Below are 144,179 nucleotides of genomic sequence, written 5' to 3'. Positions count from 1 at the left end.
TGAGACAATGGTTTATAATTAATCAAAACCCAAGAATTTATGATTATAGTCATAAATGCACCAATAATTCATCATTTATTCATTTTAATTATCAAGAAAAAATCTTGAGTTTTACATGCTTACAAGCAAGTTTGACTAGTCAGGCTAGTCAAAAATTTTGTTTTCTTTCTTTCCTTTTCCCAATTCAATTTTATTTCCTTCTAAATATTTTGACCCCATCCTAGAAGAATCTAGGATGACACATCCCCCCCCCCCTCCCCCTTGGGAGGCCTTCTCACTTGTTTTGGCAAGTTTTAATTCGCTTTCTTAAAGTTGATTTTTTATAACTTTTAAAACCTTTGTATTTTTTAAATCTTAAATCTTTCACTTATATATATATATATATATATATATATATATATTAACAAAAGAGTGTCACATAGGATGGGATGGCCCGCCTATGGATTCCTAATCTCTTATTCAATTTAATTGATTTATATTTTTTATTTCAATAAATTTTTTTAATTAATTAAATTTAATATTTTGGATTTCATTTCTTTCAAAGTTAGAATTTAAATTTAAATGGAATGACTCTAAATGCAATTCAAATTATTTCCAAATATATGTGAGTTTCTCTAAACCAAAAATCGGCTAGCTTAAAATATATATATATTTTCTAACATTCTAATTTTTTTGCAATGTGTTTAGAAAATAATTTCCACTAGGGTTGACTGGACCCCTTGGCGTTTTGGAAACATTATATGTATTTTTTTTAAGACTTATTCTAACACATGGTCTACAGTATATTATTTGGTACATATTATCATTTTCACTTTATCACATATAAAGACATTTACAAAAAATTATGAAAACTTTTCAAAAAATCATGGACATCACAAAAGAGATCATTAGGCTACATGGAGTACCGGTCTCAATCATCTCTGATCGTGACCCTCGTTTCAACTCTCAGTTCTGAGTACACTTGCAACAAGCCCAGGGTAGGAAGTTAAAATTTAGTATGGCTTTTCATCCCAAACCAACAAAAAATATGAACGAACAATATTGACTCTCGAGAACATGCTTTGAGAATGTATGATAGAGTGGAAGAGCGATTGGGATGCACATGAGATACTAGCCGAGTTCGCATACAATAACGACTATCACGCTAGCATCAAAATGGCTCTGTATGAAGCGTTGTATGGGAGACCCTGTCGATTACCTGTCTATTGGGACGAAGTTGGCGAATGAACGATGGATTCACCAATGATATTACAACACTATACTCAACAAATCCAAATGACACTAGAAAGACTATGGACCACTTAGAGTCGACAAAAGAGCTATGCCGATTAACGACATAGAGAATTCACTTTCTCGGTCAAAGATCAGGTGTTTATCAAGGTGTCCCCATTCCATTTCAAAAAGAAAGGAAAGATGAGATTCATCAGACCATTTGAAATCCCAAATCAGATTAGTGAGATGGCCTACCATGTAACACTACCTATTCAGTACACGCAAATTCATGTGTTTCACATATCCATTTAAGAAAATACATTCATGATATGTCGTACTCATGAGGATGTGGACATTCGGGAAGACCTAACTATTAAAGAAAGATCGACAGAGATCATGGACCGACAAGAACAAATATTGAGGACGAAAACCATTCCTCTAGTCAAAGTTCGATGACAACATCATGGGATTGAGGGATATACTTGGGAATCTGAATCCAACATAAAGAAAAAATAGCTTGACATTTTCGAACAGTCCTAGCCATTGTAATTTTGAAGATAAAATTCTTTTAAGAGTGGTAGGATGTAATATCCCTGAATTTTCTGTAATAATATATGAAGCATTCTATGTATATTCATCATTTAAACCTAAGAAAATAAAACAAAGGAATTTCTATGAGCCAACTAGGCTTAGGATACGTATACGAACCTTCTTTGTGATTTTTATCAAAAAATGTTTGAAGGACTATACTGAGCTCATTAAGTGAAATGAGAAATTTTTAATAAACCAAACCACTTAGTCTCAATGAGACAAAGCTTATGACCAATTTTGGTTTTTTCTAAAATTATATCAGTAGGCCCCTAAAATCAAGCCCCATAAAAGAATTGTGAGCCCCATATAAAATATTCAACAAAAGCAACTAGTGGGTCTCACGGTGACACAAATGTCATTTTATTGCTTCTTCCCTAAGTCTTGGATGGATAAGCCATAAGTCACATCACTTTTACTATTTGGATTTAGATTTGGATCAGATCCAATCAATACCCATACCTAAGGCCTATATTTTTGCCTATAAATAAAGGTGAATCCCCATGGAAAAGCACATTTGCTTTTGGGTTCCTCCCTTTCTCTCCTCTCTCTCTTGGTTCTAGCCTAGGTCAAGCCTACTTGACTTAGACCAAGCCTACTTGAGGTGAGCTTGAGCCTGCCTAGCCTAGATTGAGACTACTTAGGTTAAACTTGACCTAGCCAGGTTAGCTTTCTTTGTCCTTTATCTCTCTCTTGCTTGGGTCAAGCCCACTTGACCTAGATTCAAGCCCACTTGAGGTGAGCTTGAACCTACCTAGCCTACTTAGGTCAAACCCACTTGACCTAAACTGAGTCCACTCGAGGTGAGATCAAACCCACTTGACTTAGACTGTTGGAGTGAACTCGAACTGGTTTGATCGAAAAAGCTTCTTCTCTTTCTTTGCTCTCTTCTCAATTAGAACAAGCAGAAGGAGGTTTGCCTTGCCTTTCCATTTCATGTTTCTTTCAGTTTAGAGATCGTTGAAGGCTTGCCACACCAACTACAACCTTTCACATCACTTAGAATTGTCAAAAGGTATAAAAAATACATACAATGATGGCGGTTTCGCATTTTTAATATGCATATTTATATTTGTCAAAATAATATATTATTATGCATACATGCGACCTTTTTGAGCCTTTTCATGTGAAGAAAACATGCTCTTAGGTGGCAGAGTGCTAATACCACCTGCATCGACTTGCATATTGCTATGCCCTTGTTGTGCTCAATATCGTACGCAAACCCAAACCTAGTCATCGATGTATTCCTCTAGGACATTGAGAGTGCTTGTGCCGGTGTCCCTTGGTGTACCCTTGTGATTGTGATTCGATACTTGTACCTATATCTATATAGTTATTTTTTTCTTTATTTATTTAGCCAGGCGGGCGGTTACGCCTTTAGGCCACATACTTACACAATTTATTTAGCCTGATGCACTTTTGCGCCTAGGTCATATGCTTGCACAATTTATTTAGCGTGGCACGTTGTTCGTGCCTAGGCCACTTGCTTATGAAATTTTTTTAGCCTAGCACGTTGTTCACTCATATGCCATGTATTTGTGCATTTATTTGAGCATGTACGCATTTTTGTACATCACTATGCTTTTAGGTAATACTTGTTTGTTATGTGCATAGAAAATTAGATTTCATGTATGGGATTTATGTCATGCTTATATGCATAGAAAATCAGATTTTATGAATGTGATTTGTATCATACTTATGTCCATAGAAAATCAAATTTAAGGTATGTGATTTGTGTTATGCTTATGTGCACATAAAATCAGATTTCATGTATGGGATTTATGTCATGCTTATATGCACAAAAAATTAAACTTGATGTATGTAATTTATGTTATACTTATGCGCATAGAAAATCTGATTTAATGTATATTTTGTGTGATATTTATGTGTACAGAAAATCAGATTTGATGCATATGTTAATGCTATGATTATATACATAGAGAATATGTTTTAATATCATGCTTGTGATGAATTGATATTGTCATGATATTGAAATATGTTCATGTTGTTAAGCATAATGTTTATATACAACATTATATATTGAGATGCATCATGATGTTGGTATGCAACATGGTATTATAAATTGATATATAGTGTTATAAGTCATGAGATGCATGTATGCACTTGTGATACTCATGAATGAGTTTAGGGTTCAAGGAACCAATGTGGTGCTATAATGCACATATATATGTGTGGCAGGTGATTATACTATATTTAAGGCATGAAAAAACATGCATGTACATAGTATCACTCTTGAACGAGCAAGAGGTTGGTGAGAACTCATAGGGTGTTGAAAGTGTACCAAGTTATATGCACACATAATTTTGTTGGTCATCATCTTCACAAGAGAGATGCTCAATTGGTTTAAAGGTACCAGAGCATAATGAATAGGTTGGGATTATGTTGGGCCTAATAAAATATGTAACTATTATGAATTGGTAGTATGGTGCTCATTCAATAAATGACAATGTTAAAAGTTACTTTGAAGAAGTACTTAGGTTATTGAGCCTTAAAATGCCTAATAGTATCAGGCATATGTAATGAAATATATTAAACTTTTTTAATAAAGAAGACCTAGTAACTCATTCATTTTTAGGCTTACCTTGGGGAGGATAGGTAGTACAACTTCTATGTAACCACATTAAAATTTTGTGAAAGCAAGGCATCTCACCTAGTCTCCTATCATCGGGAGGTTAGACTATCAATGAGTTATAGGTGGTAGGTCCCATGATTGTTGCAGTAGTATAGGATGCATCCTAATTGTTATTTGTCTTTGCAAGGTTTCTTCTCAGTTACAGACCGCTCGCTTTGGATTATTGATTCAATTAATCACTTGAGAATTTAAAATATATAGCATAATGAATAGCCCTTGTGGTCTCTTTTTTCTCGATGTTTGTTCCACGAGTACCTAATGAAATTATGTAATAAAGAGAAATAAAGACCTTATATTTGATCACATTTACTTTAAGTTAAACACATATTAAAAACATAACCTAAGAATTATTTGATGTTGCATGACATTAAATGGCAATATAAAATTGTTGAGAAAGTCATTTATGAGATTATGATGGGCTTTGGTTAAAACTTTTATAGCATATTTATGTTTTGAACTTTGATGTTGAAAGCATTCAATTGATAGTTGTATATCATGGTTGTGTTAATTGGCAATTTGATGCATTGTGCTTATTATGATGAAATGCATATGTCATGAATGAATGAGGATTTTTATGTATGCTTAGTCCTATACAACATGCAATGTTATGGTCCCTACTAGACTCATGAGTTTGACACCTTATATATCAAACATTCAAGTGATGAGTAGTTGTACTGAAAGTGGTGGCGGGATGTGATGGCGATATGAAGAATCAAACTTTGTTTTATGATCCCAGGTTCTTGACTTAGATTTTTACTAAGTCATTGAGATTGTTTATTTTAATTAATGTATTAGGACTATTACATTTTTATTTGAAGTTAGATAGTATGCTTGCTTAAATGAATAGTTTGAAATATGGTTTATGAAATAGTTGAAATATGGTTTATGGACCATATGATATACTGTATGTTTTGAATTCAAGCTCATTAATTGGAATCAAATTACGAAATTGGATGTGGACCCAAGTCCAAGGGATTTGAATCCAGACTCATGTTGTTTTCATTTACCTATAACCTACCCAAGATTTATAACCAATTGTTAACAAGAAATGTTTTCATTGTATTCCGGTTTCTCGATAAAAATGTACTTGTCTTTGGTTGTTTCTTTCACGAACTTGGTTCTAGGGGCTATTAAATGCTGGCACTTACACACAAGCTAACACCCTAAAGCTTAGTTCAATTAGAGTAATATCATAGATAGGGTTTTTGACGTTGGTTGTCTCTTTCTCGAACTAGGTTCTATAAGGCTATTAAACACTAGCGCTTGCGCATAAGCTGACTGCTTAGAATTTAGTCCATTAGAAAAATGCCATAAATAGGCTTATGTTATTAGTTGTCTCTTTTTCGAACTTAGTTCTAATGAACTAATATACACTAGTGCTTGTGCACAAGTGAACCCCTAGTGCTCGGTCTGATTAAAGTGTTGTCATCGATAAGGTCTCACATTAATTGCCTTAAAAAATTTACTAATTTTTTTATTAAATTTTTTTAGCATTACACAACCCCAACCACCATCACAATAATTGAATGTTTATTCATAATCAACTCTAACCCCATTACCTCAAGACAAAACCATCAAATATTAAATAAAAGATAAAAAACAACACAAATCATCTACAATAGCAATATATATATATATGAAAAAAACTTAAACATAATAAATCCTAAACAAAAAATCTAATGTCAAATATTAAGTAAAATAGAGGCATACATAAATCATCCATGACAACAACAAAACATAAATACTATAAGATCATACTATATATATATATATATATAGAGAGAGAGAGAGAGAAATTTAAGAATACAAGAAAATTATATATATAACTCACTTTTCGACCTAATTGAAAGACAGAGAAGTTGACTAAAAGGATACTACAAGATGATTTTATAAGAATCATCGCAAAAAGGGAGAGGAAAAATGGTTAGGGTTGTAGAAATAAAATGATAAGGGTTCTAACAAGAAACAAATAAAAAAATTTAAAAGAAAATACCTCAGAGACTTTATATATGAATTATCAAGCATGCAAAAGTACAAACATTCACAACAAAAATTTACAAATGTAGACATTTGTGAACGTACGTCAAGTTGGGCATGACTCCCAACTCATGACATGATACTTACAATACAACAGGCACTTTTTGGTAAGATACACGTCCGAAGTTGGCAGCCCTTGATTTTAAATTGTAGCATTTGCTTGCCGCGGAAAGCTGGGGCTCTCCGTGGAAACTCACAGTTTTTCCCACACAAAAAAGGAGCCGGATTTTGCTGATTTGGGTTTCGGATGGCAAAAAGATCATACCAGATTCACCTTTTTACATGTAATTGGATTTGGATATCCATCAAATTTGGATATTCGTCAGATTCGGTAGCAAAATATCAAAACCATATTGGCTTCTGATTGTAATAGAATATGGTTTCAGCTTACCAAATCTGACTAAACAAAGTGGGATTCGGGCAGATATCGAATAAAATCTGACCCATTAACATCCCTAGGTCTATGGGTCGGGCTTTTGCGTGCATGGAATTATGCACAACGTGCACACATGTTCTCTCGCCATGCGTAGCTGTGTTTCTCAATCAGTAGGATTAACAGGATCGATGCTTTGCAGAGAATGCAACCTTCAGCTAGCATCAACTCCATTGATCTTCATCTCCAGGCTTGTCCGAGTTGGAACCCTTCTTCGGTTCCGGAGCATTTTCTCGTCCATGCATCAAACTCTTTGCAAGTTCTTCATCCTTGTGAACTTTATCTGCATGCATATGCTTGGGGTTATCTGCAAAGAACTGTGGGAGAGCGGTTTAACCTCACCAATATTTTCCATATCCAGTGTTTGCTACTCTGCCATGTTACCAAACAACCAGGTCCAACTGGCCATCAATTCACCCAGAGAACTGCTGCTGCTGCTGCTGTTTTTTTTTTATCAAACCTTCCGTGCCTTGATTTTTATGTTGAAAATGGCTTCGTGCAACTCCAAGCGATTCCGTGAAATCCTCCTTGAGCAACATAAACTAGCTGCTCTAGGGTCCACACCTTTCCAACAATACAATGAAGTCAACTGACAAACTGCACTGCTATTACACATTCTAGTGGTTTTTGAAGCAGCTGTCCTGACTCCTAATTTGGTTCCTTCCTTTTGAGTGTACTTGACCTGAAAAATTCCACGTCCTGACAAGCTTTGTCACCGTTCTATCTCCACTGATAGACATCTGAGGACACCAAAACAACGTAGTTTTAGAACATTAATCCTTAGGTAAGTCCCAAGTCCGGTTCATTCCCATAGTTGAGACTTGAGAGTGACAAATTGATTACAATAAATTGATATGAAACCTAACTGTTTAGAGAGAGAGAGAGAGAGAGAGAGAGAGGTTAGTATTTTAGGTAGCAGTTGGCAACTAGCATAATTCAAGAATGAAGCTCTGTTTTGGAGATTTTTTAAAAATGCACCTAAACTTCGCTATGGTTAAAAAAACTAAACCATTTTCGCATTAAATTAGTAATAATTAAGGGTGTCAAAGTGTCAAACCTGGTTCAAAGCCAGGTACATCTGATTCTGAATCTGACTTTGAGACGTTGGTATCAAGTCCAGACCTCGGTCTGTTCAGACCCACCATAAGAAAACCATACACGGGTTCTGTAAAAATTACATGAACCAGACCTAGTAAAACAATATCTTTATATCCTGGTATGAAATTTCACAACAATACCTTGCTCCCATATATCAATTGGAACCTTTTGGGTATGACCAGGATCCTAATTAGACCTCTTTATTTATCATTAAGCCCTGATTCTATCAAGTTTAGTCGGGATTTGATCCGGTCAAACCCAACCCACTTACACCCTTAGGTGCTGCTTCCCCCAAAACCTGGTTTGGTGGCTATTTGAATGCCACCAACGAGGTTTTGGTAAATATAGTTTATGGGTAAAACTGGATCTTCAATCCAGTTTTGCAAAACTCTGCTTTTCCAAAAGAGGGGGAGGGGGCTGTTCTCCACTCCCTACCCTCATTATGTTCGGTCATTTCTGGTCCATCACTGGTTGAACTCGTACCGCCTAATGAGGGTAGTACCACTCGCCCATTATCCTGTCAATGATCAGCCAGAAACCAGTTTTTTTTTTCAATTTCTTTTCATGGTTGGCCAGTCATTTCTATGATAATGGCTGGTTGGAAAATAGCCGACCATGCCAAAATGCTGACCAACCATGACCTCGCCCTTAGAGGGTGATACCAGCTCAAACAAATTTTCAGTCGATATCTAGCTGAAAAAAATTGTTCTTGGTGGCCAAAATCCTGGTTATCAGGTTTTTGGTCATTCAAACAGTTTTCAGAAAGCTAGTTTTCGGCAACCTAGTTTGCCAAAATTCAGGTTTTCCTCTCATCCATAGAGGGCTTTTTATTGATAATTTAAAATGTCCTTTATAAATTTATTAATCAAAAAATGATGGAACTGTACTGCAAAATAACGTGTTTTTTGAAATGCCACACAATTTTTGAAATCCACCCCCATGTCTAAATTGGCAAATATCGATGAATCATAAAAAAAAGTGATCAAAAATTATTGCCAAAGAAAGCACATTGGAGATCACAAAAAACCCTAATTTATGCAAAAATAACCGAGGTGCAGACATTCAGCTTTTAAAATCGAAGGGTAGTATTTAATAAAATCCGCAAACAATAAGGAATTTTGCATTGTATTTGTCTCCAATATTTGCGATATTTTAGGTCAGCAAATTTGCGTGTAAAGAGTATATTGGCAATGACTTATTTGCAAAGTTAGTACCTTAGCCAACTTCACAAAAATTTGCAAAATTTGTAGCATGTTATATACGCAAATCACACATATTCATAGATCACTTTGAAGATTAGTTAATGAAGGGAGGTTCGCACGATATATCACAAATGTCATACTATATATATGAATTTAGTACCTTATTTGCAATGATCATTTCGGAGTGCAATCTTCATAAAAATTCATAATATATTATATGTGTGGATCACCACATATTTGCGAATAGGGGTGTCAACGGGGCGGGTTTGGTTCGGACCTAGGTAGAACTAGACTTGGACCAGATTTTTGGATATGGTATCAGGTCCGAACATGGGTCTAATCGGGTCCACTATAAGAAAAATCATATCTGAACCCGATAAGAACTACATGAACCAAACTCAAACCATACCAGATAAAAACATATTGTTTATCATTTTTACATTGAAAAATGTGGGTCTTAATCGAAACTCGGGTCGTGTTTGGGTCTGGTATAAAATTTCACAAACTATACCTGAGTACATGTATTTATCAAACCTTCGGGTCAAAACCCGAGTCTTAAATGGGTCTTCTTATTTATCACCATACCCAGACCCTATAGGGTTTAGTTTGGGTTGGATTTGAATAAACTAGGTACATTGACACCCCTATTTGTGGATCTCCTTAAGGATCAGTCACTGAAAGAAAGTTTGCACGATATCATACTATATATGCAAAGTTACGCAGGTTTCAGCTACGTGAAGTTCACAAATTTGGTTATTAGAACTTTGTGAGGTCCACAAAAAAACATGTGAATCTACATTTGTAAGAGTTTGTAATACCAAGAGAGTGTACCAATATATTGCACAAACCTCAAGTGGTTCGCTCGTGTGAAGGGTCAAAAGGCCCTAAAGAAGATGGGCATTTATGAATTTAGACATGTGGCAGATTTTAAAATTATGTAGCATTTTAAAAAATGTGTTATTTTTGCATTACAGTATGGTTATTTTTCATTTTTTAATTACATCCCTATTCTCTCTAAAGTTGGATATAACTTATCTGTAAGTTGAACCAATTTGTTGTGGCACGAGGACAATAATCAACAAATTTACAAGAAGAAAAAACAATAAAAATCAAAACTTAAAGAAAGACGTAAATCAATAAGCACTTAATTTATCAGCCTCTTAAACCCAACTTGACTTCCAAGATGAAGAGTATGATCCAATTGGTAAAAGGTAAAGAAATAACGGAAAATGATTGTATTGTATGAAAAAAATGATGTGTTTTAAAAAATACCTCACAATTTACCAAATCTATTTAATGGACAATATCGTAGGCTCCCAATTTTTCTTGATGCTTTTACCCCTCGCAGGTGCAAATTTTTTATTTTAACACGTCATGATGCCAAAATAATACACCCATGAAACTTGTCAAAAAAAACGCATCTGAGGTTGTAATTTTTCAAAAAATATTGTGAAATTTCAAACAATTTGTGAAACTCGTGACGAGTTTCATGCTATCACCTGCGAAAATCGTAAAATTTATGAAAGTTCAATAATTATCAAATTGCAGACAAGTATCACATGAAGTATTGTGAAATTTCAAAATATTTGCGATATTTGCATCGCACTTGTATTCTGAAATTCTTTTTTCTTACGAAATTTCATCCCATATAAATGTGTTTAGGTTTTTTTTATTGGTATTTAGAAAGAGCGGTAACCACAATCTTACTCCCTCTAAAACCCCAACCCTTCCGACGATTCCTGTGAAAGTTGTTTGCTCCACCTTGTCCAAGGTTGCAGTATCATTCCCCACTTCTGTGATTAGTTATTAAGGTCGCAATATCTTTTTTTCTTGTTTACCGTTTAGGGTTTTGATCTTTAGAGATTTTCATATGTAGTTACTTATTTTTGTTTGTTACTTGTCAATATTTAGTGGTTTCGTCAATACTTATCTTTGTTTAATTAAGGTTAGGGTTGACTATGTAAAAGTATTCAATTAGTTAGATGTGGTTGGAGTCGACTATGGACAAGCATTGAATAAGGGTTGGTTGTAGGGGTAATGTGGGTTGTTGGTTTTTAGAGTAGTTAGCTGAGTGATACGTTGTGTGGTTGGTATAAGCAATTATGATGGCAGTTGAAAATGGTATTTGTAAATTACTATAGTACTGAGCAATCCCTTTTGAAGATCTATAATGGTTTTTAAAAATAGTAGTTATAAAAAATTATAGCATTAATATCTCATAAAGCTGGATATATGAAGAGTTAATAGTCTTTAAATATAAGTGCACTCCAAAATTAGATGGTGAAGATATATGGATACATCTCTTATCTTGGACGACGATGATGTATAATTAATGTTATATAGAGACGCTAAATAAATTGATAATGTTTGCGAAGTTAAATATGAAGTTTGAGGATGCATAGTTAAACATAAGTGACAATCTAAAGTGATGTACAAGAATAGAATGATAAAAATCTTGTAGGTAAATGTGCATCTATCTCAGCAACCAGCTATTGAGCTCACTCTTCCCAATAGTTAATGATAAGAGGATCATTGCAACAATGTAAAACCACTTGGATAAATCAGTGCCAGTGATCTTCATCACAAGATATATGACACCCAGTCTTCCAATACAAATAACAAATCTAGGTAAAGGTTGATGGTCTTTTTAATTTATGTTTGAACTTTAGGTGTTTTTTTGTTAATCTTGAAAGTTGAGAATGCAAAAATAGTGAATTTTTTGAAGCAAAGAGTCATAGATACGATGAGTTTTGATTTACTTTGTGCAATTGATCAGTCATGTAGGGCTATCAACGATGATAAGCATAGTGCAGAATCACGCGATAGCAATGATTCAAAGTATACCATATCGATTGAATCAGACTTACAAATGAGAAAATCAAATTAGTGATGATTTGGAACAAGTACTAGTGGGTGAGAACAATACACTAATGATATTTGGGAAGTCAAACCCTTGGTTCTCAATGAGTGAAATTTCATTCAATGAAGAACAATTGAAAATAATTAATGCAAAGGCTTCTCAATTGTATGATAAGTTGCACAATGAAAAGCTTACCAATTGCAAACAGTTCTAGTGGCTATCAACAGAGTCAAACGATAGCGAAATTGCTTCTAGCAAAAAGTTTATTGATCTTGAGCAGTGTCACAAGTTTTTCAAGAAATTGTGTGATTAGGAATAACTTTAAAACAAAATTTGTAAAGAATTAACTACAGTAACAAAGTCACTCTTGTATGTATGAAAAAGAACCCATGGACTACGGTAAATTGCTCCTGAAAGATCTACTTTACAAAGATGTGTTGAGCAATGTTCTTTAAAGTGAAGAGGTATCAAAGCGAGCATACATGTGGTGCATCAGTGGATAACCTTATTGTGTAAAGTGTCTTAAAGTGGATTTTACGTGTTATTCACGGACGCTTGCATGATAACTCAAAGATGACTCTAAGAGAAATCATGAACAACCTCAACCGTGATGTAAGTGTAAAGGTTTCTTACAAACAAGCATGATGTGAACGTAAATTGACTAGAATGATGTTACATGGTTCATTTAAAGAGTCCTTTATAATGATTTTCACTTATTTGTCATCATTTGATAACGACTAACCCATGGATCGGTAGTGTTCATTACGACTGATATAGACAGTAAATTTAAGTACATGTTCATATCCTTTTGATCATGCATTGATGGGTTTGTCAAAGAATGTCTTTCACTTCTTATAGTAGATGACACCTTCCTAAAAGAAAAATACATGAGTATTTTGTTATTTGCATACACTATTGATGCTTTCAGTGATATATTTTTTGTAGCATTTAGAGTGGTGGATAAGAAGTTGAATACATCATAGAAATGGTTTTAGGGGTATTTGAAAAATCAAATAGATATCTACGATGATGATAAGTTTAAGGTTAAACAATAGCTGACAATGATCTCAAATAGACACAAAGGGCTTCTAATTGTTGTCCATCGCGCATAACTGTCATTATGAATATTGCATGAAGCACATAACTGAAAACTTTTCAAAGAAATTTAGTATACCACTTAGTACATACTGGTAAAGTGTCATCAAAACACCCACGAGAAGACAATGTTATTTTTATATCTCAAAGATTCGTGAGCAAAGTGAAAAAGCATATAATATGTTGATGATAAGATAAAACCGATACATTGGGCTAACATTCATTTTTTCGCTAAAAATACAGGTGATTAATCTCTAATATAGAAATATGCTTTAATTTGTGAATTCTTTCCATACGTGACAAGCCCTTACTCCCACTTATTGAGAATCTTCGTCTAATGATGAAACTTTACAAAAAAAATACTAACGAGAAAAAAAATGACTAACACTATGGTGTCTAAAGTAATTATAAAGATTAAAGAGTGTCTGTAACCGAAAGCACACTACCATTTGATCTTGAGAGTACGAAATGATCTTATAAAGAGTTAGCAGTTATACTTGTGACCATGTCATCGCATAAATATTGCATGTAGGCAATCTTCCGGATAATTGTTATGATAAGTTCTATACAATTGAATCGTATTGAGCTCAATATGATATTTATTTATTTCATCTGATATAGTATCCGATGTCGCACCTCCGACCCTTATTCTTGTCTTACCATCAACACCAATTAAAAAGCAAGGTGACTTAAAGTGAAGAAACGATAAACAAAACACAAGGAAATGGTGTCATAAAAGTATAGTTATATCACAAGCATTACCACAGCAAGCGCAAACACGATTTGAAAGTAATGTGTAAGTATTCAATGCATTTTGAAAGTAGTCTCTGATGTTTACATAATATTTTTTGAATTAAATGTTCCTTTTGTTCAAGTATTCATTCACATTCGACAGAATTTGGTAAATTGCAAAACATTTTTAAAAATGCATCATTTTTGTCATTTTTCAAAAAAGTAATATATTTGCACTAACCCCAAGGTAGGTTAATAGTTAGCAACTACAATTAATTTTAGATAGTGTGCTTCTAATCTACGTGAACAGAACCTAGCTCCTTTCCAAGTTTTTTTATGGATATTAGGTGTATTTCTATATTATACGAAAAAAAATGGTTTCTAAGAATTAAATTACCTAGGCCCCGTTTGGGAACTAGTAGCTATGATGTGAGTTTATGAATTTATAAAAAACTTGGTCAAACTACCTTGGAGGTACTCTTTGGATAGTAGCAGTTGGGATAAGAATTCATGCATTTGAAACAGGAAGCGAGGCAATCTCCCCTTAGTATTTGTACGAAATCCAGGATTTGGTAACTACCAAGTGGCAGCTGCCCAATCCAGGATTTGCCATCTGCCACTTTTCCAAAGTGCATGAACTCCCGACTACCAGTTTCCAAACAGAGCATAAAACATTTATTGTTTTATCACCTAGGAATTTTGAAAGTGAAGAACTGACCACCTAACTCCACAAAATTTAAGCTTAAATTACAAAAAGCAACGTGCAACTTATGAGCCATTTACTCAAAATCTCCGACAGCTAGGCAGCTTTTCGGAGATCATTCATAAATTAAAATGGGCAGAAAAGCATGTTATGATTAGGATCTTAACAAAAAAAATCTACAGCTGGAAAGAAATTTCAGCAATCCCATGCAAACATCAGCTATCTAGCCCATCACTAAAAGAGACTCTATTCCATGCGGAAAGTAGGATTAACGATCAATCGAGGAAATGTGTAAAAACAGCAAAAGAATTTAGATAATATGTACAGAGAGAAGAGATATACCAAGCAAGGAGCCTGCTTTACAAGAACATCAGTAAAAGAAGGAAAGCAACAAGACGATCTACCTGAACCTTACCCCTTTCCCCTGTACAAAAAATACATTACCATTTGACCTAAAGCTTCGTGTCTGTACATATTCAAGAAACTAACTGAGCTTCCCAGCCATGTTTGAGCAGCAACGCATAATACCACAGATATGCAGCATTCTTTATCTACACGATGACCGTACTTGCAAGGTATTCACAGCCTATGTACGCAGAGAGCAGATGAAGAATTCACAGATAGAAGTCATGAAAGATGGAATGACCCCTGTCCTTCGGTTATGGCATATAACATTCTCTCCCTTGTTCTCTCCTAAGAACCATTGAAGAAAAATCATTCAAATTCCTGAAGGAGAGGGTTGTAGGAAGAAGCACTAACAGGGAGAAGAAAGATGTAACCTTTGAAGAGTAAGGAGGAAGCTTCAGATAATTTGCACACGTCATTACACTAGGCAAGTCCCAATCCGCATTGCCACCAGAATTCTACATAAAAACATTGATTAAAGGCACTCACAAAACAAGAACATATACACATGCATGCGTGCACACACACACACATTAGTTGAATGGCAGACCTTACGGACAATTGTTAGTTTTGGGCTTAGCGCTGCCAAACCTCCAGGAGGGAGTCGCGGTGCACCAGTCACAAAGCGCAAGAAAGCACTTCTTTGATCATGTCCAAACTCTCGAATGATCTCAAGTAGCTTGAAAAAATCATAAAGCCTCATTAAGATAATGTAGTTTGACTTTAAACCGGAATTAAATGTCAAGTTGACAGAGACCCACATTGATGACAGGACGACTGCTGGATGTGTAGCCATGATCAAACTTGACATGATCGAGGAAGGTCTCAGACTGCAAGAAAGAATGCCAGTCATTTCTTGGAGTTGATGAAAAAGCCAGAAGGATATACTCAATAGGTCAGTAAGTAGGTTCTAACTCACCACCCAAGCATCGCGTTCCCCACAAAGCAAGCGATCAAGCTCATCCTCGGTAAAAATCTGAAGATGTTGAATTGGGAAAACCTGCCAAAAGGAATTGCTGCTGCTCAGGAGCACTTAAATCCATGATTACGACAGCACAGTAAATAGCAACATCTAAATAAGAAAATTTTGTTATCTTGGTAATAGCAAACATCTGACTAAGAAAAATTTTCACAACATTCTTAAAAAACAACCTGAAAGTTATGGAAAATGAATTATGATTCTGGAATGCTGAATGACAGGAAAATATGTCAAAAGTTTAGGCATCATGTAGGAAGAAATTGTCCTAGCAATAATCCAAAACAGAAACAAACCTGACCTCACTCCAGTCTCAACCAAACAAGTAGTCAAACTAGATCTAATCAAGTCCAACCAATCTGAACCAACAGACCCAACTAAACTCGGACAGAATCGAGAACTTAACCCCGACTGTACGCAACTCAACCCGATCCACTGCACCCCCAATCTAAGCCTGACCAACACAAGAAGATCTCCACAGGCCAGACCTGCCCTTACCCTACATAATTAGCCCCAAGCATAACCTTATGCATAGACACAGCCCACCCTGAAGTTCTGCTGACCTAAATCAGGCTGCTGCTTTTTGTCCCAAGACTGGAAACTGCTTGTAAGTGCAAGAACAAACTCAATAATGTGACTCCCGCCCATGGTATTTCGGATTATCAATTGAAATTACAGATCATCAAGTGCCTATAAGCAGGCATGTTTAATCAGAATATTTTCTTAATCACATGTGATTCCATTTTCTTAAGATTGCACCTACCTATATATGTTTCACCTCTAGCCTCTCCTCACTCTCGTCTCATTGCATACTGCCAACCCGCATTTAGCCTTATTAAGTCAAAGCCTCAACGCATGTGCTGAGTCTTAAATGAAAACCATAATCTTGAGATTTGCATCAAGTTAGCTGCCCCAAATATCAATATGCATCAATGAATTGTACACGGTTTAAGGTTGAGATACCTTGGTATTTTGAGAAAGAGAGTATATGATGTCATCAAAATGTTTGAAATCTAGAAAAAGAATCAACAAAAAAGCCTAATTCGAAAGTGGAAGAAAAGAAAAAGGCTAGTCTTCAAAAGCATCAAGGAATGTTCATGTCAATAAAAGCATCACAACTGGTTGGTAGGAATTTCAAGTAATGTAATTAGTTTTTGTTTTGAGCTGCCTAGGTTTTCTTCATTAGTACCGACTTCTTGCCTCTTCCCTAGTTTGATTAACCTGAACTATATTGTCCTTAAATAATGCATGCCTTAATGCAAACAAGCAAGCTCATGGTTGACATGTTGATGCATCTTGATCAACCAAACTACATCATGACCTGAAGGAGGACAATACAACAAACTTTTGGGGTTTAGTTTGTAAAGTTTAAATATTCTTAAAAAATGTGAGGCACAATAATAATATATACAAAGTTTGAGGCTGCTAGAACCTCCCCCACTACATCATTCACAGAAATCATACTGAACTCAAAACTTGTGCTAATAAACAGGAATAATATTCATCAAATGATCAATTAAATGCAACTGTTTGATTATGAAAAAGAATAAAACATGAAAACAAGTGTAAATAATTATCAATAATAACCAAATACTTATAAATGAATTGTAAACAAAACCATAATTTATAATTTGTATCATTAGAAATGCCAGCACCTGACCCAATGGTTATACCCTATGTCACATGGATACACGGACACATGAACGGGAAAAATCATTGATACACCTGGTATGATATGATAATTTTCAAGACACAAGGACATGGCTGTACAGACATAGATGTATGTATATGTGTGTGTGTTGTATAAGACAAAAATTCTAAATCACTATAATTAAGAACATCAAATAATGAAACTAAGTTGAAACTGAAATGTAAAGTAATTGATGTCAAATTTAAAAAAAAAAAACTCAAGTGAATATAAAATAATAAAATCAGATGATAAAAGGAAATAGATGAGGTTTATGACTGTGTGAAACTAGTTTGATCATGTCTATGAGTGTCATGGAGTGTCCAAGTGTTGTGTCGTTACACACGACATGCATGTTAAGTGAAGTTACTGGCTATGAAGACAGGAAAGAGAAAGACCTGATTAAATCCTGATTTAAAAGCCTCCACCTGCCTTGTAATCCCGCTCTTGAGTGTTGCATCTACAACAAGTGAAACATACTCCTCCAAGCTATCAAGATCTACCTGCACAGTTTCACTTATAATAAGACCACCACTGCAGAACAAATACGAGCAGAAAAGAACATCAGACATATTACCAGCTCATGTTCTGGTCCTGCTTTAAGGACATAATCAGAGTATCCTGGCAAAGTAAAATCAAGATATAGATCCTCAATTCTGGAGTCCTGAAATTGGAGATTAGATGTCTCCTCTTGGTTTCCTCCAACAGACTCTATAAATTTCTTCCCACCAACAAGAGTCTGAAACTCTTCCAGAGCTCTTCCCAGATCAGGATCAAACGATTTTACGTCATATAGGTCAAGATCCTGAAAGAAATACAGAAAGTCAGCCGCATGACCTCAATATAAAACGCATGGTTCAAAATCACGACATTGATAACCTGGCCAAGAATAAGTTTGAAGAATGCTTTTGAAAATGGAAGATCCAGCATCCGCCCATCTTCAAGTGCCTTTGCTACCACCTGTCCTAGAAGGAGAAACTTTTTTCCCACTTCACAAAACTCCATACTTTTTGACGCATTCAATGACCAAGGGCGAGGAAATAACCCAAGCGGAGAGGATATCAGACCCTCAACTTGAAAGCTTTCCATATTTACTGGATGTGTGGAGTTGCAACTGGTTCCTCTCCACATTCCTAGACTGGCTTTCTGAAATTCATGACTGACTAGGATATAGAACTCCATTGTTGGACCAAGGCCAGTACCAACTTCACCAACATACTCTACTTCAAGGATAGCTTTATCTCGAGCACGCATATCCATCATCTGCAGAGCAGAATCCAATATATGGTCTCGGTGGACTTGGAACTTTTTCCTTGGAACACTACCAGCATATGATCTCTCATTTGAAATGTTAGCATTATTAGAACTCATCTGATGCAATGAACTTCTATTGGTGCTTCTTGATAAACCTGACACACACAGCTGAAAATACTTCCTTCTTGCTTCAAAAGAAAACAAGAATGGGCATGCTGTCACCAGCTGGCTACACCAAGAAGGAAGACAACCATTATGTATTGCCAAAGGATCTTGCATCTGCTGCTCCAGCTTTTCTGTTAGCTTGCTGCTGACAAACTCATTTTGTGGAATGGCAGGAAAAATAACTTTTAAAGCATCAAAAGTTTCAAATTTTCCTTCCGAGAAGGACTTGGTTCTCTCACTTAACATCAAATGGAATGAAAACCTGTTCAGACTTTCTATTGCTTTGAGAAGCAGCAATACATCATACATGGAGTCTGATATACCAAAGTTAGCAGGAAATTCTGTTGTCAATATACTGAAGAAAGAAGGAAGATATGCTAAAGGAATCCCTGTTTGCTTCCAACTTGCAGATGAATGGATGCATTTGTGTTCAGAGTACCTCTCTACAGGTTGTAAGGCACTTTTAAATGAAACTTGAAATACTTCACTCCAAAACCTTGTGCTGATGATTGGACCATTATCTGCTATCAACTGTTCCAGAATTGCTTGATATAGTGTCATTGATCGATCAAGAAGCTTCCCTTGAAAGTAAAAGTCCAGCTTTAAAGGCACATAGTCCTCAGATATGGTAGAATGTCTGATATCTGATGCATAATTTTCATTGGTAGATGCATATTCCGAAATAGTTCCTGCCACAACATATGAGATGCTCCCCGTAAATCAACAAATCAATGAACAAAAAAAAAATCCTATAAAACTGACACAGGATCATGTGTACCACAATTTCCAGACAATATATGCAGAACACTATTACCAGATACATTTCCTACTTTTGTGCTTCCTTCCTCCAATGAAACCGATGTCTCTTTGGTTGCATAACCCTATGAGTACAAAGAAAAACAGAAGAGGAAACCATAAAAAGTGGTCACCTATACAAAAAAAATCACAAGGATATAAACCAAATACAATATTGATAAGTTTTCAGAAACAATTTTGTGAAAGGAGCAAAATCTCCTAGCTTACTCATGTTTTTCTTTTCTCAGTCAAACAATGAATCCATAGTCTTCTTTTCGTTTCAAACTAAACACATTCCCGCCGGAATAGAATCAATTCTCCGCCAAAATTTTATCATGTGAAGCCATCACATGCAGGACAAGAGTCCCATCCTGCCAAAATGGGATTCGAGTCCCTTGCATCCCATTTTGGCAGGAGAATAGAATCACACCCATATTATTCAAGACATACTTGTCCTGGGCAATAGCGTGCAGGACGAGTTCTCAAGAATACTAGGACAATCCTTAAGTCACATTTCTGCATCTAAGGCGATGCATGTCAATTAACATGCTAAAAGCATATCAGAGAATGGATGCCAACCTGAGACACTAATAAATCTGAAGAGACATTAGAGCAATTTTCTGTTGTTGTTGCATGACTTTCTTGTGAGGCAGTCACATACTGATGAACGGATTCTGGATGGAGTTCACTTTTTCCAACTAAAGGCCGCAAGTAATCCTCAATCATATCCAAGGAAGTAAACAACTCAACAGTTAGAACATTGGATGAGAAGTCACAGAGAGATTTATCATCCATATCTTTCACAAAGCGTACTTTGAGACATGGGTTGGACGTATATTGTCCTGATGGAATATTAGCATAAGCATTTCTTGACTTTGGTGGGTCAATATGGATAACAGGAAGATTCTCAAGTGTAGACAATGCACCCAACAATTTGTCGACAAGAATTGCCAAAGGCATATCTTTCCAGTGTCCACCAGTAGATGTTAAAACAAGCTGAGAAAATAACAGAAACCTCTTTTCAACATTCTCAAAACAATTCAGCCAGCTATGATCAACTATCCTCTCTTTCAGATTTTTTCCGCAGCCTAAGTAATAAGCCAAAGACCTAACTATTCCACTCTCAATAAACTCAAAGGTGGATAAGGGCTCCCCCTGTTTCAGTTCAATCATTATTCTACTTAATATACCATATAGATAGAGCTCAAGATTAGTCGTATTCTTGTCCCTGTCAGCATCCTCAGTTAATTTTGTACAGAGGGCTTTCATATTTTGAAGTGTTTCTGTTAGTCCAGATCCAGAATTTTGCACTTCCAAGGGAAAGTAGGTATCTTTAATGTGTTTGGCTAGGGTTTGGACCATTTCCTTATTAACTTTACAATTCCCCACTTCTGATGATTGAAGAGCATGACTTGTGCTGGAACATAAGCATTTTTTATCATCCTTAGAGACTATTTTTTTATTTGAGCTTGCACTTTTCTGAGTACTGGATTTTTTAACCATGTTCTTGTCATTTGAGCAGTCATCTGGCAAAAGAAGCGCATAAACTGCAGCTACAACACCTTCCTTCACAAACAATTTGGTATAAACATTGGGAAGCTTTTGCATGAGATTATCAACTATCTGCAGGGCAGGGATCAGCACATGATGATCCTTTAGATCAATAACACCTGTCAAGAAGCTACAGTAAAACCCCATAAACTTTTGTAAGTTTTTGCTATAAACTTCATTCTGCCGGCAATAAAGTAGTAAGGTCTTCCTTTTACCTAGAAATATTTTTGTTAATAAGCATCTCCTCGAGCATATCAGATGTGCTATGATGCACCAATTTATTCATTACACGAAGGCAGCCATAGCAAAGAGACAAATTTGCACCAGAACCAACCACCTTAGCCAACAGAAACATAAACATAACTCAGTACATAAAAGAAAACAGCAAGAGAACTACAAATATAAACTTCTTGGTCAAAGATCAAACTGAAAAAAGAACCAACATGGATCAAGACAGGAAGAATATCCATTCCATACTGAAGTAGAAGTCCAGGTTGATCCTTTAATTTTTTTTCCTTGCAAGATAATATCTGAGGCTTACTAGTTTCACCTTCCAGAGCGGGAAGCAGCTCATTTAACAAATTTAAAACAGCACGTATCTGCAAATGGGAAAAGCAATATAGAACAACAGTCTTAGAAGCCCAAACCTTTAAAATATTCTTTCAAGCTTCAAAAATGGTAGTATCCAAAGATAAGTTGAAGCATCAACATTTTAACATGAACACCAATAGGCATACTTCACACTGCCAGTGAATATCTAATAGAAACTCAAACAAAAATATCTAACATAGCCACAATGTATAAAACTTTTGATGTAACATTACTATATTGATAAATTAGCACTGCTAGTTCATTGAGGAATCGGTTCATAATGTTACATTCACTGACACTTAAAGATGGATGGACCATTACTGTATTGATAAATTAGCATTGACAGTTCATCGAGGCATTGGTTGATAATGTTACATTACTGACACTTCAAAGATGGCGATCAAAGGAATTTTAAGAATAAGAATTTCTAGCTTGATATCCAAACAAACTTTCTGTGAGTTGAAATTGAGGATGTGCCAAATATAACGAAGGGATATTTCCCTATGGAAAATGCAAAAAATAGGGGAAAGAGACATTAATAAGTTAAAAAATCAGAAAGCTCTGTTCAAAACCCAAGTTGAAAAACATATAGAAAAGATCTTGACAAAATTAAGCACGTTATGAACAACATGCATAGTATTTCAATTTTCTGTACCTGATCGGTATATACATCACCAGCAAGAGAATATGCCATACCACATGAAAATTTACAAGTGTTCAGAAGGTCTCTGAGAGTAGAAATAATGTTCATGTCCAGAAGAGTCTGCACTGCAACAGCTGAGCCATGGCCAACTGTCGAAAGCATCTCAATGAGACCCTAGATGTCCACAACAAAATACATGTTAAAATAATCACAGAGAACAGATTTCTTAAATATAGTATGAATTTCCTTATCAATGGTAAAATAAACAGAAATCACATTAATTAGTACCAACATACAGTGAAAGCCTGTTGGTTGAGTGCCATTTGACTGTTGATGGATATAACATGTGCCGCTTGCTGTAGTAAGCCATGCATGCATAGTTCATCCAACATATCATTGGCACAGCTAAAACATTGTATGATATTTGCCAAGCAGGTAATAACACTTTCTACAATCTGCAAAAAGCATAGGAAGAATTTATAGAAACATTTATTGAGAGCAAACACCAGCTCACACAAAAAAAGGCAAGGAAAATAAAAAGAGGGAGAAAGATGTACAATTTGAAAAGGAAACACAGAGCGAGGAAATTTTAGGAAAGAAACCAGCCACCACAATGGTGAGTAGCAGGTTGAGAATTGAGAGGCCTCCAAGCACTGTAGTATGCTGGGTGCAAATTGTCCCGACATAGAATCCAATATGCTTAGCCATGAGTTGGGTCATTACCCACATAGAGATCCCAGAAACTATTAATCAAATATCCAAGGCTACATCCACAACTATCACATAGCAACCTTGAAGATCTATGCACAAAGATGTAGAAGGAAAAGAGGGGCAAAAGGTACCTTCTGATCCTCATGCTGAAGCAGGTTGCACAACATGGGAACAGCACCGCTGATACTTGGAAAGCTATCAGATGGCAATTTTCTGCATATGTTTGCAACTGTAGAAAGGGCAAGCCTCTGATACATGACGCAAAAAAGTGAATTTCATCATCCAATTATCACAGGATTAATTACGTGAATCATGCAGGGAGAAAAGAAATAGAGCATCATTTCCATATTTTTAGGAATGGATTCGTGACATAACCAAAAAAAGACTTTCTTGATTTTCTTCCATCAACTAAGTACTAAGTGGAAACAGAGGTGAGGAAGGTTAATCATAACAATTCCCAACCAGTGTGAGACAACTGTAGAGAAAATGAATTTACAGGAACTAAGCTCAGAATTCAATGCAGGTACCTTGTAATATTTGTCACACTCTTCACTTAGCATGTGTATCAAAAGTCGACATGACATCTCACTCCCACACACCAGGACACTTCATGGACACAGTCAAACCAATGTCAAACACAGTAAACATTCGTTAACTTTATCTATCTCTTTTTATGACCTTGATTGCTTGTTTTGCATCACTTGCATTTTTTTCTTTTAAAATTTGCCATCAATTACATTACATTTCATTTTCAACTTAGTTATATCAGTTGATGTTTTTAATTATAGTGATTTAGAATTGTTGTTCAAGAGTTTGCAGTGGAGATGATATTCATGTTTTACTCCTTTAGGTTACATATACACACACACACCTCTATGTGCATGTATGTGTCCCTATATCACATAGGTAAGGCACGAAAGCTGTGACACAACAATTTCTAAAAATGTGGGTATGTGTGAGTGTGAGTGTGAGTGTGAGTGTGTATAGAGAGAGAGAGAGATGGGTGTATCGCCGAACACCCATTTTGTTTGACCTTTGGTCGAACAAATGAGTGTCGCTGATCACGCACGCGATCAGCAGAACAAAAAAAATTGTGCAAAAACACCCTTTAGCGGCGGTCACAACTGCCGCTAAGGTTATTTTCTGCCATGGTCTTAGTGGCGGTCAGAAACCTGTGCTAAATGGCCTTTTTTCCACCAGATTAACGTGCAGTGTGCGTTCAACGTTACCTCCCTTCTTGTGTGTGTGTGTACATATGTATATAGAAAAAGTGGTAGCTGCGCAACCTAAAGTGGTAGTTGTGCAACCCTTGGGTGTGCAGCTACGAGTTGAATGCTGTTGAGCGTCCATCGCGCAAGTGGTGGATGCTCAGAGTCTTTTCCCCGCAAAAACGTTGTTCAGCATCAAAATCGCGCAAAAAAGGACCTTTAGCGGTGGTTTTCGACCGCCGCTAAAGGTCCCAGCAGAAACTGGGACCTTTGTGTTGCACTCAAGTTGAGCTCCTATTGATTGTGCACCTACACATCACTATATATATATATACGAATTGGGTTATGATCCAAACTCTATAAAAGGGGAAAGGGGGGGGGGGTCACAAGACAACCTCCCCCCTCCCTTTTTCCATCTCATTCTTAATGAAAAAGAAGAGAAGAGAGGGGGCAGGCGCTCTGTGTGTGTAGTGCCGAGGAAAGAGTTACCTGGAGCAACTAACTGTTGGGTCTGAGTCTAGATTGACTTGGAAAACCGTATCAACATGGGTACAAGGGGCCTGATCACATCCCCATGTGCCATAACCGTTCCCTGTCTTCTAATGTTTGAGAACTTCTGTGTACCAAGTGTATCTGTATCATGTCCCCTCCCTAAATCTGTATCTATGTGGCAAAGCTTGTAATACATTTTGACCCCAAAAAAAAGTTGAAGAAAAGAAGCCCTAGTTTTGCCTAGTAATGCAACCAAAAAATCTACCATCTTTTATTGTGGACATGTCCTTTCTTCAGGAATAGCTTTGAAAGTGGGGGCCTATAATTATTGATCCTTCCAGTGTGGGCCAAGCGCATGAAATGGCAGCGTATTTTGGTACTCATGGAGAATGCCAATGTGGTGGTCTAGTAGGAGAGAAATCATGTATAACAGGTAATAAGACAGCTCAGCCAATCACCCAAATATTCAAATAGGTATCTATAATTCTGTACATGTGTGGAGCATAAATGGCCAAATAACCATTTGGATTGGTTTAGGGACTGGAAATTGGGCAGAATCAGGGATCAGGATGATTTTTAAGTAGTAAATCCATCACAAATTTTATTCTTATTGTACCTACAATCTAGTTGGAATATGATGATGCAAGTTTGTTTTTACTCATCTAACCTCATAGATGTGTCCAACATAGTCCATTTAGTGGGAATTGACCCTTGAATCGTGTTTTTTTCAACGAAGAAACATGTTTGAGTCAGGAAAAATCAATGCACTCATAGCTGACGATTTTGAATCGCCAGAAAACATGTATACAGGTTGGATTCCGGTGATCCAAAAGCCAGTCCCCACTAAAAAAACACGTAGATCACATCTACATTGTTAGATGTGGCAAAACAAATAAAAAATTAAAAATTCAGGGTTTGCTAAGTTGATTGTATTATAAACAACTGCAGCAATATATATATATATAGTCACTAGAATATTAGAACTGAAATATGAGAACTAGAAATATGAGCATTTTCAACACTTTTTTTGCAAATCCAACCATGCAGAGCCCGAGATCATGTTTCCTTAGGGACAGGAGCGAAGGGCGTTCGGCATGGTGAATTTGCTAGGAATCAACCGTTGGATCGTGTATTGTCGATGAAAAAATAAGATTTTTAGATGCTTGAATACTTATGAAGATTATGAACCATTGATTTTAAAGCCTTAAAAAATCTTGTTTAGGCATCATAATCGGATGATTCAAGAATTGATCCTTATAAAACCAAACACGTAGATCACATCTGTACGGTTAAATTTAAGAGAAAAGAGCAAAAAAAACTATGAAAATCACAGTTCACACAGTAGCTCTCTCTCTCTCTCTCTCTCTCTCTCTCTCTCTCTCTCTCTCTCTCTCTCTATATATATATATATATATATATATATATATATATATATACATATGGTGATACTGTACCACAACAGCTTATGGTGGTACACACTTGATTTACATAGATCAAAGCACGAAACACAAAATCAAACAGTGAGATCTTTTTTAGGATTTCTATTTAATATTTTCATGTGTTAAAGTAGACTCAAATATGATGTTTTATACTATTTTTAAACCACCTTTATTCTCATGAATTATGAGTCAATTTTTACCGTCTCAAAAATGAAATCTTATGGTGTATAGGACATGATAAAACCTTCTAATATAGTAAATAAACCATGCTAAACATATCTGTATGGTTAGATTTACCATTTTAAGGCTAGATCTGTACAAACAAGAGTGTGTCCAACTGTATGGTATCATGGTACAAAACTAGTATATATTTTCCCTATATATATACATATATATATATAGAGAGAGAGAGAGGGGGGGGGGATGAGTAATTAGAACAGTTTATATCCTAAACAGTCCTAAACGCTTCTAAAAACATTGTTCCACATATTTTTTGCTTAATCCTAACCTGTAGATGCATTCATCCATTGCTTATTCATTAAAAAACATGCTTTGGATTGAATCAATTCGATGAGAAATCTTGATTTTTATTTCACCAAGTATTGGTACAATATGAGCCATTGATTTTCGATCGCTCTAAATACGCATTTAAGTTAACACAAAAAATTTGCCTAAACTAATACATGTTTTCTACTAAGCAAGTTATAAAGAATACATCTAGGATCAAGCAAAGACCCTTTGAAGCCATTTAGGATGGTTTAGGGGATAAGACTGTTGAGGAGCTCTCTCTCTCTCTCTCTCTCTCTCTCTCTCTCTCTCTCTCTCTCTCTCTCTATATATATATATATATATATATATATACACACACACACACAAGAGAATTCACAAACATGAAAATGTGCTAGGGTAGTCCGTTTTTAAATGCCTATCGAATCAACAAGTTAAAAATCTGGAACCATGGGAATGATTTGGGAAGAATAATTATCATTGCATATACAATCCTGATATCGGATCGGGAGCTGATAACCAAAATGCACCATCAGAACGAGGAGCGACGCTGTTGTAGCCTCCATTCAGTCCGTTGAGACCTCGATATCCTTGTCGGTGATCTCTCTCTGCAGATCCTTGGGATCCTTGCCGTCAACAGCACATCCCACAGAGATGCAGGTGCCGAGGATCTCCTTGATGGTGTTGGTGAAGTCCTTGGCCATGGACCTCGTTTTCTCTTCTGCTAGAGAGTAGTTTCTTGAGATGTATGCAATGTGGTTGGTGGTGCAAAAAAATGAGTGAGCATTGAACTATTCTAACCTTGTATCTTTGTTCTCCTTTTTTACATTTTAGTTCACACAGACATTTTGTTGTATTTGTTTTCCTTGCTAAATTCCTCTCTCTCCCTATTTTTTGATGAAAAATGGGGAAACGAGACCGTGGAACGAATCAAATGCTTGAAAAGGCAAAACAGCTCATGAAGGATTTCATTGCAAAGGTTTGCATTGTTTACTTTAATCTGTGATTTTTTTATAGGTCCAAATATTGTAAGTATCGTACGATACGTATCGTAACTATGACCTAACTCGATACGATACACACTCGTATCGCAATACGAGTATATCATATTTGTATCGGTTGTATCATGTGATACATCCCTGTATTGTAAGATACGTAGTGTATCGTTCAATACGTGTCTGGCGCACTTTAAAATGACCGAAACTCGATTTTTTAAATTTTGGGTTTTAAAGACCTTCTTAAGGCCGATTCTCTTATTTGTAGAGAGGCCTTTAGAGGAAAACCGATGTATCCTAAGAGGCGTGAGAGCGATTTGAGGACTATTTTGTGCAAAAGGAAGAGGCTTTTTGCAGATGTTACGAACCCTTTTCTACTTTGGGTCCGACCAACCAAATCCGTTCCAGCCAGGACCCGCCCAGTTGAGACTGTGCAGGGAGAGTTTCCCTTTCTCCTAGGACTACCAGAGAAACTGCCCAGCCTGGAGTCCTACCCAGGCTAGGACTCTAGTGAGATGCCCTCCCTATAGTCCTCTTTAGGGTGGGAACTGTGTGTATTTTTACTTTTTTCTCTTATAAATATATAAAAAGATATACCTAGCTTAAGTATTTTTTAATGAAGTTTATTCAAAAGTTTTTCTAAGCTTCGTTCTTGGTTCTTATTCTTGTTCTTTGATGGAACGTATTTCTCCCTCACCTCTCTTCCACGTTCGCCATCAACTGAGAGGGAACGCCTTTTCTCCCTCCCTTGTCGTCGACCCCCCATCCACCTCACGCTTCCCTGTGTAGTCGACCAAGATAAACGACTCTCTCTCTCTCCGCCCAACGTTGCACGCCCCTCCTACTCGTGGAGCACATCTCTCATGAGTCGTACCTCACGTCCAACTCGTCGGAATCTATATAACTGTCCTCCGTGAGAGTTCGGGTTCTAACAAAAAATTTCTCACATAAGAGTGTATTTTCATCCTTTTTCACTCAAGGGAGTAAGCTAAGGTAACAAATCTGTATTTTTTGTTTCCCATTAGATTTTTTGGGAGGAAGATGAAATCAAATGATCCAGTATGGCAATGGGACACTCAAGTATTGAATGAAAACCGATTGAAAATCGAGTTTGTTTCGGGTGATATCTCTTGATTAAAGCATCATATAGTCGAGACACCTCACAATGTTGCCCCTTGCATGTCAAGAGATTTGTCGGATGCCGTGAAATGGCAATGTCATCAATTATTAATTGGTCTGAAAGAAAAAATACAAGAAAAAGAGATGAGTAAGGCAAAAATGGAGTATGCGCAGTCCTGGGAGGATGTGCATGATGAAAATGAGTTCCCTACTTCTGATCCTACAACCCCTAGCATAACATCAGGAGAAGAAGAAGATGATGATGATAATGATTGAGGTTATGTTTTCAAAAAAAACTTAGTTATTTAACACTTAAGTGTTCATAGAATTGGTTATTTAATATTTTGCATTACATTGTTCTTGTGAGATATGCATGCAATATTATCTATATTACTTGATGTTTGATGATGTCTTATGCAGCTCATAGAGACACAACTGCTTCATATGTAATTTTATTGTTGTATTTTGTGCAATTCATCGTTGTTTCATGTGTTATAATTTTTTTTAGAATTTTTGTTAGTTTTTTCTAATTTTTCTTGACTTTTTGAAAATTTTGGAAAAAATTTATTTAAAAATTATGATTTTTTACAATTCGTATCAAACTTTGGGCCCAACCGACACCAGATACTGATACACTACTTACAACCTTGGGTCCAAGGATCCTTTATTATATTTCTTTGAACCTATTGCACATTATAATTTCCTATTTCCCCCTCCCCCTTTTTTCAAGTTTGCAGCTGTTAGTTTCTTTATTTGCTAAATTGCTTGAGTTGATATAGCTACACAACAGTTTACGTTCCAAATATGCAGAACATTATGTGATCAATCTAATTTATGCTGATTTTTACAATAAACTTAAGGTCCAATCTTTCAAACAAAGTCCCTTGAAGAAATAGAACTGTGCATTTAAAGAAATGAAGTAGCAGGTATATGGTTCATACTCATTATGCAAGTTCATAATGGTGTAAACAATAAACATAGTGCATGGCTTGTAAAAAATATTTACTATTACAATTAGAATCCAATATTACAATAATTGTATTTTTTTGCATTTTCTTTCCCGTGCAAATGCATGGGTTTTGTACTAGTATATATATATATATATATATATATATATATATATATATATATATATATATATATAGAAAGAGAGAGAGAAACCAAAAACACAATGTGTGCACCTGCACAACTATGTAACTCTAAATACTTCCTGTAATACTCCAACTGTCTCATGAATTGGTTATATGCATAGAGAGCATGGGTAAGTCAAACTGTGCAACTAGAAATAGCCGCAAAATCATTATCAAAGGTATCACACGAACACCTTTTTTTCTTTGCCAATGTGGCACCAGTATTGATTACAAGGGTTGTATGATTATTCAAAGCAGATGTTTATCAAAAGCACACGTTTATTAGATATTCATGGTCAACAAAATAAACTGAAATGTATGACATGGTTACAGAATGGAATTCTTAAACAGTACAATGTCAGAATTACACATTATAAATGTGCTGTACAACTGTGATAAATGATAATGCCTGAACAGTAGTGGGAAAAGTCGATATATATGAGGACATCAAAAGCACATGTTTATTAGAGCTTCATGGTGGATAAAATAAACTGAAATGTATGACATGATAATAACATGGAACACTTAAATAGCAGAATATCGGAATTACATAATTTATAAATGTGTCGTACAACTGTGATAACGATAATACCTGAACAGTAGTGGGGAAAAAGTCAATATACATGAGAGCGGCCATGATTGCACCATTATGAAGGCAAACAACTGGGTGATCACGAGATACCTTTTCCAGTGCTTGCAAACACTGCCAAAATAGAAAAGACTAAGTAATTACTAACAAGTTGTGGACACATGTAAACATCATCCATCTTACAAACACATAATTCTTGTAGAAACAAAAGATTTCAAATAATTTATGTGGATGGCAATAAAATTCTATGCACCAACCTGCTCTGCCACGTCGATGTATTCAATCGCTGTTAATCGTGCACAGAGTGTGGGAACAGTATCATGCCGAGTGATAAATGAAGCAGGCAGCTGCATGATATTACATATGTGGGTGAATGCCCTGATAGCCAAAAGCATGATTTCTGGGCTGTCATGCTTAGCCAAGCTAATGAGAATAGGAACCAATGATTCAAGGGAGGAAAAGCTAACAGAATCTTCTGTGCATAATGATAGAACATCACACAGCTCAGTGAGGATTGCAAGCTGACTGTCAAAAGAAGAGTCAGGCTTCAAGCTGGAAAATATCTTCTTCAAATGTCCTTTCTTGGGACCGAAAAGTAAAGAGCCATTAGGATCATAACGATGTGAATCCTGGTAATCTCTAGCAGTAGATGTAGCATTTCCAATAAGATCATCAGAGAGGATTTTTGCAGCAGCATCCGCTAAGTTTGACTGTTCACCAGACAAATCCTTCTCAACCATTTCACCTTGAGATGACTCCTCTTCTCTGTCTTGTTCTGAGAGAGAACTGGAGGGTTCCATATCAAGCTCTAAGTGTTCAGATCCAGAATTTGTCGACACAATCTGTGTTGGATGAAGCAAATTTGAAGAATCAGATTTATACTCTGAAGTAGAACAAACTCGTTTATCTGCAGGCAACACATCAACCACCTCTTCACGATGATGATTCCGTTTTTCCATGCACACAGACAATTTTGGATCTGATGACCTGTGAGAGGTGTAATTCAAGAGAGTTATATCTTTTAGAAAACTGAAGGGCATTTTAAATTTTGACAAATCCCATAGTTTCACTTCTACAAAGCTAAACCAAAGTTAGCAAGCATACAAACTTTTGTGAATTAGAAAACTCAACTAATGATAAAGAGCTCCAATTTAAATAAGATAGCTACAAGCATGAAAAGGTGCATAAAATATCTGGACAGCATTAACAACCTACTGTGGCATAGTCAACACACACACCTACATGTCTTATGCACACTTATTTGTTTTCTTTGAAAATATCATGATATGTTATGTGTAAAAGAAGATATCAGCGATATCTTGAAAATATAGGCAATGCAAACGTGCAAAACAAATTGCTTTTTCTTTATTTATGGAAGTAAACATGATTTTGTTCATATTACTTAATTTTTCTTACATTTTGTTAAATTTTTTAGATTCTCCTATATCATTTTGAAACAAATAAAATACTTTCCCCATTTTCTATAATCAAATTCATTTCAAATATTTGTTAAAAAACCACAAACATCCAAAGATATTGTTTGCCAAAATATTTCATGTCTGATTCTCTGTAGGGCAGGCACATCCAAGAGACGGAGCGAGCTCAATCTGACGGAGCGAGCGATCACTCTGCAATGAATGTGCCACCCGTGCCAGGAATGAATACCTATCCCCTACCTGAATCAAACCCGTGTCTTCGACATGAAAAGAGGATTGCGTGTGTGTGTGCGTGTGCGAGTGTATTCTGTATGCATGTTATATGCATACAGCAAATGCACACATTCACATATGGAAAACATGTCTTCCACTCCCCCCACACGCAGCAAAACGCGAGCGAGTAAATGGAAGGGCCAAATATCAAGGAGAGAACGTAACTTTGGCGTCGCATGATCTAAACAACAAATTAAATCAAGTTTCCGTTGCCTATATAGCATTCGGAATCATCAAATTAAATCTATTTAAAGTTGCGACAAGGTGCCACAGTACAGATGAGGCAAGGCGTAGGCCTGAAAGAACTCACCGGCAGCCTTGCGAACGAAACATTAACACACCAAAGCATAGAGAAAACAACTTAGGAACACGAGTCAAAATGACCTTTTAAGATTTAACGCACACACAACAAAAGGCTTTGAATTTCGCGTAACCTTCGATCAAGCCTCCAGCGTCAGCACATATTCGCAGCAATACGATAAGATTGGAAAGCAAATGCAAAGAAAAACCATCTTATGAGAGCCACAAACTATCAAAAGGTACAAACTTTTTGTGCTGATCATGATCGATTTCTTCACACAAACAAGCACAAAATCATGATCAAGTGTCCACTCCCAAGGAATATGAAAAGAACAAAAGTTCATGATTGGCCACAAATTCAATCGTGACGAAACGCAATCAAAACTCACTACGAGAAGCACACAAGCTCATCAAAGGCAGAGCGACAAGCCGTACCACTACTAACAAACTCAAAGCAAAACTCTTTAAGTTTACTCTCATAAAAAAACCAGATAAAGCAAAGCAAAGCATTAACCGAAGCGGAAAGATGAACGAAAACCGCTTCTGCACAATCGGCCGAAGACTTCACATAAATCAGACAGACTTACCATCTTTATACCGCCAAAAAGAAGGAACAAAGAACACAACTCACCGGTGACCTACTCGGTACCCCCGCCGGCCGCCGGAAGCTTGCCGAATTCGTGACAGGATTTAAGAGCCCGAAGAGAGAGAGAAAGAGAGAAAGAGAGAGAGAGAGAGAGAGGCGGTGGGGAAGTACCTGAAGAAGAGCAAATGATGAGTTGTTTAATTTAATGGCAAAATTGAAAAGGAAAGAAGCCGTTCCCCACTCAACCTTCTCTTTGATAATTATCAAAAACGAAAAAGGAGACTAGATTTGCCACAAATATCGGGCGATATGTTCAAAAGGCGTTATAAACTCAAAAAGGGGCGATTTTTTCATAATAACTTCTCTTTTTTTAGTGCTGTTTATATTTTATATTCTTCCTTGTAGCTTTATACATGCCTTCATAATGTTTTAATCCTTTTAATTATATACCAACTTTTTCTCAGAATTTTTATAAAAAAAAAAATCAAAATCTTTTTTTTTTGTGGACGGGATTTTCCAAGAACGAGATTTGTGACATTTCAAAACAAGAATCTATCTGCCCTTTGTAACTGTCTCACACCATTACATGATCATTACAAGTGCAAACAATATTTTATTATTTTTAACAAATTTTAACGGTTTTTAATCATTTTTAATAATAAATATGATGTTATATATTACAATATACAAATTTTATACCAATTAAATATTTAAAAAAATCAAAGTCTTTGTGCAATATATTTGAAAATTCTCGTGAGCCTTCGTCTCAAACTTATAGTATATTTCCGTATCTTTGTTGGCATCGGTTGGAAAGGGTGGACAAGATACAACAACAAATGCTGCTCTAGGCCCAGGTTCGAATCCCTCTGCCACATCGGGCTTAAGAGTAGGAATGGCAGTGGACCGAGGAAAAATGGGCCCTGCCCCGCCTCGCCCCCGTTTGGACCGGGGATGGAGGACATGAAATGGGGATGGAGGTTAAAATCCAAACCCGTGCGGGGATAGAGGTCTGGATTTTGAGACAGGGCATGGTGGAGACCTTGTCCCCCGCCCCCTCCCCGGTCCACTGCCATCCCTACTTAAGAGATATCTGGTAGGGGTCTGCCTAGCCCCATCTCGCCTTTAAAAAAAAAAAAAACTGCTGTAGCGAAACTGATTGCAAAAGAAAGTAAATCATAAATCATCCTAGAAGAGGGACTAGCATATCGGGTTAGATATCTTGGCCGCCCGATTATACCTGTTCAAGTTCGGCCTAGGCTCGATAGATACTAACTCAGCTGGTTGGGTTACGCTTTGTTCCAATTTCTAAACAAATCAATTGTTCACTTGTGTAGGCTCCATCGTTGGACAATTAAGATGTGCATGTGTATTAATCAATTATTTCTTATATTTAATAAACAAAATCTACCAAAATAAGGCCATTGTTCAATAGAGATTATGGTTGCTTTGTGAAGTTATTTTTGAGCAATATATGGATCAATATAAATATAAAGCAAGTGTTAGGCTTATCTAAGATAGACGTGTAGTAAAAATGCTTGAGCTTTGTTAATTAATTACAAGAGGAGTGTGTATAGTCGTAACATGTACGCAATAAAACCAGTGATCAATCACTTAAACAACAAGATCCACCTTAATGAAAAGCCTTGCTAATTAATGACGAGGAGGTCTTAATTAATTAAAAAATAATTGATAATTCCCATATGGAGACGCATCTTTTGCTTGGGTTTTCAAAGGCAATCCTTCTCTTTCAAAGATATTTTATAAGATATAAACAGATATAAAATTTGTGAAACAAGTGCATGCCCCACGCTCCACATTAATTGTTTAATCAAACTTTCAAATGTACACCAAAACATTCCCTTTAATTAATATGACACCAAAACTCTTATTGTTTCCAGTTTCCCACCTCCTAAAGGATGCTTGCCATCAAACTTACCCTTAATTATTGGTTGAAAAGAAGACAAATATGACCTTGCAAATAACTAACAAACTTAACATAATTGTTAACACCCTTCTCCGCTGTTAGCAAATGCAACTAGGGTGGCAAAACCTGACCCGACCCGCCAACCCGCCTCTTAGGCGGGTTCGGGTTGGGCTTAAGCCAACCCGTTTAATAAACGGGTCGACCCGCCTAACCCATTTATTAAACGGGTTGGGGGTATGCCAACCCGCCAACCCGGCTGACCCGTTTAATAAACGGGTTAGGCGGGCGGGTCAACCAGTCTGCCAACCCGACCCACCAACCCGACCCGCCAACCCGTTTTTCCGACCCAACCCAATTATTAAACGGGTTGGCGGGTCATGTCGGGTTACCCGTTTATTAAATGGGTCGGGTTAGTGTTTGCCACAGCCGTCCCGTTTAATAAACGGGTCAGGTTCGGGTTGAGGTATGCTGACACGCCAACCCGCCAACCCGACCCGATTGCCACCCCTAAATGCAACAAACACCCTTCTTTCCAAATCTTAGCCCTCCTACTCAAGCTTTGTTAGGCAATCTCTCTCTCTCTCTCTCTCTCTCTCTCTCTCTCTCTCTCTCTCTCTCTCTCTGCACTGCACCCAACAATACCGGTGAGTCAAATCTGTGTGCAACAGAAAAAAAAAATCCCAGGACTTTAGCTATGTGATATACCAGCTGGGCTGGGTCCGAACCCAAAGCTTGACTCACCCTCTGGGCCCGATGGCACCAAGTTGCATCTTAGCTCAAAGTTAATCAGATCAGGATCAAACTCGGGCTGGTTATAAATATTTCAAACTGGAATCACAGTGCTAAATACCATTCTACTTCATACAGGAATCACTGAGACCCAATATTTTGTATAAAACCCGAAATCCTTATAGGTCAAAAAATAAATGGCATGCCAATTGGGCATGAAAACAGGTCAAATAAGGGTTAGGTCAAGCTTGATCCGGCACTGGGGTCCATTTTGAAGAGTGGATCCTATTATCTATCTGGATCTGACTCAGACTTCATAATAGTTAGAACCAGTTATAATATAATCTTTTTGGTACTTTATTCGTTTAAAATGGGATACTTATATCATTTTTCATGTTGAAAAGACAAAATGTGTTCGGTTAGTTCCATATCCAACTTGGATCTGACCATAATTGATTATCCATTTCCATCTGGATCTGCCCTGACCCAGCAGTATTTTGTTAAAATATAGTGTCTGAATTTGATAATATGGGTCAGATATGGTTCAAACCAGATCTGGACTTTTGCATTCCTAATCCCCAAATTCAAACCTGAGCCTGTTGCATATCATCTCAGGTTTGCATCCAATATTAGAAATGAGATAAACATGTATTTAATTGAAACTCCACCGACAAATATCTTTTCCAATACAAAACCAAACCTAATGACTCATTTGAAATCAAATACCAAATCCAAGACCAAACCCAATTCACATTGGCCCCAATTTCTAGACCTGATTGACATTCAAGTATAATGAGAACCGACCCAACCCAGTTGTATCCCTTGTAAACAGCTTAACAATGGCAACTAGAGCAAGGAAAAAAATTATTTTAAATGGCCAAAAAAGTAGTTTTAGGTGACATGATAAAAGGGTTTATGAAGTGCATGCTTTCTAATTAAGGATAATTTCAACCACGGATCGATTCAAATCAACGGTGGTTTTTTTGCTTTAAGGCATTTGCCTAACAATTACAATATTTTAGTATACATTTTCTTTGGAATAATGATGTAAGAGCACAAGTGAAGCTTCGGGCCCACATAAGGATTCATTTTAGATTTTTTTTTTTTTTAGATTTGCTTGTTTGAATATTTGATCATTATACTTAATCCATATCTTTAAGATAAGTATTATCTTTTTAGGAAGTTATCAGATTACGTAATTTACTTTATTTATAAAGGTAAAATCTCGCCCATTTTATAGACGAGGAATCTCTCCAGATGAACAGTTGATTGAGATATGATGTAATTAATTTTTTTTATTTACATTTTCAGTTTTTTCTGCATTTTTCTTTAATTTCCTGCTTTTCCTTAAATAATTTCATAGTTGATTAGATAATATCTTAAATCCAACCTCGGATTCACAACATAACCAGAGAAAACCACCTCAATTACTCACAAACTCATTGGTATAAACACACACCAAGGAGTGCACCCAGCTTCGGCATCATAGCAAGGGATGCGAACCCATGAGCTTTGAACTCCTAACATCAGTTCAGCTTGGTGGCTTTCACAAGTTGCGCCTACCAGATGAGTAGAGGGGGTACCATGGTGGACATCTCAAAAGGCAAAAAAAGCCTGTGTTACAAAGACGGAGATACTGACTGGACAAAATACAAATATGACACGTCAGCATAGGATCTTTTTTTTTGTGGGTGGGGGGGGGGGGGGGGAGAAAACTAGGGCATGGGGAATGCATATTTCCTATTTAATGGATAGTATTGAAAATATTATTGAAAAGTATTACAAAATTATGAAATAATATTTGGATATGCCATAGCGTGTCACATTCTTTGCGCATGTGTCGTGTTGTGTTGTGTCGTATCGTGCCCTTAGACACGGGAATGAAGTAATATTTGGATATGCCATAGCGTGTCACATTCTTTGCGCATGTGTCATATCGTGTCCCTTAGACACGGCAATGAAATAATACTTGGATATGCCATAGCGTGTAGGGATGGCAGTGTTGCGGGGCGGGGGACAAGGTCTCCACCCCCGCCCCGCCTCAAGATTTTATCCTCCACCCCCGCCTCCATCCCCGGCGGGGAATGGATTTTATCCTCCATCCCCGCCTTCATCCCCGTTTCATGTCCTCCATCCCCGGTTCAAACGGGGATGAGGCGGGGCGGGGCGGGGCGGGGCGGGGATATTGCGGGGAAAAGTGGTCGGGGCGGGGTTGAGGTGGGGATCGTGGCGGGGCGGGGAAAAGTGCACGTCCATCCCCGCCTCCACCCCCGACTGGGATGGATTTTAACCTTCATCCCCGCCTCCATCCCCGTTTCATACCCTTCATCCCCGGTCCAAACGGGGCGAGGCGGGGCGGGGCCCGCTTTCCCCCGGTCCACTGCCATCCCTAATAGCGTGCCACTGCAAATCATTTTCTCATTCTCCATTCTCTCGTGTTCGTTGCAATGGTTTTTTTGCCAACGTAGGTGACAAAATAAATATAGCTTTAGGTTACCAACGGGGTCTCTGCTTGTGAGGCAGGAGCAGTTAGTGCACGTCACCTTGTGTTGGGACTGTGCAAGTTCGAATCCCTATGGTATAGTTGTATAACTGGTAGGGGTCTGCTTAACCCTAGCTTTCACTGACCAAAAAATATGACTTTAGGTTATTAGTTCATTTTCATAACACTTCAAGCCATAAGGTATCTTTTTCTTTGAAACATGGCTTACTTTTTTAATACTAGATAAAAGGTGGGTCATTGAATAACATTTTCCCAATTTAATATATTACTAAGAGCAATCAAATGTCGTATTGTTTCTTCAATACGCTTTCCACTCTTAATTGTTAGCATAACTTTTTAAATAACCGCCATACATTCTGTCCTAATTAAAATATCTTCATAAATTTCTCAATTTTTCAAATTCCCCCAAAACTTTAAACTTGGGTTAACAAATAACTCCATGAGACTACTCCCATTAAACTTACTTACTGAGACCCAAGGGGTTTGGCGTAGTGGGATGGGGCCTAGACTGTGTGACAAACCGTCTAGGTTCAAATCCCATGGAATGGGCGCCAACCCCCTGCTTGGCAACTCCCTGAGGTCGAGGGGTAAGCCCTCAAAGTTTGATGCTGACATGGACGCTGAGCCAGCTCAGTTAGGTCTATGCACTTGGAGCGGTTTCTGTGAGTAAAAAAAAAATTATGTACTGATTAATCAACCCTTAAAAAAAAACAACTGACGACCATTTTGCTTTTGGCCTTTACTCATCTTTGTCCTCACTTCATCCCAAACAGCAATTACTTCGTGGAAGGGGAATGCTCATCAAATGATCTGTGTTACTATGAAGGTTTACACATCATAAGCAAAAAAATAAAAATAAAAACAAAAACTTTGAATTGCTACAGTACCAAATAACGAATGAAGTTTTAAAGGTTAAAAAAATGCAATAAGCATGTGAAAAAATTTGAAGACTTATTTTTATAAAACTCAACTTAGCACTTTTTTTTATAGGGTTTTGAACTTGCAATGTCTCAACAAAAGGTGACATGCACTAACTGATATAAAACAAGCAGTGTAACGATCCCAACTCATCAGCATTGAAAAGTGATTTTTTTTTAAACAATTGCAAAAACCATACTCAAAGATCTGGGGCCTTACAGACGTAACACAATTCAAACCATAAGAGATCTTACATTAACCCAACAATCAACTAATTAACTTTATTCATCAATAATTAAAGTTTAAGAACATAATCAAATAAATATCTAAAATTATGAAGTCATACTGTCCTAAAAAAAATATCAGAAAGTAGTCACGTAGTCTCATAAGCTCTATATAGCAGAGGTCGTCATCACTGGGCTTTAAGGTCTGTGAAAAACATAAAAAGTACAAGGTCAGAATAAAAGATCTTGCGTACGAATTCCTTTAACAATTCAAATATGCAAGAAAAACATAAATCATGTACATGAAATATTTTTAAAAGATCATAAACTACAACTATCTCATAATACAAATAACCAATCATGCATTTAATAACGATTAACATGCAACAATAATCTCACATGGAAAGGAAACAAGTAAAGATGCATGAACTAATTATAGAACGGCAAATATACATGATATCAATGCGCATGCATGAGTAACTTATTAACTTATTAATAGAGTTTTTTTTATATGCATGTTCATATTAAATGCACACAAATTTAGTTTCACTTTTCATTAAAACCTGCGGATAACAATCTCGAAGTTCAAGATAGGTTCTCAATTGTAGCTTAAAACACAATTTTTATTTTATTACTAGGTTCTAAACTTAGTCCTCGGCCAATATCAGGAATCAACATCATTCATCAAAACATTAGAAATCAACATCTAATGTTGGGACAACAGAGAAATCAACATCCACTAATGTCACTTTCTTGCTATACCAATAACAACAGTTGTGTCTAAAATATCATCCTCAGGCAAAGTAGTTGAAAACTCTATAAAACCGTGGCTGAGAGGTGAACCACCCTATCGGGTTTAGGGGCACAATCACATATGGAGTTTTAGTATCTTCACGGTTTTTTCAAACCGTCATCCAGGATTTCGACATTGTGAAAAGGACATCCAGGAAGGAAAAACATTAATTGTACAGTTTATCTCTTTTAGCTTTTTATCAAAAGTCAATTTTTTTATAAAAAAATCATTTTGCAAATCAACATGGAAAACACAACACGGGACCTTGGCCCATTATAATATTTAACAGTGCAATTAATTCAGAAAAACAATAATTTCAAAATGAATTTTGTAATGCATATACATAAATTTTAGATCAACACATGCTCGTGGCCCGCATAGCCTACAGTGGTTAACATCTGACCACAGATACATCTTATGCAAAAAATCCTCAGTGAACATGTAATTATACAATTACTCAAACATGTCAATAATGCACATTCATTCATACATAACAATAATGCAGATATAAAATAAATTGCATATGCACATGAACACTTATTTGCAACTTGTATTTCTCTTTCATGATTCATCTCATGCAAACATGTACACGATGATGTTAATGCAACATTAGTATAACTTCAAAAATTACTTGTTCATGATATGCATGTTTATGCCAACATAACATTCAATTTCATGAGCATATGTAAACAATAAACATTTTTTCCAATCTGAGCATGCTCTGAATACAAAACATAACTACCGAGCTCGAAGCTATGCTGCCCCGCACACAGGACAGCACTAGTGTGCTATTGGTAGCATGTTTCTCATGCATAAGCACGCTGCCAAAGCAGTGAACAGACAATGTTGCACATAAATGTCCAACCTTGTTCTGCCCTATAACAACCCACCAAAAGTCGAATTAGTCATGTGTTCAATACATCTACATATACAAAAGCATAACATGCTAGAATTACTCTACCGAGGCATATTTAAGCAAGGAAATAAAATGTATGCATAGTTACTAAAGTCAATATCATTATGTGAAGAATCCGATCAACATATATTCGGGTCTAGTCCACACTCAATACAGCAAGTATTCATGTTTGTCTAGGACTCGAAAACAATAATTTATTGGGTCTGATCAGCACTCGATATATCTCGTACCTGGGTCTGACCAGCCACCCACAATCACCATGGTATTGAGTCTGGTCAGTACCCGATACAGCTAGTATTTGGGTCTGACCAGACACCCAAAATCACCAATTTATCGGATCTGGTTAGCACCCGATACAACTTGTATCTGGGTTTGTCCAGACACCCAAAACCACCAATTTATCGGGTCTAGTCAGCACCCGATACAACTTGTATCTATGTCTGACCAGCCACCTAAAATCACTAATTTATCAGGTTTTGTCACCACCCGATACAGCTAGTATCTCGGTCTCACCAGTCACCCAAAATCACCAATTTATTTCTGAGTCTGGTCAGCACCCGATACAAGAGGTATTCGGGTCTGACCAGTCACCCAAAATAGCTAAATTTATGGGTCTGGTCAGCACCCGATACAACATGTATTCGGGTCTGACCAGTCACCCAAAATAGCTACATATCTGGGTCTAGTCAGCACCTGATACAACACGCATTCAGGTCTGACCAATCACCCAAAATAGCTATATTTCTGAGTCTGGTCAGCACCTGATACAACACGTATTTTGTTTTGACCAGTCACCTGAAATCATCCCCTTTAAAAAAAAAAAAGATATAACCAATATAACAATCTTAAAAAAACATATTCAATATGTTGGGTTAAAATACATCTATATGACAACAATAAAGAAAAACAAAGAACGAATTCAGTTATGCTAGAAATCGACGTCAGGTCTGGTTTGGACCAGATTTGGTCCAAATCAGAGTATGACATGCTAGATGATGCACAATCAATCCTCCATACATATATATATATATATATATGTGTGTGTGTGTGTGTGTGTGTGGCAGGCCTGGTCAAATTCGTGTGCACCCAAAAAGAAATTGAAAGATCTGGACCAGATCTGCGTACCAAAAAAATCTGCAGATTTGTCCAAATCTATCCACTGGTACTGTGGGATAAATCTGTCCATATGCACAGTGGTCCAAAACTGTCCACACATGGTGGGACAGATTTGTCCAGATCTATTTATATACACTGAGAGATCTGTCCACACGCAAGTGTGACAGTAGAACAGGTTTAGCTATATGCACAAAGTCAGAAAATCGAACACATGCCATGACGAAAAATAAATGGCTGATTTAGCATTATATATATATATATATATATATATATATATATATATATATATATATATATATATATATATATATATATATATATATCAACTGAAAAGAAAAGAAATCATCTCATACATATGTATATAGATATATATACATAATGATCATAATGTTATGTATACATATACATATTCTTATATTCTAAATCAAAAAAAATTCTTTTATTTCTTTTTCTTTTTCTTTTTCTTTTTCTTTTTCTTTTTCTTTTTCTTTTTCTTTTTCTTTTTCTTTTTCTTTTTTACCAAAAATATTATATAAACTTAATTTAAGTTATTTCCCCATTCAAATCAAGAGAGGAATATGTACCTTTGATCAAAGATAAAAAAAGATAAAAAATATATGTCGAATGCCCAGAACGAAAGGAGATCCCTCTCTTTCTTCTTCTTCTTCTTCTTCTTCTTCTTCTTCTTCTTCTTCTTCTTCTTCTTCTTCTCTTTCTCTCTCTCTCTCTCTCTAAAAAAAATCTAGAGAGAGACGTGAGTTAGACCCTTTTATAATTTTTTTAACATTTTTTTGTCTTTCAGAAAGAGGGTGACGTCTTTCTCGAGATTCTCACCCATTTGGCTTGGAGATAAAGTTCTATACCGGTAGAACTTTATCTCTAACATCTTTTTCACTTTTTAACAAATTTATTACTTTATTATTTTTACTTTTTACTACACGTGTGCTCTTCTAGAATTCTTAATTCTTGGTAGAGTTTTACAAATGTAGAACTCTGCCATATCAAAAATAAAAATTCAAAAATAATTATTATTTAATATTTAATTAATTAATTATTACTTAATATTTAATTAATTAATTATTAAATAATAAATATCCAAAAAGTTTCACATGGTGTCTTATCCCTCTATGAGCCTTCTTAACTTCAAATTTTCTTAAATTAAATCTTTATATTGAACTTAAAGCTTTTATTTCATTGGACCTGAATATTGAATTTAGATCTAGATCCAAGATCCAAATCTAATATTCATATGAATCATGAATTGGACAAGATTCTAATTAATATGCGTCTTAAACTGAGTCCAAATCTATATTAATTTGGATCATACAAATCAAATCGGATTCAATCCTAACTCAGACATGACCCTAACGAGAAAAGCGTTTTTTGAAAAAAAATAATTTTCAGGCCAACCGTAAACCGAATTCAGAAAAATAAAATATCATTGAATTCAAAATTTCAACTCATCTAATGATATAAACATGAATTTCACCTCTAAATTTTGCTTGATTTTAAAGGTAAAAAATAAAAGTTCTTTTATCATATCTTGTTTTACTCGTTTAGGTCTTGTCAACGAAACCAAAGACAAATCAAGATTAAATTGACGCCACCTAATATCGAGCATTCATTGATTTTTCTACAATACAACAAACAACAACAACTACGCCTTCATCCCAAAACAATTGGGGTCAGCGATATGAACCAAAAAAGAAATTCATTTTGGGTCTTCCACATGAATCCTTTTCCTCCAATCATTTCTATCCAACGCCATGTCCTCGGTGAGGTTCAAAGCATTCATATCCTTTCCTATCATCTCCATCCAAGTCTTCCTAGGCCTACCCCGACCTCTTTTAACTAATATATTTTCCCATTTCTCCAACCTTCTAACTGGAGCATCATTAGGCCTTCGCCGAATATGTCCAAACCACCGTAAACGATTCTCTCGCATCTTATTTTCAATGGGTGCAACACCTACCTTCTTACGTATCTCTTCGTTCCGAATCTTATCTTTTATTGTATTTCCACACATCCATCTAAGCATCCGCATCTCAGCTACACTCATTTTTTGAATATGATGTCTCTTGGCAGCCCAACATTCCGTACCATATAGTAAAGCGGGTCTAATAGTCGTCCTATAAAACTTTCCCTTCAACCGCAATGGCATTCTACGATTGCACAGCACTCCAGTAGCACTTTTCCATTTCATCCACCCAACCTTTATCCTATGATTTACATCTCCATCAATTTCTCCATACTTTTGAATGATGGATCCCAAATATTTGAAATAATCATTCACCGGTATATCTTGCTCACCAAGCTTCACTACACTCCCATCCCTACTTCGTTGCTTACTAAACCGACATTCCATATATTCAGTCTTACTCTTACTCAACTTAAAACCTCTAGCTTCCAATGTCTGTCTCCATAATTCTAACTTAGCATTAACCCCAGCTCTAGACTCATCAATCAAAACAATATCATCAGCAAACAACATACACCACGATACATTTTCTTGAATTGATCTCGTAAGCTCATCCATCACTATCGCAAATAGGAAAGGGCTTAAAGCAGATCCTTGATGTAACCCAACCGTTATCGGAAAATTGGTTGTCACCCCTCCACAAGTGCGGACATTGGTTACTACTCCTTTATACATATCTTTAATTATACTAATGTACTTGAGAGAAACACCTTTCTTCATCATTGTCCACCAGAGAACGTCCCTAAGTACTCTATCGTATGCCTTCTCTAAATCAATAAAAACCATATGCAAATCTTTGTTCCTCTCTCTATATCTTTCAATAAGTTGTCTAAGAAGATGTATAGCTTCCATAGTTGATCTTCCAGGCATAAAACCAAATTGATTCTCCGATATCATGACAACCTTCCTCAACCTAGACTCAATCACCCTCTCCCAAAGTTTCATAGTATGACTCATGAGTTTTATACCACGATAGTTTGTGCAATCTTGTATATCACCCTTATTCTTATATAAAGGCACCAAAGTACTCTTCCTCCACTCATTAGGCATCTTATTTGTTCGCCAAATCAAGTTAAAAAGATTTGTCAACCATTCTAAACCTTTCTCTCCCAAGCATTTTCAAGCCTCGATAGGTATACCATCTAGGCCAACTGCCCTTCTTGATTTCATTTTCTTCAAAGTAATTAGACAATTTTTCTAAAATCTCAAAACTTAGCATAGTATATAAACACACATCATTACAAGCATAGCCCCGTTGGTAACTCAGCACTTTTACCTACATAATAAGTATGAACCCCAAAGATTAAACCAAGTGTGGCAGAGGAAAAGGGCCATTTGGTTAAAGGTGGAAGACTGGGGGACAATTGAAAAAACACAATAGTATAACTTGATTTTTGGAATATTTCAAGATCCCACATCACACGCAGACCACCTTTTTCAACTTCAGTGAAACATGAAGGGTGCTATCAGTGATAGTGATTCTCAGTCAAGAATGCTCATCTCTTGAATGATGTTATTCTTGGCCACAAGAATTCAACAATTGTACTTTTTCAGTTGTGATTGCTCATCCCACCTCTGTCCAAAGCAAACGGCCCAAAAAGTTTTGTAAGCTTAAAATTTACCCAAATAATTAAACCATAACTAATTAATTGCTTCCCAAACTTGGGACGCCCGACCATGGTGGTCGTTTTGCATAGTGCTTTGTTTTCTTGCTTGCAGGTCTCGTCCAGGGCATACCACTCTTACCTTTTCCAAAAGACTTTCGTGCAAGCAGGCATGCAATGCACACACAAAATCACACGTGCAAACACACACACAGGGGTGTGCACGGTGTAGATAAACCATCAAGCAAAAGCAGACATGTTGCCCATAAAAGGAATAGCCAGTTAAAGAGCTGATTTCGCAGGAAATACAGCTCAATAGCTTTTCCATTTTCCATGTCTGTGTGTGGGTGACGCTTGGACGTGGGATCTCAATGAGTGCTTGTGTTTGATTCTTAAACAGATTCTTAAACACAGATATTACACTATTTCACAAGTCTACAGTAGCTACAAGTAATAAGGATGCAGCGAAGTCTGGGCATTCAAGAGTATCACATATCATCATCGTCCATACAACATATTCTCAAAACTCGCATAAAGTATCATAATCGAGCTGGAATAATACCAAGTAGACCAGACTACCATATATGACGCAACAGAAACACCAAATGATTGCAGTTTATACCAGTTAAAACTTCCCCCAATGTCAAACCAGTAAACTCCACACCTTCAGTGTGCAAACTAAATATAATTTATACAGGCCGTCTCACAACAGAAAATATAGTGGAAAACATCACAGGACATCATAGGTGATTCTGGATATAAGTATGATCATAATGATCAAAGATGTACTCTAACAACACAAATATGTCTGGATTTTACTGAGAGCCTACTATTCATTCCCTTGCATTTGGACCATGTGCTGCTGCCCCTGTGACTGAACACGGTCAAGGTGAATAGTTTTCAGTATTGGCACAGCATGGATGTAAATCCTTCAGCTCAATGAAATAACCACAGTGAAACTCATCAGTTATATGCATATTTAAGACTTAACAATCATTTAAACATCAAAAAATTGTAGTTATCAAGTAACTGGTTTTAGGCATTTTGAACAGTATCATGATAATTCCACTGAGTTTATTCGTGAAATGATCACACAAATCAGAAATGTTTGTCCCAGGGGCTTGAAAGACAAAGAAACCATCAGTAATTATGATCCAAATTTATAACCAATAATTTGGTACAATAAGGCGTTTATTGAGGGACACAAATATCAGGCATTTCATCTGAGACATTTCCCTACGATATGTTCTAAAAGAAGTATTAAGTTCCCAAACATCAAATCAGCTTCTTTATTGTCAATTTGGCAGCATGAAGACAAAATTAAATCACAGTCATGGTGTTACAACCCTCTGTAAACCATGGATCTTCCTTTGAGTTCCTTAAAAGGAATGAAACAGAAGCATGCATATGAAACACCAACGCAAAGATGCAGAAAGTGGATGGCATCAGTCTCTTCCACCATGACTCTTACTGATGCTCAACGGGAAGGCTTTGCCAACAATGACATAATGACTTCGAAAGAACAACAAGATATAGAGGGAAAGATGTGTACAAAATATAAATGATAAGCCAAAGAATAAAAGACTTAACACTTGGTCACTTGTGCCCAAGCCAGCTTAAATGTTGAACAGAGAATCTATAATAGAGGCATAATCATTGACTAAATTAAGAGCAAAAAGTATTGCCTGGGGAGAAGATGTTGGCCCTTTATCCTAGGTTGCACTCCCACTGGGTGTGCGGGTGCCTTTAACTGGTGGGCTTCGTAAGAGGAAGACCACTGAAGATCTGGAAGGAGGCAGTTAGAGGTGACATGAAGGACTGTAAAGTGACCAAAGTTGTAGCTCTAGATAGACAGGAAAGGAGAAATAGCACTCACAAATCCAACCACAGGTAGTTGGGATAAGGCTTGATGATGATGGTGATGACCCTAGCCTATCAAACCTTTTAAAGTGGTTGATAATTAGGTTGGCTATGAAGCTTTATCCACATGCTCAAGATAATGACAACATAATTTTTGGAAGGTACAACACTCATGAATAGTCTAAATAGTTCAAACTTTTAATCTAGTTCTTCAAAAATCTACTTTCAATAATGATACACATTATCTAGAGGTACTGAATTCTGATGTACTAGCATTGTACACTTCCAGTAGCTACCTTGCAAGTTAACATTGCTATTTCAAATTCTTTTTCCTAAAGTCATTTCCTTAACAATGCTATGGTCAACACTTGTTATCATGACAGACAACAGATCCATTTGATGAAGTGAAAGAATTCTCCATCTCAAATAGAGAATTTGATTAGCATGATCTTAGAGTTTTTAACTTTTTAACACATCATGATGATAAAAGTCTTCATCGTTCATGTCAAAGGGAGGCTACTTCATGTTAAACTTCACCCAACTCTTTGGCAATTTGTGTGTCAATTCCATGACAAGTTGGATTGCCTAGGGAAGCTACTTCATGTTAAGCTACACCCAACTTCTTCTTGGCAAGTTGTGTTTCAATTCCATGACAAGTTGGATTGCCTAGGGAAGCTACTTCATGTTAAGCTACCATTTTCGAGTTTAAGGTGAAGGCATCTATTTTTTTTATTTTCACCACTCACTTTCAAGGTTAAGATGGAGGAATCCACTTTTCGAATTTCGCTACCCACTGTTGGGTTTACCTTTCAAATTTTACTACCCACTTTCGGGTTTAAGGTAAAGGAATGCACTTTTCAAATTTCACTACTCACTTTCAGGTTTAAGGTGAATGAATATACTTTTGAACTTTACTACCCACTTTTAGGTTTAAGAGAGAAAAACTTACTTTTCCAATTTCACTGCCCGCTTTTAGGTTTAAGGTGAAAGAATCCACTTTTTTAATTTCACTACTATTTTGGAGCTTAAAGCATGTGTATTCACTTTTAGGATTAAAGAGTCCACTTTTAGGCTTAACATGTGATACCCACTTTTGGGATTTCAGTACTCACTTTCAGGTTTAAGACTTAAATATTGACTTTGGGGGTTAAGGTTTAAGAACCACTTTCGATTTAAAATTTGAGTTGCTTTTTGAAGCACTTGTAGATAAGCACCGCCTTCAGTACTTGGCAAGTTACCCCCCATGTGTGGTGGGTGGATTTGGATGGCAAGTCATCCCTTTTGATAGATAAGCAATAGAAAAGAAAGTTTTCCCATGTTTAGAATTAAGAACTAGTATGGTTACTTTTTTGAGACTTTGCATTTACACCCCTCGCTTTGCTTACATGTTCTTGGGAATAACAAATGTACATCCACTTTTTGTGAGAGGTTATGCTTCTTGACCTTAAGATCCTTTACCAAGACCAGAGTCATTTAACTCATTTCCTATGTAGGAACCTAAAAAAGTGAGCTCTTATCGTTGACATTAAGGGTATGTTTGGCTGCTCTTCTCAAAAATGAAAAGGAATCACATGAGAATTGGAATCTCATCAGATTCAAAATCACCTGGTTCCAATTCTCATGTGATTCATTTTTTCATGTTTGTTTAGTGTGAGGAAATTGCCCCCTTTGAGCATCAGTAGAGAAGGGGTGGAGCTCATTAGTGATGATTTCCTGCGAGCTTCACCTTGCCCCCCCCCCCCCCCCCGCAGGAAAAAAAAACATGGGAGGAAGGAGAATTGAGCACACCAATCAGCAAGTTCCATCTTACCATCAAAGAAAAAAAGAGAGCGAGGGAGCGGAGCTCACAGAAGGTTCCGCTCGCCAACAAATTAGGGAAACAAAAAGGGATCCTTTTAGTCCTAGCACAAAGGGGGTGGAGCTCGTTGGCAATGATTTCCCACGAGCCCAAACCTTTTATCAAAGAAAACATGGGAGGGGGAGAGTGGAGCTCACCGGTTGACAAGCTCCATCTCATAATCAATAAGGAAAAAAAACAAATAGAGCAGGGAACGAGGTTGGAGGTGGAGATCGTCGGCAGTGGTTTCTGACGAGCTCCACCCCACCAACAAATTAGGAAAAAGGAGCCCCTTTGAGACCTAGCAGAGAGATGATGGAGCTCAGCGATGAAGATCTCCAACGAGCTCCACCGTGTCCCCTCATGGGAATGGCAAGGAGGGGTAGCTCATCTCAAAACAAACAAAAAAAACAAGGGTTTTCGGCTGTTTTAGTGAGCCCCCCCCCAAAAAAAAAAAAAACATCATACCTCACGCACTTGGTTCTCTGTGACATTTTTTCTTTCCGGCGATTTTCCAACAAGCTTCTCCAACGATGATTCTTCATTCTGATGAGCTAGCTGCAGGTTGCTCTAGTGTCGCCCCCTGCCCAGAATATGCAGAAGAGGGGAAGACCATTGGGGAACATTTTTGCAGGGCCCATGTGAATCGGCAGTGTGATTTTAAATCATACGATTCAGATTCACAAGGGGCCTCATGAGATTCAAAGTCTCATGAGCTGGTGAGAGACTGAATCAAAAGTGATCCAGTTTCTCACCACCGCATTTTGTCGTTGTTTGGTTACCATGAGAAACGAGGTCAAATGAGATTCAGATCTCATTTGAATGAGAATCTGAATCTCATAAGACAACCAAGCTGTGAAAATATCTCAAAAAATGAGATAAAGTGTGCGATAAGCACAACACCACCAATGTGCACAAATGCACAAGAACACTTAGAACAAATGTACACAAAGGTACAATAAAGAAACTCAAATGCACAAAGGCATACAAAATATAAAGAATTTTATTGAGAAGAATGGAGAACAAAAGCTCCAAGAAGTGCACTTTACAAGGGGGAACTCCCCTATTTATAAGAGGAAAAGGAGCCTTGGAGGGGCTCCACTAGCTGTTGGAGCCCCTCCAACGGTTAGAATTCTAACCGTTGGAGAGGCTCAACAGCTAGTGTTGAGCCCTCCAAGTTGACTTTGAGTCAACAAAAAAATAAAGACAAAAAAGTGAAAAGAAAAAAAAAAGTAAAAATACAAAAAGAATTACAACATATTCATAATTATGAATATGCGCAAAAGGAAGAGAAATGACTAAAATACCCTTGCGGGTTTTACAAGAAAAAGAAACATATATACATGATGTATATATGTATATGTATCTCTTTATATATATATATATATATATATATATATATATATATATATGTAAATATTTACATAAAGATAGATACATTTTAACACCCTCCCTCACACTTAGGGCACAATGACCGAAAGTTTGCTAAGGAGAAAGTTGAATCTTGGAGAGTAAAGCGTCTTACTGAAGAAATCTGCCAACTGATATTCTGAAGTTACATAAGGAAGATCGATGACTTTTTGTAGATATGCCTCTCGAACATAATGGTTGTCCATCTCAATATGCTTTGTCCGCTCATGAAACGTGTGATTCTTAACAATATAGATTGCACTCTTATTATCACAACACAACTTTGTGGGTTCTTGAATTGGAATCCCCATGTCTTGCAGCAACTGATGAATCCAGACAATCTTCATAGTTGTAGACGCCATGGCTCGATATTCTGCTTCGGTGGATGATAGAGACACCTTCTGTTGTTTCTTACATCTCCATGAGATCAGGGATTCACCTAAAAAAATGCAAAAGCCTGTAGTGGAGTGACGATTATTTGGGTCACCTCCCCAATCAGAGTCAGTATATGCAATTAAATTTAACTCAGAAGATGAGGAAAGGAAAACTCCCTTGTTTAAAGTTCCCTTTATGTATCTGACAACTCGAAGAACGGCACTCATATGAACGGATGTAGGAGCATGCTGAAATTGGCTTGCAGTATGCACGGCATGAGAGATGCCCGGCCTTGTGATGCTAAGATACATTAGAGATCCCACAAGTTGCCGGTAGGGGGTAGGATCCTCCAAAGGTTTCCCATCATCGATCTTCATTTTTGATCCCACAATTTCAGGGGTCTCACAGATTTTATCATCAGTAATGCCTGATCTGTCAAGAATCTCACAGGCAAGTTTAGTTTGAGACAAAAAATAGCCTCTATGAGAGTAGGCTACCTCGATACCAAGAAAGTAAGTCAGATACCCCAGGTCTGACATTTCAAACCTTTCTTTTAAAGTGGTTTTAATGTTTTTGATGCCCTTTATGTCACTACCTGTTATCAACATATCATCAACATACAACAGTAAAATCACAATTCCTGCATCAGACTTTTTGACGAACAGAACAGTGTCAGTGTAGCATGAGGAAAAACCATTTTGAACCATCACATCATTAAATCGATCATACCAAGCCTTAGGGGTTTGTTTTAAACCATAAAGCGCTTTTTGCAAACGAAGGACTTTCCCCTTTGATACGTTCATACCAGGAGGAGCATCCATGTAGACTTCTTCATTAAGGTCCCCATTTAGAAATGCATTTTTAACAGCCATTTGGTAAATATTTCATTTTTTAATAGATGCAATGGTGATCAAACACCTTACAGTAACCATTCGTGCAACAGGAGCAAAGGTTTCTTCGTAATCGATGTCGTATTCTTGACTATACCCTTTTGCGACAAGACGGGCTTTATATCTTTCGAGAGTGCCATCACTCTTGGTTTTGACTTTAAAAACCCATCTACATCCTATTGTTTTCTTTCCTTCTGGAAGACATTGAAAAACCCACGTTTTGGCTTTGTTGAGGGCTCTAAGTTCGTTGTCCATGGCATCCCTCCATTCTATCATTTCCTTAGCTTCTTTAAAATTTCTAGGTTCTTGATATGAGTGAATGGCACTAAGACATGCCCTATGCTTTGGAGAAAAAAACTCATAGGATATAAATCTAGAAGGATTTTTCCTAGATCTTTCAGTTCTTCGAGAGTTGTTGGAAGATTCACTAAGGTCACTATATTTCTCTATTGCACTTCTAAAAGTGCTTTTATCTCTATGTGTATAGGTAATTGATTCATTTATCATTTCTTCTTCATCATGAATGGTTTGAGGAATACTTTTACTTATATCTTCATTCTCATTTAATTCATCATCGCTAAAAAAATCTTCATTTCTAGATAATAGTTTAAACAAAAAAGAATAATCGGCATTATCTTCATGAGTTTTGTGTTCTTCAAAACCACTTATGTTTTCTAAAAAGGTTACATTTCTTGAAACATATAGTTTATCATTCTTAATATCATAACACCTAAAACCTTTTTGGGTTTCCGAATATCCTAAAAACGCACAAGGAATAACTTTGAGAGATAATTTATCATTCTTATCGGTGAGAACAAAATATTTACTATTAGAATGTGGAATATGGATTGGATATGGATCCGATATCGGATCCATATCCAATCACGAGTTTTGCTTTAGTTGTATCATTATGTAACATGTGTCACTTATAAGGGGCAATTTTGTCCCTGTAAAAGATAATTGTAACCCTATTAATGAAGGCACTAGGGCAGCAATCGATGGGCTGGAAGGCTGCCGACTTCTCAAGAAAGGTTCTCTCTCTCTCTCTCTCTCTCTCTCTCTCTCTCTCTCTCTCTCTCTCTCTCTCTCTCACGTGTTTTCACATGGTATCAAAGCACGCTGTATACCTGGGTGAAAGAGGATCTTCCTCAGCGACGTGAACAGCCAAATCCCATTCCTCGTCTTCTGCTCACGTGCACACGCCAAGATCGGCTGCTGCAAAAGCCGAGTTCATGTTGCAAAAGCCGAGTTCACCTCTCTGGCTTCCTCAGCAACGTGAATCAGACCTTGTGAATCAGCCCTCGTGAATCTGTGATTTATTCTGCTTATTCTTCCCATTCCTCGTCATCTGCTCACGTGCACACGCCAAGATCGGCTGCTGCAAAAGCCGAGTTCACCTCTCTGGCTTCCTCAGCAACGTGAATCAGACCGCCCTCGTGAATCTGGTATTCCCCTATTCCTTTCTTCCAGCGTTTGCGACCTGATTTGTTTGTCTCCTTCTGAGTTCTCCTTATTCTTCCTATTCACAGTGATTTATTCTGCTTATTCCTCGTGATTTCACCGTGATTTCATCTTCTTTTCTTATAGTTCCTTTTGTTTCTCTTAATCCACACACAGCAACTGTTGTAGTCTTTATTAGTCTTCTTAATTCACACAGCAACTGCAAAGTCCTTCTTATCTCTCGTGATTTCATTTTTTTTATTCATACACAGTAGCTGCTGTAGTTGTTGTTTTTTATTATTTTATTATTCCTCTTATTCTACACAGCAACTGCACTTCTATTCTTTATTCACACAGCAACTGTAGGTCCCTTCTTCTTCATTCATTTACCGTTTACACAAAAAGGCTGAATTCGTTTCTTTTGGTACCAATTTCTGTCATAAGCTGCGTCACTCTATTCTTTGTTCAACCACATTCCTGTCATAAGCCTACAAATGGATTCTTCAGGCAATTCTAGTCTTTCCTCCAACTTCATGGGGCAACTGGTTTCGGAAAAACTGAATACGAATAACTATTTGACTTGGAAAAGGCAGATTACCCCTTTTATTCGCAGTCAAGATCTTTCAGGTCACTTGGATGGCTCCACTCAAATACCTCCGGAATTTGTCACCATCGAAGAAAAAGGGGATGGAGCAATGTCAAGCACCATTCGCAATCCTGTATTTACTGCTTGGATGAAACGTGATCAGGCTCTCGTCGCATATATCACTTCCACACTGTCGCAAGAAGTTTTGATTTCTATCCCTGATGATTGCACATCTAAAGTATTGTGGGAAACTTTAGCTCAAACCTACTCTCAGATATCAGAGGCTAAGGTGTTGTTTCTCAAGCGTGAATTTCAGCTTTTAAAGAAGGGAGCAATGACCATTATTGAATTTTTAAATCAAGTCAAAAGTATCACAGATCAGTTAGCCCTTGTTGGATATCCAGTGTCCGATAAAGAAAAGGTGCAACAAACATTGAATGCCCTGGGATCAGAGTATCATGTACTTGTCACTTCTTTATTATGCTTGCCTTCGTTGCCCAGTTTTGAGGAATTACGTGCTAAACTCTTCCAATACGAGATGTCTTTGAAAAGCATATCTGATGCTTCAGTAGGGCAATCATCTACGCATGAGATTCTTGTCACAGGGATGTTTGCTGATCGTACACGGGGAGGGCGTGGCAGAGGCAAGGGAAATCCTATTCAGGGTGGACGTGGGATACTACCTACACCAAATTCTAATATCAAATTTTCAAAGAATGTTCCCACATGCTATCAGTGCAACAAGCGAGGCCATATCAAGGCCAACTGCTGGTTCAATCCACAAAATCGGAATAGAATGCAAAACACCAGAAATGTTAGTACATCAGGAACTGCAGGTACGCTCCGAGTCAGTGAAGATGCTAAGGATCTCCTTCTATCTGCTATGGCCAACTTGAATCTGAAGCAAAATGATGATGGAATATGGTATGTTGACTCTGGGGCAGCAACTCATGTCACTGGTAATACAGGTAAGTTCTCTACTATGACTCCCTATTTTGGAAAATCTAATATTGTCACCGGAGATGGGACTCACCACCCTATTTCGAACATAGGCAATGTCGTCATTCCTTTGTCTAAGTCATTCATTCCTTTATCTGATGTTGTTCATGCACCAAATATAAGGAAAAATATTGTATCTGTTTCCAAGCTTGTTGATTCTACCAATTTTTCTGTGGAATTTACTCCTACTTCTGTCTTTGTCAAGGATCTTCAAACGAAGGAGATGTTCGCTAAAGGAGAGCGACGTGGAGACATGTATGTCTTTAATGAAGATCCAGCCTCCAGTGTCCTGAAGCCTCAGTCTGATCTCGTCTTCAAAAGTGTCCTAAGTACATCCAAATGTAATAAGTCAGATCTCTGGCATTCTCGTCTTGGTCATTGTGGTCAAGTCTTTATTGAAAAGTTAGTGTCCAATGGTCTTCTTTCGGAGTCTGTTTCACCTTTATTGAGGAATAAAATATGTCCCAGTTGCCAGGTCTGCAAAAGTCATGTACTTCCCTTTCATCAAATAAATAAAAGAGCTTCTATACCTTTTGAGATAATATGTTCAGATGTTTGGGGCCCAGCTCCTAATCCTTCCTCTTCTGGAAGTAAATATTATGTATCCTTTATTGACAGTTTCTCTCGTTTTACCTGGATATTCTTTATGAAACACAAATCAGAGGTTTTTTTCATTTTCCGTCACTTTCATGCCTATGTTAAAAATCAATTCTCTCAAAATATCCAAATTCTCCAATGTGATGGAGGTGGTGAGTATTCCTCTAAAGAATTTTTAGATTTTCTCCAAGATAATGGGATGCATCGTAGAGTTTCTTGCCCGTACACTCCACAACAAAATGGAATTGCTGAACGTAAGCACAGACATATTGTGGAAAGTGCAATGAGTATGATGCATGGGAGTAACTTACCCATTAGTCTTTGGTCTGAAGCTTTTCACACTGCCACTTATGTGATAAACCGTCTGCCCATGCCTATTCTTGAAAATCAATCTCCCTATTATGTTCTCTTTGGTGCACACCCTGATTATAATGAGTTACGAGTTTTTGGATGCACATGTTATGTTCATATTGACAAATCCATGAGAACTAAATTCCAAGACAAAGCCTCTATATGCCAATTTGTAGGTTATGCAGATGAACACAAGGGTTACAGATGTTATGATCCTGTCAATAAGAAGATTAGAATTTTCAGAAATGTTTTTGATGAAAATAATTTTCTGGGAAAAGAAACAGATGTCAATCGTGAACCTACTGGTTCAGTTGCTAATTGGTATGATCCATGGCTTAGTGCTGAACTTATTTCACCTGCTGCCGAGCATATTATTCTATCTCCTGAAAGCATACATGGTGAGACAGTTTTGGATGATGCATCACAAGCAGAGTGTCTAAGATACAAAGGAAATGTGTATACCAGGAGATCTAGAGAGCAAACGAATGTACCTACTGAAGAACACAATGCATTGTCTAATGACAGAGAAGCACCAAGAAGATCAGGCAGGATAAGGCATCCTATTGAAAAGTGGGTTAGTTATGACAACTTTTCTATGGACTTTCAGATTTTTCTATCCCAAATTGAAAAACATGATGAACCACTTGGTTTTCATCAAGCTATCCAATCCAACAAATGGATTGAAGCGATGAATGAGGAGATCGAGGCACTTCATGAATGTCGAACATGGGAGATAGTTGGCCGTCCTCCAGACAAAAATGTTGTTGGTTCCAAATGGGTCTATAAAATTAAATATAAACCAGATGGTAGCATTGAACGGTACAAGGCGCGTCTTGTGGCCAAGGGTTTCACTCAAGAATATGGTCAGGATTATGATGAGACATTCAGCCCTGTGGTGAGAATGGGAACTATTCGCATTATACTTGGCCTGGCAATTGAACATGGGTGGATCCTCAGTCAGCTTGATGTTAAGAATGCATTTCTTCATGGGGACTTAAAGGAAGAAGTCTATATGGAGCAACCTCCAGGTTATGCAGAGGGAAGCACAAAAGAATATGTATGCAAGTTAACCAGAGCTTTGTATGGACTGAAGCAAGCTTCTAGGTCATGGTTTGGAAGTTTTTCCTTAGAAATCCATAAACATGGTTTTTTTCGTTCCCAACTTGATCATTCCCTGTTCATATATAGGAATGTTACCACTGTGGTTTTCTTACTCATATACGTTGATGATATTGTTATCACTGGTAATGCTCCAGACCACAATATGTCCCAGTTGCCAGGTCTGCAAAAGTCATGTACTTCCCTTTCATCAAATAAATAAAAGAGCTTCTATACCTTTTGAGATAATATGTTCAGATGTTTGGGGCCCAGCTCCTAATCCTTCCTCTTCTGGAAGTAAATATTATGTATCCTTTATTGACAGTTTCTCTCGTTTTACCTGGATATTCTTTATGAAACACAAATCAGAGGTTTTTTTCATTTTCCGTCACTTTCATGCCTATGTTAAAAATCAATTCTCTCAAAATATCCAAATTCTCCAATGTGATGGAAGTGGTGAGTATTCCTCTAAAGAATTTTTAGATTTTCTCCAAGATAATGGGATGCATCGTAGAGTTTCTTGCCCGTACACTCCACAACAAAATGGAATTGCTGAACGTAAGCACAGACATATTGTGGAAAGTGCAATGAGTATGATGCATGGGAGTAACTTACCCATTAGTCTTTGGTCTGAAGCTTTTCACACTGCCACTTATGTGATAAACCGTCTGCCCATGCCTATTCTTGAAAATCAATCTCCCTATTATGTTCTCTTTGGTGCACACCCTGATTATAATGAGTTACGAGTTTTTGGATGCACATGTTATGTTCATATTGACAAATCCATGAGAACTAAATTCCAAGACAAAGCCTCTATATGCCAATTTGTAGGTTATGCAGATGAACACAAGGGTTACAGATGTTATGATCCTGTCAATAAGAAGATTAGAATTTTCAGAAATGTTTTTGATGAAAATAATTTTCTGGGAAAAGAAACAGATGTCAATCGTGAACCTACTGGTTCAGTTGCTAATTGGTATGATCCATGGCTTAGTGCTGAACTTATTTCACCTGCTGCCGAGCATATTATTCTATCTCCTGAAAGCATACATGGTGAGACAGTTTTGGATGATGCATCACAAGCAGAGTGTCTAAGATACAAAGGAAATGTGTATACCAGGAGATCTAGAGAGCAAACGAATGTACCTACTGAAGAACACAATGCATTGTCTAATGACAGAGAAGCACCAAGAAGATCAGGCAGGATAAGGCATCCTATTGAAAAGTGGGTTAGTTATGACAACTTTTCTATGGACTTTCAGATTTTTCTATCCCAAATTGAAAAACATGATGAACCACTTGGTTTTCATCAAGCTATCCAATCCAACAAATGGATTGAAGCGATGAATGAGGAGATCGAGGCACTTCATGAATGTCGAACATGGGAGATAGTTGGCCGTCCTCCAGACAAAAATGTTGTTGGTTCCAAATGGGTCTATAAAATTAAATATAAACCAGATGGTAGCATTGAACGGTACAAGGCGCGTCTTGTGGCCAAGGGTTTCACTCAAAAATATGGTCAGGATTATGATGAGACATTCAGCCCTGTGGTGAGAATGGGAACTATTCGCATTATACTTGGCCTGGCAATTGAACATGGGTGGATCCTCAGTCAGCTTGATGTTAAGAATGCATTTCTTCATGGGGACTTAAAGGAAGAAGTCTATATGGAGCAACCTCCAGGTTATGCAGAGGGAAGCACAAAAGAATATGTATGCAAGTTAACCAGAGCTTTGTATGGACTGAAGCAAGCTTCTAGGTCATGGTTTGGAAGTTTTTCCTTAGAAATCCATAAACATGGTTTTTTTCGTTCCCAACTTGATCATTCCATGTTCATATATAGGAATGTTACCACTGTGGTTTTCTTACTCATATACGTTGATGATATTGTTATCACTGGTAATGCTCCAGACCACATTCAGCGAATTAAAGTTCTATTGAGTATGCGGTTCAAAATGAAAGACCTTGGGGAGCGGAGATATTTTCTTGGAGTAGAGGTAGATAGACAAGGTGATAAAATGTCATTAACTCAACATAAATACACTCTTGATCTTCTAGCTAAAGCAGGAATGACATATTGTAAACCTCTACCTACACCTAGTGTTGTTAATCAAAGGCTCAGTATTTGTGATGGTGAGTTATATCCTGATGCAATCAAGTATCGGAGTTTAGTAGGTATGTTACAATACCTTACCTTCACTAGACCAGACATTGTGTATTCTGTCAATCAAGTATCTCAATTCATGCATGAACCAAAGACTGGTCACATGGATGCTGTCAAACGCATCCTTCGCTATCTAAAAGGAACGATGGGTGATGGACTAACATATACTCAATCTTCATGGAAATCACTGAAACGTGACATACTTGCTTATACAGATGCAGACTGGGCAGGGGATCCAGATGAGAGAAGGTCTGTTTCAGGATACTGTGTTTTCATTGAGAGAAATCTTGTCTCATGGAGTAGGAGAAAACAGAAGGCTGTGGCAAGATCTAGCACAGAGGCAGAGTATAGATCTATGGCAGCTACCACAGCAGAAGTGACCTAGATTAGGCATCTTCTTACAGAGATGGGAGAGGATATCTCAAATTCGACACTTATGTGTGATAATAGAAGTGCTATACAAATTGCATTCAATCCTGTTCATCACAGTCGGACTAAACATATTGAAATCGATCAACATTTCATCAGACAAAAGATAGCCGACAAAGAGATTGAACCAGTTTATGTGCCTTCAGAAGACCAAGTTGCCGATATGTTTACAAAAGGTCTTACCAGTCATCGCTTCTGGTATCTGAAGAACAAGTTGCGCATGGTTCAACCCCATGCACAACTTGAGGGAGGGTATTAGAATGTGGAATATGGATTGGATATGGATCCGATATCGGATCCATATCCAATCACGAGTTTTGCTTTAGTTGTATCATTATGTAACATGTGTCACTTATAAGGGGCAATTTTGTCCCTGTAAAAGATAATTGTAACCCTATTAATGAAGGCACTAGGGCAGCAATCGATGGGCTGGAAGGCTGCCGACTTCTCAAGAAAGGTTCTCTCTCTCTCTCTCTCTCTCTCTCTCTCTCTCTCTCTCTCTCTCTCTCTCTCTCTCTCTCTCTCTCTCTCTCTCTCTCTCTCTCTCTCTCTCTCACGTGTTTTCACATTTACAACAAAAAATTCTTAACCTATTGTAATCGGGTTCTTTTTTATACAAGATTTCATATGGAGATATTTGATTCAAGTTTTTGGATGGAAGTCGGTTGATGAGATAAACCGATGCAAGAGCCGCTTCGGCCCAAAATCTTTTTGGAATTTTTTGAGAAATTAGCAAAGTTCTTGTAGTTTCAATTATGTGTCTATGTTTTCGTTCGGCCAACCCATTTTGTTGAGGAGTTTTGGGACAAGACCTTTGATGAACAATCCCATTATTTTCAATATAACTTTTGAAATCATTTGAGAGATATTCTCCCCCGAAATCGGTTCTAAGAATTTGTAAATTACTATTGAATTGATTTTGTATTAACATGTGAAAAACCTTAAAAGTAGAGAAAACCTCATGTTTATGTTTGAGGAAGTATATCCAACTATACCTTGAGAAATCATCCACATAAATAACATAATACGAAAAACCTCTCTTAGACACAACGGGTGCCGGTCCCCAAACATCCGAATGCACAATTTCGAAAGGCTTAGTTGAAAACATAGTTCTTTGTCCAAAAGGTAAGCTTCTCATTTTACCAATAATACAATCATTACAATTGAAATTGTCTTTACATAAGGTTTTAGCAAAATGTAAATACGAAAGCTTGACAATATTTGGATGCCCAAGGCGTTTATGCCAAACATTTATATTCTTATGTTGGGCAACATTACAAAAAGAGGTTTTTGGAATTTGAAGAAATTCCATGAGATAAAGATCTCCCTTCCTAGAGCCTTCCCCAATCAACTTCCCGGACCGGCGATCCTGTATCCAACATTTATTTGATGAGAATTTGATATCACACCCATGATCCGATAGTTGAGAGACGGAAAGCAAATTTAAATTTAGTTTTGGTATAAATCTAACTTTTGGAATAGAAAAACCTTGTCTTTCAAAATCACCAATTCCTTTTATTTCAAGAGAAGCCCCATCCGCGGTGGAGACAAAAGAGGGTGACAAATTTTTTGAGTATTTAGAAAGTGAAAAAACATTTGGAGTCATATGAAAGGATGCACCCGAGTCTAAGAGCCAAAGAGTCTTACCGGGAGGAGAGAAGATGGTCATGGCGGCTCCGGAAACGGATCCCTTGAGGAGTGGTTGAAGAGCTTCCATGATTTGATTGAGAGACAAAGTAGCATGATTGGAAGTAGAAGGACCTTCCTCCTTGGTTGATTGGAAAGTAGTAGACATAACCACCATCTTCTTCCATTTAGGGCATACTGGTTTAATGTGACCCGGTTCTTTGCAAAAATGGCATATGATCTTACTATAATCTCGTCTTCCATAATGCCCACCATTTTCTCTTCATCCGTGATTTTTGTTAAAATGAGGGGGTTTATAGGTTTTAACATTATTCCCCGGTCTTAAGACGGCATAAGCACCATCATCCTCATCTTTAGAGGGAACGGCCAACACACTTAGATTGGTTTTATTCATTCCCAATCTAGTTTCTTCTCCACTTAATTTGGTAAGCACATCTTCCAAAGGAGGGGAAGAGAAGGAAGATAAGAGAGAGGATCTAGTTTGTTCAAACTCGGGTCTAAGCCCATTTAAAAAGTTAAAGAAATGATCCTCTTCTAATTGTTTGGCCCTCAATTCAATAGCCTCACCACTCCATTTAGGTTCTTGGAGGGCAAGCCCATCCCAAATAGTGGAAAACTCGGCGAAATACTCTCTAACGGACATTTCTCCTTGTTGAAGGGTTAAAGCCTTCTTTTGGAGATAGTATTTATGGGACAAATCTCTTGAAGTATACATTCTTTCAAGATATTCCCATACTTGATATGCCTTTTTGAACTTTAGAATGTTGGCATTAATTTTGGTCTCAACCGAAGAGAAGAACCATGAGAGTATTTTGTAATTTTTCATTTCCAACTCTTCATGCTTCTTATTGTAATCTTCAAAAGCCTTTTCTCTTTCTTCTCCCTCAAGAACCTTGATCTCCCCTCTCTCAAGGGTAGTAATTTTTTGTTCGAGTTCGAGAATAGTTCATTGAACATATCCCCAAAGACCCTTACCTTTTATATGGGCCTCCATATTCCCGGCCCATACATGATAATTCGTTTCATTCAATTTGAAGCCAAGAGAGAAGTGAGAATCTTTTTCGCCCATTAGAGAGGATATAAAGAGAAATAAATGCGTACCACAATGCGAAATGAGTCCCTTCTTGATGTAGGAAGCTTCTAAAATATAGAATAAAGAGTCGAGTCTTCACTCCAACCACCACAACTTAATGGCACGCTTTACGAGGTACTCCAACGAAGAGAGAAAAAAGCACGATCTTCTTTTCCTTTAAGCCTAGCTCTGATACCATGTGAAAATATCTCAAAAAATGAGATAAAGTGTGTGATAAGCACAACACCACCAATGTGCACAAATGCACAAGAACACTTAGAACAAATGTACACAAAGGTACAATAAAGAAACTCAAATGCACAAAGGCATACAAAATATAAAGAATTTTATTGAGAAGAATGGAGAACAAAAGCTCCAAGAAGTGCACTTCACAAAGGGAGAACTCCCCTATTTATAAGAGGAAAAGGAGCCTTGGAGGGGCTCCACTAGCTGTGTTGAGCCCTCCAAGTTGACTTTGAGTCAACAAAAAAATAAAGACAAAAAAGTGAAAAGAAAAAGAAGAAAAGTAAAAATACAAAAAGAATTACAACATATTCATAATTATGAATATGCGCAAAAGGAAGAGAAATGACTAAAATACCCTTGCGGGTTTTACAAGAAAATGAAACATATATATTTACATATATATATAAAGATAGATACATATACATATATACATAATGTATATATGTATATGTATCTCTTTATATATATATATATGTAAATATTTACATAAAGAGAGATACATTTTAACACAAGCATACCCTAAAAGATGACTCTCTTTGTGTTGTAGGGGAATGTGGCTTCAAGGATAACTCTACACATCAAGTAAACTTCTTAGAGATGATGGTGACTCTTAAACCAATGAAGCCATGATTTGCAAGCTTTGGCTCTAGCATGGATAAGAGGCCATTGTGTGGAATGGTTGGAGAGCACAAATTTCTTATTCGGATGCATGTTGTTTCCTACCACTGGTGATAAGCATAGGCTTCTTTAGAGAGATGAAAGGCTGACAGGGTCTCATTGAGCATGTCAAACTTGTAGTAATTTTTTCTTTCAATCTCTACAATACTCAAAAAAGGGAACTGAAAAAACATTGAATTTTTATTCATGATCGCTTCCTTTACCTTTGATTCTCTTAGGTGCATATAACACAAGAAAGAGAAGAAAAAAACAAAAGGAATATTCAGAATGTGCTTCTATTTTAACCTCTCAATTTTTTTCTCTCTCCTCTTTGTGAACTCTTTTGTGGTGTTTACAAGCACATACTTGAGGAGGTTACTTTTGCTTATGAGTGGTAACCTCCTCTACTTCAATTATCATTCTTGACATTGAAACATCAAGGGTGTAGATTGTCTTCTAACCTCTGAAATCTTGTATGTTGGGCTCAAAGTTACCGGAAGCTTATTAGATAGGTGGGAAGCACGCTTAACAGACTTTACAAGCACAATATTCCTCAATTCCAAAACTTGATGGGAATCTCGATTTTCCCATGCTTTCCTATGCTTCCCATATGCTTCATTCATGTTTCCTACATTCTTCATCCATGTACTCTCACACTCCTTTTCATGTTTTATGTGTTTCATCTCACACTTCTCACTCACTTCCCATGTCCTTTCTCTTACTATTCACCCATCATTTTTTAATTTTGACAAAAGATCATATCTTTAATAGTGCAAACTTAGAAAAAAAAACACAAGATCATTGTGTTGCTGGTATAGGTTCTGTTATCATGGCATCTTCTTCATTTCCTAAATTAGCTGCACCCTATGTCACATGGGTGCGGATGCGGGGATTCGGCACTTCCAAAAAACCCGGGTGCGGGGGTGCTGCAGGGGCAAAAATGTAAAATATATATATATAAGGGGGGTCCGGTTGTTCGTTAAATGGGTTCAAATTTGCATTTGGATTTGGTTGTGAAAAGCTCATAGCAGGTCCGCTTTTTTACATGTAAATGGATTTGAATATCTATCAAATTAGAATATGTATCGGATTCAGTAGCAAAAAATAATAACCATATCCGTCAAATTTGAATATAATGGGATGTCCAAACGCAACTAAACAGAATTGAATTTGGTGTAATGTGGATAAAATCCGATTTATTGGCATCCCCACCTAATAGGATGTGGCCTCTTTCCACCCAAGAGTTGGATCCAGATACAAAACCGTGACCTTGTTACATACACTTTTACATGTATTCAGGTTTTGAGTTGGAATTCAGATTTGGATTAACGGTATGGTATCTAGCCCGTATTTTGTTGGGATCTGGAATGCTTTACTGAATCCAACTAAAAGTTAATCGTGGTTGGATATTTAAATCAACCTGATCCATTGACATTTTGCCTACAGGTTATCAATTATGGGTAAAGGTCTCACGTTGTTAATTGTATCCCATTTCTCCTGATACATGCAAATCCAATTCGGGTAGCACCTTTCAAATAAATTGGATCTAGAAGAAGGATATCGAACCCAGATCGAAACAAACCCGATCCAGTTGCATGTTTACAACGGGTAGGGGTAGTTTAAACCATTTTCTCCTCAGGGATTTAAATGTCCTCTTGTGGACCTTTGACCGGCAAGGAGCTCCTCGTGAGGGCCCCACCCATCCTTCTAGGGTGACGGCATGTCGCTTCTCCCAATCGATGTCCGCCACGTTACCGCCTCAGGTATTGTCCGCCCCCAGTGGTCGTACGATCGGGGTGACCCGCTTGCGATCGGACGGTTGGCAGGACGTGGAAGGCGGATCCGACGAAGAGATGCACGGGATTCTATAGGCTTCGACGGTGAGAGGGAACTTGATCAGTTAACCGCGGTTAATTCTTAACCATTGGTGGAGCCCCCCTCACCCCTTGCTTCCGTCGAGTTAAGATTCCGAGGAGAGAGAGAGAGAACGAAGGCGAGGGTTTCCTCTTCTCCTCTTCTCCTCCTCTCCTCCTCTCCTCCTCTCCTCCTTCCGCCCTTTCGGGATCGTTGCAGACGGAAGAGATTCTCTTTCTCTCTCTTGGTACTTCTTCCCTCTTTTTGAGAGAGAGAGATCTTGACCGTAGGTCACTCTGAAACACTGGCAAGATCGATGGCTGAAGAGATGACGAGTTAGCTAACAGCGATTTGTTTATCGTTCCTATCCTTCTATTCTTGCGGGTTTCTTCCAGGAGTTCGTAAGATTGGTCTCTCTTCTTGTTTGTTTTCGTTGTTTTGGTTTGAGGTTTTGTAGATCTGAGTGCTTTTTCTGCAAATTTATGGACGGAATTGCTATGTTTTGCATTCTGATGGTTTCACGTTGTCCTGTGCTTTTAGTTTTGGGAAGTTCACTCTTACAAATTTTTTTTAAAATTCCGCAGCCCATTTCATAGGGCAAATTTTAAAAAAAAAATCCAAAAAAATGGACCGAAATGACCCTGGGTGCGATCAACGCACCCAAGGTCGGGTTGACCGCACCCGGTGCCGCACCCGCACCCGTGTCGAGTCGCGTCGACGCAGGTGCGGCACCCTGCTAGCCGAATCCCTGTGACATAGGTTGCACCTATTTTGTTTCCCAAAGTCAATATCAAGTTATCCTCATCCAACTACATTGGAAGGGAATTGTTTTGCCCTATATCAGGCATATGAAACTTGTAGGGCAGATTGATGGTACCAGAGTTACCGGAAGCTTCTTAGGTAGGTGGGAAGCTCGCTTCCCGAAAACTCGCTTCGGAAGCGCGATACTCCTTGCTTCCGAAACTTCATGGGAAGCTCGATTCTCCCACGCTTCTTTTATGCTTCTCATACACATGGTCTATGCATATTATATACTTTTCTCACGTTTCTTTTCATCTTTTTCATGTATTTTCTCTCACTTTCACCCACTTTCCATGTACTTTTTTAAAATTGGTAACCATCATTGTTAGATTTTAACAAAATTTTAACTCTTTTACAGAAAAATCATGAAATATAAGAATGATCAATTTTATTTTAGTTTTTATTTGTTTCTTGTTTGATTCCATATTGCTTCATTTTTTATTCATATTTCGCTTTTAAATTGAAACTTCGCTTCCCTCTTCGTATAAATTTTAAAATGCCTCGCTTCTCGCTTCTCGCTTCCACTTCCCGTATCGTTTCCTGCTTCCGCTTCCTAGTTTGGCAACCTTGGATGGTACCATGAAAGTACCTCTGAATTCATTACCACTTCCACTTCCCGTATTGTTTCCTGCTTCCGCTTCCTAGTTTGGCAACCTTGGATGGTACCATGAAAGTACCTCTGAATTCATTACCACAAAAGGATCTGATGGAGAGAACAAGAAACACAAGGTTGTTTCTCAGAATCCAGCATACCATGAATGGTTATCAAAGGACCAAGGTCTCTTGGGTTGGATTCATTCGACCGTTTTTTAATATATTCTTGCTTAAGTGGTTGACCTGTCCACTACACAAGTACAGGATGAACTGAGCCCAACAATTTCAAGCCAAAGCATTGCACCTCAAGAAAGAGTTGATTGGATGCAAGAAGGGAGATCAACTAGTGTCAGAGTATCTAACAAAAATCAAGAACATATGTGATCAGCTGGCCAAGATTGGGCAGCCCGTTAGCGACCCAGATAAGGTGTTGTATGCCTTACGAGGCTTTGGAAAAGGGTACAAATCATTTGTTACAACAACCACATCAAACTATTCATGGGATCGTTTTTCCAAGTCCATGAATCTATATTTCCAAACAACCATAATAGCAATAACAATAATTCCAATAAGAGTGCAGGTTATAATGTCTTGTTTACAAGAAATAATAATGGTGAAAATCAAAGAGGAAGAGGTGGTAGAGGCCGTTACAGTGGTTGTTATAATAACGGCCGAGGACGTGGAAGAGGAAGAAATGGAGGTTTCAGTAGTTATAATAACTATGTTGATCGTGGTGGTTTTCAACAGCAGAATCCAGGTCGTGGGATATTTCCTATCCCTAATCAGGGGTATAATAACAGTTACAACAGGTCAAGTTTTGGTTATGGGAATAATTTTGGTGGCATGTTGTGCTATATTTGTGGAGGTCAAAATCACTTGGCTGAATATTGTCAAAGACAGGAGAAAGCAATAATATCGGCAATATGGGCGTTTACAATTCTAATTTTCAAGGAGAATGAAGTGTCACCAATGAAGAAGCTAACATTGACGATATGTCTCATGCCTTTGAGAACATGTCATTAAATGCAATATTAAAAGCACATGCTTGGTTTGTTGACAATGGGGCTATAAATCCTGTTACCTGAAATTCAAGTACTCTCTTTTCCATTGTTCCCTATAGAGATAAAGGAGCCGTTATTATTGGTGATGGAACTCAGCTACTTATTACACATTGGATGTGCCAAAATTTCTTCTCCAAGTGGTGTTCTTATTCTTAAGAATGTCTTCCCTGTCCCTAGTTTAAGAAAGAATCTTATACTTGTGCCTCAGTTGATGATTTGTCTATTTCATGCATCTCTACTCCTAAATATGTTTTCTTGAATGACCAATCAATGACAACGTTCGTTAGAAAAGACCATCGAGGAGAGCAATATATGATTCTTGATCAGTCCCAGGAGTTGCAGAAGTTCCCTTCATATGTCACTGGTCGTAATGAGTCGAAGAGTCATAGTAAAGATGTGTATTTATGGCATCACTTGGGCCATTGTTCTGTGGAATCTTTGAATAGGCAGAAGTGCCCTTCACATGTCACTGGTCGTAAGCTAAGCAAGGTTTTATTCCCTCTATTGGTGTTGGTTCAAGTCCATTAATGTGTCATGGTTCTCAATTAGGACATGTCAGATTGCCATTTGAATCTAGCAAAAATAAAACTTTTGTTCTTGATCTTATTCATACTGATGTTTGGAGGCCTACACCTACTTTATCTCTTTCCGGATCTTATTATTGCGTTGTGTTTGTGGATGACTTCCAAATTTACTTGGGCTTATTTCCTCAAACATAAATCTGAAGTTTTTGATAAGATTAGGAAATTCAAATCTTATGTTAAGAATCTCCAAAAGTGTATTGGCATCCTCCAATGTGATGGAGGGGAAGAATATACATCCAATGTGTTTACTCAGTACCTTAGAGAGTGGAATAGAGAGACGGTTTTCTTGTGCATATACTTTGTAACAAAATGGAGCAGCTGAGAGAAAATATAGACATTACCGAGGTTGGACTCTCAGTTCACTAGTGGAGTGCCAAAGATGCTATGGTCAAAGGAATTTCATACAACAATCTTTCTCATAAATAGGATGCCTGCTGATGGTATTGGAAGTAGAACCCCTTATGAATTACTGTGAGGTTCTAGGGCAGATTATTCTATGTTAAGAAGTTTCAGATGCTTGTGTTACATGTACATAGATCAATTACATAGGAAGAAGTTAGATGTTGGAGCTGAAATGTGTGTTTGTTAGATATTCTGATAAGCATAAAGGTTATAGATGTTCTCTTCAGAAAAAGTATGTGTACATATCACATGTTACTTTTAATGAAGCTATTTGTTACAAGGATCTTTTTAGCAGCAGCAATACAGATAAAGGTAGAAGTCCTAGTGTTGTTCGTGAGCCAATTTCCATGTCAGCCACCTAAGGTGAATATGTCCACAACTGATCCGGATGAGCAGCCTTATATAGGTGATGAATTTCAGCAATTTGTAGAGATGAACCAAGATCAACGTCAGTTTGAGAGTGACAATATGGCTGGACAAGTTTAGTCCAACAATGATGAGCAGCCTGATAGCTAAAAGAATCGGCCTGACATATAGTATACAAAAGGAGAAGATTGGAACTACAAATATTGAGAAAAGTGCAACTGCTGATGAACCTACTCAACGTGAAGGGTTGAGAAGGTCATCAAGAGTTAAACATCCAGTGGACAAGTTCGTATGTTAAGAGAAATTTTCAGCTGATTTTCAAATATTCATAAGTGAAGTATATAAGGTTAAGGAGCTGAACAGCTTCCGAGATGCTTCCAAAGACAAAAGGTGGATAGAGTCAATGAAGGATGAAATAAAAGCCATGTACCAAAATAATACATGGACTCTTGTTTAGAAGTCTAAAAATAAAAATGTTTTAGGCAGCAAATGGGTGTATAAAGTTGAATACAAGTCTGATGGGAGTATAAAGATATTTAAAGACAGGTTGGTTGTTAAAGGTTTAACCAGCAACAAGGTACGAACTATGAAGAAACCTTTAGCCAGGTAGCTAAGATGGCTAGTGTAAGAATAATATTATCGCTTGCTTTGTCATTCGGGCCTTTGTTTCAGCTAGACGTTAAAAATGTATTATTACATGGTGAGCTTATGGAGGAAGTATACATGGAGCAACCCTTTAAGATGAAGGATCTTGGCTAGCTCAAGTACTTCTTAGGTATTGAAGTTGATGGGAATAGCAATCATAGGAGGTTGTCACAACAAAAATAAGCTTACGACATGCTGCATAAGTTTAACATGCATAATTGTAAACCAATAGATACTCCAACATGCATGAATAAGAAATTATCTTTGAATGAACGGAAACTTCTTGCAGATCTGGAGAGAGATCGCAGCATGGTAGGAGCGTTGTTATATCTTACCATCACCGGGCACAACATAGCATATGTCGAGAACTAGGTTTGTCAATTTATGCACTCTCCAACAGATATTGAGGTATGTGAAAGGGACTCTCAGTCATGGTTAATTATATCATAAAAACGATCCCAAAAAATTGTGTATACATCATGTTATTGAGTATTCTGATACTGATTGGGATGGCAACCCAGACCAAAGAAGATATGTATCTGGTTATTGTGTATACTTAGGGGAGAATCTAATATGTTGAAAAAGTATAAAGCAGAAAAGCATAGCCAGATCCAATACCGAAGTGAAATATAGAGCTTTGGGAAGCCTAGTTACTGAAATATCATGGGTGAGAGATTTGTAAAGAGCACTTAGATTAAAAGTTTCAAGATATATATTATATTGTGACAATAAAAGCGCTATTGCCCTGGCAACAAATCCTGTTTTGCATGATAGATTGAAACATTTTGGTAAAATTGAGTCAGAGGAGATAGAAACGAAATTTGTTGATTCAGCCCAGCAGGAGGCAGATATATTCACCAAAGGCTTAACAAAGGATAGAGATAATTTTCTAAAGAGCAAGTTATGCATGTGAGATAACGTATAACGTGAGGGGGAGTGTTAGGAACAGGTGAAGGGTAAAACTGTCATTTCTGGTGGTAATATCTTGTTATGGATATATTTATAATTTCTGGGTTTTTATGCACTAGGATCCTATGGGTCCTGAACATAAACTTATACATAGGCGCTTTTAGGGTCTTCGGTTTGGATCAAGCTCTTTCAATTTTGATTTTCAATCCATAATCTTGGGTCCAACTTTGAAATAAAGTTTGTACTGGTACCCTATTGGGAAGCAAACCAAGATCCCTAATTCACGCCTTCTTATGTCTTGGGTCAAATTTCGTTGATCCATGCTGTTTCACAACTATGTTGCAATGCCTTGCTCGTGAAAGCCAGTTTAGAGGACACCTGCAACAGATGCTGAGTTCTCAAGCACAAGGTGGGTAGAGCTATACCAAAGCCAAGCACAGGGCAGGGTTAAAATGGACATATTTGTGGATTTTAGGTTGTGTTATGCTTAAGGACGATATTGCATTCCAAACAATAGAAAATGGATTTATAGTTCTATTGGATTTAAGAGTTTTAGGCTCTTGGGTTGGTATTACAAAGGCCAAAGTCATGGGAGGTGCTCTTATAATGGTCCTAACTTTGGTTTTGCACCATAAAAAAATATTGGATTTGGATCACAAATAAATCTAGATTTGAATTTTAGGGCTTGGGTCATTGAATACCTAGGAATAAGTCTTAGCGTGAGCCCAAATCATCACGCCGTTAATCTTCTGATTCTTGGTGAAGGGTTGCACCTTAATGATTCATTATATATATGTGCGTGTATATGTATATGCATGCCCTAATAGGGCTGAATACAAAATAATATAAGAAAACAAAAATAATTACACATTTGTCCCATATAGGACGTTACATGAAGGGTACATATTTGCACCCCTTTGATACTTTTCTAACTTCTAATAAATTTTTTTAACTCTTTGCATCACTACTTTTTTAGGGTCTCACCATGGCTTCCACCTCTTGATTATAAAGCCACTTCAAGTTCAAACAAGAATTCGATGAGTAAAAGCTCAATTGAGTCACTACTTAAGATCAAGAAAGATAACCCACAACAAGAGAAAAGAGATTATGCAATCTCTTGAGTGAAGAGATATGGAGTGAGAAATGTATGACTATCTATTGTTTTTCAAAGAACTAAAATTTTCTCAGTTATTCCCTACAAAGCCAACTCGAGACTGAATGCAAACTAGATCTGATATAGCAGAGTTGAGTCCAAATCCGCTAATACAATCACACTGGATAAAACAAAAAGAGAGGCTAAAAACCTTTACATGTAAAAAGTGCAAAATAGATAGGATTTGATACAAATCGGAATGCAAAATTGCAGATCTGGCGAAAAAAGCTAAGCCCACCAAAAACTTCTGATTATGTAGGTCGATTTTGATCCAAATTTACTTGTAAATCTTCATTTAAGAACCAGACTCAAATCAAAGAACCAACCAAATCAGATCCATTTGCTACCCTACATTCACATGTCCCTTTTGATTTTATTACCAATAATGTCTACTTTATCACCCACCATGATTTGTGAGAATGACACAAACAGTGCACTTCTTCCAAGCCTTGCCAGTTATATGTTGCATGCTATACCGACTTGCACATGTGCCAACAAGTGCCATGGAAACCAAATCAGATCCATTTGCTACACTACATTCACCTGTCCCTTTTGATTTTATTACCAATAATGTCTACTTTATCACCCACAGTGATTTGTGAGAATGACACTGCACTTCTTCCAAGCCTTGCCAGTTATATGTTGCACGCTATACCGACTGTGCCAACAAGTGCCATGGAATATTTCTTGGTCAATTGGAAACATAGAAACCCACACCTAGAACTCCTATTAAGAGAAAAATGGAACCTTAGTTGTAAGATCCGCAAATTTTCAATAAATTTTTTAATAAAAATAAGAGGTATTTTTATGTAAATTTATCGTATTAACCAAGAATGTGAAATGAAAGAATTTTCAAGAGCCAATTATACTTACTCGAGGATATACACTCAAACAGGGAGCCACACCTCACTCTCTGGGCAAAATTAGAGAATTTTGCATAGTCAATCGGCTTTGTCTCGTCGAGATGAAGAGAATGGCATATTCAATTTTTTCGCGAAAAATATCGACGAAACCCCAAAAATACACGAGCTCTACATAAATATCTCACAAACATATCTTGTGGGTCACTCATAAATATCCCATGAAAATATCTAATAGGCCCCACAGGGATATGGATGTCATTATGTTACTTTAGCCTTAAGTTTGGATCTAGATCAAATGGTCTGGATGGATCAAATCCAGTCCATACTCCATACCCATATCTAAAATCCAAACTCAAGCCTATAGATACCCCCCACCCCCTTTTACAAAAATCATCCCCCTCCCCTCTCTTTCTCTATTTTCTCTCTCTAGTCTCTCTCTCTTAGTTCTATCTTGGACCAAGCCCATGGAGGTGAGCTTTGACCTAGCTTGAGCCCACCTGAGTCAAGTCCACTTGACCTACCAGGTTAGTTTTTCTCTCTCTTCTTTTGTTTTTTGGTCTTAGCTTGGGTCAAGCTCAGTTGACCTATATTGAGCCCACTTGAGGTAAGCTTAGATCCACCTAACCTAAACTGAACACAGTTGAGTCAAGACCCCTTGGCTCTGACAGCTTGACCTCCTTTATCTTTTTCTTCACTAGGTCCAACCCATCTGACCCAGTCTAGCGCACTTGAAATAGGTTTGAACCCAGTTAGACCTAAACTAGGTCGAATCCGTTTTTGGCCTATACCTCTTCGTTTCACCGCGACAAGTTCTGCACGAGACGCTCTTAGTTGTAACCATACCAGACGTAAGGACGTGACAGCCACCGCTGCCGAATTTTGATAGGTTTGCACGTCATTCTCTTTCTTTCAAGTTACTTGTTAGACTAACTATCGTGTAAGATGGGATTTTCTTTACCGCACGCATTTCTAAAACAATATTCGGTCTTTGTCCTTGGTTCACGTCCTCTATAGCACTGCAAGCTTGCTTTGGTGTTCACGGGTGTACCTTTGTGACTATCGCTTGATATTTACAGTGAATTATGTGTTATATGATCTTGGTTTACACCTTCTAGGGCACCGCAAGTTTGCTTCGGTGTCAACAAGCATATCCTTGTGACCAATTCTCTATTTACGATATATATTTAAAAATATACATATATGTTGCTTTACGCATTTTACTTAGCCCAATGTGTGGTTTCATTCACCGGACCTTAATTTACGCATTTTGTCATCGCACTGATATGTGCACATGCTCCTTCTTTACGTAATTTACTTAGCCTGATTCATGGTTTCATTCACTGGGCTCCACTTGTGCATTTTACTTAGTCAAATGTGCGGTTTTATTCATTGGGCCTTGCTTTATGCACTTTCCTTTGTTGTCGTGTTGTTATGTACACATGATCATGCTTTTATTAAATAAAATTATGCTATAATAAGCATACAAATGGTGACTGATACCTATTGCCCAAAGCGATTTCAAAGGATTTGCCTCGTTCCAACATTATTTGGCAAAGAAACTCCTATTGAAAAAGTTTTGGATTTACACAAAACTGCATTTATGTAAACATCTAAGTCACCAACATAAGGCTTAACTAAGGCCTAGGTTTCCAATAAACCATGAAAGATGCAAAGTACGCACAACGGTGCACATCTATCCAAAAACAAACATAGTGATTTCTCCATTAAACAGGAGAGATGTTATCGAAATTTCTAACAAGATGTTCTCCGAGCTAAAAGGAACGTTGGGTTTTCTCCATTAAACAGGGGAGATGCTGCCGAAATTTCTGACAAAATACTCACCTGAGCTAGTATAGATGGTACAATAATGCCCTCATTGTTGGAACATTGTTTGAATGGCTCGTTTCATTTTCCAGCATGAAGAGCATTGTAAGGTCTGTTGTGCCAGAATAATTGTTGTGCCTTGTTAGGTCAGTGCTCGTTGCGGCTAAATACGTCGAGCAGTCGATCCCAAATGATCATTGTTTATGCATGTCTATGTAAAACACTCTACAAGAATAACACTCATAAGTGTCGTTGTGTCAGAGTTGGTTACTCACCCGCAAGACGTAAAGTGCTCGTGAATACCGTAGACGCCAATAGCAATATTTGCATGCATATAAACAAAACATAAAGGTAGTCCTTGTCCATATGGGAACCGGTCCGTGCTTCGAAAAACTTATTGGGGTTGGGTGATATTTCCTTCGTGAAAAATACACTGGATTGCCTATGTGGCACTCGATATTATAATAAGAAAGATTATGTCATCGAACCCCTTCAGGACTTTATGCTCATCGAGGCAGACGATGATGGAACCACCTCGAGTGACATACATTATCTTATTCACTAAAGAGTTCAGGTGGTCTCCCGGTCACTCAAAGTTTAGGCCGGGTTATCATTAAGATCTAGGGATTCAACCCGACTACTGCAGTAGAAACATGCATCCAAAATGGCCTAGTGGGGTTTATCCCGGCATGAAAATTGTCGCCCTACTATGGACAAAGTCACTTAGGCCTCTGGCATAAAAAGTACATAGCATAATAAACACCTAGACGGCTTCCTTTGATTCCAGGGGTGAACTGGTAATTATCAAAACAATGCAGTACACCGATGAATGAATGAATGTACGTTAATGTTACTCATGCATCACCAGGTATTAATCTCGATACACTATTGGACCGATCGGGCAAAAAAACCCAAATTGTATCTGTGTGGCTAAGCTAGGCTTGAGAAGCTCCTGCTTCGATTCATGAGATACCAATATGCTAAGTCGTGGAGACTTGAGCTACGATAAATTCAACGGCGGCCCTGAAGTGGATTTTATGACAACAGATTACTTGTTAAAATTGAAATGTTTTTTACCATACCAGGAATGGTTCTAACCCCATTTTATATGGGATACAGGTACTGATCTTGCAGTGTGATATGCAGAGCAAGACGGCATCAAGATCCAGGGTTTCTCTAGGTTGTGTTGGACATTTTGTTTACAAACTCAGTTTTATTTATTACCGTTTTACCAAGCAATACAGTTTATAATAAATAACTTTTTTTTATTTGCTTAAATGAAATATTTTGGTGGACGATGAGTGATTGGCAACATACATGTGACTTGCACGACATCTTCTAAAATCGATGACTAACTATCATCTATTTCCACTGCTAAAGCCTTTTCTAAATTCCGCAGCAAAGAAAAAAAAATCATGAAATTTAGACAGTTTTATTTTGGAAATTCAGAGTGTTACATTAGAAATATAGGCTCTATGGCCATGCATATTATTGTGCGGCAAGTTGCTAGAAATCGAAAGCTGGAATATTGTAAAACCGCAGACCAGACCCATGACTAACCAGGTCGCATGTCAAGACCTCAAGTAGAGAAGTTGGTCACCTTGGTTAAGGGTTCATATCACACAACCTATACATTTTGATAATTAATTGGGAATGAACAAGAAAAGGATGAAACATTTTAATCTTAAATTGTTAAGTTGTAACATATATATGTTCATATTATTGTAATAGGTAATATCCATTAGAGGTATTTTAGTTATTTCACTAGTATGTAATAGGATGTTCCCACTAGGGGTACATGTGTCATTGTGTATTTTTATTTTCTTTATTTTTTCTGTTTTTTGTACTTTATTTTTTTATAATGGCCATTATGTTAAAATGCCCAATATAGTTTTTGGGAGCTCCCAATGACTATATTTATAAGAGTTAGGATGCTCCCAACGGCTCTATAGAGCTCTCTATGTTTATATAAAGAGGACCTCCCCTCATGTTAGGTTATGCTTTCTCAAGCACCCTCTCTCTCAATAAAATTGTTTTTTTTTACTTATGATTTAGCCCATAAGTGGCTTATTTTTATGTGTTTTTGTATTGACCCATAAGTGGTCAATGTGTTTTTGTACCATCAGAGGCATCTACTTGTATTTTTCATCTTTCATTACATGGTATCAAAGCCTTGAAGTTCTTTGATTGTAACTTGTAATTGAAGAATGCATCGTGGAGTGTGAGATCGAGGGAGCATTAGATTGTTGCTTCGAAAAACATGCCAGCATTCAACTTCATCTTCCATTGCCATCTTCTTCCCTCCTAGTTTTTTATCTTTCCTCTATTTTTTTCTTTACCTCCATGGCCGACAAAGAGGTTGTGGCCGTTGTTCTCATCAAATATGATGAAACCAACTACAATATGTGGGCTACAACAATGAAAAGAATTCTGGTAGGGAAAGAATTACTGCACTTAATTGATGGTTCCACTTCGGAACTTCAACCTATTCTTACAAAAATTGTTGTGGGAGAAGATAGTGTGTCAAAAGAGGAGACACTCAAAGGTAAGGAGAGAGAGAAAGCTCTCTCAGAGTACAAAAACAACTATAAAGCATGAGAAGTAGGCCATGCTAAAAAGTAATTTCTCTCTTTATGGGTAGCATGTGCGAGAAGCCATGCGAGAATATCTTAGAATTTAAAAGAGCAGATGATTCTTGGACTTTTATCAAGCAAACATATACTAAAAAAGATGTCGCTCATAAGTGGAAAATATATAACAAATTTTATAAGTGTACGCAAGGTGACAAAAGTGTGCGAGAGTATTATGGATCTCTAAAGAGACTTTGGGACCGAATGGCTAAATTTGAGCCTATTTAGGACACTCCTAATGATGCTTGACTAAGGAAAAAACAAATTTTGGAAAAGCAATTTTTTTAATTCATGCAAGAACTTATACCCCGAATTTGAAAATGTAAAGGTCACCATTACTCATCGTGAGAAGGATGAGCCTCCACCTCTTCATGAAGTATTGGCCAAAGTGTGTATGAAGGAAACTAGGTTAAAGTCCATGTCGGAGCCTAAAGAACACAAAGACAATGTGTTAGTTGTATCAATACCCAAAGCCAACACCAACACCTACAAGCCTCCTCATTTTACCAAGTCAAATTTTGGGAGGCAACATGGTGATGAAGGGAGAAACAAGATTATTTGTCACAATTGTGGAGAACCGGGGCACATTAAGCCTTATTGCCTCAAATTCAAAGAGATGAGTGAAGAATGACGAGTGTAGATGCATCATAAGGGGATAAGAATGAGACCAATGAAGATTCAAAATTCATTGGAAATGTCGTTATCCCAATTAGTAGAAGTTTTGCAACCACTTTTCAAGGGTTCATCCTCCTCAATCTCAGATGTCGCGGTCTTCTCTTCTTCTCCAAGTAAAATTTCTTGGCTTTTGAATTTTTGTGCTTCTTTCTACATGGTTCCCAATATTTTTTTCGAGTATAGAAATAATTCAAGTAGTATGGTTCTTCTCTTGATATCAAAGGGTTGGTAATTTGACAAATTCCTTCAAAATTTTCTATACACAAAATTAGATTTGTTTCAAAACTCAATTTAAATCTTTTTTTTGTTTCTCAAATAGTGAATCATGGTTATAAAATATCTTTTTTATTGGACCAATGTTTGGTACAAGATCTCCAGTCTGGGATGCAGATTAGATAATCCTTCCTCAAAATACTTTTGGTTGCAATGTACAAGACTTGGATACTTTTTTGTGGCATCAAAGGCTAGGTTATCCTAACATATCAAAGTTATCCAATGTACCACATTTGGAAAAAAATTATAATGAAGATTTTGATTGTATTGGTTGCATTCTTGGTAAAATGAATGTCATTCCCTTTGAAGAAAGAACTTTTTTTCTTCGAACCTACTTAAATTAATACATTCAGATGTATGGGGTCCGACACTAATGATACCTAAGTGATCTTAATTGATGGTTATTCATGTTATACATGTATAAAAAATTTTAGGCAAAAAAATGAAGTGTTTGAAAATTTTAAAACCTTTCACAATTTAGTCGAAAATTTATACAGAACTAACATTGTTATTTTTCACTCTGATTCAGAGGGAGAATTTATGTCAAATGATTTCAAAAAATATTTGAAACTATATGGTATTATACATCAAAGATCTTATGCTTACACCCCTCAATAAAATGGTTTGGCTGAAAGAAAACATAAGTATATTATAAAGACCACTAGAACTCTCCTTATTTCGAAAAAATGTTCCTAAATAATTTTGGGTCGACGCCACACTTATCGTTGTCTATCTCATAAATAGAATGTCAATATGCAAAGCTTCAAAATATCTCACATGTTGAAAAACTTTACAAAATTTCGCCTGATTACTCTAGATTGAGAACCTTTAGTTGCAAGTATTTTGTTCTCACCAAAAAAAATGACAAATAATCTCCTAAAGCCTATGTCACATGGACTCTTCTAACAGGGCACCGCACCCGCATCGCATCCGCACCCAGGCGGGTGCGACACTTGGACGCATCTTCCTTTGTGTTAGGTGAAGTCAATCACATTGAGGTCCATTTCTATCCAAAGGTAGATTCAATCAACCCTAATCAAGTTTATTTTTATCTATATTATATATATAAATACATAAATACACAAAAATACTTAGTGTAAACTTAAAATTGTTAATATACCCCGCACCCAAGTTTTTTTAAAGTACAGCATCGCCGCATCCGCACCTGTACCCACACTCGCACCTATGTGACATAGCCTAGAGCTATTCCGCGTGTCTTCCTCGAATATGGAGAAACACAGAAAGGCTTTAGATATTGTTTCAAAAATGATAAACTCTATATCTCTAAAAATATGGCTTTTTTAAAGAAAAAAAAGTTTTTTATCAAAATGTGCCTAAGAAAACCGGTAATTATTCTTTTTCTTTTTTAATTGCTTCCTAAAGATAAGGAAGATTCTTTGTGCGTTGATATTGTGGATGAAAAACCTAAATTAAATACTTTCGGTGATGAGAACCATGTAGTAGATAGACATGAACCATTTGTTATTTAGTATAGAAGAAGAGGCATTGATAGTGGGCCTAGTGATTGAGAAAATTATTTCAACTTTGAGTCTCAGGAATCTAGTTCCTTTAGAAGATCCACTAGAGAATCTAGACCTCCAGATAGATTTGTGTCCTATGAGTCTTTTTCTCTAGAAAAAAAAATCCACTTCGAACTCGATCCGTATAAACAAGCCAAAGATCATCGCGAATGGATAGATGCTATGAATAGTGAACTTGAAGATTTAGAAAAATTTAATACCTAGAGAATAAATTTTCCTAAAGGAAAAAAGACCATAGGTTGTAGATGGTTTAAAATATTAAAACCAAATGCAATGGTTTCTTAGAACAATATAAGGTCAGGTTAGTAGCCAAAAGTTATTCACAAGAATATGAAATTGATTATGATGAAACCCTTGTGCCAGTAGCCAAAATGTCTCATGTTAGAACCCTTATAGTTATAGTGGTTAATAAAAACCGACATATTTATCAAATGGATGTTAAAAATGTCTTTTTAAATGGGAAATTGAGAAGATGTTTATATAAAACCCCTACCATGATACAGAACTCCATCAGAAAAAGTTCTTCACCTAAAAAGCTCTATGTGGTTTGAAACAGGCCTGATATGACAGATTTAGTTCTGTTATGGTTAAATTGGTTTCAGATTGTTATACTGACATTGTTATGTTTGTTAAGAATTCTGTTGAAAGTATTGTTATCCTTCTTTTCTACGTTGATGATATAATCGTTATTGGAGACAAAGGAGTTATATAAAAAATATTTTAAAGCAAAATTTTGAAATGACAAATCTAGGATTTTTTTAGATATTTCTTAGGGATTGAGGTAGCAGATTTTGCACGTAGTTATTTTCTAACTCAATCCAAGTTTGCCAGAGAGATTATTGACAAGTCTGACATTACAAATGAAAAGAGGATAGATACTCCCAAAACCATCAATGTAAAGACAAAGATCGATGATGGAACACCCTTGGAAGACCCCACTCCTTATAAGTGGTTGATTGGGGCTCTTATTTGACTATTACCCTACATTATTTGACTATTACCCTACAGTGCATACAACTAGCCAATTTCAACACTCACTTACATAAGTGTTGTCATGTGTATTATTCATGTGTATTATTAGATATTTATAAAATTATGTATCTAAAAGAATTTTATTGTCTTCCTCCTCACTAGAATTAATTGCATATTCTTGGGAGATTCTATTGATAGATGCTCAACTACAAGTTTTTTTTGTTGATTCGTTGGTATCATGAAAATGCAAGAAATAACACAAAGTGTCTCTATCATCAAAAGAAGCTGAATATCGTGGCATGGCTACCTCGACATCTGAAATTATGTGGTTGAGAAGATTATTGGAGGACATAGGGGTGCATTTGCAATCACCCTCAAGGTTATTCTGAGACAACATAAACGACATTTACATAACCGACAACCAGACATTCCATGAGCGTACCAAGCATATCGAGATTGATTGTCACTATGTTCATGAAGAATACCTTAATAAGATTATTATTCTACCTTATGGAGCATCGGAGTTTCAACAGGCCGATTTCTTACTTGACAAACTTTTGATGATCACACTTAAAGTTTGAGGGGAAGTGTTAAGTTGTAACATATATATATTATTGTAATAGGTAATACCCGTTAAGGGTATTTTAGTTATTTCACTGATATCTAATAGGTTGTGCCCACTAAGGGCAAATGTATCATTGTGTATATATCACATAGAAGTGAAAGAGAGAATTTGAAAAAGATATACAAGAAAAGGTGGGCAAAAACTAAAAAAGTTTAAAAAAGAATGATCTAAGATTTGTACATCCTTGACTAAAACCACTCTCTCATCCAATATAATATTAAAAACCCACAAAAGTTTCAAACTGCATCATGATTTTTTCCCAATATTGAAGTGTAGATACACATCATACTTTTTAAAATTTATATTTTCCATATCTTTGAATGTTTTTTACATATGATATTTTTCCAAAAAATGATTTTTTTCTGCCAGATTCTTCCTCCTAGAGAGAATCCCATTTGCCAAAAAGACACCATATTGAAAGTTACTTAAGAGCAAGGTTATAAGTACCGTATTGTTACCCATATCGGTTGGGCCCAAAGTTAGATATGTATCGTAGTGTGTGGTAAAAAGTCATAATTTTGAATAAAAAAATTTCAAAAATTCTAAAAAAATTACAACATATGAAACAATTGTCTCTATGAGCTACATACGACATCATCAAACATCAACTACTATAGATAATATTGCATGCATATCTTACAACAACGCAAAATATTAAATATCTTGCAATAAAGAACATGCCACAAGACTCATGTTAGAACATAAGTTTCCACCTGGGCTGATCTGCAAAAGAGGGAAAAGTGAGAAGATAAAGATAGAAGAAAGAGGAGACGCTGAGTCGTTTTTGCTGCACACATGCTCACGATTTTTCATCTCATTACGGTGGCCTTGTTTAATGTATTTAAGCATTAGGTATTAGGTTACAACTTATAGACATGATTGTCCTATAACAAGTTACAATATTACATACGTGCCCCAGTAAACACGTCAATGCGCAATCCCAGTTTGGATCTCGGTCAGACCCAAACTGGGTTTAGCACTACACGACACTTAATACCCTCCCTCAAGTTGTGCATGGTCTTAAACCATGGACAACTTGTTCTTCGGGAACCAAAATTTGTTTTTCGTCAAACCCTTTATAAATAAATCTGCCACCTGGTCTTCTGTAGGAATGAAATGAGGCTTAATTTCTTTGTCTTCAACCTTCCGTCGAATGAAATGATGATTTATCTCAATGTGTTTTGTCTTACTGTGGAAAATAGGATTAAATGATATATTAATGGCACTTTGATTGTCACACAATAAAATAGACTTGAAAATTTGTTCCTCCAATTCATTCAACAAATGCCTTGTCCAAGTAGCTTCAGCAGTTGCAGTAGCCATTGATCGATATTCAGCCTCAGTACTTGATCTAGCTACTGCTTTTTGTTTTCTACTGCTCCAGGATACTAGTTTTTTCCCAAGAAAGATGCAATATCCGAAAACCGACCACCTTTCATCAGGATCTCTTGCCCAGTCCGCATCACTGTAGACCATGACATCATGCATGCTTCCTCTTTTCCAACTTTTATGATACACCAACCCATCTCCAATAGTACCTTTTAAGTATCTCAACACCCTCTTGACTGCATCCATATGCCCTGTTCGTGGTTCATGCATGAACTGCGACACTTGATTGACAGAATAAACAATGTCCGAGCGAGTAAAGGTAAGATATTGAAGCATGCCAACTACACTTCGATATCTTGTAGGATTCGGGTACAAATCTCCATCCTGTGAACTGAGCTTTTGATGTAAGACACTCGGTGTAGACAAAGGCTTGCAATCTTGCATACCAAATTTCTTCAATAAATCTAGTGTGTATTTATGTTGTGTCAGATGAAAACACGAAAGTGCTTTCAAGAAAAAGAAAATCTGGATGAGAAGAAGAGATCATTGGTTTGAGAGAAAATACGATAACACAGATTGTGGAAGAGGGAAAGTTTCCTGACCGAAATCAGATATTCTCTAAGGTCATACCTTTTGGAATCAATATTGAGCCCTAGGTCCAACCGTGCTCTGATACCATGTTAGAACATCAGTTTCCACCTGAGCTGATCTGCAAAAGAGGGAAAAGTGAGAAGATAAAGATAGAAGAAAGAGGAGACGTTGAGTCGTTTTTGCTGCACACAGGCTCACGATTTTTCATCTCATTATCGTGGCCTTGTTTAATGTATTTAAGCATTAAGTATTAGGTTACAACTTATGGACATGATTGTCCTATAACAAGTTACAATATTACATTTGTGCCCCAGTAAACACGTCAATGCGCAATCCCAGTTTGGATCTGGGTCTAGCACTACACGACACTTAATAACTCATACTTTCATATTACATAAAAAACCAAGACTCACACTGTGTTAAAAAACCAAGTTTTTTAAATATAACCTCAATCATAATCATTATTTTCTTCTTCTTCTTCTTCTTCTTCTTCTTCTTCTTCTTCTTCTTCTTCTCCTCCTCCTGATGTTATGCAAGAGGTTGTAGGTTCAGAAGTAGGAAGCTCATCTTTATCATGCACATCCTCCCAGGGTTGCACATACCCGATTTTTACCTCACTCATCTCTTTTTTTATTTTTTTCCTCTAAAAACAATGAGTAATTGTTGGCATTGTCATTTCACGACATCCGGCAAATCCCTTGACATGTAAGGGGCAACATTGTGATGTGACCCGACTAAATGATGCTATAACCGAGAGATACCACCCAAAACAATATGATGGCAATAGTTACATTCGATTTTCAATCGCTTCACTCACTACTTGAGTGTCCCATTGTCATGCCGAATCATTTGATGTCATTCTCCAAAAAGAAATCAATGGGAAGTAAAGAATACGGATTTGTTACCTTAGCTGACTCCCTCTTGATTGAAAAAAAATGATGAAAATGCACTCTTACATGAGAAATTCGCAAAAACCCTCTCCCTTGCACACAAATCGGCCCCCAAATCGCTCACTCCTCTTAAGGTGTGTGGGTTCTCCTCTAAAGGCCTCTACACAAATGAGAGAATCGGCCCTAGAGAGGTCTTTAAAACCCAAAATTAAAAAAAGTTGAGTTTCGGCCATTTTAAAGTGCATCATTACAATACACCTTGTATTGTACGAAACAGTACGATACATGGTTGTATTGAAAGATACAATGGATACGGATATGATATGAGTGTGTATCGTATCAAGTTAGGCCATAGTATGATGTGTATCGTACTGTGTCATACGATATGATACTTACAACATTGCTTAAGAGTTATAAATTACAAAGTCTAGATTGCACAAAATTTAATTGGCACTCTTAGATAGGCCCTATTTGGATGTTACCTAAAGTTAAAAGACACCATACCAAAAGTACCTAACGCTACAAATTACGAAGTCTACTTTCTATATTTTGTGCTCTTTCTCTCATGTGCATCACAGGGGCATTATAACTAAGGGCTGTTTACAGGCTAGATCAGAGCCACATCAAGGTCCACCATGACCCGCCCATATAAGTAACAACTGGTTTCAGATAGTACTTGGGTCAGACATGAAAGAAATATTACCCGACAAAATAGGTTTTTCAATTTCTCAAAAGGTTATGTTGACCTGTTGGAATCTAGCTTGGAAAAATAAAAATATATATTTTTATGTTTTTATCAGCAAAAAAATACTTTGGTGTGTTGGTTAGCTTCTTTTGTTATGTTGTAGAGGATTGGAGTTCGAATCTTGTTAAGATATGTTATATTTTTATATATTCCTGTAGGTAATATATAGGCACACATTCGCATCAGGTATCCAAATGGGTCATCGTCAGGTAACCAACCCGATGATTTTGTATCACATACCGGATCTGATCCAAGTTGGGTTTTAAAAGAACTTGTTAATACTTTCAGGTCTTTCTTTTTTCTTCCAAACCAATTAATATGAATCCAGGTTGAGTATTCAAGATAAACCCGATCATTGATAGCACTAATTATAAAAAAACTTTATAGATAATTCTGAAAAAGACTACATCCAGCATAACCTAGGAATCAGTTTTTAATTGCTTGCCATGATTTCTAAAGCAAAAGATTTTTTAGTATACCAATGCCGCTTTTTTGTCTTTAAGTAGTAGTACATAAATATGTGAAAAATTAAAATGTTATTTTAGTATTGCTTTTAAAATATTTCTAATAATTTTAAACTTCTGATTTTTAATTTTTCTAGTTTTTTTAATTATTATACTTTTTGCAGGTTCCTACGTTATGCCTAGCACCTAGGGGGTCAATGCCTAGGAGCCAGCCAGCCCTCTTGACTGCTAAGACTTGATTATGCTCCAATTCTCCTACCAGTTACTTCATGAATGCTGAGTATCTGGTATTCAATCCTCATTCAATGAGTCATGCAAGCCCTCTGCGATTCAGACTCATATTGAGGCAAATTTATTTGAAGCCAGCCTCATCCCACACACCGAAGGCCTAGATTTCAGCAATTGTATCCTCAGGCCCAACCAGAGTTGTCAGTCAGAGAAGCGGAAGTGGGAAGCGATTCGGGAAGTGAAAGCGGGAAGCGAGGTGACGACTTAGAAGTGAACCAGGAATTGTCTAGGAAGCGAGAAGAAAAGCGAACCGGAAGCGTCCTAGGAAGCGAAAAAATGAAAAAAAAATTGAAAAAACAAAAAAAAAGGAAAAAAGAAGGGGAAGCGAGCTTCCCAATTTTTTTGGCGCTTCCCAGCACGTTTCGGAAGCACCACATTTCGCGCTTCCAAAACGCACTTCCCCATGTCCTATGGCGCTTCCGGTAACCCTGGGTCCAACTCTTTCAGTTCTACGAGAAGAACCTGACTAACAATGTGCTGTTAGAAGAATAAACATGACACAGTTATTTGATTCAACAGTTCTGCATAATGCAGTTGAATCTTTAGATGAAATTCTTACGATGTTGCAGAACTGCTTTGTAAGTCCATTTTCATAAGCTGAAACGCGGCTATTTATTGAAACTTGGAAATCACTAACAGTTGATATATTAGACATGGTAACAAGGACATGCAAAAAAAAGGCTAAGCAAAGGGAGAATCAATAAAATTGCATAAAATTTGGATAGAACTATGTTTTTGAATAAAAAATATAGCAACTGTAGAATGTGCAGCAAGAGAATTTGAAAAAAATCACTTGATCCAGAGGTTAACACCATATTTCATTGTAAAAAATGCCTGGAAGGAGAGTAAGTGTATGTTTGGTTAGCTGTTTTGATGGGCCACATGTGACTCCAAATCAAATTTGATTTAGTGTCATATGAATCAGAATCACGATGCCACTTGTGATTCTGATTCTCACATAAATGAGAAAAACAACTCATTTGCAAAGGCAAATGAGAGTTGGTTTTTCACCACCCATTTTCTAATGTTTGTTTAGCCAATGCCAATGAGATTCATTCTTATTTGCATGAGTTTAAATCTTATGAGACATTACCAAACAAGCCCTAAATTGCAGAATAAGCCTACACATTGGGTTGAACCAGTAAATGGGCAATCCGGACGGAGTCAACGAGTTGACTCGGTGAGTTTTCAAACATTGGGCATAGGCACAAGCTGCCATATAGCTACTAAAATGTATCATCTCTAACCTGAAACATGAAATAATCAATAAAGCTTAATGATGATTCATAATTACAAGTAGTCTAGGCTTCTAATAGCTCTAGCCCTAATGTGTTTTGTTATAAAACTTTTATGTAATTATGACTTTCATGACACTATAAATGTGTAACATTTTTGTTTTAGTTATTATAATTATGTTTCTCCTCTTAGATATTCATGTTAAATTATTTAATCGTTCATTGTTATGCATTTGTTGGTTTGTTAATTATTCCCTATTAGTGTATTAGTCTAACTCTACGTGTATTTGATGTTCTAAAAGACTATGATTTCCATTAGTTTTAGCCTATGTCACACAGACACTCCATTTTGCCTTCCGTACCCATATCGACTAGAGTGTCCTCGTGTCGACATGCATCAACACCAAGACATTTACTCTCCGTACATACAAGTTTGTATTCAATTTATAATTATATTTTCAGTTTATAACTTTATATTTTCAGTATATAATATATATTTTAGATATCATATATATTTAGATTATATTCAGTTTATTTTGTATTTATGTGATATTTAATATATATAGCTGTGTCCCCATACCCACATCTTTTGGAATTGTCGTGTAGTACCCGCTGTACCCGTACTCATACCCGCATCCGCACCCAGGTGACATAGGTTTTAGCGCTTAAGGCTTAAACATATGTATATGTATACAGATATTATATTTTTTCTGTTATGTTTTTTAATCTTTTTGAAAATTTTAAAACCTTTTGAAGATGCATCCTATAATATGATATGATACACCCATACACAAGACCCTTCCAATATGCCTCCCAATATGCCTTATACAACATTGTACTTATTATAAAAAGCATATGCTAATGCAAATGATGATTAACATCACTCCATTACATCATATGCATTTGCAGCTAAATGACACCTACTTTTCTCAAAACTATCATGAACAAGCTCCAATTTCCCAGGGTCATATGTCATAGTTTGATGATTAGAGTTGCACAATCTATAAAAGAATGCATCGCTGGGTCAATATGAGAGGAGGGAATTCTCCAATTTACCAGTACAAGATGGAAAATAGGAGAAGAAGGAAACCTCTAACCTTTTACATTGCATATTTTACAAGCTCTATTATTCTCTCAGACATTCCACATATTTCCATTTTCTACTACTTCAAACAAGAATGATCTTAAGATAGAAACTACAATGAGCATATGACATTTTTTCACATTTTATAAATGTTAACAGTAAATATAGATGATTCTAGACAATGGATCATGAACGCTAGAGACATGGGTAGTTTGAGATTAGGAACCAATCTTAATCCATCTCTATTTTGGATTTATAAGTTAGTCCAATGAACAATAATCACATGCCTAGCATAATTTGGCAAAACAAATTGTTGTAGCTCAGAAATCTTTTATCTGAAATATTTACAAACAAGAACTTTTGACAATTGGAAGCTAGATCCTCATGTATGTGTAGAGGAGGCGTTTAGTAGTCAAGAGAAAAGCACAAAATATAACAACTTCGAAGACAGATCAGATAAAAAACTGACAATAGCATCTCACATATTGCATATGGAACAGAATCTGTGCACACATAATCTTCAGCTAACATACAGAATTTCTCTAAATACCTGCAGCTGCATATAATTCATCCCTTGATTGTATGAGCCTTGGTGAGCAATCTGCTGATAAGATTCCCACACAAACCACAAAAGAAACAGATTAATTGTTAGATACACCATAGGGGTCAAAATGACCACAAATAAGGAACAAACTAACGAACAGCAGCTGTAAACTTTTACCGAAGCACTAGAACTAGGCTGAAATCCAGCGGCATCCTTTTTGCTGGAGTCTCCACCCTTTGAACCTTTACTGTCACCCTGATATTATATGGATTCAAAACGGAAATACAACATAATGAACACATATATAATGCAACCAGATAATGAACTTCTGAGCTAGCAACAAGAAAAGGGGAAAAAAACAACTTGACAAACGAAGAAAGCTCATGGGTCAGTTATCTGGTGAAAAGGCATTAACAATAACAAATCTAAGCAACATGCCAGCAGATCAAAGCATAATTCAAAAAATAACCAAATAGCAAGAAAGCACAAATTTTACTAAAACAAGCAATCAAATAGACTATAAAAGGAAGCTACATACCTCCATCTGTAGCATGTCGATGATGCGAGAAATCCCATCAAAGTGGAAAAAAAATGAAAAAAGAGTTAGTTCAACCTTGTAAACGATAAGAGAGAATTTAACTTGGCATGTAAGTCCACCAAACAAATTACCTCTCGATACATGTTCAGGTACACCTTAAGAGGATCAATGTAATCTTCAAAACCCAGAGTTCCCATCGCCCATAGCAAATCATCGCCATTTATAGTCTTCCTCTTTTCCCTCTGGCATTTATCGCTCGCTCTACAGAAATCCCCAAAAAATAGAGCAACAAATCAACAAGTCTACACAAGATCAAAGCAAAAAAAACACCAATTCCCTGAGGATTTCCATGGAACCCATAGATTGGCACGAATCCGAGAACATATTCAACCAAAAGAGACAGAAGGAAGGTGCATACTCGCTTGTGATGAAGCTAATGAACTCCGAAACGCATTCCTGGACGGTTTCCTTCGCATCCTTGGCAATCTTTCCGTTTGCCGGAAGAGCCTTCTTCATGATCCGGCTGATATTGGCAATTGGCAGGAACCGGTCCTGCTCGCGGACGTTCGACCGCGGGCTCTGATCCCCGGAGTGCGGGCTCTCAGGGCTACCGGGACTGGCCGAGGCATCCGCCATGAAACCCTAGAGAATTTAATGAAGGAACCTGCCCAAAAACAACCAAAGGACACCAACACCATGAGAACGCGAGAGAGAGAGAGAGAGCAACATCTTCCCCGTCACCACTATGCATCATCCAAAAGGGAACAAACCACCAAACCTTAAGACCCCCAAAACAGACAGAAGAAGAAGAAGAAAGGAAACCAAGATCCATGGCCTATAAAGAGATAGGAAAGAAAGAGAGAAGAAGAGAGGAAGAGAGAGAAGGGGATGGGGGGAAGAGAGTGGAAAGGGAGAGAGAGGGGCGGTAGAGAGAGAAACTCACTCGAAGAATTCGAGGGGGGTTTTGAGGGGTTTCCTCTAATTGGCGGATGGCGATTCCCACCACCAGATCGGACGCTGGAGAGGAAGCAACACAGCAAACGCTCGGATGGAAGCCAGGCGTGGAGTTCTGCCTATCTTCACCGTCCATTCTCCTTTTTATATAAAACAAGCCCTTCCTAACACACCGCGTTCTTACACATCGCCGGATTCCGGCCACCGGATTAAGGTTGTGGTCCAACACCATTTTGTCCTTTTCTCTAGCCCATGTTTTTATATTGGGTCAATTATTTGCCTAGTCTCTTTGCTCGCATTTCGGATCCACTGTGTGGGTTCCAAGCCTTTTCTAGAAGGTTTTGCCTTTTTTGTGGGAATATTCCGGCGACCGGAATCTGACATTGCCGGTTAAGTATGGTTCTTGTGTGACCATTGGGATTGTTGGGGTGTAGTTGTGTGGGGATTTTCAATCATTGGGACGTCTCAATTTGAGGGGTTTGCTTTGCCTTTGTGTGTGTGTGTGTGTGTGTTTAAGGGACAGTGATGAGGAGCATAGGATATTTTGTGGAGTGATCCAAATGGAGCAAGTCAGCAAGTTGGGCCAGAATCATTCTTCGCGGGCAGGTTTGGTGGTGGAAGGTTTGGGGCCCACATTCAACTGCCCCCTTTGGTTTGTGGCCTTTCATCTTTTGTGATGGACGGTGCTCAAACGTATGTTGTCTGTCTATAGGGGCTCGGCGTTTTGCAAAGCCGTGTATGGCATGCACTGAATTCACATGAATTTGTTTTTTATTTGTCGTTTTACTGAATGAGGAGCTCATGATTCCTTGGTGAGATGAAGGGTAGTTGAGGATGTTTACACGTGTATGTTTGCACGCGGCTCTTGCTCTAAAAAAATGTTATTGGTGGCTAACGCTTGATTATCTTGTCACTTATGGTAGGTATTTTAATCTCCAATTATAAGATTTATTTTCTTACTTCACCTGATCATTAAAGGGCATTAGTCAACTTGCCTCATGTTGTGTTAGGCCGTCTTAAATTTTCAAGATGGATGGCTCGAAACAAAGGTAGAGTTGAATTTGCAACGGACAGGTATTGCAATTTGAGTATGGACTCAAAGAGGATGAACTCATACCCGAATACGTACTAAACCCAAACCACACCTACCCAATTTAGCCGCTTGACCATGTTTTCACTATTTTGCCCTAACTACAACAACGAGAAACCTCATATCTCTTCCCTACCATGTTCAATAAAGTTTATCACCCCCGTCACATGTACCACATGTCTCACGATCCAAAAATTGTGCCTCAATGATTTTAAAACTATGTATTTTCTTTGAGTAAAAGATTAAAGGTTATATTAGCTTCGAATATACATTTTTACCATAACCCATATGGATTTTTTTTATATCATAAACGGGACTGAAAGTATGTGAAACAAATATTTTGCCTTATGAAAGAATGCACGTATTCAATTAAGCAAAGTTATTTATTGTGTGATGCATATTGCTTGACAACCAAATGGGTAGTCAGCATATGATGTGGATTATTATAATGATAAAAACATGAGACACGTGTATGTTAATTGATGAATGCAAAGAAATGATGTGTTAATGCTTGATTCTGAGACACTTTTGTGAAATATCGAAATTGACTCACAAGGCGATCAGAAAAGTCATATGTGCTCAGAATCGTTGAAAACGAATTGTAATGTTTGTACCCCAAAGTGGTGGCCAATGACTGTGTGATAAGTTAAAAAGAAAATCATGCATACTTATGTCCAATGAAGGCTATTGAAAGTCTAAAAGTGATGTTTAAGTACGTATGTCATTAGAGTTCACTAATTAACAATATGAATATTAGTTTTCATGTTGCTTATAATGAGAGAGTAAGTGGTACGATTAGCTCTGTGGGGTATTGTAAAACACGGTGGGTTGCTTCCCCAACCACGGAGATAGGGGATAGCTATCACCGGTGCCACGGGATGGTAGTGAATAATGCTTTAGCTAAATAAAAGACTGGTATACCAGGTTGAGGGTGTTGGGATTTCTCTCTCGATAAGTTTCGTCTCTCACCCAAGAACGGAGAGGATGTACAAGGCCAAGGTAATAAGACATAAATTGTTTGAATGCATCCCTTGGTCGTGTCTCCAATTCGGATACTGTCTATGTCATACCCACATAGACTGTTAACAAGAGGAACAAAAGTGTATTGCGCATTCTATCAAAAGTATCTCATGCATCATTTAAGAAATATCACCTAAATGAAAGAATATTAAGCCATGCATGTCATAGATTTATACTCTAATTCATTGGTAAGTCATTCATAACATCATTAATCATGTATAAGTATTGAAGTAAGTTTTCCAATGGTTTGTGATTTATCCATGCCTAAATATTTGGTTATGTTTGCAAAAATGATGTTTCCTATGTGCCTATTTTTGTATACATATACTTTGTCATTGTATTCCCACTATGGTGTTGTTTTGACCCCTTACACAATTACAGGAACTGAATAAATTACCAGAGTGATGATGGGGCTATATTGTGTATTGAACAATACCCTGTGTGCTACAATGAAAGTTTATAATGATATGTTCCTTTTTTTTATATAAAATCCAGTACTAGTGTGACTGATCTATAACTCGCTTGAGGTTTTTGATCCAAGATGTTAAAAAACATTTTCGCTGATGAAAAAAAATTACTTAAATTTTTTGGGTTAAAAATCTTGGGGTGTTACACATGTATTATGTGTCAAGAAAAAGGATGGTTCAATGCACTTGGCATTGACTATTGTATGCTGAATCAGGTGACTATAAAAAAAAGTACCCTCTTTCACATATTGATGATCTATTCGACCAGCTCTATAATGCAAAGGTATTTTCGAAGATAGACCTTAGATCCAGCTATCAATAATTGAGGATCAAGGAGTCAAATATGCAAAAGACGATGTTCATAATGCATTGTGACCACTAGGAGTTTCTGGTGATGCCTTTTGGGTTAACCAACACACCAATAATGTTTTTAGATTTAATGAAGATGATATTTCTGCCATTCTTAAATTTGTTCATAATTATATTTATTGATGACATCTTGATATACTCGGAAGGCGAAGAAGATCACAGAGACCACCTAAGGATTTTTTTTAAGACACTTATAAAGCATAAGTTGTATGCAAAATTTTTTAAGTGTGAATTCTAGTTAGAGCAGGTCAATATTTTGTGACATGTGATCTCAAAAAATAGACTATTCGCATATCCTGCTAAGGTAATATATTAGTGATGATTTATTTTCTAAGGAACGAAAATGAATTTCTTAATCTAATTGATTTGGATTTTAATAATTGAATATCAGATTATGCAAAAATGTTTAAGTGTGAATTCTAGTCAGAGCAGGTCAATATTTTGGGACATGTGATCTCAAAAAATAAAGTATTCGCAGATGCTACTAAGGTAATATATTAGTGATGATTTATTCTCTAAGGAACAAAAAATAATTTTCTTAATCTAATTGATTTGGATTTTAATAATTGAATATCATATATTTTAATAGGTGAAAGCAGTTTTGGATTGAAAGAAATCAAAGAATGTTCTATATATTCATAGCTTCCTAGGACTTGCTAGATATTATAGAAGATTTATTCAGGATTTTTACAAAACAACAACCCCGATGACCAAATTGCTTCTCAAGGGAGTCAAATTTATATGGACACAATAATATGAAGAAAGCTTTCAGGAATTAAAGAAGAAGCTTACCTTAGCCCTGGTGCTTACACTTTCATCTCGCCACGGAGGATTTGTTGTATATAGTGATGCTTCAAGAACGAGCCTAGGATGTGTTCTTATGCAACATGGTAAAGTAATTGCTTATGCTTCTCACCAGTTAAAGGTACACAAGCGTAATTACTTCACTTATGATTTGGAATTAACAACAGTGGTATTTTCTCTCAAAATATGGTGACATTACCTATACAGGGAGCAATTTGAAGTATTCTCTGACAACAAGAGTCTCAAATATATTTTCTCTCAGAAGGATCCGAATATGAGACAACGAATATGGTTAGAATTCTGGAAGGATTATGACTTCTCGATAACTTATTATCAAGGAAAAGTAAATGTTGCGGTTGATGCCTTAAGCAAAAAGCAAGGAGCTTATCTTATATTATAAGCATTGAGTGGAAGCTTCTTGAGGACTTATTGCATGGAAACCTTTTGGTTCAGATTTTGACATGATTGAGATAGCTAGCATGGTTTTTTGAATGAATATCATGGATCAGATCATAGTTCAGCAAAAGGATGATCTAAACTTTTTCAGGATGATTGTAGCTTGCTAGCAGGATGAGTCGACCTTGCACTTAAAAGAAGATGACAACATATGGTTTGGTCAGAGACTATGGGTACGAAAGGATCCGCGATTTAGAAAAAAATTACATGGTGAGACTCATAAATCCAAGTATGCCATCTAGATTAGTAGTACTAAGATGTACAAGGACTTGTAACAAAATTTTTGGTATCATGAAATGAAATGTGAGATTACAGAATACATTTTAAAGTGTTTGGTATGTCAGCAGGTCAAGATTGAACATCAAAGACCTGAAGGGTACATTGCAAACGATTGAGATACCCTAATAAAAATGGGAAGACATTGACATGGACTTTGTAGTAGGTCTGCCCAAGACTAGGGAACAATACGATGTTATCTGGGTTAGGGTTATTGTTAGCCGCCTGACAAAGTCGGCACACTTCTTGACAATTAAGGCGAATCAGACATTGAAAAGTCTCGCTAATTTATATATGGGTGAAATTGTTAGACAACATGGTGTACCATTGTCAATTATTTATGACATAGATTCGAGGTTTAGTTCAAAGTTCTGAGGGCAGCTACAAAAGGCTTTGAGAACGAAGCTTAAGTTTAGTATAACTTTGCACCCTCAGACAAACAGACAGTTAGAGAAAATGATACAGGTGCAGAAAGACATATTGTGTACTTGTGCAATAGATTACAAAGGTGACTAGAGCAAGCATTTGAAATTAGCGAAATTCGCTTACAATAATAATTACTATTCGAGTATTTTTTGAAGTGAGGTTGGTGATCAGACTATAGAATCACCAATTGTGCTTCAACATTGCACTAGTAAGGTACAATTGATTCGAAAGAGACTTTTGATAGCTCAAAATCGTTAGAAGAGTTATGTAGATGAGAGATGATAACTTTATTTTGAGATTAGAGATCATGTTTTTGTCAGAGTTTCACCGAGGAATAGCGTGTTTTGTTTCAACAAGAAGGGTAAACTAAGTCCAAGATACATACGATCTTTTAAGATTCTGGAGAAGTTTGGAGGAGCAGCATATAGAGTGGCCCTTCCTCCCTAGTTTTCGAACATTCAGAGTGTTTCATGTTTCAATGTTGAGGAAATATGTGTATGACCCGACACATGTTATAGGGTATGAAGATCTTAAGATACATAAGGATCTTACGATCGAGGAACATCATATAGAGATTCTTAACCGATATGAGCAAGTGTTGCGAACACAGACTATTCCTTTGGTGAAAGTGTGTTGGCAACACCATGGAATCGAGTAACGCACTTGAGAGCCGGAGGATGAGATTAAGGCAAAGTATGAGTTTGTTCGGTAAGTTACCCTAACCAAATTTTAAAGGCAAAATTTCTTTAAGGAGGAGGGATGTAATAACTGTGATTTTTAGTAATTAATAAATAATTAAAATTTACAGATTTATATGTAACTTGGTGGAATTAAAAATTTATTTAATTTCAACTTGGATTTGAATTTACATGTTAAAATGAGTCATAATTTAATTAAGGTTTAACATAGAATGTAAATTGAAGTTAATTAGGATTTAATTTACACTTAGAATTTAATTTAATACAAGAACAATTTAATGTGAATTTGGATTTTGATTTAGATTTTAGTAATTTAGTATGGATATGTATGTGATATGGATTTACCTAATTTGGATTGGATTTCAATTGGACTTGAAATGAAATCCATGAAAAATTCTAAATAGTCAATTTAGTGGAATGAAAAATTGGAATTCAATTAAAATTTATAAATTTTAGGAGTCCAATAGGGTGGGTCATACCCCTATGTGTGCCCATCCTATGTGGCACATCCCTATATTAAAAAATTTAGAATTTTTAAGAGATTCCTACCTGGAACCTAAAGTCAACTAAAATCCTAAAGTTTCCTAAAAAACAAAATAAAAGCTATTTAAAAATGGAAACTAAACTTAGGAATTTTTAGAATTTGGTAAATTGGAAAGAGGCGCTCCTAGGGTGGGATGTCATCCCTAGTGGACCCCTCTTAGATGGCTGAAACCTCTACTTTGAGGCAAGCCAAAGCAAAAAATATGACCTTGAGATTTGTATTTTGAAAATTTCCCTAAGTGCAAGGTTTTTTGTATTTGTCATAGGAGAAATAAATTTCAAAATTTTGGGTATGGGAAAGGCAAGATAAGGAATAGGTTAATGGGATTTGAAAATCACCATATACATAAAAGGGATAGGCTTACACTCCCCCCTATTTTCTTTATAGGGAAAATTAAATTCTTTACTTTTTTCTTTTATTTAGTAAGATCAGCAAGTTAGACATGATGAATATCAATTATGGAACATATAGTTGGATCTGAAATAGCGTTTAATTTTTGTTTAATACACTTTTCTAAATTGAATTGCTTTTATGGATATTTATGCAAAAAATAGGTTAATCGGGTAATGCATGGGTTAGATGATTCATAATCTTGTTTGTAGCATGACCATATGACGTGAATTTATAGCTTCAATCATGATTGTATCCCGTATAATTATGTAACTATGCTTAGTTACATGCTTTAACATTTTAGTTGCTTGTTCACTGCATTTTGAATTTTTGTATTAAGTGTTCAAAACCATATTTGCGTGTGGAGTTTAATCGGTTTACAAAAATTAAACTCGTAACTCTCAAACTGCAAACTTGAAGGCTGCCAATTTTTTTGTAGGTCTTCTACACACATAGAAGGTGTTTCAATAAGAAAATGGAGCTCGAAGATGACACAGTTTGAGAGCTATGCTCATTGCAAAACTGAGACAATAATTCTGCTCAGGTTTGCAAGACTACCCCAGATATATCACAATGTCAGATTTTTAATTCTTAGAATACATGGAATCTGAGGACAATTTTTTTACACTTGTTAGACCAAATATGGCATGACACATGGTACAAGTTTTAGATTTTTTCTCCTTACCTGTAATGATCAAAATTCGATATAACTTCTAAAACTTTTTGTACTTTGCAAAAAATAGGTTCTGTCATATTTTTTGAGTAATGTCTATTCTTAGAATTGTTTTGATTTATTGACTATGAATTTTGAGGCAAGGTTTAAGGCATCTGATATCTAAAATGTGTGAGAGTTCACAATAAAAATTATCTGATAAATATATAGGAATTGAACCATTCTGCTGATAACAGGTTTTATCTTGTGCAGTTTGAAGAATAATAGCCTTCGGTAGATTATTTGTAATTCCCAAACTACGAGGGGTCTTGATGAACAATTTGCAGGGTTTGAAAAACAATAGGTGTGGATTCTCCTAATAAAAACTTAGGACCTGAACTCAGTCTATATACTGGTGGGCAACTACTATAATAGGAATATATCTTTTGCTCAACTGGACCCTTAATCGGGAAACAAACCGGTTGGATGAGCAAAGTGTATGCTTCTTAAAATGATATGCTAAATGCCACGATGATATGATATGTTGTCAATTACATTTAAATGTGTTAGTATGCCACAAAATGATGTTGACGCATGTCACTAAAAAAATGTTAATGCATGACCATTGAAATATGTTAATGCATGCCACTGAAATATACAAGTGTATGCTACTAAATTATGTAAAGCATGACATTTGAGTATGCAAATGTGTGGTTTGAAATGTATGTCAATGCATGATGTGAATTATATGCAATGCTTGTCATGTAAGTATGCAATGTATGATAGGCTGATGCATGATGAGAATAGTATATGTGATTGTTTTTGAATTGTGCTTTGTATGCTTGGCATGCATGTTATGAAGGCATTGAAATCAGGCATCAGTGTGCCCAAAATAGAGGCATGTAACCTCAAAATAGGTTAAATATGTTTGTAGATAAATGGTAATAAAATTAATGTAATAAAGGACTGAATGTTCACATTAATTCTATTGTAGCTTACAATGAGAGGGTAAGTAGTACCTTGAGCACCATGAGAGTTTATTTAAAGCACGTAAGTTGCTTCTCTCTCACCACAGAGATAGGAGTAACCTCTACAGTGGTTGTGGGGTGGTAGATATGTAACTCATGAGTGAAGTCTGATATATTAGGCTAGAGGTGTTGAGAGTTTATTTAAAGTATAAAAAGTTGTTTCTCCTCCACCACGAAGATAGGAAAAACCTCTACAGTAGCCGTGAGGTACTAGGTATGTAACTCATGAGTGAAGTCTAATATATCAGAATAGAGGTGTTGAGAGCTCTCTCTCGATGATGGTCGTCCCTCACCCAGGACTCATGACTGGTGCATGGCAAGGGTTAAGCCACAACTTGTTTTAATATAGCCCTCTTAAGTCATTTCCTTAATCCAGGTAAAGTTTGTGTTAGCACTCATAGAGTAAGGATATTGAAATAATAATTAAATGTGCATTAACTTAGACATCACATGCATTACTTAAGAAATAAAACCAAGATGCAAACCCAAGTTTGCCCCATTGGGTGAATTCCTAAACCTAAGTTAAGGACAAAAAATTGGGGTTGATTATCTTTTTTTGGTGGTTGAAGTTAAAGTAAGTTTATCTAACCTTATGCATTATTTTTTCTTTCTTTTTAATCAACATGGGTTTGAGAGCTCATGTCATATAGATCATTTATAAAAGTGTATAGTTTTTTCATTACTATGATTATTTTAAATACATAAAAATAAAACAAGATGTGATTTTTCTTATAAAATAAATTAATAAAATTTTATATTTAATTGCAATCATACATAAATATGCTGTACCATTAATAATATTTCTTATAATATTTAAATTTTATAAAGTTTATTGATTATTTTTTGTATCCTAACTTATTTTTCAACATCTGCCACTTCGGTGAGGGTTCTTCGTCACAAAAAAGTAATTATTGAATAAAGATAATTTTAGTTTAATATTTTAAGCTATATTTTTTAGATTGAATCTTTTAGATGTGATCTACACTTTTATTTAATAAGAAACAAAATTTTGAATCGTAAAATTGCCACTTGTAAGCAAATTTTTTTAAGAACTTCAAAAATCAACTACCAACAATATTTTAAAACTTCATGAGACAAAAAAAATCACACTTCTACGTCAACACAGCAGGATCCAAGGTTCCATCCATAACAAACAAACCATGTTGAATATATATATATATATATATATATATATATATATATATATATATATATATATATATATATATATATATATATATATATATATATATATAATGTAATAATAGCAGCAAACATAAACCCCACTGGAAGTAATATGAGCATAAAATATAAAGAATTTCAAAGATAACCAGTTTCTGAACAATATGAAGATAATTGTCCGATAATGAATTTGTCGCATTGCTTGAGACATGACTATACGAAAATTCAAGCAAATAACATGATAGGTCAATAGAACGGATCAAGAGATAAATTATAAAAATACCAGCACCGACGAATGCTTTTCAATCTGGATCGCAGATCGGTTCTCATGTGAGCCTTATAACAACGCGGATCTACGGTCCAGATCGAAACGCATCTGTGGGTGGTGATTTTTTATATCACACCTGATCTGATCTGATCTGCTGAGTCAGTTGGTATTGACCCAATCGAACCCAAGTTCCACCGGTCAACGCAACTTTTAAGAGTGAGAGGGCGGCCACCAAAAATGTACCCCGAAAGTCAACACGGAAAGCATGCCCACGCCGAGTGGCATCACCGTAGATTTCGACTCAATGAGGGGTGATTATCGACGCGTTTGCCGTCCACATGAATTCCTTTCGCCCCTTCCTTTCCACCGCAAGAGCGTTTTTCTTCTCTGCCCCCTCTTAAGAATTCAATCGCGTCGGCCTAACCGAAGCAAGTCCATTCCCAACCCTCCCATGTACCAAAAGAGGGAGGAGGCCCAAACACTTCCCATTTCCCCTCTTCTTCTTCTTCTTCTTCTCTACAGACTCTCTCATCTTCAGAAATGCCTGTGAGTTTCTCCTCTCCCAAACCTTGAACTCTCAGAAGCGTCTCGCGATCTTCCCTTCCCCCCCTCTCCCTGAAACAATTCTGATTCGATCGGGAGGTTTTGCCTCGTTCTGTGTTAAATTATTGTCGGATCTATGTTCTCTTCTCATTGATTCCTTTCAGAAGCGGTAGTTCATCTAGATTTTCGTCTATATCTGCGTAGATCTGGTGATTTTTTGCAGAGCAGTAGCTACGGAGCTCTTGAACAAGCTTGTTACAACTCACAGAGATGGAGAGGATCGGGGACGCTGTTAATTTCTTGTGGAAACCCTAATTATTTTTGATCTATGCGTCTAGCTGCATAGATCGGGTTGAATTGCTAGGTTTTACTGTTGATCGAGAGGTGAGGTTCGTGGAGGGAAGGGGATTTAGGAGTTTTGGGAGATATGAAGGGATTGATTCCTCTTCAGACTGGGAAATCTGCCGGCGGAGGTGGTAGTGGACGGTTGTTTACGTTCAGCCTTGTCTCGTCGTGGTATGCTTCCAATATTGGAGTGCTTTTGCTGAACAAGTATCTGCTTAGCAACTATGGGTTCCGGTTCCCGATCTTTCTGACGATGTGCCACATGATGGCATGCTCGCTGCTGAGCTACGTAGCGATCGCCTGGTTCAAGATGGTGCCGATGCAGACGATTCGGTCGCGGGTGCAGTTCATGAAGATCGCTGCCCTCAGTGCGATATTCTGTGCGTCGGTGGTCAGTGGGAACATTTCGTTAAAGTACCTGCCCGTCTCGTTCAACCAGGCGGTAGGGGCAACGACGCCGTTCTTCACTGCAGTGTTTGCCTATATCATGACGGTGAAGCGGGAAGCTTGGTTGACATATGTGACGTTGATTCCTGTTGTTACAGGAGTTATCATAGCGAGCGGGGTGAGATGAGCTCGGTGTTTCTTTCTTTTTGGCTTTTGTAGCTTGCGTTTTTGTCTGAAGCAGATTTCCCTGTTTTGCTTTTCATCTCCTTGATTGATATATTGATTTATGACCATATTCCTTTTGTTGATAGATTGGATTCGTTACATGACATGTCTAAGTTGCCTATTGAGTACGGATCAGTTCAGGGGTACCCCTGATAGTTTCTCCAATGCCGTTCATCCTTAGTGATTCACACCGTGTGTTTGCTGCTTTAGTTTCAGCCATCGTGCGATGGATGCCATTCATCGTGAGCATGTGGGGCCCATCTGACATAAGCAATCCGGCTATGGTGGTTTGATACTGTTCATCGTGATGGATGTGCGGCATTGGTGGACCAACCGTCAGGGGTACCCCTGACCTGATCCACGTTGGGCAGTTTATTATATTTTTTGGCAAATTATAATTTTTTTACGTTTTTTATCAAGATTTGAATATCAGCAATAAGTTTTTTCCGTTCTGTAAATCAAGCATAATGTGTTAGTGCTTTCTGGCTTTTGTGACCGGTTTTGTCGTAATCAATGTATTGGTTGTTTTCCTTCTGTTGGTGACTATTAATTTTAGGCTATTTTTATTCTTCACCAATTTAATTTCATTCATCATATCATACAGTTAAATTGACTGTTGAAAATGCGTATTCCTGCCATAGTATGTTGTAGCTTTAGCAAAACTTCCCCACCTTGTAGCTGAGTTTCGTGGTATTCTACTTTATTTAGATAATATATGAAATGTGGGACTACTTGTCAATGGATCTGTCTTCTGTTTTCTGTATATGGATTAACTGACCTTATTTTTGTTTGTTGTAGGGTGAGCCAAGTTTTCATTTGTTTGGGTTTATAATGTGCATTGGTGCAACTGCTGCAAGGGCATTAAAAACTGTGCTTCAAGGGATTCTACTGTCTTCTGATGGGTACTGCCTTTTTCTATTAATAGTGCGCTACAGTTTCATACAATATTTATGTGATTTGGATAGTTAGACAGGGCAATTTGGATAGTTAGATAGGCAGACCCATGTGCTATTTGTCTTATTCATCCTTGTTCGTTACTGGTCGCGATACATTTTCTGTAAAGGAGCTAATCATGAATGTCTAACAGCTGCTCTGATTTAGGATGCCTTTTGGAATACCTTTATGTTGTTCCTGTGACTGCTAGTGCCAGATAAATTTTGCGTCCTTGGTTTGGATAGTTTTACTTCTCTTCAAGTTAGAGCTATGGGTCCTTTGGTGTTCCTTATTACTTAAGTAAATCACTGCAAATGCAACACTGTACTGAAACTCATCTCCTTCTTGTTGATAGGGAAAAGCTGAATTCTATGAATCTCCTTCTCTACATGGCTCCTATTGCTGTGGTGCTTTTGCTGCCTGCTACATTATATATGGAGCCAAATGTGCTGGGCATGACTATTGCGCTTGCAAGGCATGATGTCAAAATTGTTTGGTACTTGTTGTTCAATTCGTCATTGGCATATTTCGTGAACTTGACCAATTTCTTGGTCACAAAGCACACTAGTGCTTTGACTCTGCAGGTATGTTGAATATTTCGGAAAATTGTCTGTTTTTATGGATTTAATAGCTACTGATAAAGGCATACATACATTTTGTTATTCATTACTACACTGAGAATTTCCTGTTGTTATTATTGAACCTTTTGTTATTCATTGGGTCCATCATTTAGTTGTTATGCTCAATGTTGTAAGTATTGTATCGTTACCTTATTCGGTCGGGACCAAAATAAGATTCGTATTGTATCATAAAAAATCATAATTTTTTAATAAAAATATTTCAAAAATTTTAAAAAAATCATAAAAAATTAGCAAAAATTCTAAAAAAATCACAACACAACAATGAACCATAAAATCACATATGAAGCATTTATATCTCTATGAGCTGCATAAAACATCATCAAACATCAACCATCTCACAAGAACAATGCAAAAATTAAATATCTTTCCATTAAGAACATGCCACAAACTCATACATTCATATTACATAAACAAAAACAAAATAACCAAGCTTATGAAAACTTAAGTGTTAAATAAAGTTTTTTTTTTTTTTAAATATACCCCCAATCATCGTCATCATCATCATTATTATCTTCTTCTTTTTCTCCTTCTTCGACATCCATATCGTCTTCAATATACATGGGCTCTTCATCATCTATCTCCTCTTACTTGACCAAACCGCAAAAGCCCTCTCCCTTGCGTACAAATCGTTTTGGAAGAATATGAAGCTTGATTTATACCTTGATATAAATCTCAATTTTTCGCAAATCTAACTTTACGGTAAGTTGGTCCTGCTTATAAGTTGGGGGTTCGGGGGCGCTCCCGAGGCGAAGGTTTTTGATGGAGGGTACTCTTATAATTTTACCCAAAATAAGTTGTCTTAGACTCTTTGTATTTAAAGAGGGCAATCCGTCTTTTGTAATGGGTGAATCTCAATCTTAATAGTGGAACTTAGTGTGGCTGTGGACGTAGGCAACTCTTCCCGAACCACGTAAAATCATTGTTCTTTGTGTGGTTGATTTTCTCATATTCTTCACATTTTTTTGTTTTTCGATCTATTGCTAAATTGATTTATCAATAGTGTGTTGAGTCGTTTTTCAACATATTGGCCACCAAATCGCTCTCACGACTTCTAGGGTGCACATTGGTACCCTTCTAATGACCTCTCTACACAAATGAGGAAGTCGTCCCTCAAGAGGTCTTTAAATCCCCAAAAGTAAAAATACAATTCAACCCTTTTTAAAGTGCGTAGATGGTGTATCGTATGATACACCATGTATCGTACAATACGGTACAGTACAAGACTATATCATACAATACACCCAATATGGATACAATATACACTCATATCACAATACGAGTGTGAATCATATCAATTTTGCCCATAGTTACGATACGTATCATACGATACCGTATGATACTTACAACATTGGTTATGCTAACATATATACTAAACCTTTTGTTATTCATTACTACCCTGAGAATTTTCCTTTGGTTAATGGCCATAAAATAAATTAATCTAGTTGGTTTCAACTCTTGGATGAATCAGTTCAACCTCATGCATAACCTTGTTGCGGTCTCATTGCTTCTAATTAGTCCTTTTGTAGTAGATGCCACCACAATCTGTAGAAACTAAATGATAGACCCAATTTCTGTGAGAACGCAAACTTGGTGGTCATTAAGCAAATAAATGATTGCTGAAATATGGCATTCAATTGAAAGCGTGGTTTTGATTCACTTTTATGTTTTTTTCAATTGTGTCTGCACACTGGTTATTAGCTATGATCTGTATAGGCTCATTGATCGAATTGAAGCAAACTACAGAAGAAACAGTTGCAATTGAATTTACTTAAATCGTAAACGGGCCTGCTTTTAAGGGAAAAATAAGTATTCATGGCTTTTCTTTGTGAATTTTGTGTGAAATTTTGTCTCTTTCCTCTTGAGAACTAACCAGGTTTTGGTATATTATTCTTGTACGTTGTTGCAGGATGCTACCACTTGTTTTTTATTTATTAAAAGCTTGACTATCAGAACACAATAAAAAAAAAGTCCAAGGACTTGATGTTATGTGTAAGAATGGTCAAGACGTTTTAGTATGAAAATCCTAATACTTAAGTGGTCTACAAATTAAAATTGTGAAAATATTTTTTTATAGATCAATACATACTTTTCCTGGCTCAAAATTTAGGGACATTTTTAAAATTTTACCATGCCAGCATGGACCCTCTCATTGAATATGAGGGAAAGAATAATAATATGAATTTGTAGTTTAGAGGAGCCTTTGGGAATATCAAACTTGAAAAGAATTATTTCTGCTGGCTACACAGATAAAAGTTGATTATTCTTCTGAAAGTTCAAACTTTCTCAAACAATAAAAATGACCATGACTAGATGCAAGGTGTGCAAGGATGCAAATTTCATGCTGGAAATTGCAAAATGGGGAGCCTTTGTGCTTTATTAAGGCACTTCACACAGTTGATAGTTGTCCTAGCCTGAGAAAGTTTTCCCCCTTGTGCAAAGGGATGCATATTCCTAGAAAAAAGTTAAGTTTTATTCTTAAAGGGCACACTTTATAGCTATGTCACATGGGTGCAGGTGTGGGGGGTGCGGCACTTTCAAAAAACTTGGGTGCGGGGGTGCGGCAAAAATTAATATATATATATATATATATTTTAAGTTTTAACAGTTAACAGCCTCGTCGCCGTCTGCATCGATCGGGCCACCCGCCTCGTCAAGTCCCGGCAGGGAAGAGAGACAGAGACAAAGGGAGTGAGATTGAGCGAGAGAAGAGAGATGGAGAGATAGAGAGAGCGAGGGAGAGTAAGTGAGAGATGGAGAGAGCGAGAGAAGAGAGAGTGATAGTGAGAGACAGAGAGATTGAGAGTGAGAGACGAAGAGACGAGAGACAACGAGTGCGAGAGAGTACCTGAGGAGGAGAGGTTGTCGCCGACTTTAGGAGGAGAGGTCGGGCGGAGAGATCGTCGCCAACGTCGGGGCCGGGTTGGCGTCGGCTTCAGGAGGAGGGGAAGGGAGGTTTAGGGAATTTTTTTTGCCCTAATCCTCCTCTCCTCAGCTTATTTCATCGACCATTTATTTTTTCTTTTTTAAGGTCCAAAAATTGGGCATAAATGACCTTGGGTGTGCTGACTACACCTAGGGTCGGGTTGATCGCACCGGGTGTTGCACCCGCACGTGCACCCGTGTCACATCGTGTTGACATGGGTGCGGCTCCTGGTTGGCCGAATCCCTATGACATAGCTTTACATACTACATGCATGTGTCGACATGTGTGTGTGCATGTGTGTGTGTGGAAATATTGACTACTTCTCTTAGTATGCTACTCTAATAGAAATCATATGATTTTAATGTTTAAAAATTTTTGATCAAATCCTACCAATGTGATCTTACTTGGTCTAATTAGTAAAAAAATGTGCTTCAGATAATCTGATTCTGTTGTGTAAGCAAGTTTTTTAAGAGAACTAATGGTCCGCAATGTGCCAAACGTTTCATGATAAGAAAAATTCAAGTTTTTACATTGAAACTACTTGGATCCAGTTTGTGATCAAGGTTGTTAATTGCGATGAGGCGAAGCGAGGCGTTGAGCCTGTTATGAAGCGAGGCGTAAGCCTTGAAGCGTAAGCTTCATGATCAAATTAATAAAATATATAATATTAATAAAATTATAAAATTTTTAATGGGGTTTGGATTTCATGAGACCCGAATATATATAGATATAATAAATAATGGGGTTTGGATTTCATGAGACCTGAATAAGTCTCACCAAATCCAACCCAAAGACCCAAAACACTTGGATTGTGTTAGGTACCCATACCTCAAACCCAATTCTTCTTCCTTTTATTTCACACCGCAGGGGAATGCCATCATTCCCCTAAGTTTTAATTTTTTTTTGTTTTGTTTGTTTCTTTGCTCTTCCGACGAACCAGAACCTCTGCTGGCACCTTTGCCGACGGTGTCACCCCACCCGAGTCACCCCTTCCACTTCCCTTTTTCCTCTTCTGGTGGGAACCATCGCCCCCACCGAACTTCCTTTGCTTTTCTCACGTGAACGAGGTGTCCAGACGGCCACCCACGGTGGCCCAACGCCGCCGACCCTCTTCCCCCTTTCTTCGGCCAGTTGAAACTACTCGAGGACTGGGGCATCGCCGTCCGGACTCCCCGTTTTCACGGATTAGCAGTGAGACGGGGATTACCTTCGTCCCCGCCGTCCACTGCCAATTCACGGAAAGGGTAGAGTCACCTCTGCCCCCACCGTCCGTGCCGCCTACCGTGCCTCATGGGAAGGGAGGGTCTGCCCAGAGATTTAGGGTGGTCAAGACAACTGCTAAATCTCGTGAACGCTTCCGAACCTTCAGGTGCTCGCTCTCTCGCACAACAACCTCTCTGGCGTGCTTCCTTCCTCGCTTTTCTTCAACGCCTCCAGCTCCTCATTGCCACTGCTCAGAATCCTGCATTTTGGGTTTAACAAGCTCACCGGCATCGCTCCGCCAGAGAACAATGCAGCCGGCGGGGTCGCAAGCTCACTGCAAGTCCTCGACCTTTAGAGCAACATCATCGATGGCGAGGTTCCCTTCTCGCGGGTGAACATGATGCGTACGCCTTAGATGAGAAGCGTGCGTCGATGCGAGGCGTACGCTTCACCCATGTGAAGCATGCGCTTCGAGACTCAAACGCCTCACTAGAGCGCTTTGATACTTTTTGCTTAGGCTTCGCCTCTGAGGCGTATGCTTCAGGTACTGAGGCGTATGCCTCTCACAACACTGTTTGTGATATTGAACTATTCTACCACATCTATTGGTATTAAAGTTGAGTTCATTCACCAACTATAATCCTATATAACATGGATACTTCTAAAAAGGGAATGCACCTGCATCTCCTCCATGTCGGCATGGATGTGACACACTTGGACACGGCTTCTGCAGTGTCAGGTGTGGTTGATTGCACTAGGGTACATTTCTGTTCAAAATTGGACTCGGTTAACCCTAACCAAGTATCTATATTATATATCCCATATATTAAATGCATGTTGCTGAAAATTTGGCTGCAATTGTTTGCTAAGATGACTGGTCTTCTGAAATCATGGTAGTCTTCTAGAGTTTCAGTGGAAGGCAAAGATACCGATTTTAAGTTTTTCTTTTCCTATGGCCCTTCCCATTTAAAACTAAATTATAGCACTTCCAATTATCTGACCTTAGTTTCGGTAATAACTATCTTATCTGCATCTACCCCTACTATATACCTTAACTACTATTTGCTAAACCCGCTCAGTGACCACTAATTAATGCCCTAATTTGCCAAACCTGTGTTTTTAGTCACATTAGGAAACATGAGATATAATTAGCAAGGTGGTTGATTTGGGAACGGGATGGACTTTGAAGAATGTTGAAAGACTTGACCCATATGACTAGCTTAAGCCTCTTCACCTCTTCCTTGTTTTTCAATGTATGTGCAAGTGTACTCTCTCTCTCTCTCTTGTGTGTGTTTGTGCATGTGTGCATGCACACTGGTATTAGAGAACCTCAAAGAAGTTCAATAGGAAACACTACAGGGAAAGGAGAAAAATAGTTGACTCAATTTTCTCTCGTATCCATCTAAGATTCATCTAGCAGTGATTCCTGTGCTTAGCATCAAATTGATACTATCAGAAGTTCAGAATAGAGGGATCAGTAAAATCAAAGGATGAATATGCTGGCATTGGGACCATGGTGTATAATCAAATACTCACTCTCAGGCAGTGAGTTGAGCTTATTATGAATTCTTCAACTAGGGCTGACCAACGGCTCTATCCAATTGAGGGGCATACACCTTCCTTTCACTGTTTTATATTTGAGTCTCATTGTTTTTTGGTTCTAGGTATTTCTCACTAATATATTAATAAAATCTAACTTCAACAATGATGTAACTTGAAATTGGACTTGCACCGCAACTGAACTTGGACCATCTTTGAGTAGAATCAATCATGACTTCTTTGCACAATGCCTAATTTGGACGTGTCAATACTCATCCTCTGAAACCTCAGAATGCTCAAGTGTCTGCATGTGCATTAACTTATGTTGATCAGGTTTGTGCACAAGAAATTTTGTTCTAGATCTCAATCCATACTTAGACAGGACACAGTTGGACTAAGGTTGAACACTTCAGGAGTTTGACCAAGACCTGTCAAGTCATGCTTCTATGGACTTTAGGGTTCCCATGATTGTTTCTCAATGTGTCAATTAAAAGGTCAGCTGTTGGTTGGCTTGTACTCAGGAAAACATGCGAACAAATATAAAATCTGTCTAGTGCATAAAATGATGCTCATAATTTATGTTGGAAAAAGGAGGACAGAGATGGAATAACCACCTTTCAGCTTGGAAAATGGTTCTGGTTTTTGCATTATCTAATGTAGCTGTGTGTTTTCTTTTGATGGTTGTAAAAGTTGCACATCTTGTGTGGTCATTGCATGTTCAAAACCCAATGGTACGGTTATATAACTGGTGGGCGGTCTGCCTAACCCCAGCTTGCCTATCAGAAAAGAAAAAAAAGTGCTGGGTATGCCTTTCCAGTGGTGCCTAGCCAACCTGAACCACCCAGTTTTACGTATACATTGGCCCAGGTCTTGGGCATTGGCCTGATAAGAACTGGGCCCAGCAAAAGCCTGATAAGGACTAGGCAAAGTGCAAGCCTTTTCTCAGGAATGTGTTGGGCTCTAATGGTCGGGACCAACTCGTGGCCACCTCTAATTGTCGCCAATGATGTCTGGCATCAGATGAAGGTGTTAAGTGGAGCACCAGATTACAGTCTCTTCAAAGTTGTAAAAAATAAAAAGAAAACTTTATCCTAGAACTAGTTAGTTAGTTTGATTGGCTAGAACTAGTTAATCATGAACTATTTTACCTACTCATGGTTCTCTTCTTATTTTGGTTAAGAAGCTTCTTTATCTGATGACATGGCTTTTAAACAGGTGGACTTAGTTTAACAGGCTTGATCCGTTTTACAGGTGCTAGGCAATGCGAAAGGTGCAGTTGCAGTGGTGGTTTCTATCATGCTCTTCCGCAACCCTGTCTCTGTGACCGGCATGCTGGGTTATACTCTCACGGTTATTGGTGTGGTTCTTTACAGTGAAGCTAAAAAGCGGTGCAAGTGATAACCCCCAACGAGAAGCATCTTATCGGGGCTTCATTCATGTTTGCGGCATCTTCTCTGAGCTACTTCCATGCCTCATCTTGCCAAATTCACACCGTATTCTTTTGTTGGAGACTAGAAAAAGGGTTTCCATCTGTATCAACACCAGAATAGTTGGAGCATAGAAAGATCTAAATAAAACTCGAGATATTTTTTTTTCTTTTCATTTCCCTTTTGGGAAAGGAGGGGGGGATGCTTGGCATTCTTGATTTTAACCTAGTCTCAAGGAGTGCCTTCAATTCTTTGGAGAATTAGCCCTACTCAACGGCCCTGTTTACCTGTTAATCTTTTATTTAATTTTAATGGAAGATGCTCCTTATAAAAATTATTCTCGTTTAGAGGAATTCCCTCACTTTTTTTCTCTTGTACGAATTTGCAAATTCCTATATTAAAATGCATTAAGATTTAAATTGTTCGTGATTATAAGTGCCGCAAGAATTTCCTTTCGTGTTGGAGTTGTGCATGAAGTTTCTCTCTCTCTCTCTCTCTTTCTCTCTCTCCACAACACCTCTATGTACTTAAAATAATGATGCGTCCAAGCAGCATTGGTGCCTGTCGAACCACGGTTAGCAGAAGCACTTTTAAGAGTAGGAACGCACACTGAATCGCGTTTTGAAAGGGCGAAAGGCAATGCTTCCAAGGAAGCACAAATTTCATTTGGGAATCACACTTTCCATTTGATGGGAAGTTTCATTGCCATTTGGCAGGGAACACTGTTCTTGATTTTGTGAAGCGCAGTTTTAGTTTTGTGAGAACCGCATTTCTTGAAAATACTGACAACGTTTTCCATTATGGGAATCGAGATTCCCCACTTTGAAAACTTTTTTTTTTTTTGTGATTTTTCATTTTAACCCTTCATACTTGTGTTTTGACAAAAAAAAAAACATCGGTCTTTTATAAGGACCAAAAAGTACTTTTCACAAAAAAAGTTACAAAGAGGGCATTTTGGGCGGGTTTCTAGTTTTTTCTACTCTCAGCGAAGGGTCCCGAGTTCCCCACTCTTCAACAATTTGGCTTCCACACAGTGTCCCCCAAGTCCTTAACACTCCGATGATGGGGTTTTTACGAGGTACGTACTCTCTGTCTCTCCGAGTTCTTTTTCTGTTCTCAGTTCTTTATCTTTTTTTTCTGTTCTTTCTTTTTCTGTTTTTTTTTTCCTGTTCTTTCTTTTTCTGTACTTTTTTTCCTGTTTTTCTCTTTTTTTTCCCTTCTTCTTCCTCTTTTTTTTTCTGTTGTTTTCTTGTTCTTCGCTTCTCCCTATTTTTCTGTTTCTTTTTCTATTATTTTTCATTTGCTCTCAGCTGATGGAAACAAGAAAAAAAACAGAAAAGCCTAAGACATTAAGGTTAGAAATTATGATAAAAAAAGAATAAGATAGACAAATTGTGCATTTTTTTGTACTTGGTATTCTGGTAATTCAAACTACAAAACAATTTGCATGTCAGCATATGCTAAAGTTGAGACTGAGTATTGGGACCAAAATTTCAGTCAGATATATGAAATATGAATTTTTGTTTATTTGAACTAAGTCGGCCATCATGATGATACGGTGGAGTATGTTACTACTTATTCATTGATTTACCAAATGCTTGCAAAAAAGATGCATCTTGTTAAGTGATTGCACGTATGATTTAATTTTAAGATTAATGGTAATGCTTTTGATGATTTAATTTATCAATGATAGCATAAATTGTATGTTTGGTTAAGTAGGAAAAACATAAATGCATATTGGCTTCCCTTTAGCTTTCCTTTTCGTTTTTCATTTGAAATTTTGTTTGCTTCCGGTTCGATTCTTAGGTTTGATTTTCTTTTCTCTTTTGACATGATTTCAGGTTTGCTTTTAAGTCAGTTCTGCTTCTCGCTTGCTAAAATTTTAGGAGTATCTTGTTTTCCGCATTGACTTTCCTAATTGCTTCCCGCTCTTGCTTTCTCAACTGACAACTTTGTATTCAACTCTGTTGGGCACATTTATGTTGTCAGATTGGGTTGAGATAAATAGTTTCATGCTTTGGTTAATACCAAATCTAATGGTACAAATGTATTCAACATGTTATATTTACTAAGAATCTATAGTTGGATCATAATTTTTCAGCAAAAAAAAGATTTTATGAATATTTAAATTTATAAAAATTTTGAGCCATCAATTTTTTGAAGCCTTATAAAAACATTCTCACATTATAATCAGATTATCCAAAAGCTTATTTCTACTTAACTTACCATGTAGATCACATCTATAAGGCTGGATTTCAAAAAAAGAACATAAAGTTGAAAATTATGACTGTCCATGACATTTAGCGCTCGTGCATTTCATTAAGCATGGATATGATTAAGCACCTACCACTTTTCCTATATATGTTTTTTTGCTTGGATCCAGTACAACCTATTACTCCCTACTATGTTAAGAAGGTTAACTTATCACTTGTTTGCACTATCGAAGGGTGTGCACCCTCCAAAAAAATTTAAGTTCAGATCAGGCCCGGTTGGTAGATTCATATAACAAATAGGTTCTTCAAATGGAGTTTTGCAAACTCAAGCTGATCGTGGGCTTTTGGGTTATGTGCCTTAAGTTCTGCACCCTTGCAGGTATGGTGGGTAGGAAGTTGAGAGATTCTCAGGGTTATGGTTGAAGATGTACTTGTAGGTTTTGGACAAATTAGTTTGCCAGCTAAGGTCAGATTGAGCTTAGTGAGTGATTCAGGTAGGAGTTTAGGCTCAGAATGGGTAGAGGGATTGATCTAGGAGGTCTAGGTTTGACTTGGGATGCATGCAGGAATTTGGTACACATTCTACAGGTTTGAGATACCAAGTTTGGCTTTAAAGAGGGTGAAATCAGACGGTCAAAACAACACGGGGTTGCTTAATCAATAAGGACATTTTTGACAAATTGGTTTTAAGGGTTATTATCAGGGTTCACCAAAACTTCCTAGGGTTAGGTGACAATGTCTAGGAGGTGAGTGAATGTCTAGATAATGACTTGTCTATAGGAAAAGCTGTGAACAGTCTGGAGATGTTATTTCAGTCCAATAAGGTAGGGCACGTTCTCTCGGTAAGATGCAGTTTCAAGTTCTGGACAATTGGAAAAGGCTGGTCTAGGGCTAGGATCAGAGTTAGAGTTTCTTGGAGGTCTTGTAGAAGTACCAGGAAGGATTGGGCCATCAGAACCATGATTGTGGATCGACACCACAGTGGATGTCTATAGAGAACTAGGCGACACTAGGGTAGCACCTGGGCAAGCTTAAATGAGGGATGACTTGAACCAACTTAGGCTGGCTCCCAGGCCTGGCCTAGGGCGAAGCCTAGGAGAAAGAGAAAAAGAGAAGACGTCAGGTGGAAAACATGAGAGAGGAAGAGAGATGTCTAGAAAGAGAGGAGAAAACTCAACTTATAAGTTGCATATTCATTATCTCATACAACCAAAATAAGGGGGACTCAGGCATGTGTTTACAATATATGACCTGATTATGGGTTCAACTCCAATATAAAAAGTAATATCCAAACCATAAAACCCATACACCCTCTCACTGCCAAAATAAGTCCTAACTGATAGTCAAAACTATACTAGAAAGGATGAAGGTTGTCAGTTGGACTGATTGGAGTCTCTCTCTAACAAGATTTTAACTAGATCTAAAACTTACCAAAAGTATAATTTAAAAATAGTATATCCTACCTAAGCTAGGGAAAGAGGGGGGAGACGTCCCCCTTGTTTTTGGAAAGTAGGGTTGCCCCCATTTTCCTTTCCTTGTTTCTTCTTCCCAAGTTGGCGCTCCTAATGGGTCCCACATGCTTGACTTTTTTCGCATTCCAAGTTGGTCCCCTATCAACCCCATATGCTTTATTTTTCTTCTTTTCAAGTTGATCCTCTATGGGCTCCACTTGCCTCCTCCTTAACTATGGTTTGGACATGGGTCCATTAAATTTTCTTCTAAGTAGAGCCATCAATAACCAAGCCACCTTCTTGGGCCCCACTTTGACATGAGAAACTCCCTTGATTGGATGATGCGACAATTGTATTTTGGAGCAATGTATTGAATATTTTCTTTGGATTTTTAGGCCATAATAGATCTATCACATTCCATTTCACCTTGCCCCCAAGGTGTTAAGTCTGGGAACCTCCTTTTTTGGCCAAGTTTTTGTTCTCACATTGACGAACTCTTTACTGTTGCCGTCTCTCTTACTAGAAGCTTCTGCATTATCCATTTATATTGCCGCAACCTTGTGATTTTCTAGGATGATGACATGCTGGGGATCACGAAACTCCTCATGGTGTGCATCCACAACGGTTGAAGGCTCACCATGGTGTGACTTGAATCGAGTTATATAAAACAAAACAAAACAAGTTTCTACCTCTTTGGGGATTGCCAATCTCTAGTTTAACTAGAGAAAAAAAATAGAAAACAATATTGTCACATCAGCCCACCCTAAGTTGGCTTACATGACCACAACAATAGGTGCATGGGTATGCATGCTTAGGTCAACTCCCATTTGGCACTTGCTGGTACACTTTCTATGCATACTTTCTTCTTGTCCACTACACAACTCGTCACTCATGTGCCTTACTTGACACAAGTGGTCTGCATAGGTGAGCTTCTCACGAGAGAGCCTACTTTATCGATGGTGTAATTGCGATTGAGTTTCACTAAGATCAAATACGTGGTTTTGATTAACCTGATGGATTGCGTTGATTTCGCAGTTGCCCTTTTGCAGTTTCATACCCTCTACCCTACTCCCAATTCGAGGTGGGTCTAGGCGAAGGATTTTGGGACCTTGCTGCGATGCAACAAACTCGGGATAAGAGCAACTCCATGACCCAATCAGACTCTGAGTGACCTGTTGAGCATACTCATGTCTTATACTAGGACATAACACATTGCTTATGACTCCATTCTGAATGGCCTGTATCCAAGCGCATATGAGAGTTTCGGCCCACCACACCTTAGCATCTAAGAAAGGGGCTGTTGCCACCAAGTGTGCATATGCTAAGGGACTGTGATGTGAAGCTGAGTTTGGGTTTAGGTTTAGTGGCTTTAAGTGGGCTCAGTTAGGTCAAAGTCAAAATCAGTTAACAAGGTAAGCCAATTGTGACAGGTTTTAGTAGAAATTCACTATGCCCAAAAAGTGACCCATAGATTTTTCAAATTTTAGGAGAAAGTTCTGGACATGTTGGATTAGCTTGGGTTAAAATTTCAGGGTCATAAGGTTTATATTCTATGAGAAATAATTAGAAAAAATCATATGTTTTTTAGGGATTTTTTGCAGTTAGGATTGAGTTTGAGATTTGGTTTGGAAAATTAATATCTCAAAATTGAGATACTATAAAATTAGGAGTTTTGGAGGGGTTATCTAGATTTCCTAGGAAAGTTTGGGTTCAAATGCTCGTAAATCTACATGTTATTTCACAAACGGTGTTTTAAGTTTACATTTCTGCAAAAATAACTACAATTTGCCTTGCTCGAGGGCTGACTCATGCTATGCAATGAGCAAACTTCTGTTTGCAGCAAGGGTCGACCCATGTATCAATGAGTCAACCTCTGCCTTGTCCCAGATATGAACTAGCAGGGTCGACTCATGCTCTCCAGAGAGTCGACCCCTGTAGTTCTTACTTGCTGGAGGGTCGATTCATGCTATGTAGAAAGTCGACCCCTTCTATTTCTTGCATTCTGGAGGATCGACTCATGCTCTACAAAGAGTCTACCCTTGCAGTTTTTATGTTCTGGTGGGCCGACTCATGCTCTGCAGAGAGTCGACCCCTGCCAATAGTATTGGCTTGCTGGGTCTACCCTTGCTAGAAGAGTCAACCCTTGTATTCCCTACATTTTGAAGGGTCGACTCCTGCAGAGGGAAGGATCGACCCTTAAAAAAAAAAGTCGACCCTTGCTTATTTTTCTGACCCATGCAAGGGTCAACTCCTACATAGATGAGTCGACCCCTGCTCAAATCAATGCATAGCAAGGGTCGACCCTTGGCTAGATGAGTCGACCCATGTTGTGGTTAAGTTGGTTTATGATGGATTAGACTCAGGCCATGCTAGGGTCGACTCCTGAGACCTCAAGGTCGACTCCTGCATCGCAAGGGTCATCTCCTAACTTTGGCAAGTGACTTTGTTTGGTAGGGATCAACTCACATTTGGTAAGAGTCAACCTATACCTATTTGACTCCATTTCTAGACATTTCATGTGAATGAAAATATTAATGCAACATGTTCTTTTCCTAAGAATCATGCATAATGACTCATGTCTTACTTCATGTATAAATACAATAACTTATATAAAATCATCAATTTTCATATAATATTTTGTGCTTGCATGCAATCATTTACAGGTTTCTCATGTATTATTCTATGCTCGCATAAATGATTAGTTCAAACCATTAAGCTAGGGTTCACAAAACCCTGTTAGTCATATGTATACGTGTATATGTAAAGCACTCGATGCCTTGAAATGCCCACAAGAGGCACATGTAATAATAAAACACTTGTTAAGAAAGAAAAACTTTATGTCGCCTATCCAAGTTTATTCCTACCTTGGAGAGGGTAGATGGTACAACTTTGATTGATATTGTTGTTAATGAAATATGTTTCTTAAGTGGTAATAAATCGACGTCTCTAGTCATCAGAGGCAAGGGACATGATCTGCCGTCCTGGTCATCAGAGGTAGGGGACATGATCTACCGCAAATATATCCTAGGCTGATAGTTTTCACACTTCTGCAGATGGTTAGGGTTCATCCTTATTTTTTGGCATAGGGTGAATTTCTCTCCCGGTCATTGGACCACCTTTTATGAAGTTACATAGTTAATTATTCGTGCATGGTATTAAAATGCATAGCATAATAAACACTCATACAGTTTCAGCTAAATCTTGAAGTTACCCCTGTGAGTACCCACTGTGGGTTAAATATTAAAACATAAAATCTTCTTGCTCACTGAACTTAAGGCATGTTCCTTCTTATGATTAATCTATGCATATCATTTGAATTATCTTTATTGTTTAGTGTATCAATGTTCTGAAATCATGTTTCGTTCAGTTGATCCCTACATATCTGTTGTGTATAATTGAAATTCTTTGTGATTTCTTCATTCGTGAACACCGTGTTGTAAATGTTAAATATTATGCTTTTATTGGGACATTATATGGATCCCTACTAGACTTTCACAAGTCTTGACACTTTTTATGAGTAGATGATTTCAAGGTAAAGAATACGACGCAAAGCGGATATGGGAGGCTGCGGTGCTGTAGATGAGCCAATCATTTTTCCTTCTTGAAGATTGAATTTGAATACATGATATTATTGTTGGTTTTGTAGTACTCTATTCTTTGAAATTAAAATACTTTATATGTGTCATGTTATCCACATTCTTAATTCAATATAATCTTGTTGAGTATAATGTAACCTGTCCAAAGTTTTAAACCCTATTTTGAAATGTTTTCGATGTCATGTTTAAATATATAAAAAAAATTAATTTTCAAGGGTTAAAATTTTGGGGCGTTACCCCCCTAGGCCCCGCACCTCCTTCCTCTTCTTCTCCTATTGTGTTGGCCGGACGGGAGGCAACCATTGTCGCCTCTCCTTTTTTTGGTGAACCCACGACAAGTAGCAACCTAGTCGGAAGGACCACTTGTTGGCCTTCTTCCTCGTCTTTTGCCATTTTTCGTTGAGCACCAGCCCATTTAGCAAGACGTTACACACCACCTTCTTCCTCTAGCATTCTACCAAACGACAAAAGAAGGCCTCTGTTGTCCTTTGCTCTTGACTAACTCAGCCATCACAGTCTTCTTCTTCTCGGTTGCCCAAACTGAGCTTGGAAAAGCTGAGCCTCACTCGGTCCTACCGAGCGCTAGAGGAGCCGCCTGTGATTAACTTCTTCGTCATTCTCCCTGGAGTTTCGTGGTCATTGCCGCCTCCACCATTGGAACCTCGTATCACACAAATACAATTGCCATGATCGATCGAGCCCATTATCATCCATACACGTGGCACGAGGTTCAAGGCACAAATCACCATTGCCGTGTTCAAACTTTTTCTTGTGAGCATAATTATCATTAGTGTCGCTTCACTTTTGAAAGAAAATCCCTAATGTTATTTTAAGAATTTTTTGCTTCTCATTTGCACAAATTACGAGGTAGAGATTTCTATACCTCTTTACATAGAAATTTTAATATTAAAACATTTATGTATTTATCATGTTAAAAATATGTATATGCTTATTCGTGTGTATTAACCATGTTAAAAATATGTATATATGAAAGTACATGAAATATAGCTTGCATGCATATCTATCAATGATATTTTACGTATGAAAGTTTGCATGCATGTTTTTCTATAAAATTTTGCGTATGATAGCTCATATGCACATTTTTTCATAAAATTTTACGCGTGATAGTTTACATGCATGCTTTTCATAAAATTTTATGTATAATAGTTTACATTCACACTTTTTTATAAAATGATATGTATGATAGTTCACATGCATGCTTTTCTATAAAATTTTACGTATGATAGTTTGCAAGATGTTACATTTTATGTGCATGAATTATGAGTACAAAAAATCAGTTTTAAATATCATGATTGTTCATGATTGTGCTGAAGTTATATGCATAGAAAATCCATTTTAAATATCATGCATATGATGAATTAATATAAACATGATATTAATATATTATCACGATGTTAAACATGATGTTAAAATGTTGTCATGATGTTAATAATGAAATTGATATGTTGTCATGATGTTAAACATGATATTAATATGTTGTCATGATGTTAAGTATGTTAATATGCTGTCATGAAATTAATATGTTGTCATAATGTTACACATTATGTTAATATGCTTTCATGATGTTATATGCTGTCATGAAATTAATATGTTGTCATAATGTTAAGCATGATGTTAATATGCTATCATGATGTTAAGCATGGTGTTAATATGCTAACATGATGTTAAACACAATGTTGATTTGTTGTTATGATGTTAAGGATGAAACTGACATAATGTTAATATACTGTCATGATATTAATATGTTGTCATGATATTAAAATATTGTTATGATATTAAACACGATGTTAATATGCTATCATGATATTTAATTGATGACATGATGTTAAGCATGTTGTTAGTTTGCTATCATGATGTTAACACGTTATCGTATTGATATACAACATGATATATTGATATGCAACATGATGTTGTATGTTGTTATGTAATGCTATAAGACATAAAATGCATAGATGCACTTGTTGATGCTCATGAACGATCTTGTGGTTCATAGAACCAATGTGGTGTCATAAGTGTATGAATATGATATGTTGATGTATTATAATGCATGGAAAACACACATGCACATGAGATTACCCATGAATGAGCAAGGGGTTGAAAGAACCCATTGGGTGCTAAAAGTACATCAAGTTGTAAAACTAATATACATACACACATAACATAAAGATACCCATATAGTAAAAACTATCTCATAGCAGTATGCAGAGGTAGGATTCTCATGCCATGAAAGGCAAATACTCTGGAGCGATAAATAAGGGTATACTAAAAATTATGTAACTACCTCATAGCAGTATGCGGGGGTAAGATGCATATAAATGATCATATAAAACTGTGTAACTACCTCAAAGTTGCATGCGAGGGTATGATGCACAATGAGCATGTAAAACTATGTAACTACCTCAGAGAGGTATGCGGGGGTAGAATGCTCTTGCCAGAAAGACAATTTTAGCAAGTTACCTCAGAGAGGATGCAGAATGCAGGATGCTTGACCATGTTTGAAAACTATCTTAGATTGGATGTGGGGGCAATCGGCTATGGTTGGCCAAATTCTAAATGTTACATGAATATATATATACCTTGACTGCTTACCCTTGATAAATATAATCCTATTTTTTGGATTCTGGGTACACTTGAAAGGTGTATGTTACTGGATAATCCACGAATTCTAGGTACACTTGTAGGGTGTATGTTACTAGATATCTTGGGACCTGGGTACACTTGGAGGGTATATGTTACTAGTGATCCCTGGTCTACCATAATAGAGGTTAGGTGGTACAACCCTTGAGTGACCACAAAAGATAATTTTTGTGAGAGCGAAACGTCTCACTTGGTCTCCAGTCCTCGGTTTGTAGGAGACTTGAATTGCCAATATGTCTTAGGTGGTAGGTCCCATGATGCTCGAGTGGTATAGGATGCATCCTAGTTTATGATGCCTTTGGGGGGTCCTCTCTTGGATAAGCTTCGCCTGCTTAGAGTTCTGATTCAGTAAGTCACATAGAAAATTAAAAATACGTAGTATAACAAACATTTCTTGTGGCCTCCTCTGTCTCGATGGTTTTTTCATGCATACCTGATAGGAGTGATAATCAAGATAAACAAAGACCTTATATTTGATCACTTTTGGTTTATGTTAGACATATAGCAAAAATATGCTCTAATAAATGCAAACAATCAATTATGGATATTTACATGTTGCATGACATTAGATGTGAATATGAAATTATTGAGAAAGCCATATGTGAGATTATGAATTGGTTTTGGTTAAAACTGTTATAGCATGCATCAATTTTGAATACGAACATGCAACTAATGATTTTGATTATGGTTATGTATTTAATTTTGCAATTTGATGCATGAGTAATTGTTATAAATGCTTAACTGATGCATTATAATTATTATGATTAAAATGCATATGTCATGAATATGAAATTATTGAGAAAGCCATATGTGAGATTATGAATTGGCTTTGGTTAAAACTGCTATAGCATGCATCAATTTTGAATATGAGCATGCAACTAATGATTTTGATTATGGTTATGTATTTAATTTTGCAATTTGATGCATGAGTAATTATTATAAATGCTTAACTCATGCATTATAATTATTATGATTAAAATGCATATGTCATGAATATGAAATTATTGAGAAAGCCATATGTGAGATTATGAATTGTCTTTGGTTAAAACTGTTATAGCATGCATCAATTTTGAATATGAGCATGCAACTAATGATTTTGATTATGGTTATGTATTTAGTTTTGCAATTTGATGCATGAGTAATTGTTATAAATGCTTAACTGATGCATTATAATTATTATGATTAAAATGCATATGTCATGAATGAAGGTAGAATTTGTGTACTCATAGTTTTGTACAAGCATGCAAAGTTAGTATGTTTTTATTGAGACTCGATGAGCCTAACCCCATATTTTTATTCAATCAGTTAATGAGTAGTTTATGGAGTGATGACGGGATGCGACAGGCAGTGCCAACCAAACTTTTTTAAGATTCTGGGGCTTGATTAAAAACTAATTATGATTTTAAGACTATCAATTTTATTTTGATGTATTAATACTCTTAAATTTAATTTGGAATTAGATAGTCATGTTTGCTTAGTGAATGATTTGAAATATGGTTTATGGACCGTATGATGTCTTGTACATTTTGGATTCAGATTCTTTAGTTGAAACTGAATTACGAGTAGACATGAACCTAAATTCAGAACAGAATTTGGATCTAGTCCAATGCTATGTTCAAATACCTATAACCCGCTCAAGATTTCTAACAAAAAAAAAATATAAATGTTTTTGTTGTATTCTGATTTCTTTGATGAAAAAGTTATTTTTGATTGCCTCTTCCTCGAACTTTGTTTTATTGGGCTATTAATTAGGCACAAGCAGATCCTGATTAAAGTAATGCTATAGATATGGTTTTTGACTTTGGTTGTCTTTTTCTCGAATTTGGTTCTATTGGGTTATTAAACGCTAGCGTTTGCGCACAAGCTGAGCCTTTAGAGCTAGTCTGGTTAGAGCAAGGCTATAGATAGTGTTCTTGTCCTTGGATGTCTCTTTCTTGAATTTAGTTTTAAGAGACTATTAAATGCTAGCGCTTGCACATAAGTTGATTCCCTAGAACTTAGTCCGGTTAAAACAATGTCATAGATAAAACCTCACATTAATTACTTTAAAATAAATTACTAAAGTTTTCGGGTTAAGAATATTTAGAGCATTACAAGTGTTCTTGATACGAAGCTTAGAAGGCATTTTGAAATTTTGGACTTTAGAACTGATTAAGGGATCCAAGTTGTAATATAGTTTGGTCGATTAATAGGCCTAAGTATAGTCTAGGGTAGTTTTGGAATTTTAGGTTATGGGCTATGTCCATGGGACATGCCCCTTGGTGACACAAGCGGACATCATGGACACTAGCATGTACGAGAATATTTTAATATTATTGTATTATTTTTAATGTTTTAAAATTTTAATAAATTATTTTTAACATTAAAATTAAAAAAAAAATAGTTTTTTTATTGATTAAAAAATTAAAACATTGTGTGACCTCATGTTTTATTCCAAAAATTTTTGTACTTAGCAAGTCAAACTTGCATCACGTGTCCTCGTATCCACGTCTTTGTGACAGGTTGTGGGACCTCAGTATGTTGATATAGATCAAGTCTAAGTGGATGCATAGATCCATAATCGTTTCTGTGGGTGATTGGATTGGTACTGGATCTAGGATGTTGGACCACCCTGGAAGATCTATACCAAACCGATAGTTCCTAACCTACTTGTTTGGAAAATTATATGGGAACATGAAGATTCCCTGTAAACTTTGAGGTTACCCACCCTCAAGTTGGCTCGTCTTTGTGTTGTGTGTATGTGGAATGGAGACTAGGTGCACCTGATTCAGCTTGGTGGCAGCCTCAGTGCACCATACCCGGACCAAATTGTGACTCTACCCTTCAGGCGATTTCCTTTTTCTTTTTAGTAATGCTGGGGTTCAAGACCCTTCCATTAATTTAATAAATAAACAATATACATGACCTTCCCAATCCGGAAGCTAGTCCAGTGGTTTATGTTTCGAGTACAAAACATTATCACCTTTTCCAAGAAAAAAAAGTATATGCCCAATAATGATGAAGGACTTTAATATGGGCAATAGAAACAAAGAAAAAAAGAAATAGAAGAATCTATTTGAAAATGACCCCTCCCTTGTAAGCAAGAATCATGTTTTGTCAATTGTTATTATTTTTATTATTTGAAAAATACATAAATTAGATGTAGTTGAAATTTCTGCCTTGTGTTGGAACCAATGGATTCTTGAACTCGGTTTGGTTGTGGTCATCAAATCAAAGGGACATTTGCTCTAGGAGGGATTGAATCTGCAACCTTGCGAAGACACATGCTCTACCAATTGAGTTATTCTAGCCTTTTTTTCAAGAATGAGATTTTCACAATCCTCTTTTAGATTTCTTTCTTGTTCTGTCTCACTTGCCATGGCTAGTCTTATTATAGAGGAAACCATGTAGAATTGGAATTAACCCTACTATTAACATAATGCCCCCATTAATTTCAATAATCCTTTCCATAGCCAGTAGAAACTATACATGCATCTACTAAAGAACATTAATATAATATCAATATGAAAGGTGTAACCTCTATAGTCTAGATAAATTTCACTTATTGGGCTCAGCATTTCAGTGGTTCTTGGGGTTTCTATTGTGAGACTCTATGGCTATACCAGGATCCAACACCTTAGAGATGATCAACCCTCAAGATTGTTTGGTTTTTTATCTGGTTTTAAGTAATGTTCTAATGGAAAATTACTGGATCAACCTCAACTTGATCAGTCATCCATTCGCTCATCTTGAAAAGCTCGAACCATTGAATCCCCGACTAGTTTCTAGTGTGTTCACAGTGTCGATGCAGTAGGTGGCAGAATTGCAGCTTATCATGGTTTGAGAGAACTAAGCAGTGTCATCAAGAAATTCAGCTCTAAACAAAGTCTAATAATGGAGAACAATCACTTAATTCAGATCAACTTGCCAAATTGTGATGGATTCAATGCAGTTAGAATAAGTACAGATCGTCTAGAAAATCGGTAAGAAAGATTTCTAAACTAGGGGAAATCTTCAATAGAGATGGAAGCTTTCAGCAGACAAGAAATTAGCCAGCATCTTCTCCATGAGAAGGCGTTGGTGGGGTGGATTCCTTGCCTATCTTTTCTTGTCTACCAAGTTCCTCGAACAAAATCCCTAGTTCCCAAAAATTACTTGGACTCGTTTTTATTCTTCAATTTTTTCTTAAATTTACAAATCATTTCCTCTGCATTCATTGAGTCCATTATGGTAAAGCTGCAATAATTTTACAACTTGCTTTTGTTTGCATTGTGACATATATCAGTCAAAAGACTGTAAGCCTTCTTTTTTCAGGTGTGAGTTCAGTAAGTTAATGCAGAGTCGTCGCCACAATACAATACATTCACCTACATGTAGGGGTGGCAAAACCTGACACGACCCGCCAACCCATCCCGCCAACCCGCCTCTTAGGCGGGTTCGGATTGGGGCAAAAACGAACCCGTTTAATAAACGGGTCGACCCGCCTAACCCGTTTATTAAAAGGGGGTTCGTGTTAGGGGTATGCCAACCCGCCAACCCGACTGACCCGTTTAATAAACCGGTTACGTGGGCGGGTCAACCCGCCAACCCGTTGACCTGCCAACCTGACCCGCTAACCTGCCAACCCGTTTACCCGACCCAACCAGTTTATTAAGCGGGTTGGCGGGTCGTGTCGGGTTACCCGTTTAATAAACGGGTCAGATTTGGGTTGAGGTATGCTGACCCGCCAACCCGCCAACCGGACCCGATTGCCACCCCTAGAAAAGATTGGTGATACGGTAAGATAGAATAACATAGCAATTTTAGGAGAGGGTGGTGTATGTTCCCCCCCCCCCGATGATTCACTGAATCCCACATCTGTGTTCGGGGCTTTGAATGAGCACCACGTATACAAGCACATGGGGCTCGTATTCCTGTGTATGTTGACATAACTTTGCATCGGACTCTGGTGTTGTTGCAAAGACTTAAGTACCCTTTCTTGCTATTCTTCTCATAAAGTGATGGTTTGAGAAAATGACAAAAATGCCCTTCATTCAAAAAAGAAAAAACAAACAGTTCAAAAAAAGGACAAACATGTCCTCCATCAAGAAAGTCGAGGATGATGTTGACTCTTCAAAGTCTTCTTCTTCTTTCTCCGTAAAACACTGTAAAACCCTCTCTCTCTCTAGAGAAGAAATCAAGGGAGGATTCTTGAAAAGACTTAAGTGCCCCAAAGATGATTATTTAAGACCCAGTCTTTGCACTGCAGGATTATCCGAGAAAGAAATCTCCCCTGGAGGAGGCCATGAACATCAACCCTCTCACTCTCTCTCCCTTCTCTTTCTGATTCTGTGCACATCCAGCAGAAGATCCTACATTGCTCCATCAAGCACCGACTGACCTGCACATTGACTGTTGTGGAGCCTGATTCAGAGTTTTACCCTTACAGGAGGAGGGTTTGGGGGCTTCTTCCAGCGTAGGTAGCATCATTCAACTAAATGAGTTGTAAATCCTGATTCAGAGTTTTTACCCTTACAGGAGAGGGGTAAAACCTCATCTCACTCTCTCTCCCTTCTCTCTACTTTTGTGCACATCCATCAAACACCGACTGACCTGCACACTGACTGTAGTATCGTTCAACTTGATGAGTTGTGGAGCCTGATTTAGAGTTTTTGCCCTTACAGGAGGGGGGTTTGGGGGCTCCTCCCAGCGTGGGTAGCATCATTCAACTTAAAGAGTTGTGGAGTTTGATTCAAAGTTTTTACCCATTTATATTTTAAGGCATTAGATCTCATGTTTGAACATCCACGCATGTGCAGTTTGCTTTCATCATGTTCAGTTGCTTTCTAGATTATACTTTGAATTCTGGTGCATTTTAGATCTATCAATTTGTATGTAACCAGAGCGCATTTTAATCTGAATTTTTTACTGCAATTTCATGCATATGTCTTCACGCTGTCCACCAAAAATCAGATCATTCTGAGTTTGTTTGACCCACTTTAAAAATTGAGATTCAAAACCTGTTATTTTGCACCGTCAGGATTTTAGCAGAATCATGACCAACTTGCGGGAGTGATTTCTCCCTAACCAGAGATGATCTTTCCGATCCGTAAAAAGGGTTGTTTTCTAAATTGAATCTAGTTTGTTCATACAAAATTTAAGCGATTTATATGGTGTTTGCATACCAATTTTGGGTCGAAAACCATAACCCTGTCACCCTGTGTCATTTTAACGGCTCAGATTTTGATCCATTTTGTTTGAATTTTATTTCTCTAATGGGAGATCATTTTTCAATTCTGTAAAACGGGTTCTCTTCGTTTATGTGTCTAGTTCATCCCTGTAATTTTTCAGATTTTTTTATGGTCAATTATTATTTTATTTTGATTAAATACCAGAACCTTGTATCCAGATTTTATAAATATTCTGATTTTGACCCCCATATCATGACTGTTGTAGCACTTCAACAAATCGCTATTTAATTGACAATATTCTTCAGCAAATCGTTGTTATGATTTTTTTGGGTCTCTAATGAGTCCCTACTATGATTTGTAGTATTTTTGGGTCTCCAACGAGCCCCACAATGATTTATAGTATTGTCCGGTCTTTTAACTATGATTTATAGTGCTTTGGGGTCTCCAACGAGCCCAACAACAATTTGTAGTGTTTTTTGGTCTTTTAACTATGATTTATAGTGTTTTTGGGTCTCTAACGAGACCCACAACGATTTATAGTGTTGCTGGACCTCGCTATAGCGATTTGTAGTGTTTCTCGCTAAACACTACAGCGATTTGTGATACAAATCGCTATCCGAATCAAGACCAACTTGTCAGGGCCATATCTCCCTAACTAGAGATCGGATTTCAAATCCGTAAAAAGTGGTGTCTTCGTTACGAAGACACTACTTTTTACGGATTTGAAATCCGATCTCTGGTTAGGGAGATATGGCCTTGTCAAGTTGGTCCTGATTCGGATAGCGATTTGTATCACAAATCGCTGTAGTGTTTAGCGAGAAACACTACAAATCGCTATAGCGAGGTCCAGCAATACTATAAATCGCTGTGGGTCTCGTTAGAGACCCGAAAACACTATAAATCATAGTTAAAAGACCGAAAAACACTACAAATCACTGTGGGGCTCGTTGGAGACCCCAAAACACTATAAATCATAGTTAAAAGACCAGACAACACTATAAATCATTGTGAGGCTCGTTGGAGACCAAAAAATACTACAAATCATAATAGAGACTCATTAGAGACCCAAAAAAATCATAACAACGATTTGCTGAAGAATATTGCCAATCAAATAGCGATTTGTTGAAGAAGTGCTACAACAGTCATGATATGGGGGCCAAAATCAGAACATTTATAAAATCTGGATACAAGGTTTTGGTATTTAATCAAAATAAAATAGTAATTGATTATGAAAAATTCTGAAAATTTACAGGAATGAACTAAACACATAAACAAAGAGAACCCGTTTTACAGAATTGAAAAATGATCTCCCATTAGGGAAATAAAATTCAAAGAAAATGGATCAAAATCTGAGCCGTTAAAATGACACAGGGTGACAGGGTTATGGTTTTGACTCAAAACTGGTATGAAAACACCATAGAAATCGCTAAAATTTTGTATGAACAAACTAGATTCAATTTAAAAAACAACCCTTTTTACGGATCGGAAAGATCATCTCTGGTTAGGGAGAAATCACTCCTGCAAGTTGGTCCTGATTCTGCTAAAATCTTGACGGTGCAAAATAACAGGTTCTGAATCTCGATTTTTAAAGTGGGTCAAACAAACTCAGAATGATCTGATTTTTGGTGGAGAACATGAAGACATATGCATGAAGTTGCAGTAAAAAATCGAGATTCAAATGAGCTCTGGTTACATACAAATCGATAGATCTAAAATGCACAAGAATTCAAAGTATAATCTAGAAAGCAACTGAACATGATGAAAGCAAACTGCACATGCATGAATGTTCAAACATGAGATCTAATGCCTTAAAACATGAATGGGTAAAAACTTTGAATCAGACTCTACAACTCTTCAAGTTGAATGATGCTACCCACGCTGGGAGGAGCCCCCAAACCCCCCTCTTGTAAGGGCAAAAACTCTAAATCAGGCTCCACAACTCATCAAGTTGAACGATGCTACAGTCCGTGTGCAGGTCAGTCAGTGTTTGATGGAGAAATGTAGGATCGTTTGTTGGATGTGCACAGAAGTAGAGAGAGAAAGGAGAGAGAGTGAGATGGTTGATGTTCATGGCCTTCTTCAGGGGGAACTCTTTGCCTCCCTTGATTTCTTCTCTAGAGAGAGAGAGAGAGGGTTTTACAGTGTTTTACGGAGAAGGAAGAAGAAGAAGATGACGATGAAAAGTTCAAACATACATTTTTGATGGCTCAGGTTTGTTTCGTCGGATGACCATCGGGAGGAGCCCCCAAACCCTTCTCCTGTAAGGGCAAAAACTTTGAATCAGGGTCCACAACAAATCAAGTTGAACGATGCCATCCACATTGGGAGGAGCCCTCAAACCCTCCTCCTATAAGGGTAAAAACTGTGAATCAGACTCCACAACTCATCAAGTTGAATGATGCTACCCACGCTAAGAGGAGCCCTCAGACCCCCCTTCTGTAAGGGTAAAAACTCTGAATCAGACTCCACAACTCTTCAAGTTGAATGATGCTACCCACGCTAGGAGGAGCCCTCAGACCCCCCTTTTCTGTAAGGGTAAAAACTTTGAATCAGACTCCACAACTCTTCAAGCTGAATGATGCTACCCACGTTGGGAGGAGCCCCCAGACGCCTCTCCTATAAGTGTAAAAACTCTGAATCAGGATCTACAACTCATTTAGTTGAATGATGCTACCCACGCTGGGAGAAGCCCCCAAACCCTCCTCCTGTAAGGGTAAAACTCTGAATCAGGCTCCACAACAGTCAATGTGCAGGTCAGTCGGTGCTTGATGGAGCAATGTAGGATCTTCTGCTGGATGTGCACAGAATCAGAAAGAGAAGGGAGAGAGAGAGTGAGAGGGTTGATGTTCATGGCCTCTTCCAGGGGAGATTTCTTTCTCAGATAATCCTGCAGTGCAGAGACTGGGTCTTAAATAATCATCTTCGGGGCACTTAAGTCTTTACAACCACTCCTTTTCAAGAATCGTCATTTTTTTGGCACCAATGGAGGAGAGGGTACTTAAGTCTTTGCAATCGCATCAAATTCCAACGCTAATTAATGCTGACAAACATGGGGATACGAGACACATGCTTACATACGTGGTGCTCTTTGGGACCCCCGAACATGAGATGTAGCTAACTGCCCTGTTTGGGGGGGGGGGACTTTGCAATTTTAGGGTCCTGTGCCTAAGCAAGAACCAAATACTTCTTTCCTGCTTGTGAAAAAGGAGAGTAATTGACAAAAAAGTGTCTCACATTTTTGTGTATTTCATTTAGCTACCTGCTTTTATAACATATATTTCAAAGACACGCTTGGTCCTAAAATCAATAAGTTACCAATGTTTAGCCAAACAAACTGTCCTGACATGTTTAATGAATAACTACAATATGACCCAAGAAAAGTTTATGGAGAAAAAAAATGTCTTTTGTACCTTTAGTGGTTAAATGAAATGCATTCCGACAAAGTGCGCGGTTGAACATAATAATGTAAACTACTCAAACAAAAAAAAAAACTATACATGGTCAGCCTAGTGAAGGGAAAAAAAGGAGGGTGGGACTGAACCGATCGTTATTAAACACCGCATCAGTTGTAGGAAGGATGCTCAATACGAGGCCTTAGCCACTAGCAAGTTAAAATTGAGACTGCCATGACATGGATGACAATGTTTTAAAATATATAGCCATTATTTTGTCCAGATCTTCAGTCTCTTGTGAGACCAAGTGATGTAAATCAAGAGGGCTTGATTTACGAGAAAACTATGTTATGCTTCTTTTATGTACGAAAATTTATATAAACAAGGAAAAAACTTGAAATTGTACGAACTGATCAAGAAAAACAATAATTTTCATTCATCAACTCTCTTCCCTAATCCCTCCTACGTAACAAGTACTTATAGAAAACAAAACCCTAACCCTTCCTTAATCCGCCTCACATAACAAGTATTTATTGAAAATAAAACCTTAACCTTACGATGGATCTTGGATAAGATTCGAATCCGAAAGCAAACATAAAACAAAAATTTAAATCTTAAATACTAACTACAAATCTACTTGGATTTTGGATCGCTTATGAACCCAGCTTTCATGCAACTTCACTCCTGCATCATTCTCCTCGGGTTGGAGAAGACTTGCCCAAGTCTGGATCTCACTTGCGTATTTTTTAATCTCGTTCCACTTTGTGAGTTGTGGGCCTAAAATACAAAACCAGATGCGTGCAAGCTGGGTTCATAAGCGATCTAGGATCCAATTAAATTCATAGTATTTAGGATTTGGATTTCTGTTTTGGGTTTGCTTTCGTATTTGAATCTTATCCAAGATTTGTCGTAGGGTTGGTTTTATTTTCTATAAATACTTGTTACGTGGAGAGGGATTAGGGAAGAGACTTGATGAATGAAATTCTTATTTTCATTGACTTTATGCATTTTTTTCAGTATTTTTTATTTTTTTTGGTTTTTGTGCATAGGAGTAGGCTAACATAGTTTTCTCATAAATTGAGGCCATCTCAATTTACATCAATTGGTATTAAAGCAAGACATAGCATTCAGGAGGAGAATGTGACATAAATCGTGGTTGAAGTGAATGATTCAATGATGGATCTTTCCACAGAGTTGACTAATGTGAAGGTTGACCTGCAAAGCCTGAGAATGACTGTGACGGTTGCAAGATTGATCAACGATTCGATCCATTGAAAAAGATGTTTGAAGCATTTATACAACACCCAAACAAAGGGAGAAATGATAATGATAGCATAAGAGAGATTAAAAAAGAAAGCCACATCAACGAGGGTGGGTCGATAATCTTGGATTAGGTTTGCACACAACCACCATCATCATCGATGAGCCCGCACGCCCAACAATTCCAGGTGATGGGAGGAGGCTAGTAGGAGCCTCTCTGCCACTCAAAAATCATCGGGTCCCTACCCTTCTATCCTTCTTTCAACAGGGCAATACGGGGGGAGGGGGTCTTCTTCAACCCACCACAACCAAGAGAGGGCCATGGGAGTCGATAGGGTCCCTTCCCATCGGCGGTACTGCCCTTGCCACTGCTGGCGAGGGATGCCCTGACCACTGGCAGTGAGGGGTGGGCAAGCGCTTTTCAGCCCTATTGGGTGTGAGATGGGTGGCCCGCCACCCTCACCATCGGGCGGCGTGGGCCAACGGGGTTCCTTCCCATCGTCGATGGGAGGGGCTCTATCCCCTTCCCAGGCGGGTGGGAAACTCCATCCAGGGTTTCTCAGATCGAGTAGAGTCCCAGCTGACGTCCCCTTTGGGGGAACCGGTTTGACCTCAGAACTGGGTTCTAGGCCGGTTCTTAGGCTCAAACCCTGATTCCATGTGTTATGGTCCCGAATTCGACCCAAAATCTGTTGGTTTCGGGCCATGAACCACCGATTCCATATTGGGTGGAACTTGTTTAGTATTTTAGTCCATTTGGTTGAGCCCTACCACCTCTTTTGGTCTTAGTATGAATACCCGCCCAAACCCAAAATAGATATAATCAGACCCGGATGGAGCTCCAATTCCAATCCGAATTGGATCTAGACTAGACCCAAATATATTTTGGATCTGAGCCATAATTAAACCAGACCTATCCCCCCTCAAGCTTCGATCTAGTATCTGACCCAATCCATTTAGGGTCTGATGGATCATTGTGTTCCTATTCCGATTGTGATCTAACAAGATCCTAACCAAGTAAAAAACTCAACCCAATCTCCTAAATGGGTTTACACCAACCAAAATGCTATCCAAAACCCATGAATACTCATACACACCTATTCACTACCTAAACAACCCTTAAAGTACCCATTTGACCCAGTAAAACCATTTTGGATCTGATCAGTTATATTTGGATTCAGAAGCTTTTATACTTGAACCTCTCTATCGTCTCAAATATTTCAAGTAATCTATTTAATATTACGCTACAACAACCACAAGGGAGCAACATAGTCCATATACTTTCCCTATTTGAATCGTTGACAACATTGATCTTGTCGTCGTCTGGATTAGTGCATCAATCTACACCCGTTAGAGATGAGGGCACCTTCAGTCAAGTAAAACTGAAAGAAACAAAAGCAGACCCGACTCGAGGTTGAGTCTTTTTTCAAACCGGAGAGAATGATGCAAGAGCAAAGCGGCATGAAATCTGAGTTCATAAGCGAGGATTCAATTGGATCCGTAGTTAGTATTTAGGATTTAGATTTCTGTTTTGGGTTTGCTTTCATATTCGGATCTTATCCAAGATTCATCGTAGGGTTAGGGTTTTATTTTCTATAAATACTTGTTATGTGGGAGGGATTAGGGAAAGAGTTGATGAATGAAATTCTTATTTTGGTTGAGAATTTTTTCAGCATTTCTTGGTTTTCATGCATAGGATTAGGGTAACATTGTTTTCTCTTAAACAGAGCCTTCTCAATTTACATCACCAAATTGTGGGACTAGTATGCACACCACAAGCAAAATTGGTGCAACTTTCTTGTGTTCATGCTGCGGCTTTTTACAGGCACGATAAGATGGATTGGCCTCGCATCTCTGCACTTGGGCTGCTCAGCCAGCTGCTTGATGGGCCCTAGACAACCCCATGACAATGAGTTGGGTCTATACAATCAGCCCACTATGTCGCAAATCAAGATGCCAGTCTATCAAAGCTGTCTATTACATCACTACCTTTGGTTTTTATGTATACAGCTATATCAAACAACGCATTTGGCCCAAACTTTATGAAATAATATCCACTTGGACTCAAGAAAGATCACGGCATCTCATTCCTGGCCCTTTTTTATATTTGCCAGAAAGTGCACTCCGTTATCCTCAAGCCATTTCATGGTGAATATTATCATGTCATATATAGGTCCCACCTTCGTGCCTGATTTTTGGCCTACTCAAGCCAGAGTCCCATTTGCTTGAATTAGGATCTATAATAATTTTTCAATTAGTTCCCAGCATTAAAAGACAGAGTGCCCGATTATCACCTGCACTAGTTCCCAGCATTAAAAGACAACCTAGAGAAGGGTGCCCGATTAGTTGGCAGCAGTTGGTGGTGAGCTTGAAAAAGAATTTAGATTCCCATTTCCATGCGCAATTTTTAAAGAAGCCAAATTGATGTTTACCTCAAAGTACATTGGTAAACAGACGGTGGCCTGTTCAGTTACAGAATTTGCATCTCCAAGATGCCGGTTAGAGAATGAATGAATGCAATCAAGCTATGATGATGACGATGAAAGAATATGATCCATAATATATGTGATTTCCTTCACATTGCTGTTTTTGATTGATTACAGGGCCATCCTACGCTTCCCTTACAGCAACTTTCTGCTGCACAGTCATACCTGTTCCATTGCCAAATAAACTGTCCGTACGTTAGTCAAGAGCCTTATGCTACCCCCACACAAAAAAAAAGAGAAAAAGAAAGAAAAAAACTCCAGTCGAGCTAAATAGCCCTCCAAACCTAGGCTTCAATCTTTAAGGCCTTTATAATCGAGCTCATATCATGTTTGGTGGCTATCTACTTGAACCTAGTTTAGTCGGTTTAGTGCTGATAGTTTGAAGTCACTAATGAACTCATATGACTTAAGACAACCATTAATAGTCTGTCTGAGCTTGAGCTGGTTGCTTAAAATAGCTCCCTAGGATCTAATGGAATTGCCCTTGCTTTCATAAGCGGAGGTTAGCATGACATGATGGCTCAGGTGAAGAACTCTTGATACTACAGCAAGGTTAGGTTGCTGGCTTCATCATTTTGGTCCGAGTCCAGTCAAAAGCTGCCATTTCGGGAACTTGCCCATTTGGTGCTAAATGCACAATGCCAATGCCAATTACCAGGTGAAATGTGTGTGTGTGAGCGCATGCACACATGCATTGTATGTGTATGCATGTGGACGTACATATATGGCACGCACACATGCACGTGCATGGGTCACCATATGCTACTAGGTACACTTATTATTACCTGCGTTGGGTGTCATAGCTGGAGGCTTAGAGATATAGCCTGGCATGCCGGTCACAGGGGCAACAGTGTTTGGGGGGAATAGTTGGGCAGCGACTCCCATTGTCTGAGGCTGTTGGAAATGGAAATAAGGGTACACAGGTAGCATAGTGTTTGGAGCCATCATGCCCTGAGCAGGGTAGAACTGTGAGTACTGTCCATTGACATAGGACCCGCCGTAGCCCAGTTTCTGCATCTCAATTCAATTGCCATATCAGGAAATCAGATGTCATCTGTCAAATTTTCCTCCTAACTAATCTTATATGTGAAAAAAGGCATTACAGAAGTGCAGTACAGTGATGACTCACCGGGTTGTAGGTTAGATCAGTATAGTAGGCAGGAGAGTACCTGCAGGAAATAAAGATGCAAGTCAAAGAGTTAGGTTCCATTGGAAAATGGAATGTGAATATGATCAATTTCTTAGCTTGAAGCCACTTGGCACAATGATTTGTGCCTCATAATGATGCCTTCTGCTATGTAGCAGTGATATTCTACAAGTGTCAGGACAACATGTGGTCATCCAACGAGATGGCACGCCTCCCTATGTTTTCCTTTTTATACTCTAGCAGGCATGCTTCCTTATGCCATGTCTGTGAATGCCTATATAATAAAACAACCCGGCATTGGCAAAAAATTACAGCACTTTAGTGAAACTTGTGATCACGATTGTATTCACCCACCCTAGAGCCATTGTATGGGACACCACCTAAAGATGGCAGGTCTTATATGAGACAAAGTATTAGTCTAGTCTCACAGATGAAACTAGATTGAAGTAAGATAGGAAGGGGGGCTTTGGGAAGGAGTATGTCTTCAGGCATTTGGAGAACAAAAGAAGTGTGTCCAATGCTACTCATCCTTTCCAAGGGAAGCTAGATAGTTAGTGAATCTTCATACTTCATAAAATTAACAAAGACCAGGTCTCTCCTCATTGCCCTTCCAACCAAACATGGCAGAAGGTGGATTTTTTTTATCCGAATCCCTCTTCAATGCCCCATATCACTCCAATGGCTTTGGATCCCTTCCCAACGCCCCAAATCTCATTGATGGCCTTCCACCTTCTGCCATGTTTGGGGGGAAGCAGAGGACCCTCAAATAAATTAAATAAAAAAGTACAAACCTGATTACCTAAAAGCTTCAGGAAGCTTTTGTAGGAAATCTCCTGATGAGGAGAGTATGGTAACAAATAACAATCACTTGAAGGCAAAAAAGGAGATAAAACGACAAAACAATGTGGTGAATATACCAAGAGAGGTTATGGGGGAAACTAGTATAGTGTCCACTCTGGAAGCAAGATTCCAAATCTGATAGCTTTGGATCCGCTAGAGAAGCTTCCCACTGTGACTCTTGAACCCGGAACTAAGTCTTTAATCATGGCATAGTTAGGAAACACAATCTACATGAAGTCTAAACAATAACATATATAGAATCATAATAAGATTGGTTTCAATTAGATCATATAACTATTGTAAGACTGCTTGTCTCTTGTGTCTTGATCGTTGATGTGATTGATGATGGATTCGATCCCATGTTATTGGTGGAGATAGTTAAAGGGGTAGGTGGGAGTGGGCCGTACCCATAAGCATGGAAAGGGACAGCTTGGTGGTGGTGGTGGTGGTGAAACGGGGCAGCAGCAGCTGTTCCAGTTGGGTAATACCACTGAACCGTTCCACCAGTTGGTGCTGCAGGCGTAGGCGTCACACCCCTTGCTCCAGTGTTGGTTGGTCCTTCAAAACCCAGAAGATTTCCAAATCTCAGAAAAGACCATGACCCAATTGGGTAACAAAAAAATGATGCCCTCAAACCAAACAGTAAATTGCACAAAACAAATCCTTTTGTTTCCATTAATTGACCTCATTTTACAGTTATAGTAACATCACCCTTTATCACAAATTCATGACCAAGTTCACCAAAATCAAGGCGAGCGAGAAAGATACTTGGCCAACACAGAAAGGGCGGCCTATCCTGTGAAGCCAAAGGCTGCAGTGGCGTTGCTGGGCATTGGCTCCAGCCAAGATCGATCACCTGGCTCACTACTACTTTGGACTCGAAATATTCAATGTTGTCTCGACTGGCTAACCCAAGGCTCATAGAGACCTGAGCTCACCAAGTCTGAGATCTTGAGCCAAGTCTTCTTGTCTTCAATCTTTTGGCAATCAATAGAAGTCAATTTGATTCACATAGAATAGGAGACATTCTAGTCTGCTATTCGCCATTTATAGCTTATAGATTATGAAGCATCAATGCTAATTTAGTGAAATTTTTTCAGTTAAGAGACAAGGAAAAAAGAGAAGCAAATCTGATGAAAATTAACCTGGCTGAGGGGTGGATGCGCGAGTTCTGCGTGCACCCAGCGAGGCCAGGTTGCAGTTGGCCCTGCGTCCATTGATCATGGGCGTAGCCTCTTCGCAGGCCTTCTTAGCCGATTCAGGGTCCTTGAAAGTCACCTTCCGCGTCCCAAAAATTAAACATAATAAAAATTGTATAAGAACAAAAGGACTATCAAATAAAATCAGAAACATTATTGCAGAGAGAGAGAGAGAGAGAGAGAGAGAGAGAGAGAGAGAGAGAGAGAGAGAGATCTGAGAAGTAAATTAAGGCCGTACGAATCCATAGCCCTTGGATCTGCCGGTGACCTTGTCAGAGATGATGACGGCTTCAAGTATCTCCCCAAACTGCTCGAAGTGCATCCTCATGGCCTCCTTCTGAGTCTCCCATGCAAGCCCTCCCACGAACACCTTCGTCAGCGTGGTGTCCCCAAACTGCTGCTGTTGTTGCTGCAGCCCTCCTTTCTTCTCGACCAACTCCACATTACTCATCTTCACAACCACGAATGGTAGTGTTTTCAGAAAGATGGCAAGGCTGGGAATGCCGAAGAGGGAGGGAGGGAAGGTGAATGGGGGAAGGGAGATGTTCAAGAGTGGGCTTACTGGGTGGTTTTGTGGGGTATATAAAAACTAGGGGAAATCTGTGCAGATGGGAATAAATAAATGAAAGAAGACGTAGAGACAGATGGACAGACAGAAAGACAGTCTGGATGGCCATGCCAGTGAAGAGAGAGAGAGAGAGAGAGAGAGAGAGAGAGACTTGACCCCTCAACGTGCTCTGGCCTTTTAAACTTTCTATTCCGAGGGGGCTCATGTGGGGGTGGCATTAGCAATACCTTCATGCCATATTGTTTTCTAGGGTCTCTCTATCCAACTGGCGTGGGCGTTTGTTCGTTTGGAATGTCCAAATTGGCAATTGTTTAGTATTTGTTTACTGTTAATGTATAACTAATTAAGAAATACAAGAATTGATACGTGGTCTAGCGGATCATGATAGTGTGCCTTCTCTCTTTGGATCACGGGTTGCGGAACGAGTTGGTCCAAGTTTGACCGGTACAACTTGGTAAGGTGGTTTTGTCATTTGGAGATCTAGTTGAGACCCATTACGATCTTTTTAGGCTTGTATATTTTTTTGTCATTCTCAACTTCTCCAGCTGATTGGGGACCATCTCCGGAATCAAATATTTCAAATTGGATTTGGATTCGGTTTTATAAAAAATCAGGGAATAGATGATACAGAGTAACTGGATCTTTTTTCCTTCTCATACTCAAGTTGGTGTTCCCTTACAGCATCAAAGCTTACAAGTAAAAGAATAGTTCGCTCTGTGCTCACCACGGGTTCATAAGGTCTCACTGTTTTTGAGCCCGGATAATGTAGAGACTTGTAGGATCGTCCTTGTATATATATATATATATATATATATATATATATATATATATATATATATATATATATATATATATATATATATATATATATATATATATATATATATATAGAGAGAGAGAGAGAGAGAGAGAGAGAGAGAGAGAGAGAGAGAGAGAGGTCCAACTTTCTTAGGGGGGGTTTCTTTCCGATATCTCCAATTGATTGCTTATAGGAAGTTACTTGACTCTTTATATACGAATGAGGGCTGAAAATGCTTATCCGCCCTTGGGTGGCAGTTACTCAGCCAAAAAACTGCTTAGCATTTAGTATTCTCATATAGAAGAGAAAATAAATGGTTGGATATGCCCACATATGAGCACCCCATGTGTTGAACCGAAAGTGGGCCCACTTCTCTCCTCAACGCATGAGTCCATGCATAAGGTGCATGTTCATACATGGTCATGTATGACAAACAGCTTTCGCTTAGCCATGCAAATCAAATTATGTTGTATAATTTTTTCTCTCATTATTGGAGTCTTACACTTGCATCAAAGTTCTAGCAATTTGGTATTACGTTATTACCTATCTAGTTAGAATTTTCAATTAGACATATTTTAATCACATGAAAGATACATTCTTTGAAAACAATTCTTTCGATATGCCTTTTGTTAAAGGGTCCACAATCATATCAGAGGTTGACAAGTAACTAACTGTAATTTTATTCTTTGTAATTATGTCATGGATATAATGATATATGATCGCTACTTGGTTATCACAATAAATTTGTATTGACCCATTGGTTATATCCTACTTCAAATCATTGATGAATAAGTTTCTCCAAATGGCAAAAGTCACAGCAGCATTGCAGGCAACATACTCAGCTTCTTAAGTATGCCGAATTACACAATCTTGTTTCTTGTATGACCAAGAAACAATACCACCTCCAGGGAAAAAAATATATTTAGAAGTGAATTTACTATAATCTCTTCATTGCTTGCCAATGAGGCCAACCATGATTACTCTAGTAACAACTAACGAGGCCAACACCAAAGCTTATATTATGCCTCATGCATAGCATAGTATACATCAAGCTTCATAAGAGACATTCAACATTTATTGTCTTTCACCCGGACAATCATTCTTACTTAATTTTATACCTTTAACCATAGGTGTTCTAACAGACTTGCAATCATTCATTCTAAACTTCTTGAGTATATGATTAATGTATCTTTCTTGACTTAAGCTCAAAAAGTTTAAAATTTCTGTCTTGAGTGATTTTAATTTCAAGAACATAGAATGTTTCTTCCATGTCTTTTATCTCGAATTAAAAATGTAACCATGACTTGGTTTCGACAATTATTTCATTGCCATTTTCAGTCAAAAGAATGTCATCCGCATAAAGTGAGAGAATAGAGAATTTGATCTCATTTTTTCAAATATAAACGTAGTGGTCAAATATATTTGCCATAAATCCCAATATAGTAATTGCTTTATGAAACTTTAAGTACCACTGAAGTGATGATTGCTTGAGTCCGTATAAAGATTTTTTCAACCTATACACTTTATCTTCTTGACCTTTAACAACATAGCTTTCAGGCTGTTTCACAAAAATAGTTTTCTCAAGCTCACAATTTAAGAATGCAGTCTTAACATCTATCTGATATAGATCTAAGTCATAGTGAGCTATAATGGCCAAGATTATCTTTATTGAGACAAAATTTGCAATGGGTGAGTATGTATCAACATAGTCCATCCCTTCTTTATGATAAAATACTTTAGCTATCAATCTAGCTTTAAATTTATCTAAACTTCCATCAAGCTTGAATTTCTTTTTTAATATCCATTTGCATCCAATGACTTTTTTTCTCTCAAGTAAATCAGTTAATTTCTAGACCTGTTTTTTTTCAATGGATTCAATTTTTTTGTACCTAGCTTTTATCCAGTCTATTGATTTAAGTGATTTTATTGCCTCATCATATGACATGTTATCTTTGATGTCATCAAAGTATATCGAATAACATAGTTTCTCTCATAAATGAACATAATAGTTATTCAGTTACGAAGGATAAACTCTTAATCTTTTATGGCCAACATGAGTCTGATGTGAAGTAGATGAATCACTAAAAGTTGGTTCTCTGTTACCTAACTGTTCTCGATCACTAACAGTTGGTTCATCATTACCTAATTATTTTTATGAATCATCAAAGTCATAGATGAGACCAAGAGGATAATCTCTATTTATCTCAAGAATTATTGGTTTAATGTTTTGATCTTTCAAGAATACATCTCTACTTTCAATTAAAGCCTTAGCAGGATGACAAAATCTATAACCTTTGGTTCATTTGCGATATCCAATAAAGATATATCTTATGGATCTGCTATCAAGTTTATCTCATGATAGATCTATTACCTTTATGTGAGCTGCTGAACCTCATCTACAAAGATGACTAAGGTATGATTTTCTTTCAGTCCGTAATTCATAAGGTATAGAGACAACTTTACATGAAACCCTATTCAGAATATATGTTGTTATATAAATAGCTTCTCCCAAAATACCTTGGGTAATGAAACATGAGACAACATACATCTAATCATATAAAAAAGAGTCATTATATCTTTCAACCACACCGTTTTGTCGTGGTGTTGTGATTTGGGGTTTAATTCCATTCACCTTGCAATATTCAAAAAATTCATTTGAAGTGTATTATCCTCTTCGGTTAAACTGTAAGACCTTAATTCTTCTTCCAAGTTAGGTTTCTACTTGACAATATTATTTAAATTTGTCAAATGCGTTAGACTTATATGTTATAAGATATATATAACTATATCTTGAATAATTATTAATAAATAACATAACATATTACATTCTTTTATGAGTTTGAGTCTTGAAAGAGTCACAAATATTTGAATGAATAATTTTTAACAATTCAGATGCTCTAATTACATCAGTTGAAAATGGTTTTCTAGTCATTTTTCCATAGATACAAGATTCACATCAATAAAAAAATATTTCTTCAAAGTTAGGTATTAGATTTTGTTTGATAAGTTTTTTCATTTTCATTAAATTAATAAGTCCTAACCTCTGTTGTTATACATTCACGACCACGTTAAAGACAATATCAATATAAGTAGAATTGGATGCAATTTAATTCAAATCCAAAACATTAAGTTTAAACAACCTATGATCTTTGTCAAAGACCCCACCAAACATAACTTGACAATGTTTTCTCACAGTGACCTTTTTCGAAAAAACCTACCTTCAAAGCTCTTATTAATTAGGGTTGAAACAAACACAAGGTTCTATCTCATGGACGATACAAACGATACATCATTTAACAAAATATTATTTCTTAGGGTTTCAATTCAGTAAGTCCCAACACCCATAACAACAAAGTAGGTGTTGTTCTACATGTACACCTGATGTTCTTCGGGTTTTAAACTCAATCATATCTACCACACCTTTCTTGCTCTTGGCAATATGTCGAGTTGCTCCAGAATCTACCCACCATCTAGAAAGTTTTTGGTCTGCATATGAACACTTCGATATCATGCAGATTATGTCACGCCTCTCTTGTTGCCTGCCATATTTGTTGTTGTTTTGACGACTCCAACAATCTCTCTTAAAGTGTTCAGGTTTCTCACACTTGAAACACTTCACTTGGGAGGCAGCTTCCTGTGGCTTGTGGAATATTGAACCTTTTTTCTTACCAAATTTGTCAAAAATATTTAAATGATTTTATTTTAAATTATGGGTATCTGGAAGGACCATGAATACTATTATGAGCATCTTTAGTGAAATGTAATTTTCTCTTTTTATCTTGCTGCATATGTTGTTGCTCAATTTTCAATTGAACAAACAACTCTTCTAATGATAGGTTCTTAGAGTTCAGCCTAAGGGCAGTGGTGATCATTGTCCACAAAGATGGAAGGCTATGCAAAATAGTAGATATCTACATATGATCTGGGATCACATTCTCAACTATGGCTAAATCTTTTGTGGTTACCAACATTTTATTCACATGGTCAACTACATTATTATTTTTCTGCATCTTATATGAATTGTATTGCTCTAAGAGCAACTGTATGTGGGTTTTAGATATAGTATTATATTTTGTAAAAATTGCCTCAAACATCAATTTTGTAGAAAGGTAATCCTCAAATACCCTAATCAGACCATTCTTCATATATGTAAGCATGATAGTCCTAATCAACATATTATCATTTTTATATTTAAGGTATGCACTTTTATCTTGTTCAAAAGCAATTTGACTAGGGTCTTTCATTTCTATGCTCAAGGCATTTTTGATGACCTCTAAAGTCAAAATAAGTGGAATTCTTCTCTTCCAAATATGGAAATTCATGTTATTCAATTTGTTAGTCTTGCCTAGTTTGGTAGCACATACCTTACTAGATATTTTTTTTTAATTATTTTATGTTGGCAAATAACAATAAATAGGAGTCCAACACCCAACAAAAGACTAAATGACATAACATCAGTCATGTTCATGCAAGATATAATATTCACAAAAAAAATACACGATATTAAGCATATTCTATCATGCAATTATCAAAAAATATGGAAGACAATCAAATTCCAAGTTATTTCAATCAAAATAAAGCTTTATGAGGCAAACTGTACAAACAAACCACTTTTTAGTGGTTAGTTTTCAGAAAAACAAAAAAATAGAACCCGAAAAAGTAATAAATGAAACTTTCTAAATTAAACAAAAAAGTTTAGGCGACTTTATGAAATTTTTAGAAATTCAGAAGTATGTTTGATTTTCTAGAGTATAGGTCTCTCTCAAAAATTTAAATAATAGGAAACACAGAGGGAAAACTGGTAAATCTATGCAGTAGGGGATATAATAGGTATTATTAGAAAAGTTTAGGGGTAAAATAATAATTTAATCTAACAGATGAAATTAACAAAAAACTTAAATGGCAATGTCATAAATAAACCTTAACAAGGGTAGTTTCATAATTAAACAGAAATAGAGGGGCAATTCTATAAATCAACTATAAAAAAGGACATAAACATGATTAATGAAATTATATAGGGGTATATATATGTAATTTTACCTCTAAAATCATATAAAAACAAAAAACTTGAGATTCTGAAACCCTAATCCCCATTTTTTTTTGTTTCTTCTTTTCCTCTTCTTTTATCGATTCCTTTACAAGATTTTTTGCAGAATGGAGGCTCGGTGGAGGAGAACCACCACCACAGACTCGATGGTGTCTACTTCCCCCCAAAGAAGAGGGATGCCACATCCCTCGACGTTGGCAACCAGCAGAGGAAAGGGAGGTGGGCCCTTGATGCCAACCAAGACAAATGGAGAGAAAGATCTCCTTTGGCCTAAGGTGGTGACAAAGGTCACCCATGAAGGGGGTTTTTATTCCCCCTCTTTGAGTCAAGAAGCCTACCCCGATTTGGGGTTCCTTGCTCCTCTGAAGTCGGTAGCAGCCACCTGATGGAGGAGTTTCCCTTTGTCTCAGACACAAGCAATCACCACTCGGGTGAAAGGGGTTTTCTATCGATCCCTGACACCGACAGTGAAAAAAATGCTTGAGTTTGATAGTGACCGACCCTCCTTCAACTGCTTCAGAGAGCAATGTTGGCTAAACAAGGTAAAAAAAATCCTTTTTTTAATTTCATTTTTATTTTATTTTATAAGATTCTCTCTTTTTCAGTGTCCAGATTTATGATGACTACATGGTCGGATATCTGGCGATAGCCTTAAATACAAAAAAAAGCCTTTTGTCGGGGCACAACCAAACAACAAAGGGGATTTCTAAGCCTCTTCTAAAGTGCCCTTTTTTTAAAAGAATTTATTGCACCTGTGACCATTGACGAGGTCCGGCTATTTCAGTGAGAAAAAAAATATACTGACCTTCACCGCTATTCCTTGATTTTTTATATTTTTATGTGATCGATGTTGAATGGTGATCGATGGTGATAAAGCAGGAAGCGAGATTCGCCTGCACACACGGATAAGACTACGACTTTGATACCACTTAAACACCTATAGGCTCCTCTATATAGATGCAACAAGAGGAGAGAGAGAGAGAGAGAGAGAGAGAGAGAGAGAGAGAGAGAGAGAGAGAGAGAGAGAGAGAGAGAGAGAGAGAGAATGGGTTAGTGTGTTTACGACCTTCTTTAAAGGGTTTTTTTTCGATATCTCTAATTGATTGCCTATCGGAAGTTACTCGACTCTTTATATAAGAGTGAGGGCTAGAAACATTTATCCACCCTTGGTAGTTGTTACCGAGCCAAAAAACTACCAAGCATTTGGTATTCTCATATAGAAGGAAAACTGAATGGTTGGATATGCCCACGTATGAGCATCCCATGTGTTGAGGAG

The 144,179-nt window shown here is 37.3% G+C and overlaps 4 protein-coding genes across 6 annotated transcripts; 1 reads left to right on the top strand and 3 right to left on the bottom strand.

Moving 5' to 3' along the window:
- Positions 1-14,881: 14,881 nt before the first annotated feature.
- On the bottom strand, positions 14,882-33,556 carry UPL4 (ubiquitin-protein ligase 4). 3 transcript variants are annotated; one of them, XM_089981701.1, is made up of 19 exons: positions 33,511-33,556; positions 31,800-31,857; positions 31,128-31,712; positions 30,874-30,984; positions 23,523-23,639; positions 22,977-23,135; positions 22,693-22,854; positions 21,890-22,045; positions 21,662-21,783; positions 20,475-21,576; positions 19,915-19,981; positions 18,561-19,789; positions 18,259-18,486; positions 18,080-18,184; positions 15,938-16,018; positions 15,780-15,848; positions 15,569-15,697; positions 15,393-15,476; positions 14,882-15,306 (listed from the first exon to the last, which is right to left on the bottom strand). In XM_089981701.1, exons 2-19 carry the CDS (start codon positions 31,827-31,829, stop codon positions 15,241-15,243), a joined length of 4,602 nt encoding a protein of 1,533 aa, XP_089837827.1. In that variant the 5' UTR covers positions 31,830-31,857; positions 33,511-33,556; the 3' UTR covers positions 14,882-15,240. The 3 variants fall into 3 exon arrangements, 2 of the variants coding, with proteins under 2 accessions (XP_089837827.1, XP_089837826.1); XM_089981700.1 differs by having other exon boundaries at positions 31,128-31,857; positions 33,511-33,554; XR_016426347.1 differs by lacking the exons at positions 14,882-15,306; positions 15,393-15,476; positions 15,569-15,697; positions 15,780-15,848 and having other exon boundaries at positions 18,080-18,180; positions 31,128-31,857; positions 33,511-33,554.
- A 13,075-nt stretch (positions 33,557-46,631) lies between these two features.
- LOC149821242 (nuclear transcription factor Y subunit B-1-like) lies at positions 46,632-90,412 on the bottom strand. Its single transcript, XM_089981699.1, has 7 exons — positions 90,252-90,412; positions 89,727-89,972; positions 89,440-89,569; positions 89,309-89,314; positions 88,948-89,025; positions 88,777-88,830; positions 46,632-47,044 (listed from the first exon to the last, which is right to left on the bottom strand). The coding sequence occupies exons 2-7, from the start codon at positions 89,942-89,944 to the stop codon at positions 47,000-47,002; spliced, it is 531 nt and encodes a 176-aa protein (XP_089837825.1). The 5' UTR covers positions 89,945-89,972; positions 90,252-90,412; the 3' UTR covers positions 46,632-46,999.
- A 9,955-nt stretch (positions 90,413-100,367) lies between these two features.
- LOC149821241 (putative sugar phosphate/phosphate translocator At3g11320) lies at positions 100,368-110,517 on the top strand. Its single transcript, XM_089983275.1, has 4 exons — positions 100,368-101,385; positions 102,231-102,334; positions 102,721-102,949; positions 109,923-110,517. Exons 1-4 carry the CDS (start codon positions 100,903-100,905, stop codon positions 110,067-110,069), a joined length of 963 nt encoding a protein of 320 aa, XP_089839401.1. The 5' UTR covers positions 100,368-100,902; the 3' UTR covers positions 110,070-110,517.
- Positions 110,518-133,208: 22,691 nt separating this feature from the next.
- Positions 133,209-136,832, bottom strand: LOC149821240 (putative RNA-binding protein ARP1). Its single transcript, XM_089981920.1, has 6 exons — positions 136,728-136,832; positions 136,436-136,568; positions 135,698-135,848; positions 134,433-134,472; positions 134,089-134,314; positions 133,209-133,468 (listed from the first exon to the last, which is right to left on the bottom strand). The coding sequence occupies exons 1-6, from the start codon at positions 136,815-136,817 to the stop codon at positions 133,428-133,430; spliced, it is 681 nt and encodes a 226-aa protein (XP_089838046.1). The 5' UTR covers positions 136,818-136,832; the 3' UTR covers positions 133,209-133,427.
- Positions 136,833-144,179: the final 7,347 nt, after the last annotated feature.

Source organism: Nuphar pumila, chromosome 12, assembly GCF_984573655.1.
Source record: "Nuphar pumila chromosome 12, dmNupPumi1.hap1.1, whole genome shotgun sequence".
NCBI lineage: Eukaryota > Viridiplantae > Streptophyta > Magnoliopsida > Nymphaeales > Nymphaeaceae > Nuphar > Nuphar pumila.
The sequence above is the reverse complement of the archived record's forward strand: the minus strand, read 5'-3'. Positions and strand labels throughout refer to the sequence as shown.

Coding starts and splice junctions, on each gene's coding strand:
- UPL4 (XM_089981700.1), bottom strand. CDS start 31,829: ATGGAAAAACGGAATCATCATCGTGAAGAGGTGGTTGATGTGTTGCCT. Junction 21,784..21,889: donor TTCTTCCTGTCTTGATCCAT/GTTGGTTCTTTT, acceptor CTGTTGGCTAAG/GTGGTTGGTTCTGGTGCAAA. Junction 21,577..21,661: donor ATTAACAAAAATATTTCTAG/GTAAAAGGAAGA, acceptor GTTTTACTGTAG/CTTCTTGACAGGTGTTATTG.
- LOC149821240 (XM_089981920.1), bottom strand. CDS start 136,817: ATGAGGATGCACTTCGAGCAGTTTGGGGAGATACTTGAAGCCGTCATC. Junction 134,315..134,432: donor CTGATCTAACCTACAACCCG/GTGAGTCATCAC, acceptor ATTGAGATGCAG/AAACTGGGCTACGGCGGGTC. Junction 133,469..134,088: donor AGCTATGACACCCAACGCAG/GTAATAATAAGT, acceptor GCAATGGAACAG/GTATGACTGTGCAGCAGAAA.
- LOC149821241 (XM_089983275.1), top strand. CDS start 100,903: ATGAAGGGATTGATTCCTCTTCAGACTGGGAAATCTGCCGGCGGAGGT. Junction 101,386..102,230: donor GAGTTATCATAGCGAGCGGG/GTGAGATGAGCT, acceptor TGTTTGTTGTAG/GGTGAGCCAAGTTTTCATTT. Junction 102,950..109,922: donor CTAGTGCTTTGACTCTGCAG/GTATGTTGAATA, acceptor TCCGTTTTACAG/GTGCTAGGCAATGCGAAAGG.
- LOC149821242 (XM_089981699.1), bottom strand. CDS start 89,944: ATGGCGGATGCCTCGGCCAGTCCCGGTAGCCCTGAGAGCCCGCACTCC. Junction 89,570..89,726: donor ATTAGCTTCATCACAAGCGA/GTATGCACCTTC, acceptor GGATTTCTGTAG/AGCGAGCGATAAATGCCAGA. Junction 88,831..88,947: donor AGCCTAGTTCTAGTGCTTCG/GTAAAAGTTTAC, acceptor GAATCTTATCAG/CAGATTGCTCACCAAGGCTC.